General features: G+C 45.5%; 1 long non-coding RNA gene across 1 annotated transcript; it reads right to left on the bottom strand.

The window, feature by feature from the left end:
• Window positions 1-36,637: 36,637 nt before the first annotated feature.
• LOC138283394 (uncharacterized) lies at window positions 36,638-104,090 on the bottom strand. Its single transcript, XR_011201233.1, has 3 exons — window positions 104,059-104,090; window positions 69,957-70,025; window positions 36,638-36,686 (listed from the first exon to the last, which is right to left on the bottom strand). It is a non-coding gene; the product is annotated as an uncharacterized lncRNA (long non-coding RNA).
• Between the last annotated feature and the right edge of the window lie 40,089 nt (window positions 104,091-144,179).

The raw sequence follows: 144,179 nt of genomic DNA, 5'->3' as shown, positions 1-144,179 counted from the left end.
GTGTGAGAAACAAGCATGCAGTTTATGGTTTTCAGTAGTCTGGCAGTTTTAACCACTCTGCAGGTCAATTTGTGGTATTTCTTATGATTATAGACTGCTTAACTGGTTACTGCGCTGGGTCGCCCAGTATGAGATTGTGTGTACAGAAGTGCCAACACTGGTGAGCTGAAAGGAGCTTCATCCTACCCCAGGAAAACGAAGATTCATAGTTGTGCACTGTGGTTTTGTGTCAGTGTGCTCCCTGATGATTTTTGGCTGCCCTCACATCTACTGATCAACTTCGAAGCAGAGATAGCTACATTTGAATGATGTTATTTTGTGAACCAAAACAAAAGTAGGCATTTTGTAATAAAACCCAAATGCAGTTATGTCAAATTCTGAGATAGGAAAAATTTCAAGGAAGAGAAAGCAGTTCCCCAGATGCATTGCAATGCAAGGTCTAATTTCAACAGTGGAAGGCAGCATGCCATGTAATCAAAACACTGTAAGCCAAATGCTCCTTGGCCGAACAAACAGAATTACAGGGAGTAAAGCCACTGAAGCCACTGAATCAGGAGCAGGGTAGTGAGACAGACGAGAGTTATCCAGGTATGAGTAAGTAGCTGACCCAAAGCACATTCTTTGTTTCTTAGTGGTCACATTAGGTCTTCAATAATAATAGCTAGAGCTGTATGTAAGCAAGATCTAAAAACAACTGCTTCTCTGAGAAGGTCTCTCCATTCTTAGAATTGGTAGCAAACATTTGGGACATTGCTAGCACACATTCCTTATAGTTTATTTATTTAACATATTTATAGAGCGTTAATCCAAGTTTCTACATAAAGATCTAAAACCTGCGCCAATTCTTCTTGTATGTCATGGAAATGTATAATTTATCAGTGTACTGTTCTGCACATATTTGGTCTATGCCTTTCTTTTAATTAATACCTTATCCTTTGAAACTTTCTTTCCTTAAAGATGTATGAGGTGAGGGAAGGACAATAATAGATGCAGTAAATTAAAGTACACTATTCGAAAGAAACCACTGCACAACTTTACATATGCATTTTTAACTTAAGTTGATGAAATTTCGTTTTTTTTTTCAGGAGTGTTTTGTATGTAGATTGTGCCGGGTTATAGAAAGGTGAAAAACCCTCGTATACTAATTCTCTTTAGTTTATACGACCCTTTATCATTAAACTATTTTTTGTATCCACTTCCCATTAGTCGGTCTTTTGTGACCTTTTTTCCGTGTAAATTCACTCTCAAAATAGACGAAAACCAGCAATAAAATGTATTTTGCTCCCAAACTACGGGAGTTTTTGCACCACAAAAAATATCATTCTGAAAGCCGGCGATGTTTTTCAAATATATATTTTTTTTATTTCAAAATGTTCACTTGCTACGGAAATCCAGTCGCCATCATTTTTGTAGAATATGACATTTTCAAAGAACACTCTCAAGGTATTCGAGCTTTCATTCGTTTTCTTCTCTTTCATGTTTTCATGTGTTTTTCTTTATATTAAACACATTAAATACTTAAGTTTGTAAACAATTTACAGCGCCCTTATCCAACTTTAGTGCAGATTATCCATGTTTAATAGTGTGTAGAATACCCGAGTCTCCAAATAATTTTCCTAAAGAGACAATATTGGAGTCAATGCTTCAGTGAATGAGCCTGAGTCCCACGAGCTTCTGGTCGAAGTTGATTACTGAGAGGACTCACAGGCGTCCTGTATGATTTTCGCCATCAAGGACTGTAACCCAACATTTAAATAAACACTCAAATTGGCTTATTGGTTGCACTTTTAGTTCGAGACACAGGTGCCTTTTTCGTTTTGAACAAGGTATTACAATACACAAAATATCGATTTTTCCAATAAGCAATTTGAATCGCCTCTAAAGTAGCTCTTCCACTGATTGCTATTAAGCTATTAAGCAAACCAGTTTTTCTGAGGATGGTTGTGAAAACACTTCGGGCCATATTTATGAAAAATGAAGCACAACTGTGCTAGTGCAGTTGTGCGACATTTTCTTTAATGAGAGCTAACACCATTCCCTAACGCCATCCGTGCTCCAAATTGAAGAAAAGACGCACAATGTTGCTAAAGAATGACTAGTGTCTCTAAAAAAGACAGTAGCCAGTGAAGGATGGCTTTAGGGGAAATGGCACTAGTGGTTAAAAAATGACGATAGGCTGGTTAGCTGCAAAATATCTGCAGCTAGTCAGCCTAGCGTCATTTTTTGACGCACAAGTAGCCAAACAATGACTCCTGTCTAAGTATAGGCAGGAGTATTACCACAACCCCAATGCCCACCACAGGGGACCAGTGTCCCCAGGACAAGCCCAAAACACCGAGTGCCAGCCAGGTGGCTCCATGTAAGGGCCCCCAGTGGCACACAACACACATACACTTAACTGGGATGGGCTCCCTCCTCCAGTAGCGTCCCTGTGGTGTGGGTGGTGGTAATGCTGGGGGTTTGGGTGGGCATCTATGTGTCCTTTCCATGGTGTGTCCCCATGGAAATGGGCCTACAAGCACTTTAACGCCTGGTCTGGCCAGGTGTTAAATAATGTTGCTAATCGGGCTTAGCGCCTTCTCTAAGGTCCGCCTCCTAGGTGCGTGCCGTTTCAGCATCAGGAGTTAAATATGATGCTAGGGGGCTAGCGTCATTTTTATGAAGGGAACATCTACCTTGCAACTCATTGTCGCAATGGGTAAATATGGAGTTAAGTTAGCACCGTTTTAGGATTAAAATAAATGGCGCTGAGGTGACGCTAACTTTCCATAAATATGGGCCTTCATGTCTCAACTAAAGGAAAAGCACAGCTATCAAGAAACTTGAGACTTAGGGCCTCATTTAAGATTTAGTGGAGCAGGAGCACCATCCTCCCTCCTCCCATGCCAAACTTGTGGTTTCCATTTGTAATTTAGGGTCAGATTTACAAGTTTGTTACACAGCAAAGTGCAGCAGCCGCAAATGCTGCACTACGCTGCATGAGAAGGAGAGAGCAGGAGTGCGCCATATTTACAGAAATGTGTCACTCTCCCTCCTTGGTGCTAAGTAATCAAAGCAGCACCGTGACCTGCTTTGCACTACTTTCGAGTGCATTTCCAGCACTGAACAAGTTTAGTGCTGGAAAGTAAGTTAGAGAAAAAAGATTTAGCGTTGTTTTGCCTAACTGGTGTCACGCAAACACGGCTCAAAAACTTAGTAAATAGATCCCTTAGAGTTTAGGGAACTCCTAGGTTTTCAAAGGCAAAAGCCACAGCTGACTCCGTCATTAAAAACTGTTTACTCACAGCCTGTCCACTACAGGGCCGCCAGAGTATTTTAGTTTCCGATATTCTGTCAGTGACCCCAGCAAAGGCACTTTCGGCAAAGAGAGCCCTGCCAGGGAGATCGATATCCCTAGATGAAGCCCAAAGTCTCACCCGACTAAAGAAGCGAGGGCCTCCACCCACCTTCCAGTCTCCCTAAATGAGGCTATTACTTTGCAGTACATTCTGAAAAGCTGCGTGTCCTCTTTTGATTTCTATTTGGAGTTACATTTAGGGACAATATTAATGCCAATTAATCAAATATCGATTCCATTTTGTTAATTGCGTAATTACTCACAATCATCAAAACTCGTACACCACTCCAAGTAAGCAAAAGCCATCTTATCATATGACAGGCCTTTGTTATCAATATATTTCCAAAGTAAACAATGATGCTAACTATAAGGTGTCTTCTTTCCACATTGTCGCGATTTTTTAAACCAAAAGCAGAGTTCTGCTTTTCTGCATGTAAGCAAAATACTCTCTGTCCTCAACGATATGATGAACACGGTATAAATAGAATTCAAGACATGCTCCAATAATTTATGTAACACAAACACATCTTGAACCATCGTGGAAAACATTCCTACTGCGGCTCATTAGTTGCCTGATGAAGGCTATTAAAATATACCTCTTAATGCCTCGTTTAGTACCCTCTATTCACTATTAAAATAGAACTCTGGACATAATAATAATGCCATCCATGTCCTGAGGGATGCACCAACCCAATATTCTTAACATGTGGTGCCTAACGAAAGAAAGAGCTAAAGTGGCAATAGAAATTAAGAAAATGAAATAATATGGTTCAAAGGACCTATGGTGAGGAACATTCTTGGTTCCCATTATGGCGACAAAGCCTTTGTGCGTTGTCAGCCCACAACAAGGACATTTGTTTAATTATTTTTTCTTTATTTGTATGGTGATTTGCTGCATACTTCCTGTTTGCTAAAACAATGTATGTAGTATATTGGACAGATGAGTATAGAGTCGGTAATAACTATTGGCTGCAAAAACTACTGAAGCCATTATAAGACTTTATAGATTTGCATCATAAACAGTGGTGTATTGTAAATGCCTGCACGTCATGGAACATTTTCCAAAAGCCCCCAAAAGACGCCGTGGCACAAACTCACAGACATTTGCGAGTCCTGCTTCAAATTCCATCCCCTTTAAAAGTGAGTATTCCCTGCATGTCAACCGCTGGGCACAAGAGTCAGACAACTTCTCTGCCAGAAATAAGGATGATTCCTTCATGCAGCCACTATTGTGCTTCACATTACTTAACATCATGTGGAAGCAACTGGCGTCTCACTGAAGAGCCATTAAATGGAGCAATAAAGCCATGTGGTATAGCAAATCTCCAGGCACACAGGTCAAATCCAGGTCTGAAAATAACAGAGGAACATAGTCAGAAATCCTAAAGCGGTATAGATTGGGACTGGATCCAGCAGTAGCAGATATCCAGGAGACATTTCCAAAGACATTTCCTTAAGAGGTCCAGGGTCATAATGGCAGGAAAAATAGGAAACAAAAGACAAAAAGTAACCAAAAGGGAAAACCTGCCACAGCATTTGCAACACATGGTACTGACAGGTCCAGCTCCTTATGTAGGCAGAAAAAGGAAATTAAGATATAAAACAAGTGTCAGAAATACTGACCTTGTCCTCGGAATGCAGCAGGAGTGATGCGCTTTTCCGCCCATCACCGCATCCAAAAATCATCATCCACTCCACAGAGTAGGTATATGTGAGCCAATACAGAAAATGGGGCAAGGGGAATGGGATATTCAGATAAAACAGAGACACTGGCTATGATCACTCTGGCTTGTTACGATGCTGGGCACTGAGCTCAGCAGATCAAGATAGATATCTAAAGCCAAATAGATATCTTTAGTAATCTGTCATTAAAAGTGACTTGTAATCTAACAGTGGGTATGACATACATTAAGAGCATCTCAGTGTAACCCCCTAACTTTGTTCTTGAAGAGAAACTGATATATCTGAAATTAGCCATAACAATATTCAATACCACATGAATATTGAACTACCATCTTTTTCTACTGACAAGGTAACATACTTCTGCCTCTAGAAAACACTTCCTGGAGATAGCTTCTTACAATAAGTCTTGCTGTCTGGTTACTTCTCTTAACTACAACTGACCTCTTAATTCTGTTGCTGCACTTAACTTCTCCAGACAAAAAAAAAACATGAATCGAATCTTAAGGTTGTGGCTGCAGCAGTATTGCCTTACGATTGCCTAGCAAAACTGCCATGAAACCTTAGGAAAGATATCCCCAATGAATCAAAATGGTGGTCGCCATCTCCAAACAATATTAGAGGCCAAGAATCCTGAAGAGTCGTTCTTCCAGGTAAGCAGTGGCGGCTGGTGACTTTTAAAAGTGGTGGGGCGTATAATAGTTGATTCCGAGTTTCAAAAAGCTAAAGAATTCATATAAAAATCTAAAGCTTGAGAAAGCAATTCGGATTACAGAAAATCAAGGCCGGTGGCACTGAAAAAGTCAGTAGGCGAAGTAAATAAAAGCCAATGGCTCAAAGCTATAAAGGGGCAAAGGAGTGAGCAATGAATTTTAGCCAGGTCCAAATATATGTTTTTTATTATAGCATTCCATTGATTGTGATGATACATAAGCAGGACAAATAGAGTATTGCCGAAGAACATGGTTTTCATTTCACCAGGCAAGCCAATGTAGATAGAGTAGCTTTATGAGTGACTACATGAGTGTAAATGTTAGCGAATAGTTTGCCATGCGGAAAGGCAAATTATCAGCACTGCATTAAACACAATAAAATAAGTGATTGAACTACTTTATAGGTATTACCAAATGGATCCACGTGTACATTACAAAAGTGTGTGGGTGAGTAATAGGGCTTTGTGGAAAGAGGCATTTTATTATCAAAAGAGAATTCTAGCTTACACCCTCTACACAGGGTAATGCAAATGCTTCAGTTAGTGATAAAAAAAACAACAAAGGGTATTGTCTCTTCACTCACTAGGCAACGAAGTGTAAAGATAGGTCTTCTCCATACCGTTTGCAGTGATGCGTGATTTACATGTCATTTTACACTTTACTTGCATGTATTATTTGAAATTCATTGGATTACCTTCTGCTTGTTCATGATTATGAAACAGTACATTTTATTCCACATGTTGCAGAAAGCCTTTGTTTTATATCCAAGTGGTAGCACCTAGTGCTACCCACTGTGGAATTAAAAGTACCCTACTATGAAGAAATCGGGCAAAGGCCTCCTATTAGCAGTTTTTTTCCATTCTCAGTGCACTTTAAACCCACTCATGCTAACCTTAACCAACAAAAAATTCCTCATGTGTTTTTCATGTCCTGCTGGCCTCTAGTTGATTTGATGTCACTTATGTTTTGGTGGTTTGGGTATTCACTGGTAAGAATAAAACAAGTGTCTCTTGTGCCTTTGGTGTTCATGACTTAGAGTTAATACTGGCCGGTTCTGGCATGTTGTACTGATCTGGAGCATGAGACAGCTGTCTGACGCAGTCTAGACATGCCAGTCTTTTTGAATGCAAGCTCTGGGGAGGTCCCATATGGTGCTTGGTGGTTTTACACTTGATTTACCAGCAATAAAGATATATAAGGTTGTCTTTAACTTATTGCCCCTACTTGACAGCACGTCATTGATTAACTCTTGCTGTGTAATTTATTTACAAAAGCTAAGATAAACTACTCCTTGTTTTTTGTTTTTGGAGTTTTATAAGGTGCAAACTCAACCCGAAGTTATAGGAGCACTTTACATGAGTAGTGCACCAGTTACATGACCTACTATGAAGTAGGAGGACTGTACTTTCTCACTTGTAATATTCAAATGTATTCAATGATGCTTCACCACACACACACAGTCACTGTTATAAACATCAACGCCAGTTAGAAGCCAGCACTCATTTAGTCTACTGTATGGCAGGCTCACTTCTCTCTGAAACGACTTCAACACAGAGCACGAAACCAGACATGGCAATTAACTTTTAATTAGGGGTGGGCGGAGCTTGTGGAATTTTACTTCAGGGAATTCCATGGAGTTACATAAAAACTCTGCAAGATTCAGCAGAGTTCCACCTACCCATAATGCTCCCCAAGTAGGGTTGCGCACATGGATTCATGTCCACTACATTTCAGTGGGATTTTACAATACCATAAAAGGGTAACACTTGAGCACCCAGGTTGACACTGTGCGGACTATAATTTCCAAACAGTTAAATCTATCCCTGAGGTGGGTGGGCCCTGTGGGGCCAGATACAACACTCACTGCATTGGTAGAGGCACCAGAGAGACAGGGAATAAATAGCGAAGTCAGATAGTCAGTGTGCAACACAGAGGAGCACACAGCGGAGACAGGTGGGAAAGGGTGTGGAAAAGAAAGATCTATGGATCAGGAGGTTTGCTGAGGTTTGCAGGAGGGAGTTAGCTGAAGACACGTACTTGATGCAAGTACAGGCCGCATGGCTCTCATGCCATTTGTCGCATCAAGTTAGAAGTTCTAGATTACATACTTGTAGAAAGTAACTCGTGTCACCGATGGAAGGCTTGCCCTGTAGTTCGCTCAGCCGGGCATGAAGGTCAGGTTGCAACATCTCAGGATTTCTTGGAGAAAAACATTTACTCATTAACGAGTGGAGATCTCTGGGTGGCTATTTAGTGGCTACGTTCATGCATGTAAAGATTGCACCTTTGAGATCGGTACTATTACTGTGCTCAGACACAAAGAAGCGCGAGACAATAATTACCCCTTGCTGAGATCTACTTGATGTCTCCCACATACGGACAATATTGCATTTTCCAGACAAAAGATGGTTCTCATGAACTGTCCTGGCATGCTGTCAAGCTCACGCTGCTGTATTCTGCTGCGGGCTGTGCGGAGAGGAGCTCTCCTCATCCTGTGTCAGCTCTTCACAGCCAGACCCCTTTCTCGGCGCTAGATGTTAGGTCATAGCGGAAAGAAGGCATGGTCGCTCTTCCTCGTGCATGTTTACTGAAGCTGATGACTCTTTTGTTTTTTTGGGTGGGAATAATGAAGTACAGAACTTCAAGCCAGACAAGAAACTTTCGACTCGTTAAATCCACACATTTGCGGGCTTACTTTTGGGACATACTGATCTGTCCTGTACGTGAGTAGAGGCGCATCCAGATACGTCTTATTTTCAAAGTGGATACTTCAAAATGTGACAGGGACAATAAGGTTGGAAAATGCAGACATGCATTTGTTTAGCAGCCTAAATAGAACCCGCTGCTTGAAAATAAAATTAACTAGGGGTGAGCATCGCCGCAGAGTTTTTGTTGAACTATGTGCTCCAAGCCGAGCGTGGAGAGGCAAAACTCCGTGAACTCTGCGGCGGAGCAGAGGTTACCTCCCACCCTTACTTTCAACCACTGCAAATCACAAAGCAGTCTGACCCCTGGTGTCGTGCTCCATGTTGTAGGCAGTTAAGGAACCTGCGATGTGGCAGCGTAAAGGAAGGCTGAATGGCTGTGATTATGTTCATACACAGCACAGTTATGATGCACCTGCTGTAAACATTCTGTGAGAACTCCATGCCATGGATAAAAAAGCCGGCCTATCAACAGTACTCAAACATTCATGCACAGCGAATTTCTACTAGCCACTGAAATAATCACAAGGCGCCACATGTGCACCACGGAATTCCCAAGACTCCATATGCACAGAGACTCTGCTCAAGGCCCTTGCAAATCCAACCAGTAATAACATCATAACAATGGGAGGATTCCAGCACCCGTGCCCAGCCCACAGAGGCCACCCACTCCAACCATGACTCCACCTCATGCCTTCCCCAGCCCACAGTCCTCGCAAAGCACATTGCACTTTATATTGTTTTGTGAATGTTATGTGGTGTCTAGAAAGGGACATCCTGCCAGAGACCAAACGGTAACCAATCAGCGCTTGATTTAGACATTTATGGCTATATTATTTGATATTCACATACCTCCATTCGGTGATTTAGTCAAATTAGTCAATCCATCAAACGTTCGAAGCACTGTTTTTCTCGTCAAAAATTGATGCGAGTCTTCCCGCCTGCCACACCCTTTCCCAGCTCGTCACAGGGTGAGAGGTCCCACCCACCCTCTGGCAAGTTGGGAAAGGGTGGGGTGACAATGCTCTCCACTCCCTGATTGACGTGGAGGTTAAGCGCTTCAGGGCTTGAATAAAAACGCCCAGGGCTACATTGGCCTCTCCGTCATCAGGGGGTGGAGACTAGGCCTTGATGCTGGGTCTTTGCTGAGCTGATGACCTCACAGGCCTCAGGGCTGTGAGATTATCAGCCCAGCAAATAGACTCACTTTGGGCCTGCCTACAAGGGAGCAGTTGAAGTGAGCACGTAACGTCAGTCACGTCACTTCACTTGTCGAGCACAATAATGCTGGACTGGTGTTGGTGAGTGGGGAAGATAGTGCCCCCTGTTTTATAAATGGCCAGATGTGAGACTTCCTAAGCTCAATATGGCCAAAACACTCCTTCCATTTCCTCTCACTCAAGAGAGTATAAGGTGAACCTGAATCAGCCACAACAACAACTTCACATCCATTGCTTAACAATTTGCAGGAAGGCCTTTTAGATTTGTTAGAAAACAAACCTTCATTACTACCTTCGCTTAATTTAGAAACACTGGAGACAGTTAGAATTTCATCCTCCTCGCTGGTTGTAGACTCCAAACCACCCATATTGTCATTAAGTAGTTTAAGAACCTTGTCTTTTGAACGCGATCCCGTCCTACTAGCGGCTCTAAACACCCTAGCAAAATGCCCAACTTTAGAACATTTGGAACACTTCTTTCCTAATGCCGGACAGCCACTTGCATTACCTAAATGAGAAGAACTACCACATCTAAAACATTCTAGCTTCTTGGAATTCTCCTTTTTAACAGATGTTTCAGGTCTAACATTCATATGATTTTTGTTAAACTTCTGCTTAACTAAAGATACACTCTGATGTGAGTCCTTATCACTTGGTGTGTTAATTTGCTCCATGAACATAGTGGTACTCTCAATTCTGGTGGCAATTTCCACCGCCTTCTCTAACGTTACATTTGGCGTAGGCAGAAGAGTCTCTTGTACCTTCTTATTATTAGTTTTCTCAAACCAGTTGATCCCTTATCATTTCATCCTCACATGCTTTATAATCACATGAAACAGCTAACATTCTTAAAGCCCACACAAATCTCGCAACAGGTTCACCAGAGACCTGTACTCTCTTGTAAAACTTATGCCTCTCCATAATGATGTTTTTACACGTTTTAAATCTAACATCGATTGACTTAATGGCAGAAGCATATTCATCAATTCCTCCATCCCCTTCTGCTCAGCCAATGGTACACTAACTTGAGGAATGTGTTTTAAAACTTTACAACCTTCAGGTCCCAAACAATGACATAGAATGGCAATTCTTTTCTTATGAGTAAAGGAGTCACCTTCAAGAGCATCCAAATAGGCTTCTAAACCTTCCTTCGACGAATCTCAATCAGATTCTGAAGAAACTGGATCCAGAGAAAAAACAGGAGGAGGTACAATAGAGTGCTGCATGGCAAAGTTTATGACTCTCAACCAAAATGGTATGCGTAACAAAGTGTACAACAAGTGTGTGTATCACCGTTTGAAAAATATATAAACGTCCTGAAGTAGAGGACTGACAAAAGTTAATAATCTGCAGTCAATATGGTGTGCGTATCATCGTAAAGCAATGTAAAATAACCACAAAAATGAAACAAAGTGATATGCTTGTTACACAAGGTGTGCGTATCACCGTTGAAAATGTCTTCCCTGCAACGCGCCAATGCCGTGATGGAATAAGCATCCCTGTTGCTCTGGAGACGGTAAACAAGTCTCCCAGCAACGTGCTGATGACGTCGAGTCTCGTGCCCTTAAGATTCTACAAGAAGCTCAAGACTCGATAGAACAACCCAACAGATTCCTGGGAATTGTGGTTTCCTTCTAAGGGTACATTCCATAGTATGTCCTTCACAGATGCCAAGCCTTTGGTCAGGTAGTGTCAACATTCAGTGACATCAGCCAGCCTTTTCTACCTAGGAATGATCTTGGTGTGAACAGGTTTTAAATATTAAACCCTGTGTCTGTCGGGCTCCAATCAGCAAGCCCCACATCTTGAGAAAAAGCAGGAAGTGAAATTCAGGAAGCAGATCCATCATGATAGATTGAAAAGCTCATTGAGAGGGTTTATCAGAGAAATCCATAGTGGATTGGGAAAGACATATTGGGGGTCATTCCTACCCTGGCGGTCATAGACCGCCAGGGTAGGTGACGGAGGAAGCACCGCCAACAGGCTGGCGGTGCTTCCGGGGGCATTCTGTCAGAAAAGGGAAGCCGGCGGTTTCCCGCCAGCTTCCCGCTGCCCCAGGGAATCCTCCATGGCGGCGCTGCAAGCAGCGCCGCCATGGGGATTCCGACCCCCTTCCCGCCAGCCTGGTTCTGGCGGTTTTCACCGCCAGAACCTGGCTGGCGGGAACGGGTGTCGTGGGGCCCCTGGGGGCCCCTGCAGTGCCCATGCCGCTGGCATGGGCACTGCAGGGGCCCCCTAACAGGGCCCCACATTGATTTTCAGTGTCTGCGTGGCAGACACTGAAAATCGCGACGGGTGCAACTGCACCCGTCGCACACCAGAAACACCGCCGGCTCCATTCGGAGCCGGCTTCCTCGTTGCTGGTGCTTTCCCGCTGGGCGGGCGGGCGGCCTTTTGGCGGTCGCCCGCCCGCCCAGCGGGAAAGTCAGAATCACCGCGGCGGTCATTTGACCGCGCTGCGGTGTTCTGGCCTGGGAACTTTGGCGGGCGGCCTCCGCCGCCCGCCGAAGTTATAATGACCCCCATTGTGTTTCTTCCTGTTTCACGGACACATCAAACAGAGCATTATTGCACACAAGCAAACACGGAATCAGAGTCACCAACATCAATCAATCAATCAATCAATCAAGGATTTATAGAGCGCACTAATCACCTGTTAGGGTCTCAAGGCGCTGGGGGGGAGAGCTACTGGTCATAGAGCCATGTCTTGAGGCGTTTCCTGAATGTCAAGAGGTCTTGGGTCTGGCGAAGGTGGAGCGGTAGGGAGTTCCAGGTCTTGGCGGCTAGGTGAGAGAAGGATCTACCTCCGGCGGTGGTGCGGCGGGGCTGGCGGAGCGAAGATTGCGGGTGGGGGTGTGGAAGGTGAGTCTGTCATTGAGGTAGGCTGGACCTGTGTTGTGGAGGGCCTTGTGTGCGTGGATGAGGAGTTTGAAGGTGATCCTCTTTGACACTGGTAGCCAGTGAAGGTCTCTGAGGTGGGGGGAAATGTGGTCACGGCGTGGGATGTCCAGAATGAGGCGGGCGGATTCATTCTGAATTCTTTGTAGTTTGGTTGTTATTCCTGCATATAGGGCATTTCCATAGTCCAATCGGCTGCTGACCAGGGCGTGGGTGACAGTTTTCCTGGTTTCAACGGGAATACACTTGAAGATTTTGCGGAGCATGCAGAGAGTGTTGTAGCAGGAAGAGGAGATGGCATTGACCTGCTGAGTCATACTGAGTGTGGAGTCCAAGATGAAGCCTAGGTTGCGTGCGTGGGTGGTTGGTGAGGGCGCTGTTCCTAGGGAGGTGGGCCACCAGGAGTCATTCCAAGTGGAGGAGTTGGTGCCAAAGATGAGGATTTCTGTCTTGTCTGTGTTTAACTTGAGGTGGCTTGATTCCATCCAGCTGGCAATGGTGTGAAGTCCATTGTGGAGGTTGTTCTTTGCAGTTGTAGGGTCTTTTGTGAGGGAGAGGATGAGCTGAGTGTCGTCTGCGTAGGAAACTATGTTGATGTGGTGGGTTCGTGCAATGTTGGCGAGGGGGGCCATGTAAACGTTGAAGAGCGTGGGGCTGAGCGAAGATCCTTGGGGAACTCCACAGATGATTCTGGAAGCTTCTGACAGGAACGGTGGGAAGCGGACTCTCTGGGTTCTGCCTGAGAGAAATGACGAGATCCAGTTGAGTGCCTTGTCGCGGATTCCAGCGTTGTGTAGGTGTGTGCGGAGAGTGTGATGACATACTGTGTCGAAAGCTGCGGAGAGGTCCAGCAGGATGAGTGCTGCTGTTTCTCCTTCGTCGAGCATGCTCCTAATGTCATCTGTGGCAGCAATGAGTGCAGTCTCAGTGCTGTGGTTTCTGCGGAATCCGGATTGGGAGGTTTCGAGTACCTTGCGGTCTTCCAGAAACCGGGATAGTTGGCTGCTTAAAATTTGTTCGATGACCTTGGCTGGGAAGGGGAGGAGGGAGATCAGCCGGTAGTTCTTGGGGTCATCTGGGTCTGCCTTTGGTTTCTTTAGCAGGGCGTTGATTTCTGCGTGCTTCCATCTTTCTGGGAAGGTGGCTGACTCGAAGGAGCTGTTGATGGTTTTGCAGAGGTGGGGGGGCGATGATGATGTTTGCCTTATTGAAGATATGGTGTGGGCAGGGGTCCAATGGTGATCCGGAGTGGATGGAGGCCATGGTGGTGGCGGTGTCCTCTATGTTGACGGGGGTCCAGGTGTGGATGAGGTGGGTGTTGCTTGGAGCGTTGGGTTCTTGGGTGTTTGTAGTCAGCTGGTGGGTCTGGGGTTTGAAGCTATTGTGGATTTCTTCTATCTTTCGACGGAAGTGGGTTGCCAGTGAGTTGCAGAACTCCTGTGATGGCAGGGGTTTGTTGGAGCAGGTCCTGGGAGTGGAGAGGTCATTGACGATGCCGAAGAGCTCTTTACTGTTGTGAGCGTTGGCGGTGATGCGGTTTTTGAAGTGGGTCCTTTTGGTGGTGCGGATCAGTTGGTGATGTTTGCGTAGGGCATCCTTGAAAGCAATGTGGTTGGAGTTGATAGGGTCAAGGTGCCAGGTTTTTTCCATTCTGCGACATAGCCGTTTGGATTCCTGTAGTTCTGTGGTGAACCAGCTGGCCTTGATTCTGTGGGAGGTGGGTTTTTTTTTTTTGAGCGGTGCGAGGTTGTTGGCACAATCTTCTATCCAGCGATGCAGGTTGGTGGTGGCTAGGTTGGGATCTGGGGTCCCAGGGGGTGGGGCCCGGGCGAGAGTGGAGATCAGTTGATCCGTTGATATTTTGCTCCAGTTGCGTCGGGGGGGTTTTGTGCGGTGGTGGTGAGTGACTGGTTTTTGGTAGGAGAAGTGGATGCAGCGGTGGTCTGTCCAACTGAGTTCGGTGGTGTGGCTGAAAGAGACGTGGTTGCTGGCTGAGAAGATGGGGTCGAGTGTGTGGCCTGCAGAGTGTGTGGGTGTAGTGACAAGTTGCTTGAGGCCGAAGTTGGCGAGGTTGTCGATTAGGTTGGTGGTGTTGATATCGTTGTTATTTTCTAGGTGGAAGTTTAGGTCACCAAGGAGGATGTAGTCTGTTGAGGCAAGGGCTTGGGAGCTGATGGCATCGGCAATGTCATCACAGAACTGCGGTCTAGGTGCAGGGGGTCTGTAGACCAGTGTTCCTCTGAGTTTGTTGTTGGCGTTGATGTGGATTTTGAAGTGGAGGTGCTCGGCGGAGTTGATGGTGTCGTGGGAGTTGGTGGAGACTCTTATGGTGTTTTTGTGGACTAAGGCGATTCCTCCTCCTGGTCTGTTGATTCGGTCTCTTCTGGTGATCTTGTAGTTTTCTGGTATAGCTATGGCTACGTCTGGTTCCTAGGCCGAATTCCTCCAGGTTTCGGTGAGGAATGCGACGTCGGGCGAGTATGTGGTCAGGAGGTCCCAGAGTTCAATTGCATGTTTGTGGACGGAGCGGGTGTTAATTAGGATGCATCTTAGGCGGTTGTCTGTTTTGATTTGGAGTTTGGAGGTTAGGTTGCAGGTGAAATTGCAGGCTTTGCAGGAGAAGGGTCCTTTGGTGCACATCGATGTGGACTGGAAGCAGATGGAGAAGCGTCCTGGATTAAGGGCGTGGAGTTCGTTGGCAGTGTAAAGGTGTTTGGTGGCACAGGAGGCGTGTTGGCCAGGGGGTCTGGCGCTGGGTGCGGTCTTGGCGCGGACGGGCACAGATGGGCTTGCCTTTGGCGCGCCAACGGCTCCTCCGCGCTGCGGCCGGCATAAGAGGGGAGGTGGGAGGGAGTGGCAGCTGGGAGGAGGGAGGGAAACCTCCAATGGGAGTGCAGGGGGCGGGGGCAGCAGGAGTCAGGAGCGGGAAGAGCTCTGAGGAGGAGGGAGGGGGGTGGGGCCTTCCAGGAGAGGAGAAGCCAAGAAGCCCAAACAAGCCCAGACAAGCCCAGACAAGCCCAAAACAATGGCAGCACTTACCAGAGCAGTGGTGAGGAGGAAGCGACCTGCCTGCAAGGATGCAGGGTCAGAGGTCATGAGTTTCCACTGCAAGTATGTGAGTGGATAGGGAACATGTGAATCTAAACAGCCTTTTAACAGAATGTGGTGAGTGCAAGGGATCAATCCTTTTAGGACCCTGCCTGCTCGTGAATGTGCAGGGAGTAAAATAAATAGCTGGTTCTCCTGTGTCTTTTTATTGATCCCCAAGAAAGATCAAGTCCTGCCAATGCACTCCCCAAAGAGCAACACCTTGAGATGGACACGTCTGTGGGCCAGGGGCCTGCTACAGTGCACCACACTGGTTGCACGGATCCATAGTACACCGATTCTAAAATGAGCAAATTATACAAATGTGTTGGCACTGTCCCCATCTCCAGTTTTCTATTGAAGTCTATTGTGTCTGGCCCTCTTTATGTATTTTTAGTTTGATTCTTTTTTATTTGAGTGGGTACTAATTCTTATTACACTACCTTTTGTATATAGAAAGAAAAATAATTCCTAATACTTATCAAATACTCCTGAAATATAAACGCTGACCAATGAAACAAACACCTCTTCAATGTACCTTAATGCTGTTGGCATTCCAGTTTTGTATATATTTTTATTCAGTAAATTATTTGACACTGGCTTTGGGCCTACATGACTCAAGATGTTGATTCCAAATAATATGGTGCTTTAAAAAAAAAAAAAAAAGTAACGTATTGAAGAATTGTAACTGTGATGTCTTTTCTTCTAATATAATAAAACAAATTAAATAGAATTACTAAAATATTGTTTTCTTTATTTTACAGAACTTATCAGCGCAAAGGATCTTGTAACTGTGTTTCACAGCCAGGTCAGTAGCTGTGCATGCACACACTGGATCAGCACCTACGAACGAGGCTACTCTGACACAGACACCACTGGTGAGTTCCTATTGCAAACCAACCACTGGCGGAGGCTGTGGGGATCTCAGGTAGCAGTACAGGTGTAAATGTGATACTTGTGGATGCTAATGGAATGAATTTTACATCACCCGAGGCTGGAGCTTCTAGAGGTCTCTTCCATTCCTGTCCTTGGTGTACAGGAACAATTTAGAGTTTCCGAACAGACTCTAGTATTACAACCCATTTGTAAAACATCACCCCAGAGATGCAACTGCAACCAGGGATGTGATTTCACAACATATAATGGCTTGCTGCAACATCAATGTGCGAGCTCCTCGAAGGCAGCAGTTTAACCTCAGCATGATCTCAGTAACTTTAATATTTGAAATATTATTTAATATCTTATTACTTACTCGCAGTCTTTTTGTTTACTACTATACCTGATGACATTTATTCAAACAGTCCTTTGATTACCAGTTCTATTCCCACCTGCTAACTTTGCCAGGACGCCTGGCTGGCACATCGAAAAGAGCCTACATTTTATTTCAGTATGATGCAGCTGTATTTCGAAAGATGAGGTCGCCATGTAAATATTGGTGAAAGGGGAGCACAGCACAGACCAATGACACTTTAATATATGTGAAAAAGGCAGCTTTATTGAAACAGGTGCGCATCACAAAGATTTTCCCATGCACACCGCCTTGCAAAACTAAAACCACACTATACAATTTTGTCACGTACTATTCCTACCCCACCCCCACATAACATACCCAGCAAGTATCTACATTAGGACCTTCTGCACTCCCGTGAGAGTAACACTTTTAGCTCTCCCTACCGTTTAACAGTGAATCGATTAAAGTCTACTAAACTGAACTTCCTATGGCGTAACCTTTAACTTGCTGCCTGGTTACCGTGTGAGCTTGTTCATATTCTCTCTTTCAGCTTGGTTTGCCCATGGCAACAATAACCTTATCCAAAGCCCTGCAAACTTGTGGACCAACTACTAGCGCCTTGCACCTGTCTTAAAGAGACAACAATACATAGCCCTCAGCCCCTACGCACCTGCATAGCTCAGCCAACCCTAAAGTAAAAAACCCTCCTCTCGCTATCCCGAAAATCCTAATCTAGCCTGTAATGTCTAGACTGTAATGTCTAGCCTGTAATGTCTATGTATCTGGAAAGCCATGTCAAACCCCAATGAACTAGGCAGACCCCAAGGATGGGATACTTTTGCAGTCAAACCGCTTTACCCCTCCGATCAGTCTTGGACAGTTGTAGTTAGATGCATGTCTTTCCATAGCAAACCTCACCCCTCTTTCCCCCCCAACAGTTTTGATATCCTGAATGCCCTGAAAACATACAGGACATACAGGACATCAAGGTGCTACGAAGTAGAGCTTCCACCTGATCCCGGCATATGTTGGGCAACTCCCCAATCACTGCCCCTGATAGCTTCAATGTCACCGGTTTTCTGGCTGGTGCCACCCAGCCTATTACCCTAGTCCACCCCTCCAAAATTCTTTTACCCAGCTCCCCTGTCGACGCTGCATATCCCCTGAACAGTTTCCCCATAAACGCTTTCCCAGCTAACTTCCCAGCAATGGTGACCCTCGATTGTCCTTTCCGAATCAATCTCAAATTATACTGCACCACATCCTCCACTCTAGCCCACTCTTCCCGTCGCCTGCATGAGTCATTCTGCAATCTCTCTCTCCCTCCTCTTTTCCAGAAATCTGGTGGCATATGGATCTTGTCGGTCCCTGCAGCTGTGGCCAGTCCATGGAATCTCTCCCACTGCGAACGAGACAATGCATCTGCAATGTCATTGTTAACACCTGGCACATGTCTAGCCCTAAAAGCTATATCATACCTCAAGCAACCCAGCACGAACACCAGCAGAAGATTAAGCACTTGGGCATCCCTGACAGATTGCCTGCTCACCAATTCCACCACTGACATATTGTCTTTCCTGAAAACCCCTCTCTTGTGGGCCAACTCCTCCCTCCAGACCATCACCGCCACGACCAGAGAGAAAACCTCTGAGAATGCCATGCTACGACCGTCCAACTGCCATTCACTGTTCTGCACAACATTTACCGTGGCAGTATAAACCAAAGCCTTTTTCACCTGCTGCATCTGAAAATATTTGGGTGTTCCAATTCACCCCCTGCCATGTCCTCAAAGGAATCCGATTGCAGGACCCCAATAAATGCTGCTGTAGGAAAGTAGCATCTTTCTGGCATAGTTAGCCACACTTTTTTCCTGGTGTCAGTGTATTTAGACTGTAGTACACTATGATCCTGCTAATCAGGACCCAAGTGTCTGTGCTCTCTCCTCTAAATTTGGTTGCTGGTGAGCTTTTACACCCCACAATTGGCATACTGGTGCACCCATGTAAGTCCCTAGCATATGGTATTTAGGTACCCAGGGCATTGGTACACCAGGGGTCTCCCATGGGCTACAGCATCTATTATGCCACCCATGGGAGCCCACACAAACTGTGTCTGCAAGCCTGCTATTGCAGTCTGTCTGAAACAGTTTATGCTTCTTTCAATTTAGATATTAGGCTTGCCTTATATCGCAGTCACTGCACTTGGACACTGTAAGTCACCCTTTTGGTAGGCCCTTCAGCCCAAAGGCAGGGTGTATGTTCCTGAGTGTGAAGCTACCCCTGCATGAGCAGAGGTATCCCTACAAACTCCAGTCTCCATTCCCTGGGTTTTGTAAGTGTGGGGAAGCCAACATAAGGTATGTAGTAGACACGGGTCAACACAAGTGGTCCAACTACATAATGGCTTCTCTGAACCTTGGCATGTTTGGTATCAAACCTGTGGGAATAATGCAACTACACCTATTCCAGAGCAAGTTGCATAATACCATGTACTTTGGAGGTTCCTTAGAGGATCCCCCAGTTCTGCCAGTACAGCCATGCAGGGCCTCCCTGCCAGCCCACATTGCTGCAGACCCCAGACATTGTTCTGCCTCCCTGCTGCTGAGCCTAACTCAAGCAGAGGAAGGCAGAACAAAGGGTTTCCTGTAGGAGGGAGGTGTGTCCTCTCATTTAGAACTAGGTGTCTCTGGGCTGGGGTGGGGTGGCTTCCCAGCTTCACCAGACTGCTTTGAAGGGCACATTTGGTGCCCTCTTTGCATAAACCGGTTTGCACCAGTGCAGGAACCTCTGGTTCCCGCTCTGGGGTGAAACCACACAAAGGACAGGGGAGTGACCACCCCCTTGACCAGCTCCTCCACTAGGGAGGTGCACAGAGCTCAGCCAGGTGGACGGTTAATTTTGTTATCTTGAATACAAAGTAGGCAGAGGCACCTGGGAGCATCTGACTGGTTAGGTCAGGATGATGACGTCCCTGGCCCACACTGATAGGTGGGTCACTGCAGATAGTGACCAACCCCCCTTTTAGGGTTACTTAAGGGTTCCCCTGAGGATTGGTCTTCAGATTCGTCAAGCAAGACTCTATAACAGGAACTCTTTGCAAGACCTCTGCTCCTGGCCTCCGGAACCGCTGCTGGTCTGTCTTAGGAACTGAATCCAGTTGAGAGGGCTCCCACTGCAACATTGTTTCTCCAGCTCCTGCAACATCTGTAGCTGTACCTCCGCGAGGGTCACAAGGACTCTGTTGGCATCCGAGAAGCAAGAAGAAATTTCCCTTGGAGTGAAAGGAGTCACTCCCCTGCATCCGCAGGCACCTCAAGACAACGACGACCAGTTGTTGGAACCTGCTGTCCCACGGACAAGGTAAAGGCTGTGCACACAGGTGGTGGTTCTGTGGTCATCTCTGGGTCCAACATGTCTTCTGACCAACTTGGGAGATGGTGGGCAATTGCTGCAGCCACTGGAATGGAACCCCTGTGCACCACAACTGTTGCTCTTGCCAAGGCTTGCTGGCTCTTCCTCCAGGAAGCACCAGCCTCCAGCACACTGCAACTCCAAGTTCAGCTTCCACTCTGCAGTTCCTGCTACGTCCATGTACTTAAATAGCACAACTGACCATTCTGGATATTTTTCACAACAAACGCTGGCATATATCAGAAAGGCAGCTGTCCAGTTGTCTATCGTAACTGGCACCTTATGCCGTTTTGCCAGTTCGTATTCTTTATCTTTAGATCCCTCTTTAGCCCGTAACTCTCAATGTAAGAGTTTCAGCATCTCTACATACTCCCCTTTCCAAATCCTTTCTTTTGTTGCTAACATCAAGTGGTCATCAAGAGGTTTTGCAGTTCCAATGTAGGGTAGTTTCTTTATCTTAAGTTCTTTACTCTCCAGAGTCTCTTTCTTGGCAGCAATGTTGGTCCCCATGGACTTCCCCTCTCCATCTTTTCCCACCCCTGTCTATTCCTATGCCAGTCCAGAATCCTGTTTACTTTTGTCCTCTATTGTTGCTGTAGCCATTGTCTTCCCCAACACCACTGGACCCCCTGCTTGTGGTCCCCCATCATCTGTACCCACTCCTGTGTCCAGCACGTACACTCCTTTCCTGAGGTGGGCCTCTCCACACCCAGTCGGCTCCTTCAACTCCACTGCAACTGAAACCATCTTGTCAACACACTGTTCTTACACTCTGGTATGACCTGACACCGAGGTGGGGAGTTGTTCCAAAGCCCGCCCATAATCTATCATAGTGGAATCCCTTCCTAGCTCTCCACTTGCCCATGATGGACCAGCTTGTACCTCTTGTGGTGCATATACTTCCTCGTGTGTCATTGTATTCTGTGAAAACATGCACTGATGGGCCATACTAAGCCCTCTCTGCCACTCGCCTGATGTAGAACGTCACTCTCCTAGCACTGTGATATTGGAGGTTGCAACTAACCCTCCATCTTGCTGCACTAGGCAAGCTTCCCTTGGTCTTCCTGCCGTAACGGAAGATGTGTCCCTCGCTGTTGTCCAGCTAACTGCATGGGGACCGCCTTCTTTTCTTCTCAGGGTCCCCAAGCGCAACAACCTCGCCCCATTTCACTTCCACATGCTCGACTGCATCCTGCAAAGAAAGAAATAGGCCCAGTGTACTGGCATGTTCCTTCCCTTGCAGTGCCAACTCCCCCACTAACAAAGGTGCATTCCGGCTTTGTAACTCTCACTCCGGTTAGCCACCTGCCCATGTGGCCACCATCCATGCCCATCTCTGACCAGATCCTCTCCCCCTTCTGAATACCCACCTTGCAAATCCACCTTGTGTGACACCCCAGCCTGGCCCACCTTCCCACAGACCTTCTTAGGGGGCTTGACCCCCCAGTCTTCATCATCTGTTACTCCCAAACCTTCCAGGCCCCCCCAGAGGTCCTCCTCCCCCTGCCCTTCATCTTTCCACTCTACCATGGACACCACTAGTTCCGAAGCTGAGCCCTGCACTGGCCTATCATCTACCTTCTCCTGCCATGAACCTCCCATGTCCACAAGCTGCTGTGCTGACTGAAAATGCCATGGCCTTTTCTGGCCTAAAACTCCCATTAAAACCTCCTTGCCTCAGTTGGTGCCCTGTCCATCCAGTCTATGGATTCCAGAGAAAAGGCTGGTGTGCCTGCCTTGATGTTCCCTCTGTTTGTTCTTGTGCTCTCCATTGACCCACTTTTATTGCTTTCTCTGTTCACATGCAAGTCCAGCCTGGCTCCCCCTCCTTCCCATTTTGCTGCCCTTAATTCCTATGGGCCTCGCCCCTGCCTCGTCCCTTCCCCTGCCTTATATGTTGAGGCCTCTGTCACTGTGGTGAGGCCTGGAGGCGAAGGCACATGGGCCTCATCAGCCCCTGACCCCGCCGATCTCAAACAGCGCACCTTTCACACAGCAGGAAACTCTTCTGGTTGCTCCCCTCCCTATTTAAATCAGGACTGGGCCCTGGAGGATGGGGTGACAGGGGGCAAACACAGCCAGGGAGGGGGGCCACGCGGCTCTCCTCCCCCTTTTGTGCTAAGGCCGGGAACTGGGGTCCACAGGACCATAATGGGCACAGGAGGAGGGCTCCGTGCACCTCCCTCCTCATTATACAATAATTAATTCCCCCACCAGGGAACTGGCCCACCCGGGTGTCATGGTCCCAGCTGTGAGCACGACTAGTTATGCCATATTCCCCACCTTCTGGGTGATATCAAAAAAGTTGTTATTTTCTTTTCATCACAGTACCAGTTTGAATCATGTCATGCCTTTGAAACCTTGTGTAGCTTGGCAACTCAGTTAGTAACATAATGGCAATATTTAAAGCAAATCTAGACTAATGCTTGTTCTCAAGATAACTTCTGAACACCTGGGCCTCCCCCAGGTAATTCAAGAAGCATGTCAACTGTCTACAACCACCTCGACCTCACCCAGGTGATTCAGGAAGCACATGTCAACTGTCAACAACTGCTGGCCCTTTAATTGATGCTCCTAATGGGAAAAAAAACAGTTGAGAAATGTGCAATAACAATAATGACTAACAAGTTCCTCTGTTTTCCTTGTGTGTTTTTGTTGCACCTGGTTCGGGCTGGCTAAAAAAGCTGGCTTTTCAGACTAAGGGGGTCATTACAACCTCGGCGGTCTTTTAACAAGACCGCCGAGGGACCGGCGTGTGGAAGACGGCCAGTAGTGGCGGTTTTCTGCTCGGCGTATTATGACTGTTGGCTGCTCTCCGTCCTTTTTCCGACGGAGAGCCGCCAACAGCCATACTGGCGGGCGGCGGGGAAGTGGAGGTTGCTCCACCTCCACCACCACGCCAACAGAACACCGCCCAGCGAATCACGTCCTGTGATTCGGCGCAGCGGTGTTCTGTTGGCGGTGTGGTGTCGGCGGAGCAGCCCCCATGGCTCCCGTCCCCTCCCGGAGGATCGACGGAACAGGTAAGTCGATCGTCCGTTAGGGGAGGGGGGTTGGAGGGGTGTTGTGTGTGTGCATGGGGGTGTGCGTCTGTGTATGTAGAGGGGGTGTGTGAGTGCGTGTATGCTTGCGGGGGTGTTGCGTGTTTTGGGAATGAGTGCGTGTATGTCTGTATGTATGTCTGTATGGATGTGTGCGTGCATGTCTGAATATGGGTGTGCGTGTCTGACTGAGTGTGTGGATGTCGGCATGTATGTCGGAGAGTGTGTGTTGGTGGTGCCTGCATGCGTGTCGTGTGTGAGTGCTGCGATGTTGGGGGGTGGGGAGGGGGGCCCTGCCACCTTTGGGGGGTGGCAGGGGCGGTGGGGGGTGTAGGGGAGGGAGTCGGGGTGAGGGTGGGGGCGACCCCTATCAGTGCCAGGGAAGGAGTTCCCTGGCACTGATAGTGCTTACCGCCATGTATTTCATGACGGTTCCTACCGCTGGAAATCCACGGCGGTACGCCGGGTCAAAATATCGGCAGCGGTATTGTGACGGCCGCCTGGGCTGGAGACCCAGGTCTCCAGCCCAGCGGTCGTCTCCGCCCTGGCGGGCGGAACGGAGAAGCGGCGGATGACCATGGCGGTAACCGCCATGGTCATAATACTCAAAAAAAGACCGCCAGCCTGTTGGCGGTCTTACCGCCGCTTTAACACCGTCCGCCAGGGTTGGAATGACCCCCTATATCCTGCTTAGCCTCTTTTAACTTGGAAGCAACGCTTATCTGTCTCCAGTCTTCAGCAGCCTTCCCTTTGTAATGGCAGTCCTCTCTTTGCAGCAGCATCCATACCTTCACAGCGACAGGCTTCTCCTCACAGGGACGCCCTTCCTGAGTTTCCACCTAGTATTTCCGATCTTCTCTGCAGTTACCACAGTACCTGTAAAAAGCGGGCAGCTTGCAATTCATCTTTCGCATCGCGCATTCTTGCGCGGCAAAAAGACATGAGTCATCCCAAATGAGATCTTGATCAGCACTGGTTAATCAAACTTTTCTAAAGCCAGTAATATTAATTGGATCAATCTTATGACTGAAAAGACATTAGAGAAAAGTTGTATTTCTTGTAATAGCTGCACCTTCCTGGAACATGTGCTCATAGTTGGTTTTCAATATGTGTTTTCTCAATCAGAATCTGTGTTGGTGTTCTAAAGACTTTTAGGACAATTGAGAACTATAATCTGATTGCCATTGCATATCTGCATATGGAACTTGAACTCTTGAGACTCTTGAACTACTGACTAATTTGAAGTAGTTTTGCAGTGATTTACCCAGTTATTTTCTCTCAGTGGAAGCTCTTGTGCATGATAATTCCATTTCATGATAATTCCTGGATAATTCTTGAATCACACTGGGGAACGTTTCTAGTGTGAATTATTGGCATGTTGATGTGACATTAGTTAATGCCAAAGATCTGTTTAGTTTTTCCTGTTTTAAAGTGTGGTTTCATTACAGGGAAATCCAGACCCTTGTATCTGAATAATCCTGATTGCCAGTATCCTGGATCCAGAATCCAGAATCCAGATATGCTTGAGCCCAGCAGTGCCCTGAATAGAGAAATTAAAAAACTTAGAAGTCATGGTATATCTCTCTTTCTCTCATCCCAACCGCCCTTCTCCTTGGAAACTCCTACGTTTGCAGTGTGTCCTTCATTGTTGCCCGGAGAGTTTTCATTGGGATTTGGGGATTATCATAACCCCATCGGAACCACCTGGAGTTCAGGTGAGTGGCTTGCAACACCGGGGGACTAGTAAAAAAAAGAGCGATAAATCGCTCTTGTTTTTTTTTCATTTTCCCACAGATTTGTAGGAAAATTGAAAGAAAAAAAAGAACGCTTTTGGCCTCGTGGGTTCCACCAGGCCAAGAGTGTCAGGGTATTCCTACCCTTCCCCCTTGCCTTTTTTGTGTTTTTTCTTGAGACTCGGATGAGTTTGAGCTCCCAGATGGCTACCATCACTTTCTGGTTGAATTGGTGGCAGCCAATCAGATCAGATTTTCTGACCCTCTCTAGATATTCCTTAATCTTTATTCTTTAATAACTCCAAATTGACTGAACAGATTTACACCAAAACACAAAGTGAGATCTTTCTGAACCAATTTCAATCTTTCTACCAAATATGGTGAAGACTGTAGTGCTGTCTAAAATTCCTATGGGAAATTTCATGGGGAAGATGTGTTTTGGGAGCTGCCCTTTTTCTCGACCCTGCTTGACAAATCACCCCAAAAATTATCAGACAGCAGCTGAAGTGAGTGGCAAATTAATTTTGAAAAATTTGTGAAGATTTGGCAAACAGCACTAAAGTTATTAGGAAAACGAAACATGCTTTTCCTATAGAAACTAATTCCTAAATATAACTATCTACTGGCAATCATCAGTAGGTAATACGAGGCCTCTGGGACACCATCTCCTGGGACTGTAATTGTTTTTAAAAGGGGAGGGAGGACCCAACCCCAGGCCTATTTTGGTTCCGATGACCTTATTCCGTGTGGCCCGCCTCATTTAAAGGTGGGTGCCCCAGTGCCCACCAAGGGCACCCACCAAGCACATGTGGAGGACTGCAGGGGGAGCCCCAAGGCATGCATCAGTGCTGGCAGGGAAATAGAATACAAGTTTGCTCCCTGCTGCCAGCTGGTGGGAACATTTTTAAAGCTCCAGCCGCTGGGAGCAGACTTTGGCCCTCATTCTGACCTTGGCGGGCGGCGGAGGCCGCCCGCCAAAGTCCCGCCGTCAGGTTACCGTTCTGCGGTCGAAAGACCGCGGCGGTAATTCTGACATTCCCGCTGGGCTGGCGGGCGGCCGCCTTCAGGCCGCCCGCCAGCCCAGCGGGAAAGAGGCTTCCACGATGAAGCCGGCTCGGAATCGAGCCGGCGGAGTGAAAGCTGTGCGACGGGTGCAGTTGCACCCGTCGCGTATTTCACTGTCTGCGCAGCAGACAGTGAAATACATTTAGGGGCCCTCTTACGGGGGCCCCTGCAGTGCCCATGCCAGTGGCATGGGCACTGCAGGGGCCCCCAGGGGCCCCGCGACCCCCCCTACCGCCATCCGGTTCCCGGCGGGCGGACCGCCGGGAACTGGATGGCGGTAGGGGGGGTCGGAATCCCCTCGGCGGCGCAGCTAGCTGCGCCGCCTTGGAGGATTCCAATGGGCGGCGGTACACTGGCGGGTGACCGCCAGTGTTGCCGGTCCGACCGCGGCTTTACCGCCGCGGTCGGAATGCCCATTGGAGCACCGCCGGCCTGTCGGCGGTGCTCCCGCGGTCCTCCAACCCGGCGGTCATGGACCACCAGGGTTGGAATGACCACCTTTGTGTTTTCTCCTGTTTGGTGAGAGATTTGAAAATATTCCTGCCAGATGGAGCAAACATGTTTCCCTACCAATGCTGCTGCAGGCAGGGAAATCACTGTGTCCCTGCACAGCAAGTGAGCTGGCCCAGGGATGTGGTCCTGAGGCCAACAAAGGCCCAAGGAGGGGGCCGTGCAACCCTCTTAAGTCACAGCCCTAGGGTGGGGTGTGGTCCCCAGGGCCTTCGAAAGGCTCAGGGAGGGATCTGCATGGCCTCACTCCCCTTAAAATATATTTTGGGCCTCAGGGGATTGGGTCATCAGGTCTGAAAATGGCTCAGAGAGGGCAGTCACACACCCCCTCCCCATAATAATAACATTAGGCCCCAGGGGATGGGGTTGTGGGGGCAGAAAACAGCTTGGGAAGGGTCCCTCTGGATACCCCCCACTGTGCCTAGGGGTGCAGTTTATCCGCACCCTGCCCCCTTTTTCTCATGCTACTGGAAGTCAATCAGGTTGCTTGCTCCCACAAGGGTCTGACTCCTGCAGGGGAGAGATGACCCAAGGAAAAAAAGCTCCCTGGGCCAATCAGGAAGCTCTATTTAAATATTGGCGCTCCAGCGAGACTCTTGCCTGCCTCTTGCGGACCCAACCATCCAGATATATAATTATTTTTAAACCTTAATTTCTCAAAAACTATTGAACAGATTTATATCAAATCACAAAACGTACAACCTGCAGACCAAGATCTAGCTTCCTGCCCAACCTGGTGTAATTCCGTTCAGCGGTTTTTGATGTAGCCCTGCTTAAGGAAGTTCCAATCGATCAAATATGCATTTACCTACACAATGGATTTCAGATTGTTTTTCAATATGGTATCGCAGAGTAAACACACTTGCTTTGCCTTCACCAAGCCCAGGAGTTAGAATAATTTTTCCTTTCTGAAAGTGTAGCTTCAACTGGGGTACCTGCTATGTTTACATTTGTAAGTGCTTCCTGTTGAGGTTTAATTTCTGTGAAATAAGCATCATGGCCAGAAAGGACACTCACCTACTTGTTTATCCAACAAAAGTCCACAGTTTTGCACAAAATGTCTATCCAACTGAGTACTTTCTATTGGTTAGTTAGTGAAAGCTACCTTGTTGAGTAAATGTCCTGTGTGTATGCTACACTACAGCTGCCTAATGGAACATGATGAAATGTCTCCAGAGACCTTGTGTGCGTTAAGCAATGTGATTGTTCCTCATGCATCTTTCTCCAAAATTCTGTGATAACATGAATCCTCCTTTAGTGAAGCCAACAAGACTACAGAGATGTAAATCTCCACCAACACCACCAAAATCAGCAGGAAATGCTCTGGGGTCCCTTTGGTAAGCTGTCCATCCTCCTAGTAAAAGGGGGAATCCCTTTGCATACTACTAAGGTGGACAGTTAGGGGCCAATTCAATATGGGAGGGGGTCAGGTCAACCCCCCTCCCTGGGCCGATTTCCCCCCCACCCCAGGGCCCACCACAGAGACTGCACACATAATAAAACAAGACACAACAAAATCTATTTGATCACCATGTCAGTGAATATCTTTGTTGCTTCCCCATCATCAATTACTTGAGAAGCATAAGGATTTACAAGCAAAAGATCAAAATCTTTGGAATGTTCAGGGAAGCATCTGATGTGACCCATCACATGGCTGTCGACTGGCAACAGGAGCTACCTTCACCTACAGCCTACTCCCGAGCCATCCCCACTCATGTCAAACTACTGGCTGAGCTCCATTTCTTGGTCACCGACCTTCCAGACAATGGGACATCATAGGCATTTCAAAGGCAATCCATTCACAGTGCTTGTTATCTGCGTTGAATCTTATCACAAGATGAGTGTACCAATTTATCACAGCGCCATGGTCACTGATGGAAAGTCAACAACTGGCATGGGAAATATTTACCAATGCTTACTTTCAGAACATATTAGGTGCTATCAATTGTACCCACATGGCACTTCATTCATCTTGCCACAGGAAACACCATATCTGCAACAGATACCACTGGCACTACATCAATATGCAAGCTGTCTGAGATGCCTTGGGCCACTTCACAAATATGTATGCTGACTTTTCTGGTTGCAGAAATGAGAGTTACATTTTCTGACAGACACCTATTGCACGTCACTGGGCTGCTGGGAATTTCAGTGGCATGTGCCTACTAGATGAGATTAGCTTACTCACACTGGCATTGTATGTACATCTAGGGAATAGTACCACAAACATAGCCACTCATAACTTCACCCATCACAATAAAAACACACAAGGTTAGATATACCTCATGTGCAATCACATCAAGACGTAGATACCCAAAACACTCACACAACATTTGCACAACAAGTAGACCCAACCTCATACACATCCCACTAACTACCACACCTCAAACCTCAAACTACAGAACACACATATTTCAACTCATTCTTATTAAAGCTCACTCTACAGTACTCCAAGCACCAGACATCGCTTCACAAACTTAATAAGGTTCACTTACACACCCTAGACATCATTTTTCCCACAGGCTACAGCAAACCTTGTATGAACCATGCACAAAAGAAGGGAGAAGGCCACACTATTATTCATAAGAGCCCCGGTCCTGCATCCGAGTCTGACATGCTATTGCACCCTGCAGTACAGATTGCCACTTTCCATTTCATCTATAGGCCTCCTGGGTAGAACAAGGATTTAATTGATGAATTCTCTGATCTTCTTGTTACCTCATCCATCCAGCATGCCTAAACCACTCTCCTGAGTAACTTGAACCTCCCCGACAAAACAAGCAGATAAAAAGTATGATACATCCTCGTCAACTTCATCTACTCACTCAACGTGGTACAGCATGTTACACAACCAACACACTGTACAGGCCACATCCTTGACCTTGTCTTCTCAACATCACCAACAATACAAATCAAAGCACCCATGCCCCTCAACTTGATTGACCACTTTCACTATCTCCTAACTCAGCATTCTGCCAACAACTCCGGATTAGCCTAAAAGAGAAAGCTAAACCTTCAGGTCCTTCAAAGACCTCTCCATAGACTACCTAATACTTAAACTCATCTTTCAAACATATAAACTCATTTCAGATTCCAATATCATCCTAAATGACTTCAACACTTTGTTTGACAATTATAGGAACATCTACGCCCGATTAAAACAGGCACGTGCAAGCCAATGCCTTCAGCACCCCGGCCATCTAATGACCTTGCTGACAGATCCATCTGCAGACAGGAAAGAAAATGTAAGAAAAAAATAGCTCATGAGAACCTCATGATTCTAAAGCGTCTCTGTGCAACAATGCAGACAGCTCATCACATGAGCCAAAGCAAAATACTATACCAGCACCATCAGTGAAGACACCAGCAGAAGCAAAACGCTGTCCAAGACAATCAAGCACTGTATCAATTATCTGCCATACCCGCTCATTCCTCACTCCACAGAAAAGTGCAGTGCTCTCAGACTCTTGCTCATTGGAAAAATACAGAATACTCAACAGCACAATGACAACACTAAGCCTGTTCATCTTTTACTCCCACCTGTACCTGCAGGACCATACAATTGCAGATCTCGCCAGCATACCCAATTACCTCAAAGCACTTCTTAGGAAGATAAAGTCTTACTCTTGAGATTCAACAAAGTTCCCTCTAAGGATCCTCTTTCACCGCTGCACACCACAGTCAATGCTCCCTGACTCAAGCCATCTTCCCAGAAGTTCTCAACGCAGGCCAGATTCTCCTCTTCCTAAAGAAAACTAAACTAGACCCAGTTAACCTCGCCATAATCTCATCTACCATTCATCACCAAGACAATAAAAATGGAGTCTACGTTCAACTAACCATCTCCTTGATGACTTCCATCCTGGCTTCTGATCACACTGTAGCACGGAAACCACTAAATTACACATTGTAGACAATGTCATTCTGACAACAGATGAAAATGGTCTCTGCCTCCTGACATTGCAGGACCACTCAGCTGCCTTTGAGACAGTTGATCATCCCCTCTTCATACGCACCTTGGAGTCTCAGATGGGATTTACTTCCAATGTCCTTCACTGATTCTCTTCCTACATTTCCATCTGTCATCAGTTTGTTCACATGGGCACCTCCAGATCCCAAAACATCCTAATCACCAACAGAATCTCCCACTATTCCTTACAGTCCCCTGTATTTTCAACCTCTACATAGAGCAGCTTGGTGCTGTACTCAGAGATCAACAGCATCAAGATTACCAATATGCTAATGCACAACTCTATTAGAAAGTTTCTTCTGCTTTAGTCACCCAGTGTCTCAAACACTGCCTGCACATCATGCTGTTTTGCTTTCACTAATGACCAAGCTGACAAAAAAATCTCTGGAATGCACTTCTTAGTTCAAAGAAGACATTATTACTTCACCACGAGGTTCCTAAACAGTGAAGGAGATTAGTAGGTTGAAAGCACACATTTAAAAATAGTCACAGCAATTAAAGGAAAATATATCAAAATGATTCTCAACTGCAATGTACACAGCAAATATATGTGATTATATTATAGCATAATTGAAAAGCCTGCCAAGCTCTTCATCTTTCTCATGCCAGCAAGAAGATGACCCCATTCAACTGAGAGAAAGAGATATCCACCCTCACAGGACAAGTGTCTGTGTCAGGCATTCGACGTCTAATCCTGACCGAGGTCATGGAAATTCCCTCGCTACTAAGCAGGGCCACCTCTTTAATATCTTAAACAACCACAAAAGAACCTTCTAGAAGGCCCCATCCTCTCAGATGGAAATATTCAAACATGCTGGCTACTGTAGGTCAGAGTTGGAAGAAAAACATTGAAAAGTGGCCAGCCTTTCAAGGCTCTCCTACCAAGGCCAACCTGTTCCCTGTACTGAAGAAAACAAAAAATATGTTCTTTCTTTTTATGAACTGTTCGTGTTCGGTGAGGACAAAATAGGAAGAAAGAAGCTTCGTTTACCCTGTGGAAAAAACACAGCTCAACTGCAATGTCTAATGCCACGATATAGCCAATAGGCAGCTAAACTGAATACAAAATGTAATCTGCAACTGGTGAACACTGAACAACTAGTATGCAAAGTGGTGAACACAAAGTCAGTGGTCAAACACATCTATTTTTACTACACATGCAAACCTGGATGTCCAGTACCTACCTGAAGCTCAACTCAACCAAAACAGAATTCCTGGTATTTACCAAGAACAACAAACAGGAAACAGTACAAACATGGCTCAATGACATAAACCTTTAATGCATCGAACCACAACTTTCATTATGTGCCAAGTCATTGGGATTTGACCTAGACAACACCTCACTCTTAAGAAAGACATTGCCAAAAAAGTAAGTAGACTGGTACTAGCTCTCTCTTTTAAAGAAAGTAAAAGTAGCCTGGTACTATCTCTCTCTTCTAAAGAAAGTGAAACTGTTTCTTCCATTTGTTGAGGGTAATGCCTTGCTCCATAGTCTCCCAGACTCCACACAATCACCCCTTAAAAGCATCTTACACTCAGCAACATGTTTCATCCAAGGCCTGAAGAAATATAATCAAATCACCCTCACCCAGATGGAAGACTACTGTTTTCCTCTGCCTGCCTGCAGCAGGTGGATTTTGACACACCCAAAGCTAGGATGCCATAAAACGGCAGATTACGAAATAACAAAAATATAAATTAAGGTAGAAGGCCTTTTCCATCTCTGCACCCATGATCTGAAAAAACACGCCTGTAACCATCACTACCATTCAAAGCTGCTCCAGTTTAGGAAAAAGATGAAGACGTGCCTCTTTAAAAAACACTACATCACAATGTATTAACAGTCCATAATTAGATACTTCTGCTACCATTAGTTGATTTTATGTTTAATTCTGATCCTGTACACTGCTCCACTACCTCTGGGTTAGGTGTGCACTATAGAAGTACAACATACATAAATATTACTAAGATGTAATGCATTTATGTATAGATTGTCTGCTACATTCTCAAAGAACCATGCCATAGCATATCTCACATGTGTGTGTTGCACGTCAAGTTGGGCATGCCCTCTCTCCCAATCTGCTTACTTACTTCTGAAGTCCAACTGCACACCCTCAATAGAGGTAAAAGAGAGCACATAATTAGGTGAGCCATAATTGAGCACACTTTTGGCATCCTCAAACTTTGAATATACACAGCGTGGTGGTGCACCAGGCGGGACAGGCCCCTACAGAGAACAGGGCTAGACTAACTAGTAAGGAGAGCTTGCTCTCTGTAGGGACAATGCTATTTAGAAGGAGGGGTTTAGAACAAACAGAAGTGAATACATGAACACTTGGAAGGGGGTCAGGACTGAAAATTAAGACTGCAGCAGGTTGGAATGGGCAGTGGATTGAGACAATGGGCATGAACTGGACTAAGCCTCCAAGAACAAAACTAGAAAGACAAAGCATACACAGTACAATAAACAATTGGTAGGCAATAAGAAAGAACAAATCAGAATATTAATAAATGATTCATAGAAATTGATCTATTTGTAATGAAAACGATCTAATGAGAAGGAAAGGAACAGTTAACCTCACAGAGTTTTGGACATCTCTCAGCAGCTCCAGTGGTAAAAGAGAGCTGAGTTATCACTATACATTAGCATCAGACCTCCCTGGTAGCCTCTGGTAACAATGACTTTCAACATAATCATAATTGAGGACAAAGAGGTCAGAGTATGAGGAACTGAATACAGAAACAATCTTATGGAAAAGCCGGACAGGGTTCTAGGAAACAATAACAGTACTGGGCTGGAGGAAAACAGATGAGAGAACACTGAAATACAAGACAGGAAATCTTCACACAAACAAGGGCAGGATGGAAAGCACACAAAGGAAAAGGAATACTGGAATACAAGGCTAGGAATCTGTACACAAAGAAGAATGGGAGAGGACAAATGTAGGTGGAACTAGGAACAAGGGAAGACTAGACAATACTGGAAGTGTGCACACTAGTAACACTGGGATGCAACATGGATATTGGGGGGTGTAACAAGAAGGAACAGTAACAGTAAAACTAGCAAAACAGGTAAGAGGAGAAACAAGTAATAGAACATGCCCATAACACACAGAAATGAAAAGCAAAACTTAAAGCAAAGCAGCACTAGTTCATAAACAGTCTCAGCAGTAAAGATGGTTGTGAGAATGGCAACCACTAAGCTCATAAGAATCAAATAGTTGGAAGCTAATAGAAGAAGCACAGGGGCAGCGTGAAATCCAGGTATAAGCCATTACCCAATGTCTGCGAATCTCGATCAGCCATTGAGGGAGAACTATTTTCAGGTTTGGAGATGGAAAGACTGAAGAAGCCAGAAAGCGTAAGAAGTGAAACAGGGAAATTAGGAACGGAGTATGGATTGTAATGAAAATAGTTAGATCCAGAAATCATGTGCATGTTTCTGGGAATATCTTTAGGAACAATACACCATATTACTGAATAGAGCTCGACCTTTATAATGTAATTGAGACAAATGACAGCATTGAAAGGAAATGAAGGGTCCATAATGCATTAGGGTGCTTTGGGGAAGTCAAGCCCGGAGGTTGATATCAACCACTGTGGGCTGGAGAGTGTTTTGACATGAACCTGTGTAAAGGAAAGACACCACTGGGTCCTCATGGCAGCCTGGCAGAATCCTGACAAGGACTTCCCATACGTAGTGTGCAAGATTCTTGTAACCTGTTGCACACTGCACATTTCCATGTGACAGGCCTTACATGTAGACATTACCCCTGAACTGCAGCCCATCCAGGTTTTCAGAGGGTGGCACAGAAGAGAGGTCAGGGTCTGCCGGTGTGTGACTCGCCAGTGGCCTCACATTTCACATGAGCTACTACTTTGACTGATGCTTCACAGTGGTTGGACAGAGTGGGGTTAATAATACATGGTGGCTATATCACTGCCCGCATATACCACGATTGCAACACCATCATACCACAACCAAACTTGCACATTTCAATGTAATAAGCATTCTAAAAAATAACACTCAATTATTGATCCAAATATTTAATCTTACATATTCATCATTCACCCGCACTTGTAACTTCATCTTACGTCTTTGGAGACCATATATAGTGTGTGATTAATAACATATACCACATGTAGGAATATTTCTTAACATTCAAATCCATCTAATTCTATATCCTAAAATTAATTACATCATAAATTGTTTTGAGGTATCATTTTGGAAACTTTTACAACCGCAATTTCTATGTATACCTATTTTTATAAAGTAATTGCTGCCTCTGATATCCAGGTGAAAAACATCATAGCAGTGACTGAGAACTTCATAGCAGTGCTTGATTTTTCTGCAACCTGTGACAAAAAGGATATAGGATATTACTGTGCCTTCTAATACCAACCAGACAATCCTTTTCCCTCCTGCTGCTCATTTTGGTTTATTTACTAATTTCCCACATGCCTAAGGAGAGAGGGTGACCACTTCCCCTCAGGAGTAATTGGAGATGTCAGGGAGGGAGTCCTCCAAAAGTATCCATAACTCAGTGGGGAACCTGACACCCAGCTGAGCAATGTAGCTCGGACTGCAATCTGGCACAACATTGGCACTAATGTTAGTTCAGTGGTTCTTCACACCCAAAGAGCTAGGAGCACCAGGGGTAGGGGGAGGGCCACCAGTTCTGGGCAAGGTTGTAGGCAGAGGATGTCCTGAAGGTATCCTCCCAGCCTCACGTGGTAATCCAGACTCTCTCTGCTGCCCAGAACAGCTTGACCCATGTCATTGCCCTCCCATGTGCAGTTGTTTGATTATCACCTATAAGGTAAGGTTGCGTGCAAGAGATTGTTGAATGGGGCAAAAGTTTTCTCACCAAGGGTTTTTTCTCCCTCAGACGATTGAGAGAAGTCCAGAGTTGCAACTGCACTGGAGGGTGGTGGAGATTAATCAACTGAATTACTTGAGGCTGAGGGCCCATTTGGTAAGAGTCTTGCATCATGAGGACAAGCATCTGTGGCTCTGTAGGTGCTACCTGAGAATGTGAACTCCATAGGAGTTCCCTCTGAGATGACTGCTGACCAACCTTTTTTGAGATGTTTTCCTGGGATGGACCAAACATCTTTTAATACTCTACAGCTGCAAAGGCCACAGACATGGCAATTTATGTGTGCACTGCATGTTTGTGTCCTCTTGGAGATTGTATGGCATAATCATCAGGTTTTTGTACACTATGATCCAAAGGAAAATAGTTATGTCATTGATAAGTGTAACCTTACAGCTTACATTCATATTTAAACTAAAGATGCAGTATAGCAAACAAGAAATGACACATTGGTGTAGATTGGTGGGTCCGGGGACCCCTAGGGTTCCTTAAGGACTCCTCAGGGGTCCGTGGCTACTTAGAAAAATTAACTAATATTAGCAGATTAATAAAGTGTACATAAATAAAGTGGCTAAATGTACAATTTAAAATTTTAAAACGTATTGTAAATGACAAGGAATTTGAAATTGGAGGCAAAAATGCACTTAGTATGCTCAGATTGATTTGTGGGAGCAGTGCAGGTGCATCAAACAGAATGTAGTATGGACGATATGTGGTTTCAATTGAATTTAGAAAAACTCCAACCTTCCTATTAAAATTAAAATGCTTATTTTTTTATTTTATTTGTTTTCAAATTAAATAAAATGTGTTATCATTTTTGTATGTGTTTGATAGAATGCTTGTTTCTGTATTTTGTGTGTATTGTTTTGCAGTTCAAATCATTGACAATGTATAGGCTTGGGTCCCCAGCTTTCAGTAATGACTCAGTGTGGAGGGGTGTCTTCGGATTCCAATAATGATACACTGGGGGTCCCCGGGTTTCAGTAATGATAAAGTGGTGGTCCACAGAAGTTAAAAGGTTGGTAAACAATGGTGTAGATTAATTATTGAATGTTAATTGCTGGATAATACATAAACATACTAATGATATATAACGCTGCCATACCTGCTCCTGCCATGGACGCTGACTTTGTGGACAGACCCCTAGTGGTCAGCTGCTGGCCAATATCATTGAAGAAGATTGTCGACCTGTGTCCCTTGACCCAACAGCTGGTAAAAAAAAGTAAAGATTCAGAATTGTGACCGTGAAATTGAGGGGAACCGTGATAGGGGACAATAATAGTATCAAGGCTGAAAAAAGAGATATATTACATATTACTTTGACATAGAGAAATCGGTCACTGGACAGACATTTTTTTGCACTGATAAAAAGTTAAAATAAATTACCAATTGATCTGACAGCACATATGCGGCCATGTTAATGCAAAGTGGCGGAGTGCAGCTTAGCAAGTCACCCTGCTGCGCTGACTTGCATCAGTGGGAAAGGGCGGGAATGTGCAGTCTTTAAGGCTTATGGCACATTCCTGTCCTTTCCCCTGCGCTGGCACACATAAGGATGCCTGGAGCTAATGCAAACTACCTGCCTGTGTTTCATGGAGGATTGTTTTTGTGCAGGAAGGGGCACCTTCCTGCACAAAAAACAATCCTGGGAGACATATTTCTCTTTCTTTGTATGCTGCAGAATGCAACACACATAGAAAGAGGAAGAAACAAGATGAAATAAAGATATTTCTCCTTGTTACAACTTCTATGGGAAGGTGTAAGGTTTTGACACATTCCCAAATTTAGAAGTTCTTCCAAATCTGGGAGTGCGTCAAAATCTATGGGAGTAGCATGGGAACACCCATGCAACGCCCATGGAACACCTTACCATGGCAGAGTAAGACAACGCAGCAATTTGCGCTGTGTTGCCTTACTCCATATTTTTTGAGCCACACAAAGTGACTTTGCATGGCTTCAAAATTATGACTTAAGTTTTGTGTCATGCATGTACCATGTTGCGTAGTGCAAGCATAACGCAAACCGCTGATAAATATGCCCTATAGTGTGGTCACAAACCTACCTGACCTACAGCTAGTAGATAGAATTGCTTCTTGCAGGATATCCCCTGATATTATATGATGAGTGGGGCATATGGTGCACATCGGGAGCTGTTGTATTATTGGAACTGTTGAGACAGACATGCACAGTATAAGGCAATATCCCTTAACAGTAATATGATTGTATAGTAAGATGTTATTTTTAAACAATACATAACAGCCATATAAACATCTCTTGGATCATAACTAGCATGATAAAGTTATTTTTAGGGATACACTGGCATGGTGTGAAATTGTGTTAGGTACTGTGACAAAAAGTATCTCATTCAGTCCTTGTGTGCAATAGGGACATGGGTGGATAGACTGGGTGACAAGAGACATGTACATATAACAGTTAAGCTCCACATGGAAATATTTATTTATGAAACAACACTGGCATTAGAGAGAGCCTTTAGACGTATAGGTTCACTAATACATTTTAACACAATATTTTGAAATAACACGTTTACTATACTGACACCATTGTAGAGTAACATATGTTGCATATATGAATGTGTATTTGTGTGAGTGTGTCTATATATCAAAACAATACCCTTTCAGGCTTAGTGTGCTGCATAAATTATGCAAAAAAGAAGCAGAGAACTCTGCCCAGTTCCCAAGTTTAAGTGGAGAGCAGCTTCAGTCTAGAGACACTCTGGATCTGCTCATCTCAAATGTCTGTTTTTTTAGCAAAGTTTTTAAGCATAGCATAAATAGTGCCATCCATACCGAGCTAGAAAGGGACAAAATCTCTCATAGTTTCTACAACAAAGCCCATAAGGGTAGGATTAGGACAGTGGTATCTACTCTGAGCTGGTAAATGACAAAAGACTTTTACTACTAAAACACAGTATTACAGCTTTGGATTGGCAAAATACAATCCAAGCCACCCTGGGTTGAGTAAAGCAACCGCTGACACGTGTTAAGCTATCATTATAGCTCTTCAGAGAGGTTTAGCTTTGTCCAGATACAAGGGAGCACCCAGAATAAGTCTAAACAATACATTTTCAGGATTAGAGTGACAAATTATGTAAAAAAGAAGCAGAGAAATCTGGGTAGTTTGCTAGAAAACAGATATTTGAAGTGAGCAGATTTAGAGTGTCATTTGTGTTGAGGTTGGTCTATAGTGGAGCTGCTCTCCACCTAACGTTGGGAACTACTTCAGTAATGAGGTATAACAAAGACATACACATTTCTTTTTAATGACATTGATTGCAATGTGGCATACCTACATGGGTGTGTGAATGCATTTAGTTGTGTTTCTTGGTTGTCGCCCAACCGTGGTAGAGGCAGCTCCTGTCCCAGCTATTGATACCAACTCACTTGATCAGTATAATCAACTTAATACTAAAGAGGGAGCAAAGCCTTCTGTGAGTGACATGTGTCAGATGTGTGACTTTCTGTGATGGGGAGGACAGTGTGACCTGAGTGGGTAGCTGTGATGTAGTAGAAGGTTTTGGTTCATACATAGCCTTACATTGGGATTTCAGGGAACAGGCAGGCCATATACCAGGTCAGCATTCATGGAAGAGAAGAGAAGATCATCGTCAGGGGTGAAACGGAGATGAGATCCACGTTTGCCTCCAGGAAGAGGTTTTGCTACCTGGATCGTCTACGTCTCCTTCATTTGCCTCTTCTTGTCTTCCTCCTTTTTGAGGTCCCCATGATGTGTATACCATCACCACCAAAGCTCTGGGAGAGTGTGTCAGCCCCTGTCACAAGGCCACTTTCTGATGTCCCCGAGTGTGTATGAAGGCAGATCATGTAGTGCGTATAGTGCTCTACAAAAGTACTTACTAGGTCTGTCCCCTCCTGAATGAAGTTTCTCTTCTGCTTGAGTGGTGTAGGCTGTATCCTGGAAGCTGTAGCATGTCTCCGGGTCTCTGGCAGTCAGAAAAGTTACGCACTTTAAGAGGAAGCGGTGCGGGCTCAGTTTATTTGCTAAGTGGTGTTTATGTTTGTGAGGTGTGTGATTTATGCCAGGTGAAGGCTGTATCCCTACATTTTCACAATCTGAGTTTTCCATAGCGGAAACGGACATCCCTGCCTCACCTGCAGACCTACAGCTAAAATGTGATCATAAAGATACTAGTAGTAACTTTAGCTTCGTAATTTCAAATATAGGTGTTTCCACCCCTTTTATACGAGGGTGTAGATGTAGAAATCTTACTAATGGGTGGATATTTCTGCCTGGAAATGCTGAATATTATCCAGGCATAAATATCCTCCCAGATGTAGGCAGAAATCTACAAGTGCATAGGTCTCTGAACACCAAAATATTAACGCTACAACTGCGTTTTACTTAGTTTGGCAAAATCTCATGAGAGAGTTAGAGGGATTTTTCACCTATGTTTTTCTGAATTTGGCGTTTAAACCCCTTTCACCCACATGTATTATGTTATCAGGCAATGCATCCCAACTTGGGGCTCGTGGAGTGGACCTGCAATAAATTGGTGAGACTCACGACCTGCCAAACCTGAGGTTCTGCCAGATCTGCAAAACAAGAGCCTCGGTTGGGTCTGACGTTGGAAACTCTTGACTCAGAGGCCCGTCTATGAAAGCAGGACCACCAGGTCACGTGTCTGATGCCCTGCGGCATTTAATGTGGAGCTCTGCCACTAAGGTGGGTTTCTAAATTGGACTAGAGGAGATAACGGGGAGGGGGCAGTAGAGCGGGCTTTCACCAATTCGGCAGTGAGTTCTGCAGTCTCTAAACGAGCCTCTTACTTTTGTATACATTTCGAAAAGCCTACAACCATTCAGCCTTTGAGTCAAATCTGCCTTCAAGTAGATGTCTGATTTTGAGACCATAGTAATGCCCATTGATCAAAAATCTTTTTAACTTTTTCATGGTGTTTTATTGGCAACCATCAAAATCAAGGGCCTCATTTACAATGTTTTGACGCAAGGCAACGCTGCAAGTCTTCTCACTGCGCTGCCCTGCGTCAAAACAAAAGGTTAGGAAAGCACCATATTTGCAAGATACGGTGCATTACTGTTCTTTTTTCCTGCGCTGGCACACAAATTGCTGCCATGCGCCAATGCAGGCACTCTTGCACCATGGTGCCAGGGTGCCAGTGATGCGGGGATGATTGTTTTTGTGCAGGAAGGGAAACATCCCTGCACAAAAACAATCACGAGAGGTGTTTTCCTCTTTCTGTGTGTGCTGCAAGATGCAGCACACATAGAAAGAGGAAAAAAAAACGGGGAGAAATAAAGTTATTTCTCCACGTTGCGTCACCCTTACTCCACCCCTGTGGTGGCGTAGCCATTTGACGCATTCCCAGGTTTAAAAAACCTTGTCAATCTGGGAATGCGTCAAAATCCATAGATGTTTTGTGGAACACTCATGCAACACCCATGGTAACGCCTCCCTGATGCAAAGTAAGGCAACACAGCAACGTGTGCTGCGCTGCCTTACTCCATTTCTACAAGGCCATGAAAAGCCAGGCAAAGTGGCTTTGCATGGCCTTGTAAATATGGGTCAGCAGGCTTCAGTGCGTCACATGAAGTGACGTACCAGCGACGCAGGCCGCTTGTAAATAAGTCCCCAAGAATTTCTCCAAGTAAGAAATAGGCGCATCTTTTTTCTCTGTACATTTGCAATGTAAGCGCTGCTCCCAATTACCAACAAGTCGCCCACCCACATTGTGACACTTTTTTTTAAACATTGGAAGAGATGGGGTGTTGCTTGTTTGCATGTAGGGAAAATATCCAGTTTCCTCAGGCTATGATGAGCATTCGAGACATGCTCCAATAATTTATGGAACACCAACACATTTTTTAAACCGTCACGGAAAATGTTTCTACTGTGGCTCATTAGTTTCATGATGATGGCAATTAGAACATATCCTCTAACATCCTGCTTAGCCTCCACTTCTCACTAATAAAATGGGACTATCCGCCTAATAATTCCTTCACGATCAATGAACCGGGGTAGTTTTCCCCGAGATGTCCACTTACACAATTAGATACCCTTAGCATGTGGTGCCCAGAGCTAGAAAAGCCTAATGTGGCAATAAAGAATGCAGAATATGAAAAAATATCAATTCCACTCATCGTACTGAAAAAACATAAACTTGCAAAAGATAATAAGGCCCTTCCTATGACTTATCAGTTTACGGCTTCTGGTAAATAGCACAGGCAAGTATGTGATACATCTATATAGCTGTTCGGCTTTTCTAAAGAGCTCCAAAGCTATTATCTTGCTTATGCCACCCATATTCCTGTAACTCCCAGAAACCATGACAGATGGTGACAAAGCCTTTGTGCGTTTTGAGATCACAATTATGAAATACGTTTAATCAAGTCTTTATAGATTTGTACTTCTAACTTTCTTGTATTCATGCGGATTCCTAAAACAATGCATACTAAAATAACTACTTGCAACAATAACTAGAGACGGGATTATGAGGCCACAGAGATGGCCTCATGAATAGTGGCATTATATAAAATGATTGTTCCCATGTAAAATGTGATATGGGCTCCTAAAAATAGGCAAACTATTTTAGTGCCCTGTGTCAAATACAGGCCCCTTTAGGAGTGGATGTTCCCTTCTCAACAGTGGTTGCCTTGGTCGCCATTAAGGCCCATATTTATACTTTTTGACACTAAACTGCGCAAATGCAGTTTTGTGTCAAAAAGTATACTGCCGGTTTACAGCATTCCTGAGCGCCTGCCAGGCACCGTATTCATGGAATGGTGCAAGCCGGCGCTAAGGGACGGCCAGCGTCAAAAGAAAAGTGCGGGGCAGGGGTAGAGGTATATGGTGTTAGGGAGCCAGAAATGACACTAGGCAATATGTTTGGCGTTAACCAGCCTAGTGTCATTTCTTGAAGCAATAGCACCCAAAAAGGACCTCTGTCTTAGTAAAGACAGGAGCCATGCCCACCACCCCAGTAGCCATGCCCAGGGGACCAGTGTCCCCTGGGCATGGCCATTAGACCCAGTGCCATGCAGGGGGGCCCATGTAAGCAGCCACCAATGGCACAGAAAAAATTAATTTAATTCTTACCTATACTATCCTCTGGTGTCCCTCTGGTGCGGGTGGGGGTGTTCCTGGGGCAGGCACCTGTGGGCCCATTCCATGGAGTATGGCCATGGAAATGGGTCCACAGGTCCCCTAACACCTCATCTGACCCAGGCGTTAAATAATGGCGCTAAGCAGCCTTAGCGCCATTATTTAGGTCCACCTCCCACCCATGCGCCATTTTAGCACAGAGGGATAAATATGGCGCTACGGGTTTAGAGTCATTATTTGGACAAGAACGCCTACCTTGCATCTCATTGACGCAAGGTGGGTTCACACATCCAAAAAATGGCGCTAACTCCAATATTTGTACTCTAGACAAGTCTAGTGTCAAAATATAAATATGGAGTTCACTTTGCGCCATTTCAGTGTCAAAATAAATGACCCTAAAACGGCACAAAGAAAGTATAAATATGCCCTAAATTCTCAAATGAATTAATTATACAAATGAGTTGACAATGTCTTCATCCCCAGTGTCACATGAAGTCCAAACATTTGGATCTGTTTCTCTTTATGTATTTTTGTTGCTTCTTTCATAATTTTTGTGGGTATAGATTAGTTTTAATCTGTCCTTTGGACATACATAGAAAAATAATCTGCATTACATGTCAACAAGCACATTTTGGAGCAAATGTGCTAATAATTTTCTCAATGCAAGATCATAAGACAAGTTGCTGTGCTACGTTGTGTGAAGGGAAGAGAGGAGAGCTGAACTGCATCATATTTACAATAAAACAGCGCTATTCAGTTAGGGAGCAAGAAAGCTGTGCCTAGTAGCTGTGTTGTGGGTAGGATTGTTTTTGTGCAGAAAGGAACATTTACCTACACAAACACAGTTCTTGGAAGTATATTCCTCTTTGAATGGGTGTTGCAGAATGCAGCACACATGCAAAGAGGAAGTAACAAGGAGAAATAAATATATTTTTCTCGTTAAACCAAGGTCAGGTAGGCACACCATATTGGCACAAACCCACCATTACTCACTGCAGTAAATCGGGGTCTGTATCAAATCTGTATCAAAATACATTGGTGGATGCACAGGACTGCCCATGCTCCACCCATGTAACACCTTCCAGACGCAAGGTAACACGGCACTGCATTGAGTTACTTTGCAGGTTAAAAGTGACCGAAGGCCTCCCAAACATTGATTTGTATGGCTTTGTTAATGTCAGTTAGGCATTTGTGTTGCCTTTCATCCACTTGCATGACACAAGGATAACGCAAGTGCTTGGTAAATCTGGGCCAATTAAGTTAAAGGCTACAGCTCTTCAATGTACCTTCATCTTGTAGTTATTACAGTTTTGCCTGTATTGCATTCAGTAAATTATTTGTCACTAGCTCTAGGCCTAGATTATTCAAGATGTTCATTTTGAATAATAACGTTTAAACTTCATAATTAAAACGTTCTTAAAAGTAAACAACAGATGTTGTCTTTTCTTCTAATATAATAAAAATAGTCAAAATAGAATCACATTTTATTTTATAATTTACAGAATTTTTCGGCGCACAGGATCTTGTGAGTGTGTTGAACAGCCACGTCAGTAGCAGTACATACACACACTGTATCAGCATCTCTGAAAGTGGTTGGTCTGACACGGACACCATTGGTGAGTTCAGATTGCAAACCAACCACTGGCAGAGGCTGTAGGGATCTCAGGTAGCAGCACGGGTGTAAATGTGATACTTGTGGATGCTAATGGAATGAATTTTACATCACCCGAGGATAGAGCTACTAGAATTCTCTCGAATTCCTGCCCTTGGTGTACAGGAACAATTTAGAGTTTCCGAACAGACTCTAGTATTACAACCCATTTGTAAAGCATGCCCCAGAGATACAACTGCAACCAGGGCTGTGATTCTACTACATCTAAATGACGAGCGCTGTGAAGGGTCAGTTTCACCTTAGCATTATCCCATTGTTTAACTTTTATGTCCAAATATTATTTAATAACTTTTTAGTTACCAACAGTCTTTTTGTTTACTACTATCTTTGTAGACAACTTTTCGAACATTCTATTGTTCATCCTTTCTAAATTCACTCAGAGCTTGGCTGGAACATGTTATCGGTGTCACAATGTTATTGCAACATGACACACATGTCATGTACATAAGGTGATAGTCCTCTGATATCTTAGCCACCTGTAAGAAGGCCACTTTATTCACCCCCTAATCAAAGGAACAGCCATGACAGTGCGATTAGTTACTAATAATTTGTTCTTAAATGTTTGGTGTGGATGTGCGTACAAGATTTAAGGGCATATTTACATAAAGAGTAGTAAAACCATGTTCCACTTTAAATGTATATCCCTGTGTATTTGTGCTACTTTTATTAATTCACAAACTCTTCAAGGAATTGCTGTCCTTCTTGAGAGGACATTCCCTTTGTACAGAGTTCTCGCTGGTGGAGAACTCCATACAAGGGGGATGAACTACCTTGTGCAAAAATGAAAGGCCATCACTTGCACGCATGACGTGGGAAAGTGTAATATTGGTAGGCAGATCTTGTCACGGTTCCGGGCAGTTCTATCTGGACTCAGGTTGGGACACCCCTTGAGGTCACAGAATGTCTCCCTATGAAGGTAGTGTACCGAAGCAGAAGAGCAGCTAAATGCATACACCAGGAAATAGTTAAGTAAGGCACAGAAACAGGATAGTGAAGACAGAGCAACCTTACTGTGAACAAACAGGGAACGGATCAGTAATGGACAACCACACTGGAGTTACCACTAAGGTTGTATACAGGTAGAGCTCAGAACTTCCCACAGGAATAGGGAATGTCAATGCCTCTGTGCGGATTACTCATACAGATAGTCACCCTGCAAGCCCCATAGAAAGGAGGCAGCAAAAGGATTCTGTCTCTGGACCCATAGGGCACAAACAAGGATTGTACTTACATACACAAGACACGCCCTTGTGGGTCCAGCTGGAGACACGGGTAATTCCTGGAAAACAGCAATAGCACACTGTTACACTTAGGCACTTAAGACTACAGACAACACTAGACAAAGGATGTGGCAGGAATTGCTTCCTGAAGCCCAGGAGCCAACCCCAGTACAAAGGAAAACACTTATACACAAGTGAGAACTGATAGTATACTTACCAGACATAATACCCAGAGAGGAAACAGAAACAGAAGGAACAAACTCAGAGGCAAAAGTAGGAACAGGGAACAGGCTCAAGCTGAAGCAAAGCAGGAACAGGACTGGAAAAACAGGGAACAGGCTCTGACTGAAGCAAGCAGGAACAGGACTGGAAAACAGAGAGCAGGCTCTGGCTGGAACAAGCAGGAACAGGACTGGGAAACAGAGAGCAGGCTCTGACTGAAGCAAACAACAACAAGACTGGAACACAGGGAGCTGGAACAACCAGGAACAGGACTGGGAAACAGAGAGCAGGCTCTGAATGAAGCAAGCAAGAACAGGACTGGAACACAGGGAGCTGGAACAAGCAACAACTGGGCTGAGAATCAGAGAGCAGGTTCAGGCTGAAGCAAAGCAGGAACAGGGCTGGAACACAGGGAGCTGGAACAAGCAGAAACAGGACTGGAAAACAGGGAGCAGGTTCAGGCAGAAGCAAACCAGGAACAGGACTGGAATACAATCCAACAAGAGGTCTGGTACACAAAGGAAACAAACTCCAATGCACGATGAGGAGCTTCAGGAAATGGCAGCTTATAAGCAGTTCCAGGCAGCAGGAAGCCCAGGGCGGAGTCACATGGCTGGGCTGCACAAGAGTGATCACAGGTGTGTGCAGTTCCAGTCTCACGCAAGTCCTGGAGGAGAGAATCCAGTACAAAGGAACAACAGGACTATTCCCATAGGAAACAATGGATAGCAGAATCCAGGTCTTACTGACTACTAGGCAGTGCATTATGGGACCTGAAGTCCATATAAGCAAATGTAGTTCTACAATAGCATACCATATCGACATGGGAAGTGAACAGGGGTCAGAAAAGGACTCTGGATGAGTATTAATGGTGAATCCTATGCTGCAGATAGTCTGTTTTCAGCACCCACTAGAGATGGGACGACAGAGTCGTCACAGATCTGGACAGATGATGTACCTTAAAGAAGGCGTTTAGTTACGGGATTCCATGGGATCCGTCCTCATCTCCAGTAAATAAAAAGATGGTTCAAAAGTTGTATTACAATTACCCCTAATGGTAACATGAATATCCCTGAAAAAATACATTTAAAGAATTATGGAAGGGCTGAAGTGTTTGGGATTCAGTTGTCTTACAGGTACTTATAGTATATATGTTAATTAAAAGGAGTTTCCGGTCTCAAGGCAGATCAGGCTTTAGGGGATCCTTTGGATCAATGATATTAGTGATCTAACTATGTCTTTCAGTTCCAGAATCTCAGTTTTGTTCTAGTTGCATCTTGTTATCCAGGAGTGTATTTTTATCTAGGTTACAGTCCACAGCGTTACCTACATTTGGACTGACCACCAACAAAGAAGGAGAATCTGGGTCAGCTAAAAGAGAAAATATATTGTTGCAAATGACAGTTGACTCGAGGGGTAGAGGAAAGAGGCTGGGCTCAGGAGGAATAACTTTTGCATGCCAGCAATGTTGTTTTTCACCCATGTTGTTGTGTTGCTGTGTTATGCATAGCACACATACTCTATAGGCTAGTACCTGCTAATTAAAAACATGAACTAATAAATAAATAAAGTTGCACCCCAAATAATCTGTTTCCTTCTTTTACAACATTCTGGACAAATTCAATTACTCTGAATATCATAAATTCATAAAATATAGTCCTACTAAATAACTAGATTGCTAGATTAGCTCATAAATATGCTTGCAATGAAGCACTGCTGCTGGGCAAGACAACTGTAGAGCCTTCTATTACCTGCTAGCAGTAACTGAAGTGAGTTAGCGCTTTGAAATCAGTATGCTTTTTGGACATAAACATTTTCAGGTTGAGCGTCACAGATAAGCTGTTATAAACTACATTCACATTAAAGGTGTAATTGTGTCTTAAAACAATAAACAGTTCAGGGTGCTTTTAAAATAAGCAGATAGGGCTCCCAACTCACCCTGTCAGTGCCGTCTTTAGAGCGGTGTGACCAGTGCAGCTGCAACTGGAACTGACTTTGGTGGAGGGGGGGGGGGGGTGTTTAAAAATAACTTATGGGGGGGCGTGGTTTGAGCGCCTTCGAAGATGGACTCCTAATGTGAGGGTTCACTGCCTCAATGGAATATTGCGTATCGGAAAGACGGTTTTACTGCCTTTATTTATGAACTAAAAGCCTTTATTCCTTCATAAAGGTGCCAAAAATGCAAAGACCCCTGGGAAAGTACTTTTAAAAGATGCAAATTTTCTTTTTTTATTGGAATGCTGTGTTTTTGATTGCGGACACCTTTACACTCGCTGAGGAGATTGCAAGTCTTCATTGTGTCTTTAAACCTAACAGGTTTTCTTTTCCCAATGCTGGTTTTTAATTTATTATACACAAAATGTGGCCCATAATGCTGGAAGCTGATATTTATTATCAATGTGGCAGTTTTTATTGCTCTCTGGTGCACAGAAGATTCTTACTGAGAACTTCTTTTCAGCTATGCAGGCCTCTTAGTTTACTCTTACTCTACTTTTGTTAAATCTTCCCCTCTTTTGGTGTGAGGAGCATTGATTCAATTTTATTATTTATAAGAGACAGTAACTTTATTCAATATTGTGCTGTTCAGCTTTTAATAACACATATTACTGTCTGGTGTATGAGCAAATCGAAGAAGATTCATTTTCCCCCCAAAGGCCGTTCACATTGGATTCCTGAAACAGACTTGACAACTAAGCAGCAGCTCATGGAAAATACTCCTCCTCCTAATGATATGGCACAAACATCTGTTTCTCGCTCTTTATCTTCGTCCAGTTCCTCAGGGAAAATTTCAACAACTTTAAACAAGAGGCTCAAACAGGATCCTCCATCTCCAGAAAAAATGTCAACTCCTATTTCAAAGGAGGTTTTATTGAAATAAATTAGAGCCCTTCATACCTTGTGGAAGAGACCAACAGTAGAATTCAGAATCTGTATGAGAAATGGACTACTAAGGGGAAAATGGTTTCATAACAAGAACAATGCGCTAGCGAGTTACAAGATGAAACTAATAAAATAAAGATTTTGGAAAAGAAGTGATTCAATTGATGAAACATTCGGAAGATTTGGAAAACAGGAATAAGTGCAATAATTAATGCTTGTATGGTCTTCTAGAAGGAATAGAAGCAGAAAATCCAGTTTAATTTTTTGCCTCCTTCTTGCAACAACCATTGGATCTTCCTCTTTCACCTAAATTAAATATTCAACGAGCACATAGATTGGGTCAGCGTTTTTCTTCATTTACTTCAGCTAACAAACCTAGAGGAGTGATTGTATTATTTTTGGAATTTACTGATCCTGTTGGAAGTCTCAGGGACATCAAAGACTTCAGTTTCATCTGCTACAGTACTGGGAACTGTGTTTTGTGCTGTTCGAGAAGATAGACCACTGCAACGCCGGCAACAACCCTGCTGGCCTGCACCGTGACCTGCTGATGCCGCACGGAGTCGCACTGCCCTGCTTCACACTGCAACCCTGGTCTCACGGATGCCGCCACTGAGCCCCTGCTTGCACTGTGACCTGTGGGCCCCACAATCTTGAATTGCCTTGCTCACACCGCAGCCTGAGCATCCCCGACGATGACACTCCTGCTGACAATGGTGCCGCTGAATGCACCGTGGCCTTTGGACACCGCTTATGAGGTACACAAAGCACTGTCCCACCCCGCACCACAGCCCAGTCCACCGACACCAGCACCATCCACTCCAGTGTCGTCACCAGCCGTCTCTGCCCGTGGACGCCGCACAGAGCCCATCCCGCGCCACACCGCCGACTTGGGCCTACCGATGACAGCGCTTCAGCAACGATGATGCCTCTGCCTGCACTGTGACCTGGTGACACCGCACGTCGCACCGCTTCGCTTCACACATCAGCCCTGGTCTTACCTATGCCACTGGACGCCGTCACCGAGCACCCGTCGCACACCAGCAACTCCGCCGGCTCCATTCGGAGACGGCTTCATCGTTGCTGGGGCTTTCCCACTGGGCGGGTGGGCGGCCTTTTTGCGGTCGCACGCCCGCCCAGTGGGAAAGTCAGAATGACCGCCGCGGTCATTTGACCGCGGTGCGGTCTTCTGGCGGTCGCCGCCCGGCGGGCAGTGCCCGCCGGGGTCGGAATGACCCCCTTGGACTGCTTAGGAATGAGTGACATAGTTGAGTAAATATATAAGACCATACACGAGAGAGACAATAGTCCTTTTATATGAGGACCTGGCGTGACCTATGCTTAACACTGGCAAAGTGGAAAAAGATGGATACTTGCAGTAAAATATAGGTAAGGCCACATACAAAACAAATTTAATTGGTCAACGTTTTCCAGCTTAACCTACTCCTGGGGATCGTTGAAGGAAGTATAGGTGCAGTAGCATAACATGGATTCTTAAAAACACACAGAATGGACCTCTACGGTGCCCGAGGGTGGTTTTAGGAATAATGAACTACATTTCCCGTGAGTCCACAGTCTGGGCACCAAGAATGAAGTCATCACGAAGACCCAGAGGGACGTCCACATTAGTGTGTTTATGTTAGATACTCTTCATCTCTTTTCAATCAATAAGCCATCATACTACTCTTTCTAGATCCACTTTCTTGTCCATGCCTATATGGTATAATAAACCTATAAGAATGCATAATACTTTTCCTTATTTTAAACATAAATGTCACTGTCCACAATCTTTTCAATTTTGTTTCTGCTACTGTTTCTAGTAGTCCAGCTTCACCTATGCTCCTAACCTCTTATCCTAAAGCATCCACAATATATAAATTTCTTTCTCCTCCTAATCCAACTCATCCTAAATCCAAGTTTGAGTTGCTTTAGGGACATGATTTAGGGATTTCCTGGTGTGTCTCCTTTTGGAATACGGTTTTGTTTTGTATTCATAAAACATCCTGTGCAGCTAATACAACACACTCATTCTTTTTTTTCTATAATAGACTTTACACTACCCATCTAGCAGTGTTAAATTTTCCATAGATAAATGATCTAAACGTTAGTCTTGTGATTATCCCAACCGGGATCTCATGCATATGTTATTCTGGTGCAGTAATACATTGGCCCATATTTATACTTTTTTTGGCACCGCATTTGCGTCGTTTTTTGATGCAAAATCGGCGCAAACTAACAAAATGCAATTGTATTTTGTAGGTTTGCGCTGCTTTTGCGTCAAAAAATGACGTAAATGCAGCGCTAAAAAAGTATAAATATGGGCCATTGTCTTTTTGTCATGAGTTGGGCCCAAATTAAGCAGGTTTTTAATTTTTCCCAACTTTTTAATACCTGACTTTGTTTTTAGGCTCCTTAGATAATCAGTGTTTCCCCTATTTCCTAAATTCAAACTGATAAATGTATTTTTGGCAATTGCTTTCCAACAAATAGTTATAAACTGGAAGTGCTTAGATAAAATACCATACATGATATGGTGGGAATCTATTTGTCATCAGCATAAATTAGATAAGATGTATACATCTTCCTGCACAAATGCACATAATAGAGAATCTTTATGGTTACCACTGACCACCTTTCTTCAAAAGAGAGGGGAACAGGATTTGCTTATTTGTAAAACACTTTCTCAAAGTTTTCATCCTCCGGAATGCTTTTCTCTCTCTCTTTATTTTTTTTATATATTGCAATTTTTGTTTATCTTTGGAGAAAGGTTGATTTAGTATTGCTTCTTTTGTAAAAATACAAATGTTTATCTTTTATTTCATAATAAATGAGGACTTGCCTTATTACCAATATATGTTTATAGAAATATTTCCTTATCTTCTTCCCTATTACCCTCCCTCCTTTTTACTTTAAAAAATGTGTCATACAAAGCTTTTTTGAATTAATTATTCATGATGGAGTGTACTTACAGAACATTATTTTTCTTGTTATCAAATTTAAAATTTATGATTCTTTGTGATAAATAAAGCTTTTTATACCTTAAAATATAACTTATGGGTTTAAAAGCATGTGAACTGTGGGGCATCCAGCAGCTTCAGGCAACAATGGAACAGAGGCGTGGACTTTGGCCCAGGGCCCCAGCCTTTCAGGGGACCCTTGATGGAGCCACCTCTATTCTACAGAGAGTCTTTTTATTTTTAATTTGTTTATTGATTTTGCTGTGAACACAGTAGTAGCAAATAACTGGCAATTCAAAACAGCAAACATATGCTTTAAACCCCACAAGCTACATCTTCCATCTGATTTGCGTATATCTAAACCAACATCTATATATCAGTAAGTTCACGGCCAATGCGCATCGCCTCCCTGCCTTTTCCTCCCATTACTTGTGGTCCAGCATAATTACATTCTTTGCTAACGCCCAGCCATAGTTGACAAAGATAGCAGCCCGTCCGGGTTTTGGAGTAAGTACGTGTTCAATGGTTCCCATGTGTCCTTAGAGCGTGAGGTGGGTGGTTCCAGCTCCGCTTAAACTTTCAGCTGGTCCTTATAGTATATCAAGTCTGTTAACCAATCTCTGAATTTAGACGCCCTCCCTCTCCCCCATTTGCATGCTGTTCTCCGTTTTGCCAGTAAAAGACCTAGGCTTGTGGATTTACGGTATGTTCCTTCCAACTCTTCTGTGTATCCCAGCAGGGCTATCTGTGGTGTGAGTACCAATTATGTAGAAATCATGAGTGCCATCGCCTGTTCGACCTCCCTCCAGTATCGCCGTATCAAGGGGCATATCCAGGCCAGGTGTAGGAATCCTGCTTCCTCCTCCCCACATCTCACGCAATTTGCATTCGGCCTTAGACCATATTTATGGAGCTAGAGGGGCCTGTAGTATAATCTGTGTAGGAATTTATAGTGTATAATTCTTAACCTGCTACTGGCTGCAATCCTGCCAGTCTGCTGACAGAGGAGTCCCATTGGTTGTCCGAGAGCTGTATTTGCAGTTTTTCGTCCCATCCCTCCCATGTCCCCCGCTGATCATTGGTTGTTCTTGCTGCACCTGTCCATAGAGGGTAGAGACCAGTCATGGTGAGTTTACTTGCAGCAGTGTATGAAATGTGTTTACCATGGGCGGCTCCAGTGGGAAGGTCAGTGCGATGTCCCTGATGCCCTGCTTGAGGCGGATATTCAGCAAATTGTCTAATGTCTGCACCGTACCTCTTGGGAGTGTATCTCCTTCTAGGAACCGGCCATCCTCATACGGGTTTCCCCATGTGAGAATGTTTAATATCTTAAGTAGTTTTGTGCCTGCTGTTTCGCATGCAACTGAGACCGCATTTTGTCCCAGCAGTGGCATATCCGGTGAATATAGTAAATGCTTCTCAGCCCTGCCAGGTATCTTTTGCCAGGTTCTTTGCGTACAGGCTACCGTGGAGTCCCAGGGGGATGTGATAATCATGTCTGGTTGCAAGTATCCAGAGTGGGGGCCATGTACCCCTGCTCTATTGCTAGATGTGGCATGTAAGGGGGTGGCCTGTACCAGTAGTATGCTTAGTGCACCTGTGCGCAAATGTAGTAGAGCTCTAGATCGGGGTCTCGGAGCCCCTCTTGAAAATCGGTTGGACGAGGACCTCCCATCTGAGACGCGGCTGTCTACCCGCCCACGCCAGCCTAATCATTTGGGTCTTTAATAGTTTAAAGAAATGCTGGTTTGGTGGAAACGGTATATTTAAGAATAAATAGAGTAGTTCGGGAAGAATGACCATCTTCATTAGTGATCCAGCGCGTAAAACTGGATTGTAGATTGTCCAGCACTGCCCCATAGTTTGACCGCATTATTTATTTTTTCATGTCTATCCATTGGAGGGGAATTTCCGATTGGAATGTGGGTGTGTTTATAGAGAAGGGGTATATATGCGATTTTCCCCAGTTTATGTGGATACCGGACATGTGGCAGAATCTTACAAACTCCTGCAGTATGGGGTTCAAACTTTCCTCTGGATTTCTAAGGTATGGCATTACATCGCCAGCATATAATGAGACTAGTATATGTCTGGTAGGTGTACGGATAATTAGGTGGTTATGGTGCTGACGAAGCTTGGCAGCCAGTGGCTCCATTGCGATTGCAAACAGTAGTGGCGACAGTGGGTATCCCTGCCTGGTCCCCCTCGCTATGTGGAAGGGTGTCGAGTGGGCTCCGTTGATATGCAAGGTTGCTAACAGGTTTGTTTTAATAGTGCGATCCAGTCCCTGTGTACAGGCAGAAACCCCATACATCTCAGTATGATCATTAAATAATCCCATTCTAGAGAGTCAAAGGCCTTTGTGGCATCTGGGAATATTGCTGCTGCAGAGAGTTCGGGGTCTATGCTCTGCTGCAGGGTGAAGCATGTACACAGATTATGTGATGTGGACCTGTCCGGCACAAACCCCGATGGGTCTGGCCTAACCAGAAATGTCATTAATAGCCTTAGCTGGTTGGCGAGTACTTTTGCCAGAATCTTATTGTCACTATTGATAAGTGACAATGGGCAGTAGGACTCGCAGTTGGAGGCTGTTATTGCTGGTTTTAGCAGTGTGATAATCAGGGTCTCTCTCATAGAGGGGAGGAGTGTCCTTTCCCGTTTAGCCTCATTATAAACCTCCTTCAGCCACAGGACAAGTAGGGGTGCACATACTTTGTAGAAATCGGCTGATGTGTCGCCTGGTCCTGGAGCCTTGCCTGATTGTAACTACATTATGGCTTCTTGTATCTCATCATGCTCTATGTCAGCCGCAAGAAAGTTTCTCTGTGAGTCACTAAGCCAATCTAATGCTACATCGTCTAGATAGTTATCTGTGTCTGGGGGCGTTGTCCTAGTGGAGGAGTATAGTTGTTCATAATGTGCCACAAAAGTGTAGAGTATGTCTGAGGTGTCTCTCAGTGTGTGGCCTGATGAATCAATGATCTCCAATATAGTGTTGTCTGGGCATGTAGTACGGATGGCATTCACTAGTGCCCTTCCTGGCCTCGTCCACTCTCCTTATGTTCTTGCCCATGCATATTTTCCCCTGAATAGGATCTCCCGCTCTGCCGTCTCCTGGTAGTCTGTTATTGCTTCTTGCAATAGCCCAGCACCGTCGGCTGTATGCATTTCCGCTAGTGCATCTTCCAGACCCTTAATGTCTGCTTCCATGTGCATTAGGGTGGATCGGATATCTCTGAGGATTCCAAGTCCCTTTGCTAGGCAGCTACCTCTCAGTGTAACCTTGAAGGCTTCCCATATCACGCCCACCCTGGGCACCGTGTCCTTATTCCTAAAGAAGAATTCTGCTATCTCCTCTTTGAATTCCTCACGGAACTGGTCCTGTAGTAGCATATTTGGGAATAGCCTCCAGGTGCTGAGTGGGGACGCTACAGATGGTAGTGCCAACTTAAGATTGACGAGAGAGTGATCAGAGTATGTGCATGCCAAGTGTGTAATTGCTCTTATCCAAGGTGCCATGGAATGGAATATCAGCCAATAATCTAGCCTAGACCAGCTAGAGTGCAATAATCTAGCCTAGACCAGCTAGAGTGCACGGTGGAGTAAAATGTACCCTCTCTATCATGCAGGTGTAGCCAGTACCAGAAATCTACCATGTTATATGCAGCTATGTTAATGCGCAAGCGCTCCGCCACTCTGCTGCGGTAAGTTGCCGCCTCTGTCCCTCTATTCATGAGGGGGTCCATGGCCAGGTTTGAAATACCCTCCCTATAATAAATATTGCGATCCTATTCCCAACACTCAGTTCCAGATATTATCAAAGAATGAAGGGTCATCAACGTTTGGCACGTAGCAGTTTACTATTGTGCTGGGCTTCTGCGCTAGTCTGCCCTAGACGACAGTATATCTCCCTTGTGGGTCATTTCTAGCCCCCTGCAGAAGGAAAGGGGTGCCCTTTCGTATTAGGATTGCTGTGCCCAGAGAGTAAGAGGAGTAGGTGGTATATTGTCTATATGAAGCCCAACGCGTTGCAAAGGTTTTTTGCTGATGGAGGGCACGTAGGTGCAGTTTTTCTCCTTGCTTTCCATACCAAGCCTCCCCATTTCGTCAGATCGGTACACGCCACAATCGATCCTGAAGGTTAGTCTTGATCTGATATGGTGGAGGCTGGGTCAGCCTCAGTGCAGTTGCAGCGCCGTGGTTGTTTTCTCTCACAGTTACGTTTCAGTTATTCACTGGCCTTTTGTGGTGTAACAAAGATAATGGGGGTCATTACGACCCTGGCGGCCGGCGGTATGTTGGCGGTAACACCGCCAACAGGCTGGCGGTGTTCCGCCAGCAATTATGACCGTGGCGGAATTGCCACGGCCATACCGCCGGCCCCTCCATTATACCGCCAGGATTCCGCCTGGCGGTCATAATCCCCAGGGCAGCGGTGCAAGCACCGCTGCCCTGGGGATTATGAGTCCCCGACCGCCGGCCTGTCCATGGTGGTACACACCGCCATTGAAAGGCTGGCGGTAAGGGGACCTGGGGTGCCCCTGGGGGCCCCTGCACTGCCCATGCACTTGGCATGGGCAGTGCAGGGGCCCCCAGGCATAGCCCCGTCCTGCATTTCACTGCCCGAATTTCCACAAACTCCTGCAGTATGGGGTTCAAACTTTCCTCTGGATTTCTAAGGTATGGCGTTACATCGCCAGCATATAATGAGACTAGTATATGTCTGGTAGGTGTACGGATAATTAGGTGGTTATGGTTATGGATCCAAAAAATACTGTGCACTGGGCGCCACCAGCGCTAACACCGGCCCTGCATCTTGTGTCCTGCAAATGATCTAACTGCTGCATTATGTCTCCCAAGTACATGCTGGTCCATATTTAAACTCATCAGAACCCTTCTGCTGGACACTTTTTGGGTCATTCTTGCAGACGATTAATCATTAATTGCCTCAGTTATCTGTTCATCCATAGAAATTCATTAGTGTTCCATCCAGATGTGAATCTGTCACCTGTTGACAGGGCCTTCAGCCATCACCACCAAGCCTTGCATAATGGACGTTCCATTCCACCCAGAGATACCACAAGGCAGTAAGGACAATTCATACCGGCATGGCTAATATCCATCTTTGGAGTATTGCTGACAGGGCTGCCTCTAGGGCGGTGCCACCGCACCGGGTGCTGACTTCAAGTGGGGGTGCTGTGTTTGCAAGTATATTATGGTGTTAAAAGCACCTGCTGCGGCGTTCATTGCCTCAGCAATTTTTAGACAATATTAAATAAGTCAAGATAACACTAGTGATTAATGTTCTCCCTGGATAGAAATCAGTTTTCTCTAGTGGAGGTTTTAAGGTAGGGCAGAGTTTTAATATACCTGCTACAAAGAGTGGTACTATGCTGATCACAAAGTGCATATCATGCAAATAGGTTAGGGGGTTATTACTTTTGTCAGAGAGACCTTTTGTTACTTGCAGTTTATAAGTTAAAATTCTACTATAGAACAGTAAGTTATTAGCTGTCATCAAAGAACTGCATGCATACAGCAGAGTATAGATTAGAGCGTTAGGATTACTCCCCCCCACCCAGTCTTTCATTATCCTAATGTTGTAAGAAGGGTTATTATTAAAGAGAACCCCCAACCATGGTGTTACATTATAAATTCTGAGTTTGTGCTTCTTCAGACCAAGCACTCTTAAAGTACACAGACTACCAGTATGGATGAATGTGACTCCTACACTTTGTAGTCCTCTGTCTTATGTAACATTTCTTATACACTGAATTACTGATTTACACGCATATGAATTGTCTCTGTGTAACCTGTGTTCAAAGTAAAGTGCTCTGACACCCTACACTGTTATGAGTGGCGCTATAAAACTAATTTAAAACATCTGAGAGAGTGGGTGTGGCTCTGGATACTGGAGGGGCTCTGTTAAAGGGTGGTAGTGAGGGATTCCATGGTGGAGGTGGTCACTGGGAAGTACAAACAAACATTGTCGCACAGGGCTAGTGCCATCACTGATTGCTGATCATTGAGGCATCAAAAATGTTGACGTGCTCTTTTAAAAAAAATACAAAGTGTGGAGTTTTGTGTATCCCCACATCAGGCGGCAAACTACGTGTTTATATATTTATGCTGAAATCCTTTCCTCCGAAGTCACATACCTTTCTGAATCTAAGGCATAGAAAAAAGAAGTTGATACTCTACGCCCTTCAGTCTTATCGGCAATTAGCAACAGGGAATATATCTAAAATAAAATATTGTGAAACTAAACTAAAATACATATTGACCTATAACTATTTAAGTGCCCAGCAACCAGGAAGTGTAAAAAAACGTCACCCATTAAAATTGTATAAATCGGCTTTTATTTTAAAATAATTGCATGTGGAGGCGGCGGAATTACTGCCAGAGGCTGAACAGCAGAAGTCAATACACAGATTATAGTTTAACCTTTAAAATATACTTTAAATTGTTTTGAAATGAACAATCATTATTCAGTTCTGTCGGGGTAATTTACCAAACACCGTTTTCTATCTTGTGCCTCTGGGAAGATCATTAGTAAAATGGGACTGTTGATTTATATTTGTAAAAGCAAGGTTGCGTCAATTTAAACATGTCAAAGCAACATTAGTTATTGCCAAGACCCCATCAGGCAGTTCCCAATTGCTTTACCTGATATGTCATCTCTTTCTCTAGATTACAGAGGTGAGAGTTTAAAAACATATTGATTTTAAAGCAAGTGATGCTACTCCATCATAAGCACTATGGACCATTAATAGACCGAATAATATGGGTAAACCAATGACCTCCTAATGATCTTGCCACAGGCACAAGAAAGAAAAGGTCGTTTTGTGTTTTTTTTTTAAATTACAAATTGTGTTGGTTGTTCTGATTGGATTCTTGTTTAGGACAGTCAAGGTTGCTGAACAGCTAAAATGGTTCTTCAGTTTTAGGCTCTGTACTTTTATTCTTTTTTTTCTTTTAAAAACATTTTTGGTAGGAATCCATGGAGAGAAAAATATCAACACAACAAAAATTGTGAAATTGAAAGTAATATCAAATAATGACAGATTGTTGCACTCTAAATACTTGATGTTTCAACTTCCCATGTCAAAGTACTCAATCACATATAGAATAAAAATCTGAATCATGTTACTAGAACTAAATTGTCATGTAGAATGTAAATTAACAAACTCAGATTTCTCACGGCCTCCTTGGAATTATCAGCAAAACATTATGACCCTGATAGTTACAAATAAAGTGCATGCTTTATATTTGTAGGCATCTGGTAGACACACTTGAAATATAAGACACCTCCATGAGATATCTTACTTTCCAAGTCTTGTAACAGTGAATGATAATGAATGTCTCAATACTTTGGCACAAGTTGGCCAAGCCTATCACTTCTGGGCTATGTAATTTGACTTAGGCCTTATTACATGTTGTGTGAATTTGGGTGGGATATTTGCCGATCCCAGCATGTAGAATGCCCAGGGGTGAGAGATTTAACATGTGTGTTAAATACCACCCACTTCGAGTTTTTAAATTTGAAATGAGGCATCACATATGCAGAACCGTTATTTAACATACTGAGGGCCTAATTTACAAGGCCTTCTTGTCACTGTTGCGTTATTTTTTGACAAGGCTGTGGGGCTAAGCAGTGCTTTACACTGCTCCAGATTTACAAGCTGACGAATGGGTCCCAATGCGTAAGTTTGCAAAGCCCATTATATTTGTGCCAGGTATAATGTATGCAAGGGGAAAAATGTTCCCGGGCAAAAAGCCACGCAGAATTGATGCAGTGAAATTTACAACATTTCACTGCGTCATTTTGCGTCAAAAGTTTAACACCTGCTTAGAGCAGGCATTCAACTGACACAGGGCTTTTGTCTATGGGGCCTTCCTCACATTGCTGGAGCAGCGTAATTTTTTTACGCTAGTCGAGCAATGCGTCAGTTTAGCGCCACAGATGCATCAGAATTTCTGACGCATCTCTGGAAACGTGCGCCATGGAGCTCTGTATTGTAACTACAGTGCATCCATGGCATCGTTAGGGAATCGTCAGGCAGCAAAAGAAATCTGACGTATCGGGCCGATACATCAGGTTCTTGTAAATGAGGCCCTAAATTCTGAATGTTTCACCTTTTTCCCCAGCCTTTTCCTCTGATAAATGTATGCAAGTTTGCCTAATAAAATCAATATGGGTGAAACTGCGAAGTTGTCATAATTTTTCACACAACTCATGTTTTACATCTCTGTGTAAACTCCTGTTTGTACAAGGATAAGAATTTAGTTCCACACTTGCATTCCAGGCCATAAAGTGTTGAGGGACATTCCTGGACACCTGGTGATTTCTTGGTAGTCAATGTGAAATAGCCAGCTAAGGGTTCACATATTAAATGAGCATGGAATCTGTACTAACACCTTACCTTCTAAATCATGTTTTAGCACTGGCAGGCTGTCTTAAAAGGCTTATAATCCTCATGAAAAATGAAGTAATTTCCACGAGCTCCTACATGTAATCAATGGATAATTTGTGGTATATTAAACTCGTTTGCACACAGTGTTACAATTCAGAACTCCACACAGGGCACATTTTGTTCCCTTAAGCTTTTATACATTTGACCAGACTCTGCCTGGTGACTGCTCCAAATGTCTAGGCGCTGCAGACCAGTCTGTTCACTTCCTTTGGGAATGCCCCAAGATAGCCAAGTTCTGGATGGGGGTGGAAAGAAGAACCACTGATGCTACTAAAAGGCCTTTCAAGTGTTCTCTGTTGCATTGTGCTAAATAAAAATGGAGAAATGGACAGTGCATGCAAGATGTTGCAGTTGGTTTTGTTATTGGTAAAGCACAGCTTTGCAATATTGGCTTCGATGCGCCCTCCTTTCAGCTCTGGCGGCTTCCTACCTTGGGGTCCTTATGGCAGCAGCTTCCAATGGTCCTTCACACCAGGCCTTAACCTCTGCCTGCACCCCACAGAGGCATTTCCACCACCTGCTAACTGACTGTGTTTCTAGCAGGAATCTGTAATGCCCATTCCTAGGGTATCCAGAAATGGATCCATCAACAGAATTTCAGGGGAACCACTTGTTCAGGGTCCCCAAGTAGTCAGCTCTTTAATGGGTCTGGGAGAGAGTCAGGAAGCTGGTGCAACCAGACCTAGAGAGAGTTCCCAAAAATCCACACAGCAAGCAGTCGTCGCCAGACTCCTGGCAGGGGTGCCTCAGCTCAGGATCGGCATTTTCTCTGGTATTTCTAGTTTCCTTAGCAACACAACAAGATGATGGACAGAGTGCTGAACATTTTCAATCACTCACCCCCAGTCACAGATCTGGGTTAAATCCATTGTTCTGGCCTGCCAGTTCGGGATGGACTGTTCCCATGGGAGCAGGGTCAAGACTGATTTGCAAATGGCTAGGTCCAAACTGGGGTGGTATGGTGGGCAAAATAACAATGGATTTAACCCAGATATGTGACTGGGGGGTGAGTGCTTGAAAAGTTATAGTACTCCATCCATCATCCTTTTGTGTTGCTAATGTTTTCCTAAGTGGCCAAGGTATGTCCAAACATGTGTCCCCTTGCTCACAGTGCCACTGGATTAAAGCTAGCCTGGCTGATGAAGGGTGATAGCCCGAAACCAGTACCAGGATACTTGTTTCAGGTCCAGAGAGGACCTGGCCTGACAGTTCAGGCTGGACTGTTCCTATGGGGAGCAGGGTCAAAACTAATTTGCATATGGGTGGGTCCAACCTGGGGTGGTATGGTGAGCAAACAAATAATGGATTTATCCCAGTTCTGTGTCTTGTGGTGAGTGCCTGAAAAGTTTCAGTACTCCGTCCATCATCCTTTTGTGTTGCTTTCTAGTTTCCTTCTCAGCTCTCTAGCACTGTAGAAGGACTTGGAAAGTGAGGTACAGTTTCCTTTTATTGGTGGAGAACTATATTTGTACTCTGGATTCAACAGGGGTGGTGCACTTTTTCCACTCCTTACCATATCCACCATTGATCATACAAAGTATAATGTGATGGATTAGAAGAAATGGGGAGGGGGAATTAGATAAGAGAGAAAACCGAGACCCTGGATATGACCAATCTGCCTGATCACCTGGCTGAGCACTGACATCTGCTGGTCGGAATGGGCATTTAAAGGTAATACAATATTTCTTAATAATCTGTCAAGAATGTTCTGCATCAAGTTTTAACAGTGAAAGGTGATCTCTCAAAGATATATCATGTAACCAACTCTCTTTGTTAAAAGTATGAAACTGACATTGTTGGAACTGAAGCACAGCAAAGGATACATGGCATCTGAAGTGTTCACACCTTCCTTCACAATTGACAAGATAACCACATCATGCTTAATAGATACGCTCCTTCGGATACTTCTTGGCTTGGTTCTGAATTGTTTTTTATGCAACTGGAAATTTATTGACAGTCATTAATATTCTGTGACTCCGATTCGTAGCACTACATTATTACTCACTAAATGCCACTTATATCTTAAATGCACCATAAATGCACAATCTCATAAACCTATCATAATGAAGGATATTTTGGTGCAAGAAATCTTGCGGAAAAAAACAACATTCAATACATTTAGTAAATCCTAAAGCCTTTAACTACTAAGACTAAATGTACCAAATAGTTCAAAGTTCATTTTCTCACACAGATCGATTTCTAGAATACTTCTTTGCATTCAGAATGATCTTCATCAAACTCAAAAGGAAGAAACTGCTCCCCCAACACGATTAATAAATCCCAAATTAAAGGTCCTAGCTGCAGCAACATTTCAGCACGATTGCTTAGCCAGGACGCTGTAAGACCCAAGGAACATTATACTTGATGATCCAAGATATCTGCATCATCCGCAAACTTTGCGGGAGTTTAAGGATTCCAGGGAATCGTTGTTTGGTTGTCAGGCGACTTTCACCAGGCTGTGCCAACACTCTGTGAACACTGTCAGCCAATGAATCAATCTCATGGTATGCAGGCAGAGAGCAAGGCACACCCATGCCCACTGAGTCACCATCAGTAAGACCTGCCTCGAGATCTGCCTCCTCACAATGCCATATCATTCATCCTTCCATAATTGTTACTTACAAGACACAGCCTCCTGCCTGCCTCACCCATGTGCTGTACGCCTTGAAGATTTCAAAATGGTAACTCCTTCCCAAAAGTATGCCACATTTCGCTCTCTGAGCAAAGTTCTACCCACTCTGGTCTGGTTTCCTCCATCTCAAATTTCAAAGAAACCTCCATTGGCGACTGGAGTGAGAGGGAGGTCTTCCTTTTCTCCCTTTGCCCACGTGGGATGATCCTCCGTACAAGTTCATATTGCAGTGCAGCTCACAGCTATTGAGATTCTTACCCCATCAATTTTCTCTGCCAGAAAAGCCTAATTTTCATTTTATAGGAAAAAAACTCATCTAGAGAATCTTCATATAAGTATTGCAGCCAACAATTTATATACAAAGACAAATCAATGAACCCTGTACCACAGGCAAATCAAAAGTTACTTTTTAGGCACCTATTACTCAAAAGCCAAAGCACTACTGATGTACACTTTAGCCAAAAAATAATGGCACACTCATTTTTGGATCCCTGGATGATTTATGAGGCTTTAGCTGCTATTTGCAATTTCATCCTACTGCCACAGTGCTACCTATGAGTAAATACAAAGTTGAGTCAGACAATAGTCTTCCTCCCACAGCCTACACACACATGCATGCACATATTTATGTGCATCCAGTACACAGCAACTTATTTTAAAAGGTAGGAACATGAGAATATAGCTCATAACAAATTTACCACAGAGTCTACGGGGGTGATATCCATGAGGGGTCCCTTACAAAAGCAAAGGCCCAAAAAAACAGAGGTCAAAGGTGAAAATATCAGGGGGGTTTTACAGGTTAGAAACTCATTTCTTACAAGTATGTTCAAAACACACATTCACATAATCAATAAGGAAATCCTGCTGGCCGCGTTTGACTGTGGCTGGGTGCTGTAACTACTCAGGCAAAAGGTTCTAAGGTATGGGGCCTTCCCTTTGTATGAATGAAGCAATATCACATGTGTAGAGTTTCAAGAAGTGTGTCTTGGTCTCACACATTTACAATATCCTTGGCTCCACACCTACCACATGACATGCAAAGCCCCCTTCCAAACACAATGGCTATGGGTTCTTAACACCACAAATGACTTTAAACAATGGCATGAAATCTATATCCACACCAACAATTTTGGTCACCATGCCCAAGGTAGGGAAAGTCTATATGTTACTATTCTGTTAGCCTCTCACTCCTGCCCCACCCATCCCGACTCCTGCTGGTGAGGTTTTGAGGAGATGGGCTCTCTTTTGCACATTATGGGGTCCTGCCCCCTCTTGGTGACTTCTGGAATAAAGCCTTCCTAGCCATTGATGGGGCATTTGTATGCTCTTTTCTTAAAGTTGACAGGTCTTTACTCCTTGCAAAAGGATTAGCTAGGAAGTTAGATAACAAATCAACCAGCAAAAATTTCAGTGTAACCAAATTGGCCACACAATGAAGACCCAAATCAGAAACAAAGTTAAAGGGTTTTATTACACATTAACACACAGGTTAATGTAAACAAGTCTCAAAAAAACAAGCTGTAAAGATACAGAATAACCATTGGGTAGCCAAATCCCCTAATGAAATTAAAACGATTTACTATAAGGCAAATCAAGAATTCAGTTACAGCGATTCAGCAATATCAACAACAGGGTGTGATGCTCAGAAAACAATTGTCAGTCTTCCATCTTATACATGAGTGCAAGTTAAAAGCATCTAATGTAATCATTCTATAAAGGGTACTGAAAAATCTCAAAGGTCACAAGCTTATGGCAAAAAGGAAAATACTAGAAACGTATAGGGACATAAATTAGAAAGGGAAGGCGAAGGTGAAGTTGTCAGCATTTCGGAAGCTCAGTCAAGAGTCTTCTTAAAGAGAGTTCAGGTTAAGCCTAAGCCACAATCAACAAAGCATGGGGACAAGAGGAAGTCAGAGGTCCGTACCTCTCAAAGTCCACGGGAAAGTGATCTAAAATCAATCTATGAGAATGCTAGTTAATACCCCACAATTTCCTTAGGTAACACCCTAAATCACTCCATCATATGCTCCATTGAATTCTCCTGTCCCACTGTGTAACTTGCAACATCAGCTTTTTATCCCAAACAGGACAGCCCTGAGAATGTTGCTGTCCTTGGTTTTCTATACATCATTTGCAACATGTATGAATAAGAGATTGTCATCTCGTACTTGGTGTCTTTGTGTTCTTTTTTCAAGGTTCTTCTCTCAGACTCTTTATGAGTAAAACTATATCACATCTATTTCCAAACTAACATTTCATGTGCATGTACCTGAAATGAAATAACACATTAGCAGAAAATAAAAATCTGTTTCTCACATTAAAACATTTCAGGGCTAGTAATGTCAAACTTTGTTCACTAATACACATTTCACGTTATACTGTGCACAAATGTATTTCTACAATTTTATGAATGCCAGTTACATTAATTCTAAAGAGATTTCATGTTACTGTGAAAATAAATGCATACATTGAAAATACATGAGTCTAAGTATGGTGAAGAAATACATTTCCAACATCAAACTTTAAAACGTGTGCACACCTTACAAATATTGTTAATGTTTCTAGTACAAGTACACTCAAATAACATGTGGATGGTTATGAAATTCAAATCCCATGATTATATCTCATTTAATAAGTTAAGACACAGCGTGTATAGTTTTTCCTAACACTACAGTGAATGCACTTCATTATTGAATTTGAATGCACCACTTTACATTAGTATGATATAAAAACACACAAAATATGCTATCTCATGGTTACATATAGCTCATGATTATAACGTCAAGGGTTGCAGGAAAATCTACGCTGCTCCATCATCTCTCAGTTAAAGGGTTAAGACATTGAAAAACTCCCTGAGCTAGCCCTATTATCAGACCATCAAAGAGTTGACATCCACTTTGTTCGGTCACTGGCAAGCAAATCGGCCACCTCCTGCTAGCTGCCAAACACACCCTTTTGTTCCTCTGGGGGAGTACCATATCCCCAGTGTACAAACAATGGCTTCACAAACTCTGGCTCCTCCTGGTGCATGAGAAACTGACCTATGAATCGACGGACAAATCTAATTTCTTCCTCAAAATTTGGAACCCAGTTATCTCTTATCTCATCAAAGACTATAGAGGGTTAACTTGACCCCAAATTTTGTGCGTCTAAAGGTTAGCTGATTTTTCCATTGATCCACGATTTGGCTCCTCTGTGTTTTACGGTTAACTTGAGTTTAACTGAATAAAAATTATTATGATAATGATGATGAATCCCTGGAGTTTGGATTCTCACACAATCTCATTGTCTCATAGTAACTGGGAAAGCATTCCAGAGACGCCCCACCTAAACACTCAAGGATCTGCCCCATAACACGCTGTTTATCAAAACTGAACCGCCATCACTGGAGCCACTTTAGAACCAAGGCATGTGAGTATTTGGACATCATCTCAGTTAGACTGGACGTGCCATATGCATTGTCTTAAGGACCGGGGCTCTAATAACCATGCCCATCTAACCAGAAACAAAGCATGGTCAACAGTATGGTTGGAGGCTGACAAGTCAAAAAAAAGTATGCCTTCAAACAGCACCAGAAGAGCTCATCCTTAATGTCCAGAGGGATTAATTACTCCACCTGTCGGTGGCCGGAGCCCAACTGTTTGCTATGCAGGCTATGGCACATTGCCACCTTTTCCTGGAGGGCTGCAGCATTTGCACCCTACATGTGGGAACACATAAATTTACTGAGGCCTAATGTCTCATACCTGCCACTTGTACATGTCGTCCCATCAGTCGAGGTTGACATGTACTGTTCCTAATGGCATTTTTACTTGATATGAAAGTATTTTTGGCGCTATGGGACAGATGTTTAATTCCACCTGCGCAAGACACAATTCATAAGGTGAGGAAAACCTCAAACATTGACGTTTTTATTCCTATCAAATTGTAGTTTGTTTTTATTCACCACAAAAACCAATATTTGGTTGATGCCTTCACTCTGGACTGGAAAAAATAGAGTGCAGTTTGCCTTATAATGCAATAATTTGCTTTTACGCAGAGTTATTTAAATTTCAAGAATAAATATTGTGTAGTGGTAGGTTTTTTTTCTGTTCTTGGGTTAAAACGGTAAGTATAAATGTACGTCTATCTTCTTTGCAGAACCTTGTTTGTGTTCTTTCAACATAACCTTGTTGCAAAGTGTATGTTGTAGAGTGCTCTGTTGTTTGTTGTTTATTTGCTATTATTTGTCTTGTTATGAACCAATAAGTAGTAAACACATTAGATCATTCTAACAAGACTAAAGCGGGACCAACATCAGTGTACATTTTGTAATAAAACTTTGGTAACTATGCACTTGTGCTCTGTTTATTTTTTAGCAGTCCTCTGTAGTTATTGTATTGATTGCTTGCAATTTTCTCAGTATTTATTTGAGGTACCAATGACAGATAATAATGTCATTTTTTCACATCAACAATATACACACAGTAGCAGGTGTGGTCTTGTCTTCTGAGTAAGTGGAGCTTGTTTACATATAATGTACGTTTTGATAGAAGTGGTACCCAGGTCGCACTTGCTGAGTTCCTCATCTGTCGGTCACCAGACAAGGGTTTGTGGATTGCCCTAGAGGGGACCGAGAAAGTAGACAAAATATAGCAAAATGTTTGTTTTTCAGGAAATCAGGAAATAGGAAATAAGTGCCCTGGAAAAAAGTGCCTGTTTTTTTACTTACAATTGTCATGAAGGAACAGTTTGCTGTGCTTAAGTCACCATCGCCCCAGCTTTTAGGAACATGCAGCGACTGAATACAAAAACTAGGGGCCTTATTCACAAGAAACTGACGCATCGGCCCGATGCGTCAGATTTCTTGCACTGCCTAACGATTCCCTAACGATGCCATGGATGAGCTGGTTTCAGGGGTGAGGGTGAGGCCTAATGTTAGGATGGGCAAGGCCACTCCATCATTTTATTAAAAAGCAAAGCCCCAGAGTGGCCTTGCAAACCCTCACAGGTGTCGGCCAATGGCCAGTAGATGCACATAGGGTTTGAACACTATGTGACCCTGTCCCCTGTTCTGTTTGTTTTTGTTTCTCCTGTTATTTCACTTACTGAGAGCTCTGGTTTTGTAATGGAATTGTCTTCTCTAGAATTTCTTCTTGGGAGTCTTTGCTGTCTTTGAGACTAGTAATGCTAGGATCTATATTTTGTCCTTCTATGTAAATGACTTTTTATGGAGCAGGGAATATATTTTTTTGCTTAATGTTTTTATTGCCATAGTAATTTTTGAAGTTAAGGCAGTTATGATGATGATTTGCTCTTAAATATGTTCAATGCAGAATCTAACATCCCATTCATTTTTCTGCACAGGCCAAGTAAAAATAAGTGTGACGTTCAGTATATGATGCATATGTTCACATCTATTGAATACATCATCCATACTCAATTAACACAGACCACATGACTATCCATACGACATTTGGAATCTTATGTGAGCATACTGCTAACCATTTTAAGATGCACCCAAAATAATATATTCCAAAATGCATGCACAATTGTATGAACCACACACGCACATGATCAACAGTCGAACACAGACTAAATAACCATACAGCTAACATTATAAAGCTGCATATCTGTATGTACAAACAATAAACATCTGTACAGATAACACACACAACCATGCATGCAAACAAAAAGATCAACACAACCTGCTCTTTAACAGAGAACGGATAAACATCTGTACAACATTTGTTAATGTCCATTTTAAACAAATGTGCATCCATGTCAACTACAAATAATCTGGCACAGACAATGGTTGTGTAACGTTGCCAAGTCGCCTGACTGACAATTTTCTGTGTACAGTTTGAAATGGTAAATAAGATAAAACGTTTCATTAACCCTGTGCCAAAGTAAAAAAACATTCCTGGTGCTGCACGAGACTGCTCAGAGCAACTGGTGGACTGATGCAACTTGGCTGCTTCCCCTCAACCCCTTGTCTGTGACCCTCCCACTGCAAATTCCCATGTCTCCTGCTTAATGCGCCTGCAAAGGTAGTTGGGCAACCCGACCTGGTCTGAGGTACACTCCACACGGGGGTGTAGCTTCAGGATGGGTGTTTGGGGTGTGACACCCCCAAATAAATGCATTTGTGGCTTGATAGTTGGGTCTAGAGTCCCCGAATCAGGTCTGCTATGTCTGTGCTGGTCTTAATCCTCATTCCAATTTCACTAAGAGGTTTTAGCTTGTTTGGTTTGAACATAGTGGCTGGTTTACCAGTAAAGTAGTAAATCTGCACCCACAGAAATACTCCTTGAATGGGTGCAAATGTACTACTTTTATGGAATTCACAAACACTGGCAGTAGTATGTTTGAAAGGTTGTGCCAATCTCAGGGCCCCTGCATACTACTTGCGATCAAACACTCAAAGTGATGGGGTGAATGCTTACAAATAGTCTAGCCAATGGCAATCACTTGGAGTAGCCTACCAGCCCATCGTTTTTCAACCACTGTGAGACATTAGACAGAGGACCTGATTTCGTGTTTGGCGGATGGTGTAAATCTAAACAGTGTAGTAGAGGATTTTACATCTACGACCCTGCTTTTACTTCTCCTTCTAAATTTAGAACTGTGAGCCATCCTGATGGACATCTCTATACATTGGCAAGGATGTCCGTCATGGTGGTTGCTGTGAATATAAGAAAAGATTGATGGACGGCTCCATCAAATATGATGGCAGTCTGTCAAATTTTTGAAAAGTTTTTTTATTTTTCAGAAGCATACTCTTGAAATGGGAGTTTGTTTCTGGAAACAAATACTAATGACCCTCTACACCATGGGAGTTTTCACCTATAGTATGGAATCATTATACGACAGTTTGTATGGGGGCATTGTTTTCTTCTTTACTCTCCCTCACCACCAGGGTATGCCTGGTGATGAGGGACAGTAAAAAGCCATCTGACCATTGATTCTAAAGAGGAGGGATAGTCGAATGGTATATTACCAACGGCCCTTATTTAATTTGGTCTTCAGATGCAACAGAGTACCCTGTCCACCAAGCTCTAAACCAGCCCCGGAGGCTCATCTAATGCAACTCAGTATTGACCCAGCTCCTGACTGGTACAGTCAGTCCTGAACCTTCGTCATCTCATCCATTTATCCTGTGGCCCACTGCTTTTTTAGTTGGGAAATTTGAGATTCATACTCCCTGAATCACACTGACAAAGCTACGCCCCAGACTCCACATTCCTTTTACGCCACCCCCAACAGTGCTCAGCCCACTCTATACCCTTCCTGCACCACAAACGGCCCTATAATAATCCTGCCCCCTGCAAGCACCTCTCACCTGAAGAACCCATGGGGGCTGTAAGCTGCCAAGATTTCTTGCTCCAGGATGTGACACCCACAGGACTTCCTGGAACAGAAACAGAAGATGAATAGAGGAAGAAATTCACATTCTAATCCACAGCACAAAATATGAAACAACAAAGAGACACTTCTACAAAGACTTTGCTATGGAAATCATAGTCTTTCAAAAACATAGCTGAGAACAAAAATGTAAATCGTACTGAAAAAAATGAAACAGCAGAAAAGAACTGCAGAATAGTTAGAACCATGTAAAGGTATAGTACCCACAAAGGCATATGGGCATACAAAAAGGCCTAACATTTGCCTCATGGTAAATCATTATCATATTATACAAACTCTAAAGACTATATGATAGATGGTTAATTACACCCAGGTAACAGTGAATATTATTCAAATAGACAACTAGAGCAAAATTGAAGACATCTCTGATGTCATTCAGAGCCTCGAGACGAACAACATCCCTGTTATTCAGTTATTGTTCTACAATTTTCTGTTATGCATAGCCACCAAAATTATTTGCCCAATTGCAAGGCTATTTCAACAGCTATTCAGGGGTAGAGTAGTCATGCAGGAGCCATATACAACATGGCCTAATGTACTGCAGCCATCTGCCCTTTGTTGCACCTGGTGTCCTGCACTATCACCGCCCTCCCTCTGGCCATCTCCTCCCTGTCCCCAACAAAAGAATATCTGGCATCCAGTCACCCTTCCACATGACCCTCACCATTACTGCCCCCCCCCCCAAAAAAAAAATACATTTTAAAAAACCTGCTCTCCTGCCAAAAATTCCTATCACCTTCTGTGCCTTCCCTCCCTGACCGCACCTGAACATTTGATCTCTACTCCACATGAGAACAGAGAGCCAGTGCGAAACTGACCGGCTTTCTGTGAGCCCTGGCAGAGAAGTTTGTGATTCTTTTATGATGTAGAAACACTGGGAAAAAACTTTTGTTGACAGGGAAATTAGGCGGTTGCCACAGGTAGAAGAACTGGTTGGGCCATTTGAGACCCAGGACAGGTAGTAGAATGCGGGTGGGGCCTCCAGCTGCCATTTCGCAACCTTGGTCATGTCTCGGCTGACCTGTGCAAAGTGAGAGGAATACAGGGGAAACAAGCACTTCCTCAAATGACATCACAAAAGTGGGGACAACTTTTCCTTCCCTGTGCTGTTACTCGTAGCAATGAATATCCAGTTTTCAATCAGTTTGTTCGCGATTACGGTTTTAAATGAAAGTTACACATAAAAAAGGAATTCTCTGTAGAACCAGGCTTCATCAGTGGTTCTGTGTGTACCCTTTTGCTCTCCACATTAGACTTGACTTTTTTTTAAACTAATTTCATTAGCATTATAGGCAGTGAGGAGAACACAGTCGTATCATCTGTTACAGCATGAATATTCATAGCCAATGAGAGATAACATGGGAACATAGCAAGGTACGTTGCAAGCTCAGCAGTATGAGGTTCATTCAGTGTTAGTGATAACACATAACAACTAAGAATAAACTGTCTTGTGATGCAATTTATCAGTATAAATGAAACATTAATGCAATGTGCCCTTCTTCCAAGGAAAGGCCACTTCGAGTCTAAGATGAACACAGCCTGATTGCTAAGCGTATCATGCTAGCTGAGCAGCTCAGGTCAGCTGCCTGTTCTGTCCCAGTACGTTTGGAGCACCAGGAGTAGCACCTCCCAGTTTGCCGCTATTGAGTATTTGCGTAGGCAGCCCGCTTCCTTGTGACGCAAAGATACTGCCTCCACTCATCCCCATCCTCCAGTGAGCAAGGCCGGGCAAGGATGAGGCCTTCCAATGCATGGCAATTAGTCTACGTACTATCAGCAGTGCTGGATCTATGAAGCGAGTCGTGGCCTCCACCATCTTTGGGGGTGGGAACATTCCCATTAGCGCTCCTTCCCTTGTGCACATCCCAGTCCGGCCAGTGACAAACTCAAGCGCAGTGGTCACTGTAGGCCAGAGTGTCTTGGACTCAGCGCACTTCCAGAAATATGAATCATGTCTGCTCCTGCGTGCTGACAGCATGCACAAGTCGATTAGGAGCCAAACATGCGGGATAAAGTGGCAGATGTGAGATAAGCTCTATGTAGGATAGTAAACTGAATATATTGAAACTTTGCATTCCAGGAGACTTTCCTAGGCTATAAGAGTGCAGCCTCCCGTTCTTTGATAGTTAATTCCCTGCTTATGTCCCCTTCCCACTCCCTGAGAAGCACAATCAGCGGATCTCGTGTTGTGTGTGCAAGAGTTTGGGTGAGCCAGGTGACAAGTCTCCTCCCACAAGGTGCAGTGTATGAATAAGAGGGTGTTGGGCAGGTTCCGAGTCTATGATACCCCACAGCCTTTCGAGTTCCACCAGTTATGGCCATGAGCCAAGAAATGTCCTCCTGGTAGCTCGTATTCCTTGTGCAATTGCTCAAATGACATCTGCACTTTCGCTTGGAAGAGTGCACCTAGCATATCCACCCCCGAATCCCTCCAAATAGTCAGTCCTGTCTCCCCCAGGAGATAGGATAGAGTTTAGAGTATTAAAAGAGGATAGAGTATGTATTGGAATCTCTGGGAGGAGGAAGGTAGGATGGGACATAAGATGCGGAGAAAGCAGTCATGCACAATTTGCAATAATCTTTCAGCCTTTCATGGGAATCGTGCATGCAGAAGAACTAACTGGAGAATCACACTGCTCACTTGTATCTCTGTGGGGTACCCAAGCTCAGACAGTTGGCTCCCTGCTAGCCAGAGGCCACTGCAACTGCACAGCTGAATAATAATAATCAAGATTTGGTGCACAATGATAGTTCTTGTAAGATTCCCATCTATCAGGTCCTCAGTGGCATGGTAATTATTAATTCTGAGATAACAGCAAGTATGAGGTTCCCAGCGGAGCGGTCGTCCATCCACCACAAACAGGTGTGAGGGGCAATCTGGGCTCGAAGAGTATGAACATGACTTAGCCCAGCTCACATGCAGGCCAGACACCATCCTAAATTCCTGTAAGATGGATTGTATTTGCGCAATGCCCCCGGCATATCCCAGATGTAGAGCAGCACATTGTCCTCGTAAAGCAAAACTGTGTCGAGTTCCCCTTCCATCATGATGCCCCACTCACGGCCCTGTTGTCTCAGCCACTGTGCTAATGGCTCACTGGCTAAAGCAAATAATAGTGGGGATAATGGGCATCCCTGACACGTCCCTCTGCTCACCTTAAAGGGGGGCGATGCACACTGGCCAATCTGTAGCCGTGTCATTGGTTCCACGTAGAAAAGGCATATCATGGCTTGCATATACCCCGTAATGCCAAAAGCTGTTAATGTCGAGAACAAATAATCCCAGCTGACACTATCAAACGCTTTCTCCAGCTCCAACACCAGGCACACGCATACGGCCACTGGACCTGAGATAGCTCCATCACCCTCAAAAGGAGACGGATGTTTAAAGTAGTGGACCTGCCGGGTATAAACCTATTTTCATCAGGATTGATCAGGCGTGTCATTAGTCCGAGTAAGCGCCTTGCAAGAACTAACCCAGAATCTTAAAGTCCGAGCCCAGTATTGATAGTGGGCTGTAGAAGGCAAGCTCCTGGGCATCCTTCCCTGGCTTTAGGATTGAAATAAATAAGGATTCTCGAAGAGACGGTGGGAGACAGCCTTCCTCGAGTACTGCCTGATATAGCTCCAGCAATTTGGGTGCTAAATGTCTTTCATATGCCTTATAGAACTCCATAGATAGCCTGTCTATCCCTGGTGTTTTGAGACTGGCTGCGCACCTAATGACACCTCAAATTTCTTGTACAGTGAGAGGTACATTAAGGTCTTCCTTCACCAATGGATTGATTGTTGGGAGTTCAGTCGAAGCTAGGAATCGGACAATAGCAGCCTGCCTGTCTATAGATGAAGGGTCATATAAAGCTCGATAATGCACTATGAATTCTTCATGGATATCTGCTTGGTTTAAGACGACTTCAGTAGGAGAGACCCTAACTCTAAAAAGGCGCTGCACAGAAGCCATGCTAACAAGTGCACTCTTTTTTTCCCTTCAGTATGCATTCTGACTTTGTAAGCACAACAATCTAAGCAGCATAGTTGCTCTACCAGCTGTGTGTATTTGGTGAGTGCCGTGGTCAGAGCAGTTCTTTTCGCAGGGTCCCGCCTAGCTGCAGTCTGTAGCACTCTTAGAGATGCTTCAAGCTGTGACAAGTCATTATGTAAGGACTCCCTTATTACCACCTTCATGGCCTCCCAGTCTATTAATTTAGAGGTGGACTTACCTGAGTTGAGTTGTCTGTTAGATTGTTTATAAAGGACTCATTCATTGTCCCAGATGGAGCAAGGTTAAAATTCACCCGCCAACTTGTGGTGCTTGGTCACGTCCCATCGTCACATTAGGCTTGACTTTTGTGGTCCTATGTGGCCTCATTCTGACTTCCCCTTGAACTGCCTGCACTGTGTGGGAGTGCATAATTAGCCTTGTTTTGCATTTCCTCCTTGACTTGACTTGGTCCAGCTTGGATCTGTTGCTCATGTTATGAGAGTGGTAAAATCCAGAGATTTTCAGTGCTTGTATACCTTGGGTGTAAGTCTCAGATTGGAGTGGTCTAGCTGCGGCCCCAGCACAATGTGTAGTGCATATGGTGATTCATAACTGACAACATTCGTACATAGCAACCCAAAAGGATGATGGATGGAGTGCTGAAACTTTTCACAGATCTGGCCTTATCCCATCGTTCTTTTGCTCACCATGCCACCCCAGTTTGGACCCAGCCATATGCAAATCACTTTTGACCCTGTTCCCCACGGGAACAGTTCAGCCTGAACTGTCTTTTTGTGTTTCTTTTGACATTCATACATATTCAGGCACTTTTCAAAATTTTGTCTTTTGCATTTGATCTCTGCCTGTTACCCTTATTTTCAGTGAATTAGTATATTTTATTATTTCGAAATGAGAATGGAATAAAGGACAAATCAAATTTGTTTGCCTCAATCTCCCTGCAACTTATATCAAATGTTGCAATTAGGAGAAATAACACTGGTCCTAAATCTAAATATGAAGGTTTAAAACAATAACCAAAAGCTAAGGACTACGGATTTTTTAATAAAAAACATGTATTCCTAATGTGCAGAAATGCGTACATGTACAAAATGTTTACATAGCAAATGTACTAACTATAGATCTATTACAAACGCTTTTTAATATGTCAGAAATCAGTAAAGTGCGTTTGGGATTGTACAAAGGTTGATTGTTCTTTCGGAGTCTTCCTGTCGATAGATATGTTTATGTGTTTGTCTTGCTCTCTCTATATTTGCTTATTTCGACATTTTATTTTTCTCTTTTTTAACTTTTAAATTAGATTAATGAATTTCCTTCTGGGTTCATGTCTCCAAATTAGGCTGTTTTTTGTCTACGGTACAAAACTCTAACGCTCCCTCCAGGGTCAGGTCATGCAAGGATAATGTTATTGCGCTGTTCAGTGTATTTCTTGGCCTACGTCACACACGCTCGCCCTTCACCAGCCTGTTTCCATCCGCCTTCCATTTTCCCTGCATCCCCTCCCCAAGCTCATTTCACGCCTTCGTGCTCTGCCCTGTGGAGCGCCATTGTGAGTCACTGCACATGTTCCTCCGCTCTGCATTCGTGTGTTTCTGGTGGCGCTGTCGTGTGGGGAAACAACGGTCGCCGGGTCAGGCCTAGAGAGGCTCCAGTGATTCACACAGACTGTGTCACACTGCCTGACATCGGCGGAGCTGACAGACGCGGGTCCTCCTGGCTGCGTGGAAGAGCGCATCGCATCAACCAATCCCCGGGAACACATCCATGCGAACAGCGAGTGCCTGAGGAAAAACACAAACATCAATTTGCATTCCTGTCACATTCAATCCTCTCATTTTTGGCAATATGGTCTTCACGTTCTGTCGAAGGATGTTACATACTGTCTTCATTACAAGTCTCAAGTGAGGTGTCTTCATGGACTTTCTGTTGCTTTTTCCTGGGCTTTTTCGTTTTCTACTTTACTGGCAGAAATCCGTTTGGAAGCGATTCGGTATAGAATACTCTACAAGAGGAAAATGTGGCGCAATATATTTTTAAACTAGATGTGACCAATAAAATCTAGTGGACAATAAAATATATTTGATTTGTTGTTTTATGTAATTACCGGGTCTTGAAATTCATCACCTACTTGGTCACAGATTATAAACACCGTCGTTACTCCATGGTCAAATCAGTGTCAGGAAGGCAGGGAGATAAATATTAGAATAACAATGTATACTGCCTCATTTGTCCTTGATATGTGTATTGGTCACCCCCTCCATCAAGCTTTGTTTGTATCTCTTCCTTTTTGCAGGCCCCGAGCTGATTTATTTTTACCAATCTAAATATAACTTGCTGCAGTCTTCTGTGAGTTAAAACTCTAGCACACATAAACCTTCATTAACGATGCGGGGTAGATCTTAAAGAAATCAAGCTGGAATTGTCATATTTAGTGTAAAAAACACTGTCCCCCTCACACAGACATTTTTCTTTGTGTTCTTATTTACAATTAAGATTTTTTTTTCCATACAGGGAAATTCAACCTTCTGATTACCAACAATGTTAATGCAAATTGGCACCTGCCCAACCTTGCCGATATTTCTGTGGTTCCATATAAAAGTGAAGATAACACGCATTAAACTATTTGTTCAAGCCTACAGTGCAGGTGGAGGACCTAATTCCAGTTTGTCATACACAAAGTAGCAGGGCCGTAGCCAAGAGCATAGATTTTGGGGGGCCTGCCCCCCATAATAAAAAATAACATAAAAGTAGTACACAAAGGCTTAATTAGCAACCTTGACTGGGGTCATAGGTATAGGGACTTCAACATGCAGGGACATAATGCTAAGCATTTCATTTTCTATGGTATAGTTAAATTGTGGTATTATTCTCCAGAGGACAGTGCTCATAAATATGTGGATATTGTTCCTAACATCAATTATTTTCTATTGTATTTACATATTTGGATATTTTTCAACCCCACAGATTTTTAGGTAAATGCATGCAAATTGTTACATTTTGCACATTTGTCAAATATGAATGTAATGCATCTTAAAGACAAAGGTGAGTTTAGGTGGCTTTGGGTTGCTTGATTCTCAGCTTGACCAGCATGCTGTTTGTTTCTGAAAGAGTCACTTTTTCTTCCAGTAACTTAAGTTGTTAATATATGCAAATAGACAATAGAACATTTGAAAATAAGAGTTGTGCATGGTACTGTTCAAATCACAATGCCTTCCTTCTTCTCCCACTCTAAACCTTTTGGTTCCTGTAAACTGGTCTCCTCTTGACCCCCATCACAACGTTGGTTTATGTACAGGACCTCACTTTTGAGATGCACTACTAGCTCCCTCTTAAATTCTCATTCACCCCAGTGGAACTTACAGAATTATTACAATTCTCACCTTTCCTCACTCAAATACTAACACTTGAGATTTCCAAAATGGCATAAAGTTAGACCCAGATTCTCAAAGGTGTCATGGAATGTAGCGCAGCAGCCAAAAATGCTGCACTGCGTTGCATGACAGGGAGAAAGCAGGAGAGTGTCATATTCACAGAGAAAAGGATCTCTCCTCCCCTCTCCCTAGCGCCGGCTCTGATTTGAGCTGCAGTGCGACAGGCACACACCTTAGCGCCATAGTGCTAGGGTGCATTCCTGGGTCTACCGTAGGTTCTGTGCAGGAGGGTAACCTTCCTGTAGAAAGTACTATGGCTAGACAAGTGGAAACCTTTTCCAACTTTGTAAGTCATGCAAAGTCGGAAAAGAAAGGAGAAATGAAAACATTTCTCCTTTTAACGCCTGCTTTTCAGCTGCATTCATTTTTCGTGCTAAACCCTGTCTACTAATGTTGTTAGATGAGGTTTAGCATAAAAAAGTATGGACGGTTGCATGGGAACGCCCATGTACCACCAATGTAACTGCTCTTTGACCCAATGTAATGCAAAGCAGCATTTTCTGCTGCTTTGCGTTACATATGGGGACTTTCCAGCACAGAACAAGTTTTGCACTGAAAAGTGAATCAGGCAAAAAACATTTTGTGCTGGTTAGTATCACTTTTGTAACATTAACCCAACACAAAATGTTTGAGAATCTCCCCTGCAGTCTGCTAAATGTTTGGTCATTTAGCACTCACTCATCCAAAGACAGAAAGTCTGTCACTTCTATGCCCAGAGCCCAAGGGCGCTCTGGGCATAGAAGTGACAGACTTTCTGTCTTTGGATGAGTATCAAGCTATAACTCCATCATTCTGCACAATATGTCTACACAGGCTACATACACAGTCAGGTGTGCACAGAGTGCATTGAGGTTTTCTCGTGCATGAACGGTATGCATGTTGCAGATTTATGCAACTGAATAAGTCTCTAGTAAATACACTTTTTACAGTTTATATGCCCAGTGTATTCCTCAGGTTTCTGATATATGCAAGGAGTTCACAGCCTCTGGCCTATAAACAATATACAGGTCTCTAATACGTACCAGTTATCTGATAAATGTGTTATTCATGCTTCAATTTATGTCTGCATAGTATGCATATATATGGAATAAAATAGCTTAGTGAGTTAATACTCATCCCAGACATCTGTTGTGACCTGCAGGTGACAAATTTAAATCCAGCAAAGCCGCATCAGTCTCCCATCCTTCCTAGGTCAATCAAGTTACTACCGGCAAAATGGGTAATAGGAACACCTGTTATTTACAGCAAATAGGCTCTTCAAAAATGGTGTATGAAACAACATGTAAGATATGATTATTATACATCCAACACCTCAGCACTAGCCATGTATTAGAGGCATTCATATTGTTATGAATCTGAGGTTTCCATATTATAAATATATCAGATGTTGGGTTGCTGTCTGTCTGTCTGTCTATCTATCTATCTATCTATCTATCTATCTTCCATTCAATTATATGCTGGCATACTATCTGTATGTCTGAATTTGGACTCTGTAGGAAGTTGGCTCTGTATATCCTATCTCAAAGTGAGAGATAGTGTGCACAGAGTCCAAGGGTTCCCCTTAGAGGTTGATAGTGGCAAAATTAGAAAATACTAATGCTCTATTTTGTGGTAGTGTGGTCGAGCAGTAGGCTTATCGGAGGGTAGTGTTAAGCATTTGTTGTACACACACAGGCAATAAAATAGGAACACACACTCAAAGACTTAACTCCAGGCCAATAGGTTTTATATAAAAAATATATTTTCTTAATTTATTTTAAAACCACAAGATACAAGATTTGAGTTAAGTACATAAAATGCAAGGTACTTTACACAGGTAAGTATAGAACTTTGATTTAGAACAGTAGTACATACAGCTTTGGTTAAAATGGCAATAAGCTATTTTAAAAGTAGACAGTGCAAAAATAAACAGTTCCTGGGGGATGTGAGTTTGGTTAATTTTTGCAGGTAAGTAAAGCACTTACACAGTCGGTTTCCTGGGCATAGGCAACCCACCGTTGGGGGTTCAAGGCAACCCCAAAGCCACCACACCAGCAACACAGAGCCGGTCAGGTGCAGAGGTCAAAAGCGGGCCCAAAACACATAGGCGACTATGAAGAACAGGGGTGCCCCCGGATCTAGTCTGCTAGCAGGTAAGTACCTGCGTCCTCGGGGAGCAGACCAGGGGGGTTTTGTAGAACACTGGGGGGCGGAGACACACACTAGCACCCAAAACACACCCTCAGCGGCACAGGGGCGGCCGGGTGCAGTGTGCAAGGTAGGAGTTGGGTTTGCTGTAGAAAGCAATGGAGGGACCCGGGGGTCACTTAGGCGATGCAGATAGGGCACAGGGGGGCTTCTCAGGCCAGCCACTGTCTGGGCTAGGATGAGGTCACTCTTGCGCTGGTAGCTGGTTCCTCTCGGTCCTGGGGGCTGTGGGTGCAGTGCTTGGTCCACGCGTCGGGTTCCTCTGTTACCAGGCAGTTGCGGTCAGGGGGAGCCTCTGGATCCTCCAGGCAAGCGTCGTCGTGGGGGTGCAGGGAGGTCGACTCAGGATGTCCACGTCGTTTGAGTCGCCTGGGAGTCCTCTCTGTGGTGTTGGTTGTCCTGGACTCGAGCCGGGGGCGTTGGGTGCAGAGTGTGAAGACTCACGCTTCTGGCAGAAAGTGTGAGTCTCTTTAAAAGTTGTTTCAAAGTTGCAAAGTTGTTGCAGTTTCTGAACAGTGCCGCTGTTCTTGGGAGGTTCTTGGTCCTTTAGGTGCAGGGCAGTCCTCTGAGTCCTCCGAGGTCGCTGGTCCCGCTGGATGCGTCGCTGTGCAGGTTCTTTGAGTCTGGAGACAGGCCGGTAGGGTTGGGGCCAAGTCAGTTGTCATCTCCGTCGTCTCTGCGGGGCTTTCAGGTCAGCAGTACTTCTTGTTGTGGTAAGTTGCAGGAATCTGACTTCCTGGGTTCAGGGTCGCCCCTAAATACTAAATTTAGGGGTGTGTTTAGGTCAGGGGGGCAGTAGCCAATGACTACTGTCCTTGAGGGTGGCTACCCTCCTTGTGCCTCCTCCCAGAGGGGAGGGGGCACATCCCTATTCCTATTGGGGGAACCCTCCAAAACCAAGATGGAGGATTTCTAAAGGCAGGGGTCACCTTACCTCAGGGCACCTTAGGAGCTGTCCTGACTGGTAGGTGACTCCTCCTTGTTTTCTCATTATCTCCTCCGGACTTGCCAGCAAAAGTGGGGGCTGTGTCCAGAGGGGCGGGCATCTCCACTAGCTGAGATGTCCTGGGGTGCTGTAACAACAGGCAGGATCGTTTGAGGCTCACCACCAGGTGTTACAGTTCCTGCAGGGGGAGGTGAGAAGCACCTCCACCCACTGCAGGCTTTGTTCCTGGCCACAGAGCGACAAAGGCACTCACCCCATGTGGCCCCAGACTCGCCTGGTTGTGGCAGGCTGGCAGAAACTGGTCAGCCTAGCACTAGGAGTCAGACTGGTATCCAGGGGGCATCCCTAAGATGCCCTATGTGTGTATTTTTCAATAAATCCCTCACTGGCATCAGTGTCGCTTTATTGTGCTGAGAAGTTTGATACCAAACTTCCCAGATTTCAGTGTAGCCATTATGGAACTGTGGAGTTCGTAATTGACAGACTCCCAGACCATATACTCTATATGGCTACCTTGCACTTACAATGTCTAAGATTTGGCTTAGACACTGTAGGGACATATTGCTCATGCAAGTATGCCCTCACCTGTGGTATAGTGCACCCTGTCTTAGGGCTGTAAGGCCTGCTAAAGGGGTGAGTTACCTATGCCACAGGCAGTGTGAGGTGGGCATGTCACCCTGAGGAGAGTGCCATGTCGACTTAGTCATTTTCTCCCCACCAGCACACACAAGCTGTGAGGCAGTGTGCATGTGCTAAGTGAAGGGTCCCCAGGGTGGCATAATACATGCTGCAGCCCTTAGAGACCTTCCCTGGCCACAGGGCCCTTGGTACCAGGAGTACCTTTTACAAGAGACTTAACTGTGTGCCGGGGCTGTGCCAATTGTGGGAACAAAGGTACAGTTTAGGGAAAGAACACTGGTGCTGGGGTCTGGTTAGAAGGATCCCAGCATCCTTTCAATCAAAGTTGGCATCAACACTAGGCAAATAGTGGGGGGGGAGGGTAACCATGCCAAGAGTGGCACTTTCCTTCACTTGTTTCCTGACATTCAATGGCACAGGGCTATTGTTAGTAATTGGGTCACTGGTTGGCGGAGGTATGCACCCTGTACAATTAGGGACCACGATCCTGGTCAGGGTAAGTTAGATAAACACTTTAAATTAACCTGTGTTCACTCTCTGGTAACTTGGCATAGAGCAGGTAGGCTTAACTTAACAGGCAAAGTGTAAAGTATTTGTGCAACACACAGAGAAAACAATGAAAACACCACAAAAAGACTCCACACAGGTTAAAGAAACATAGAGAATATGTATCTCAGTAAAACAAGACTACAACGACAAAAATCAAATCAGTAGAAATCGAGATATGAATTTTTAAAGAATAAACTAAAATTAGTGCTTAGAAGTCACTAGTGGTCACAAGGTTACTTGAGGTTGCGAGGGACCAGTGCAAATCCAAAGTTCAGGCCAACCTCGATGGAGAGTAGACCGTCCACAGAACCCACGCAGGGTCTGCAGAAAAAGTACTTTCAATGGAGCAAAGCGTCAACTCCGAGGGCATGATGCGTCTTTTCCAAGCAGTTGGGTCACTGCACCGTCATTGGGCTCCGCCAAGATATTGGCAATGTGTCGTTATTGAGCCGCACATAGCATTGTCGGGCCACAAGGTCTGTGGATCTGCTATCATTGAATAGGCTCTGCATCGGCGTTAAAGGGTGATGCCCCTGTTCTGATGACAATGTGCCAATTTTTGCAGAAAACAGCTGCAGAACCCACTTCTGAGGCCCAGGACTGCAGGGGTCACCTGGTAGGACGCACAGAAGGTAGAATCCAGCAGCACCAGCAGAGTTGCAAGAAGTCTTTATGTGTTCCTGAGACTTAGAAAATAAGAGGCAAGCCCTTGTAGTCACTATGGCATCAAGTAAGATGGGTCCAGTCCTTGTCCTCAGCAGGTCAGAGATCAGCAGACAGTAGGGCAGCTCAGCAAAGTAGAGATGCAGTTCCTCAAAACAGTTAGTCCAAGCAAAGGGGCAATCCTTTCAGCACAGCAGTCTTTACTCCAGCAGAGTTCTTCTCAAGTCCAGGAGTGTACTGATGTGGTAGAGTCAGAGACCCAGTATTTACACCCAAATGTGCATTTGAAATGGGTGTGACTTCAAAGCAACTCTTTGAAGTGCATAGGTTCTCCTTTCATCCCAGCCCTGGCTATGAACTATCAGTGTTTGTGTGTGTTTGGTTGTTTGGGGGGGAGGGGAGATCCGCACCTTTGTGTGGGGACAGGCACTTTCCTATTAATTTGTAAGTGTCATCTCCCCTCCACTCTTCCTGCCCAGGATGGCCCATTGGAATGTAGATGAGTGCCCAGATACACCTAACATTACAGTGTTTGTGGCTCTTTAGAGGGAATGCACAAAGTGTAGCTGTCACCTACCCCAGACGTGTATTGAAGACAGGATGTAAGGCACACAGAGCAGTAGGAGCAGAGAAATGCCCACTTTCTAAAAGTGGAATTTCTAAAATAGTAATGTTAAATCCAACTTTAACAGTAAAGAGATTTTATCATTACCATTCCAATGATATGGAACATGACCAAGCTACTCCTTTCTGACCAGCTACTCCCTTCTGACCAGCTTAATAGTATGTTAAAGAATACCCAAATGCTGACCTATGAGAGAAGTAGGCCTCTCAGTAGTGAAGAACAACATTTGGAGTTTTTCACTACCAGGACCTGTAAAACTTACAAGTACGTGTCCTACCTTTTACATACATATCATCCTACCCTATGGGCTACCTAGGGTATACCTTAGGGGTGACATATATTATAAAATGGGAGTTTAAGGCTTAGCATGATGTTTTAAATGCCAAGTTGAAGTGGCAGTGAACCTGCACAAAGCGACTCTGCAATGGAAGGCCTGAGGCAGGTTTAATGGCCACTTAAGTGCGTGGCAAAATCAGTGCTGCAGACCTACTAGTATCATGCCATGTACAGGTCCTGGGTATGTGGTATATCACTTTACTTTACAAAGTCAATTAAATATGCCAATTGTGTATACAACAGTGTTACCATGTTTAGGGGAGAAGCACATGCACTTTAGCACTGGCTAGGAGTGGTAAAGTGCTCAGTGTCCTAAGGCTAACAAAAAGAGTCAGCACAATGTGGAGGGAGGGTAAAAAGCAAAAAGTTTGTGGGTGACCCTGCAGAAATGACCATTTCCAACAGCTATGTAGAGATGGTGATTACCTTTGCAGGTATATCCCAAAATATCCTTGGACTGGGGGAGGGTGCTGCTTGCATGTTTGCTGGAAAGGTGCACACATATTTTTTGCAAACTCTTCAGCTCAGTTAGGTCTTCATCAAAATATTGTCTGTAATGGGCCAGATGAGCTGATCTTCATTTCCTTACTGTGGATGAAAGTGGAAGATGCTACAGGATAAGTGAAGTTTTCTTTCCTTACAAATGATACTGATCATCTGGGCAAGCTTTTCTAGCAGCTTTGGCAGTGATAATATGCCTTTGGTTGCCAATGCAGCAAAAACTGACTTTGTGACATGACCTCTCACTTTGTGTTCTCTCGTTCCATTTCCAGCTGATGTTGATTTGTCTATTTGTGAACCCTGCAGTCACAAAAAAAAAGTTGTAAAATCAAACAATTTGTGGTCATGCACCACAATCATGTTTTTAGTCATGTGCAACCATGCTACTTTACAACACTCTGCCACTTTACAGCATGTACAAACATTGATAGTGCAGTGGTTGTGGAACTTCTTAAATCAATTCATGGAGGGGAATAGGGGTTTTGCACAAACATAGGCTATCAAGGATGAAATATTAAGGTAACGTTGTCTAGCACTTCCAAGCTCTGCTGCACACTAGCAAGGTGGCAAAATGTCCTGTAGAGGGTGATGGCAAAGGACTGTGGAACACTTTATACAATGATGAGAAAATGCCTTGATATGTTCCAGTGAAGAAGGGGTAGTCCCACTATGTATACTGAATGGTGACTGAATAGGGTGATAGACATTTTGGGTACCTTTTGGGTACCTAGTATTGAGATGTGATACTGCCATAAGGTATTCTAAGTATGGAATAGCCAGAACTGTATGCTAAATTACATGGTGATGGAATAGAACTTCGGGCTACCTATTGTGGTGATAGGATACAACTTCTCAGTATTCAATATGGTGGTAAGATAGGTGTCACAACTAGGTGATCATCTGGAGCAGTACCTTCCTGAAGTCTACTTTCCAGCAGCTCTAACTCTGGTTGGTATTCCACAGAGTATCAAAGTGGCTAGAGAAGAAGAAGGGAAATTAGAAAGGGTACTGCAGGGAAGCAGACCTGTAAAAAGAAAACAAAACATATAAACCAAACCACTTTTTGATTTGTTATTGGACTCTCCTTTAACTTGAGGAGGTATGGAAATGAAGCAGCAAGGATGTACAACCAATGAGTTGTAATCAGGGTTAATATCATCACACCTTGCACTTCAACTGACTATTGCTCCTCAATAGTCAGATAATATGTGCTTAATCACAATACTCCTTCCATGTCCACTTTATGTTTCAGCATAAGCTATACATGTATCTCACACACACACTTTCCTAAAGCAGAGCTACTGTAGGTGGCCAGTTTCCTTTTCTCAGCCCAGTGTTACATCACACTTAGGAAAAAAGGGTGAGGTCCCTATAAGTGCCAAATCTAAAAATGTCTCAGTGTCACTTTAGTTACAGTTTTCTGCAGATTGAGTGTTCAGTGGTTGCACAAGAACCCGAAGATGGCAGCCAACTTTACCTAGTGTCCAGTGATGGCAGCCATCCGGTTATGGACAAAGTCCCCCAGTATTCGATTGTCTGGGGCATAAGGGGGAAGCAAGAGCCAGCACAACCACCACCAGGGGTGCCCTGGAAAATGTGCATTCCACATGGAACGGACCCAGGAAGAATGGTTAGTGCAGCAGCGAGATGGACCTGCCTGTGGCCAGAGACAATAGGGAAGACAGTATGTAGGAAAATGTCACTGTTGGCATGGTCACCCCCCACTTTTTGCCTAATGTTGATGCTTTGGAAGTGTGCTGGGACCCTGCTAACCAGGCCCCAGCACCCGTGTTCTCCTCCTAAAACTGTACCTTTATCCACAATTGGCACAGCCCTGGCACACAGTTAAGTCCCTTGTAAAAGGTACCCCTGGTACCAAGGGCCCTGTGGCCAGGGAAGGTCCCTAAGGGCTGCAGCATGCATTATGCCACCCTCAGGGACCCCTCACTCAGTGCATGCACACTGCTTTGCAGCTTCTGTGTGGTGGTGGGGAGAAAAGACAAAGTCGACATGGCACTCCCCTCAGAGTGCCATGCCCACAAACAACTGCCTGTGGCATAGGTAAGTCACCCCTCTAGCAGTCCTTACAGCCCTAAGGCAGAGTGCACTATACCGCAGGTAGGGGCATAGCTGCATGAGCACTATGCCCCTACAGTGTCTAAGACAATTCTTAGACATTGTAAGTGCAGGGTAGCCATACAGAGTATATGGTCTGGGAGTCTGTCATTATGAACTCCACAGCACCATAATGGCTACACTGAATACTGGGAAGTTTGGTATCAAACTTCTCAGCACAATAAACCCACGCTGATGCCAGTGTGGGATTTATTGAAAAATGCACACAGAGGGGATCTTAGAGATGCCCCTTATATGTTAGCCCAACTGCTAGTGCAAGGCTGACCGGTCTGTGCCAGCCTGCCACTTCCAGACGAGTTTCTGACCACATGGGGTGAGCGCCTGTTAGAAATGGGGTTTCTGGTTGGCTAGGGTATGCACCTCAGCCAGGCAGAACCTACCCACTCTAGTCAGGGCAAGGGAGTTACACGTCCAAGAAAACCCCTGCTCACCCCCTTGGTAGCTTGGCACGAGCAGTCAGGAATATCCCGGAGGCAATGTGTAAAGTTTTTGCACAACACACGTGACGCAATATCTCCACCACAAAGGAAACACAACACCAGAACATATGATAATATACTGTATTTTACACAACGCAATTATTAGACCAAGCATCACATATCAGTACTATCCTGCTACCTTAGCAGTTGTCAGAACATTGCACAATAGTTACTCTGCAAACTAGCAGTAGTCACACCTAACACACAGGTTACTCAGTATTCTGCAAGATAAGCAGTAGTCAGGAAAACACGTTATTACACCAAAGCACTTTTCATAAAAATATCATAAAATGCCCATAGTAGGAACATTAGAAAACATATGGCAAGTTAGAAAAACATATTAGCAAGCATGTCCATAAAAGGAACATTTGCATATGCACACAAAAACATCATAAAACAGGTAGGCAATATATATAAATTCAAGTCTTTAGAAAGAACTTTAGATTATATATATGGATCCTTAATCAGTACCTGGGTAAGATGAAACAGGCACCTCCAGTGCCTAAGAGAGCATGAGGGGGCCCCCGGCGCTTCTGCGATCACCATGGGGGTCACACGGTGCTCCTGAGGGGAGAGGGGTGGTAGGCACCGCTCCTTGCTGAAAACGGGCCCCTCCGGGGACCCGCAATTTAGATGGGGGCCTGCCTCGGCCTCCCCACGCCCTATCCTCGGGGTGGGGGTCCAGGCAAGCCCCAACAATAGTCAGCAGCGAGGAGAAGGGGGCCTCCGTTGAGGTCTCCCTTCCCGATCTCGAAATGGCCCGCTGTTGATAACAAAAAAATGGAGCGTCCTGCTCCTACTGCAAAGACCGGGGATGGGGGGCGCTCCCCGCTCCTTCCCCGAGTCCTGCCAGGTTAGAGGTAGCCGCCCTCGTCCCCTGTGCGGCTGCCTGTCAAAAGTAGGGAGAGGCCCCGCCTCTTCTTCACGTGCTGGGCTCCTCCCTGGAGCCGATCCTGTGCCTTCCCGGGTCGTGGCAGTGATCCCCTTGGCAACAGGGGAGCCGGCGTGGACCCCGGGGACACTGCTCGACTCGTGGGGTCCCCGGGGGCACTGAGAGGAGCGCTCCGGCTCCTCTCTTCCTCCTGAAGTGCCCTTGGGCTAAACACAGTACGGTCCAACATGCTGCAGTGATTCACGGGGCCCGGCTGTGGCAGTGATTTCCTTTTGACAAAATTAAAAGATAAATATGCGGTCAGCAGCACGAAGCCCTAGCAAGGGGAAAGCCTGTTCCAGCGTTAAGGAAATCCCCTAAGGAGCGCTTTCCAAAGCACTTAGTTTTCCAACCAGGTGAAGCACCCCTTGTGCTTCAGGGTAAAAATGCGGGGGTCAGGGGCCAAAGCACCCTGCCCCTGGGGAGCCAAGTTTACCAGAAAAGACCCACAGGTGGAGGGCCCAACAACAGGCCAGCTCAAGGAATGTGCAGCAAGTGGAAAGTCCTCTGCAGTGACCAAGCAGGTCACAGGTCAGCCCAGCAGCAGTAGGCCATGGCGGATCCTGGTCAGTTCTTCCAGCATTTCTGTGTCCAATTCAAAGATGATTAAGAGTCTCCAAATTGTGGGAAAAATTCCCCTGTACTTATACTCAGTCCTTACAGTGTTTTGCAATGGTAGGGAAAGGAGGTTCCAGCCAGTTACAATTGGTTCTGGGAGTGCCCCCTCTCTCCTTTCAGCACAGGCTCCAAACATCAGTGGGGGGGGTTAACGATCTTATTGTGTGAGGCCAGGGCAAAGCCTTTACAAATGTAGGTGTGCCCGCCTCTCCCTTCTCTCAGCCCAGGAAGGCTATTCAGTATGCAGATGCACTTCTGTGACCCCTCCACCCTATGCACAAAGCCCCAGCTGTCACTCTGCCCAGACGTGGATTGGAGTCAAGCTGCAAAACACCAGAGTCATAAGCACAGATATATGTGCACTTTCTAGAAGTGGCATTTCTGTGATAGTAATAAAAAATACACCTGCACCAGTAAGCAGCATTTATTATCACAACCATACCAAACACGCCTATGCTACCCCTCATAAATCAGACAATACCCCTTACACATAAGGCAGGGCATTTCTAATGCAATCCTATGAGAAGGCAGCACTAACAGCAGTGAGACACCATGCTAGGTCGTTTGTCACTACCAGGACAGGCCACGCAACCTGGCACATGTCCTGCCTTCTACATACATGGTACCCTGCCCATAGGGCGTACCTTAAGGGTGACTTACATGTAGTAAAAGGGGAGTTCTGGGCCTGGCAAGTAAATTTAGATGCCAGGACCCTGTGGCAGACAACTGCGCACACAGGCCCTGCACTAGCAGGCCTGAGACAGGTTTGAAAGTCTACTTCAGTGGGTGGCGCAAGCAGCGCTGCAGGCCCACTAGTAGTATTTAATTTACAGGCCCTGGGTATAGAGATACCACTGTACAAGGGACTTATAGGTAAATTAAATATGCCAATTAGGTATAAGCCAATCGTACCAACTTTAGATGGGAGAGCACCTGCACTGTAGCACTGGTCAGCAGTGATAAAGTGCTCAGAGTCCTAGAACCAACAGCGAGAGGTCAGAAAAACTAGGAGGAAGGAGGCAAAAAGACTGGGGATGACCCTGCATAAGGGAAAAAGTCCAACAGTGCCTTTGTGCACTATGTGGTCAGAAACAAAGCCTGTCCTGGGTGGAGGTGCTTCACACCTCCCCCTGCAGGAACTGTAACACCTGGCGGTGAGCCTCAAAGGCTCCAGCCTGGTGTTACAATGCCCCAGGACACTCCAGCCAGTGGAGATGCCCAACCCCTCAGATGAGCCCCCACTTCCCTCCCTGAATCTGTGGTTTTCATAATGTCCCTTGTATTCAATACTGCAGATGCTAATGGGAAAACTGTCTCCCATTTCTTCTCATCTGCTCTAATACTAACTTTCAGGAAAACTAAATACTAGTTATAAAACTCCCCTTACAATCCACCTTGACCACCCACTCCATCCCTCATTCTGCTACACCTCTAAATGGTAGAAAAGCAAGTGAAGAAGTGAAAGGTAATGTAGTACCCTTGCAATGTGTTTGTTTGCCTTTGTCTTTTATTCTAGTAAGCCTAAGAACCTGAGCAATCTGGGTTAAGCAGAAAAACTTGCTTCTTTGGAATATATTTTAAACTGATCCAATTAAGCATGTAGTGCTTTAGACACACACATACTTGAGGGTAACTAGGGTATGCCAGCAGGCCATGTAAAGTACAACACAACCACTTGTACAAAATGAATGCTGATTATGAGTAAAGCAAAGATGCCATTTAATACAAATGTTTCCAAACAACAATAGAAGTGCTGCAGTAAATGCACTTCAGTAGGAGCACAGAACATATTATTAGTACATGTGCTAGGTAAAACTAGTGCATGTGAACCAACAGACAATTTCAAGAGTAATTTTGTATAAGGTTTTTGGTTTAACATTGAATATCAAAACAAAACATGTTTGCCGGCAAAAGGAATCAACTTGTCTGAATGAATAATGATAGGAAAAAGAAGTCCAAAAGCATTAATAGTCATCAGTACAAATTTTGAGTCTCACAGAGCCAGTTAAGAGGGATCTTCATTATAACATGGTGCAGAACCAATGGGCAGTAGCATCCCAATTCAAATGACCTGTGTAATTCAGATTTGAAGAAAATTATGTAATAGGAGGAAAGATGATGCAAGGGTTACAAGCATCTATTAGTGTGAAGGACTAAGGAGAAACAAGGCAAAGCGTTCCTGTCAGCGAAACACATCCAGCCACAATCAACTATAAAATCCTGAAGACTGAACGCCTGAAGCAGCAGTATGAACAGTCCATATTTCTTTTATTCTAGCCCACTTAAATGCGATCTCATGTTATTATTAGAGTTAACATTTTAACTTTTTTCAGACTCAAAGACGTTTTTAAGCTTATTTTTGTAACTAAAAGGTTTTTACATATAAAGGTTTTAATATGATATATTTCAAGCTACTTGTTTTATACTTTTGATCCCTCTAGGTTCTCAGCACTATGGAAAGAATCAGAAGCTGTTCTCCACCAGAGTGAGACTTCACACTTAATAATATGGCTAGGCAGCGGTTACAACAGAGTACAAAAGTATTATAAAGCATTATATTTGACAGACCCTAATAAACATCTGGCAATGAAATTAAGCATCAACATTATAAGACACATATTAGCAATCACTTTTATTATCAAAGATAGCTGTGGCTTTGGGCACATTTAAGAGTAGGAACTGAAACTGAGGTGACCTTTCACAAAATCATCAGTAAGCAAAAGCTCAATGGCTACATGCAATAATCAAAAATAAACTGAGCAGACATTGCAATGGGTAATTTCAGGCCATGAACACTTGACCCTATTGAGTGTGTTACACCTTCAGATAGTCTTAGCCTTCTTTCCAGCTTCACTTTCATTCTGAGGCTTGAAATACCCTATTTAAAATGGCAAAAAGTGTATTGCGAGTCCCAGAAAGAATTTGTCTGTTGGCAAAAAGACTTGACTGACTGAAGGTGTCACACATGACATGGCCCCTGCTGTTATGATCAAGCAGATGTGTGCACAAGACCACAAGAGGAGGGAAATGAAGTTCAGCAACAGTGCTGCTGTGTCCATGGGATGTCCTGTGCAATCATCCTCGACTCCACAACAGACCTATCAAGTGTTACATGTAGTTCAACTAACAAACCTAATTCACAGATAGTTAGCTGCACACTGAGCCTAACCAAAGCAAAAGAGAGACACGCCAACACTTATATCTGCAGTTGGGCTTCAAGAGCTCATCCGTTTTCTGGTACTGTATGGTGGACCTTGTAGTAGTATACTTACTTGTGTTGGGAGTGACACCTATTTCAACACAATACATGTACATAACTGTAAATCATTTTTTAAAGATGCTTGTGCAGCTGGGTCTTTGGTACAAGCCTTGTACTCAAATTTAAGTGGGCCAACAGCTTCCCTTTGGGTCACTGACATTCGAATCAGGACCCATTGGATTGTAAACTTGGCAAAAGTTAAATACTGATTTTGAAATGGGTCCATTTTGGGCCATAAACACATGTCTTTAACTTTACAGGTAAAACCACTGAGTAATGACTGTAAAAATCCATGAGGTAATCCATGTCAGCGACAAAGTGTCTGTTTACATTTGACATGTTTTACTTCATGTTACATTCCCTAAAAGTACTATTTTTTTCCAGATGTTGAGCTTCACGTGTAGTTTTTTTTTATTATGCAACACATAACTTTTGAGACTGTGAATGGAGTCTCCAAGTATCCGGCAAAATTCAGGTTGTGCGCAACTGTTTATGCTGAAGCTGCAGGCAGTGTGAATTTCCCACAGTGGCTGTCAGAACATCATAGAGGTGTGCAGACTACATTCACATCCAGGGCCATATTTACAAGGCACAGTAGTACTGCGCCACCCTGCACCACCGGGAAAGGGAAGAAATGTGCTGTATCTACAAGATACGGCACATTTATGTCCTCTCCCCCTGTGCTGGTGCAGAAATTGCTGTAGTGCAAGGGTGCCTGCATTGTGGGGATGATTGTTTTTGTGCAGGAAGGGGCAACTTCCTGCACAAAAACAATCAATGGTGGCGCTTTCCTCCTTCTATGTGTGCTGCAGAATGCAGCACACATTGAAAGAAGAACAAACTGGAAGAAATAAGGATATTTCTCCCCATTGCATCACTCTTACGCTAAATCTGGGGTGGCGTAGGCTTTTGATGCATTCCCAGGGTTACAAAACCTTGCAAATCTGGGAATGCGTCAAAATCCATGGATGTTGCATGGGAACACCCAAGCAACACCCATGGAAACGCCTTCCTGCCGCAAAGTAGGGCAACACAGCAACTTACACTGTGTTGCCTTACTCCATATCTACAAGACCATGAAAAGCTATGCAGAATTGATATGGGTCAGCAGCCTGCACCGCCGGTACATCACTAATAGTGACGCACCGGTGGCGCAGGCTGCTTGTAAATATGGTCCTCAGTGTTTGGCCTCTCTGCGGAGCACGCCTAGCAATGGTCACATATGTACCCACTGTATTTGTAATTCTGTGGTAAAGTGTGTGAAGGGGTGGTCCACTATGGAAATACTGACAGCACCAAAAGAAAAGAAAAAGAGGTCTTTATAGGTGAGTGGGTGGTTTATATTGCAGGAGAGATAATGAAGTGTGGGACATAAAAGGAATTACGTGTAAGAAAGAGTGAAAATGGTGTTGAAGAGGAAAAAGACGACTTCTTAGATATGTAAATGGAGGATTTCGGAGAGATGGGGAGGGCAAAAAACGTTAGAGTCTATTGGAATGAGCCTGCAGAAACTGCTGAAGAAAGTAAAGGGGTTAAAAGGGTTCATTGAGGCACACTAAATACCACTATCCTTTCCATAGACCTTGGTAATTGTTAATTTAAAGTCTCACATTTTTACTCTTCTTCTTCCCAACAAAATCATTGTTGTTGCCAAGTTAATTGATACTGCTAACAGGCACTGGGAGAGCTAATAGGTCTGGGTTCTTCTTTGATGTGATTTTTATGTCTATATACTTGTTAGGTGGCATGTTCTGTTAAGCACAGGCTTTTGGATTACATGTTTTAAGCAAAGGCCTTAATGACATAGAAAAAAAATATTAGTTACATTTGAATGGTCACGTTTATTTTAGAGGCTCCCCCACCTTGTTTTCATCCCACTTCACAAAAATGCACGTTAAAGAGTGTTACTAGTTGTTTAATCATGTTTAACTATGAAAGCAAGTTATTTCATCCAAGCAACATGGTATATAATGTTTAGAAAAAAACTTTTGTTGTTTCGTCTCTGCAGCTGCAAAACCATCAAACGTGTGTTGAGATATCTCATTCTGCTCCAGTTAATGACAAGTTAGCAGATTCTAAAACGAGTTTATTCATCCCTCGACCTGCCTCTGCCAGCTTTCTCCTTCTTCTTTCCGGCCTGGGAGTGGTGTAAGGACTCATGATGTCAGACGTTTAAATTATTGCTGGCACAGTGAGGAAAAAGGCAGGGGTGTGTTTAAAACAGCACTGCTGCACCAGCCCACTGCTTTATTTGCGGATCCACTAAGCATTTTTGCTTCTGTTCCATCTACACCGAGTTGGCGCAGCCAACAGTATGCAGCATGGATGTGAATGCAAAGACGCTCCCGCCAGCCATTGCGGCATTACCCAGCTCCCTCGCAAGGGCGCCCTACACACGAGTGTAGGTGTGGCGCACGGTATTTATAAATGTCGAGTCAAGGACTCTGTGGCATGTTTGTTTGCAGATCTGCTGCTCGGTCCAAACAGTCAAATCATTGAAAAAGGATAGTTATAAAAAGTAAAAAAAAAAAGAATAAACACATTTTAAAAGTCCAAGTAATAATTTGCTCAAATTTAGGGGGACCAGAGAGAAATTTGGGCTCGCCTGGCCCTGCTGGGCCCTCCTGTGAGTATGGCCCTGCTAAGTAGACCCAATATGCAGAACGAGCATACTAAAGCCATGCGTCCAAAGTAAGTCAATTGGAGTGGCAATGTTGTTCACCTTAAATCTCTACTGAGAGCACCAAGAGAATCACGACTACAATGCCTGATTTAGAGTTCGGTGGACAAGTTACTCCGTCACAAATGTCACAAATATCCCTTCCGCCGTATTACACATGTAATTGGATACAATGCGCTAAATCAGGCTCTATATGATCTTAGTGCCTTGGAGTTTCTTGCATCTTGATCCAGGAGAACAGTCAAAGTATTTCTATCCATACCTCACTCGCCATCATATCCCAGCTGCTCCAGTCTCAACCAAAACCATTTATCTTTTTTGTGATTTTGAGACAGGGTTGCATGAATCTACCGCTCCACTTTCAATACTGATTTGCCTGGGATCTCTATTTTTTCAATTTCCTGAGTTCACCTTTCTGCTGCTACCAGGAGCTTGTTCAATTTTACACCACCCCTTCGCTTCTTGGATACTCTTATGTGGCAGAACATGAGGTCTCGGTTATCTAAATGTCAACTCAGGGCTAGTGTGGGTTTGGAAAAGCAGGTTTTATACACCCAAATGTGAAGAAGAAAGGTTGGCATTGGCCTATAACATTAACTAAGATCATGGTCACATGAGATGAACTAGGAATTTGTCAGTGACGTACATATTTATCTACAGTTGATGTGCATGTTTAATTATGATTACTAATCTGATCACAGAGGCTGTTTACTTATTTAAAATGTTGTTTAAAGCACAGTATATATGCCCATTTACTTTCTAGTAGATAACAAGGTAAACAGAGGATAATCCCAATTTTAGTTTATTAAGGACAGATGTCCTTTTGGCCAGCCGATACGAGAAAACGTGCCACTCAGGGACAGCTGAAAGAATATTTTTAAGGACATGCCGACATGAGTATTTCACTGCCCTCCGTTGGAACTTAGGTCTCTCTGTTAAGTGACAAAAAAAAGAACAAAACAATAAAATGCAATTAATCTCTTCGCTGCCAGGCCTTTTCCCCTCCTGTGCCAAGCCTTCTTTTGGCTATTTGGGGTAGTTTGCGTTTAGGCCCTCTTAACTTTTTGTCCACATACGCTATACACGCCAAATCTGCGTCCTTTTTTCCCAACATCCTAGGTATTCTAAATGTACCCAGAGTTTGTGGGTTCCCCTGGAGGAGACCAAGAAATTAGCCAAAACACAGCTAAAAGTTCGTTTTTTTCCTCAGAAAAATGGGAAAAAAGGGCTGAAGAAGAAACCATGTGTTTTTTCCCCTGAATATGGCATCAACAAAGGGTTTGCAGTGCTAAAATTACCATCTACCCAGCTCTCAGGAGCAGGCAGACTTGAATTACAAAACCACACTTTTCAACACAATTTTGGCATTTTACTGGGACATACCCCATTTTTACTATTTTTGTGCTTTCAGGCTCTTTCCAGTTAGTGACAGAAATGGGTGTGAAACCAATGCTGGATCTCGGACAGCTAAACATTTTGGAAAAGTAGACAAAATTCCCAATTCAGCAAGAGGTCATTTGTTTAGATCCTTCAAGGTTTTCCTACAGAATGTAACAGCTAAATTAACAAATATTGAAATTGAGGTGAAAAAAGAGCCATTTCTGTAGACGTTTTCTTCTATAACATTTTCCAGCTATGGCATATTTTTAAAAGCAATAAATGGTTATGTCTGCTGGACTCTTCTGGTTGTGTGGATATACAGGACTTGTAGGTTCATCAAGAACCCTACGTACCCAGAGCCAATAAATTAACTGCACCTTGCCATGGGTTTTTATTGTATACTGGGTAAACAGCAATTCAATTGGTGAAATATAAAGAGTGAAAAATAGGTATCAAGGAAACCTTTGTATTTCCAAAATGGGCACATGATAAGGTGTAGGGAAGCACTGGTTATTTCACATCTCTGAATTCTGGGGTACCTATACTAGCATGTGAATTACAAGGCATTTCTTAAATAGACTTCTTTTTTACACACTGTCTTACATTTGGAAGGGAAAAATGTAGAGAAAGACAAGGGGCAATAACATGTCTTTTTCTATTCTGTGTTGCCCTAAGTCTCCCAATAAAAATGGTTTCTCACTTGTGTGGGTAGGCCTAGTGCCGCGACAGGAAATGCAACATGGACACATCACATTTTTACATTGAAATCTGACGTGTTTTTTGGAAAGTGCCTAGCTGTGGATTTTGGCCTCTAGCTCAGCCAACACCTAGGGATTCCTACCAAACCTGTGCATTTTTTAAAACTAGACACCTAGGGGAATCCAGGATGGGGTGACTTGTGCGGCTCTCACCAGGTTCTGTTACCCAGGAACCTTTGCAAACCTCAAAATTTGGCAAGAAACTACAACTTTGCTCACATTTTGGTGATGGAAAGTTCTGGAATCTGAGAGGAGCCACAAACTTCCTTCAACCCATTATTCCCCCAAGTCTCCCAATAAAAATGGTACCTCACTTGTGCGGGTAGGCCTAGTGCCGGTGACAGGAGATGCCCAAAACACAACATGGACACATCACAGTTTCCCAAAGAAAACTGACCTGTTTTTTGCAAAGTGCCTAGCTGTGGATTTTGGCCTCCAGCTCAGCCAGCACCTAGAGAAACCTAGCAAACGTATACATTTTTTTAAAACTAGACACCAAGGGAAATTCAGAATGGGGTGACTGGTGGGCTCTCACCAGTTCTGGTACCCAGAATCCTTTGCAAACCTCAAAATTTAGCACAAAAAACCACTTTTTCCTCACATTTCTGTGTGGGATCACCGCACCGGCACAAATTTCCTACCACCCAACGTTTCCCGATAAAAATGATACTTCACTTGTGTAGGTTAGCCAAGTTCCTGTGACAGGGAAGAGCCACAAACATGTCGAAATTGAGAGGGAACCAAAGCGGGTCCAAAAGGGCAGTTGGAAAAAAAAACATGTTTAGGCTGACAAGTGGGGCAGAATTTTTATCGGTATAAATGTGACAATGCTGGGTGGTAGGAATTTTGTGGATTCCTGCAGATTCCAGTAGGTTCAATCACAAAAATGTGAGGAAAATGTGTAATTTCGGGCAAAGTTGGAGGTTTGCAGGGAATTGTGGGTAAGAAAATGGTGCGGGGTGCATGTGAGGTACACCACCCTGGACTCACCAAATGTCTAGCTTTCAGATGTGTCTAGATTTCATAGATTTTTCTACATGGCAGAGTCCCAAAGTCCAAAATGTGCAGTCCTCACCATTCCAAGTGAGACGATTTTAAGAGTTAGCCAAATGTAAAATCAAAATCCAAAATAATCAAATGTCCTCTTGTTTTTCATTGGGATAAGATCTTTTAGTGTGCAGGGGGGAGCTGAAAGACTGTTACCCCTTCAGTTGGGGTGGGGGCATAACCATGCCCTGCTGGTTGGTAGCCACAACCCCACTTTCTTTTTTTTTTTGTTTTAATTCCCTAGCATCTAGTAGGCTTTCTGTCCCCTCCCCCCTGGGAAGTGGATCAGGGTTCATTACCCCATCTGCCCCCAGTGGGCAGAACAACTTTGTCCCCATTTATTTGGGGTGTGGGTATGGCCATATTCCCACCTTCTTTTTTTAAAAGAAATCTTCCCTGGGGGCAGAAAGGGCCCTACAAAAATAGGCCGATCTGCCCCCAAGGGGTGGGGGGGCAGAAATGGTCAACAGCAATGTGCCCCCAATGGGGAGCGACCCTTGCCCAAGGGGTGCCCCCCAAACAAAACACACACACCAATACCTGGAGCCTAAGTGGTTTCTGCCCCCTTTGGGTTCAGATGGGCCTAAAAATAATAGGCAGATCTGCCCCCAGGGGGGCAGAAATGGCTAACGGTTATGTGCCCCCCTTTGGAGTGGTGACCCTTGCTCAAGGGGCTGCCCCACCCTAAAAAAAAACTACAAAAATCCCTGGTGTCTTTGTGGCTTCTTCCCTCCTTGGGGGCAGATGGGCCTAAAAACAATTGGCCGATCTGCCCCTAAGGGGGGCAGAAGTGGCCAAGTGTTATGTGCCCCCTTTAGGGTGTGACCCTTGCCCAAGAAACCCAAAAAACACACACACACAGATCCCTGGAGCCTGGTGGCCGATCTAGCCCCGGGGGACCAAAACACACAAAAAAATCTTGACCCCAGGGCAGCAACCCTTGCCCAAGGGGTCGCTGCCCTAAAACATAATTATAAATGAATCCCTGGTGTCTAGTGGGTTTCCACCCCCCCCTCTCCCCCGGGGGACAGATCGGCCGAAAAAAAAGTTAATCAAGCACCCGGAGGTTCAGGTGGGTGAAACATGGATCCAATATTGCCCCCAGGGCATTGACCTATGTCTAAAGGTTTGCTCCCCTAAATCAACAAGAAAACACCCCTGGTGTCTAGTGGCTGGATTCCTGCTCCAAGATCGCGGCTCGCAATCATGAAGCAGGAATCCATTCAAAACAGGCTCAGGGGGGAAGGAAAAACTCTTTCCTTTCCCCTGTGTCTGTTTTCCCCACCAAACCCACCCCCAGGAGAAAGACTTAAAAAAGAACGAGTCTTTCTTCTTGGGCGCACTGGAAGCAAATGCTTCCAGCACGTCCCCGGCAGCATGTGATGATGTTGGCATGCTGTGAGGGCGACAATGTCATGAGATCGCCGAGGGGGAGGTCGGGGTGACAGGAAAATCGCTTCCCCTGTCATCCCTGACCGGGGGGTGTGGGTGGGTGGTCCATGAGAGGAGCGCTACCACTCCTCCCCCTTGAGCTGGTTGCAGGGAGAGCTGGTCTCGTCCTTGGCACACGGCAACCGAGACCAGCTCATCCATGACACCCAAGGGGTTAATGGCAAACCCAATGAAAGAAGCTGGGTTTTGGTTGCAGTACCCCACCCTTTTTGCCTGTATTTTGATGCAACTTTGACTGAAGTGTCCGGGATGTAGGAAAGTAGCATCTTTCTGACATAGCTACCCCCACTTTATGCCTGGTGTTAGTGTGTTTAGACTGTAGTACACTGGCAACTTGCTAATCAGGACCCCAGTGTCTCTGTTCTCTCCTCTAAACGTGGCTGCTGGTAAACTTTTACACCCACAATTGGCATACTGGTGCACCCATGTAAGCCTCTAGTATATGGTACTTAGGTACCCAGGGCATTGGTGCACCATGGGTCTCCCCTGGGCTGCAGCATGTATTATGCCACCCATGATAGCCCATGCAAAATTTGTCTGCAGGCCTGCCTTGGCATCCTGTGTGAGATGGTGCATGCACATTTCACTTCATATATAAGGCTTGCCTTATATCACGGTCACTGCACTTGGATACTGTAAGTCACCCCTCTGTTAGTCCCTTCACCCAAGGGCAGGGTGCATGTCCCTAAGTGTGAGGGTACCACCCCAGACTCCATTCACTGGGCTTTGTAACTGGAGGGAATCCTAATCCTAAGGTATGTAGTGGACACTGGTCAACACAAGTGGTCCAACTACAATAATGGCTTCTCCGAGTCTAGGCAGGTCTGGTATCAACCATGTTGGAATCATGCAACTACACTGACTCCGGTGCTAGTTTCATGATCCCATGTACTCTAGGGGTTGCTTAGAGGACCCCCCAGTTCTGCCTGTGCAGGCTTACGGGGTCTGGCTGCCAGCCCACACTGCTACAGACCCCAGACACTGTTCTGTCCTCCCGCTGATAAGCCTAACTCAAGCAGAGCAAGGCAGAACAAAGAGTTTCTTGCAAGAGAGAGGTGTGATCACCTCTCCCCTTGAAATAGCTGTCACTTGACTGGCATGGGGGGGACCTCTGAGCACCACCAGACTGCTTTGAAGGGCACATTTGGTGCCCTACTTTCTAATCTAGTTTGCACCAGTTCAGAAACCCCTGGTTACCGCTCTAGTGCGAAACCACACGAAGGACAGGGGAGCGACGACCCCCTGTCCAGCTCCTTCCCTAGGGAGGTGCACAGAGCTCTCCCAGGTGGCCACTTGATTCTGCCATCTTGAAAATAAAATGTGCATAGGCCCTGGGATCATGTGACTGGTTAGGCCAGGTAGATGATGTCCCTAAACCCCCTCTGATAGGTGGGTCACTTCTGAGAGTGGCCAACCCTCTTTTAGGGTTACTTAGGGCTCCCCCCAATTGTGGGTCCTCAGATTTGTCGAACAAGACTCCTCCAGGATCTCTCTGCAAGACATCTTCTGCTTTTGGTCTCCCGAACCACTGCTGGTCTGCTTTTGGAACTGAAACAAGCCTGTATCCAGTTGGAAGGGCTTCCACTGCAACATTGTTTTTCCAGCGCTTGCAAGATTTCTGAAACATCAATGGCTGTGCACCCTCCAAGGTCACAAGGACTCTGCCTGTATTGAAGGAACAAGAAGGAATCTCCCTTGGAGTGAAGGAGTCACTCTCCTGCATCCACAGACACCTTAAGATAATGACGACTGGTTGGTGGAACCTGCTGCCCCACGGACAACATAAAGGCTCTACGCACAAGTGGTAGTTCTGTGGTCCTCTCTGGGTCCAACTTGTCTTCTGACTAACTTGGGAGACAGTGGGCCCTTGCTGCTGCCACTGGAATGGAACCTCTGTGCACTGCTGCACTTGCCAATGCTTGTTTGCTCTTCCCCCAAGAGATCTTCAAGCCCCTAGAAGCCTCAGCCTCCAGCACTCTGCAACTCCAGATTCAGATCCACTCTGCATCTCCTGCGATGTGGGACTCCTGTTTTCTTGTGCTGCTGAGTCCTCCCTGTGACTCCCTGGGTTTGGTACCAGTGAGTCTTTCATGGTGGCTCCACAAACTCCGTCTGGCTTTACTCACTGCTGAAGGCCTGCCCTGACTCCCCCACTAGAGTTGAGTCACTAGGTTCTTGCTGATCCTCCAAAACCTGCAATCTTCCCTACATCAGCTGTCTGCATTTGCCAAGGCTTGTTGGTGGTCCTGCTGGCCACTGACCCTCCTGCAATCCGGTGACGGACTTGGGGCAGCTCATGAGTGATTCCAAGGATCGCCTGCATCCCCCAGACTCCGCAGCCGGACTCCCTCCTTCACCGCCCTATAGGAACTTCACCTCCAAGAGAGTGGGGATTGCCTATCTGCACTGCTTGGACATTTCTCTGTGGTCTGGACACTGTTCCCTTCTTTTCCAGGTTCTTCATATCCGTAATTCACCCTTTGGTTTCACCGGCCTGGTCCACAGATCGCATCAGCAGTTCGACAACCGAGGCTTCCAGTGACTTCAAAGAGGGTTTACGGAGCCGATTCACCCCTATGCACACGGGCTCCCCGGTGTAGGTACTCCGGTCTTCTTGGTATCCACTGGTGGGGGCACTCTCCAACCTTCTTTGTGCCAACTGGTTTCCTTGGGGTCCACTAGGAAGGGTCCTGAATCTATAAAAATCCAATAGCAACAATCCTGTGTTAGCCTATAGGACACCCAGCTTGATAACAGCTCTGCACCCAGACACATGTGGGATTTCTAATGCTTACCTCTAGTGATATCCTACTCCCCCATCCCCTAGGATCATAAAACATTCCTTTGTTGGGCTCCTCCATTCTTATACCACATCCTTAGTATATGGTTTGCCCCTTCCCCCCTCATAAACCCTCATGTATTTTTATGCTTTTCCTGATTATTACTAACGGTATATTTTGTGTGTGTTGATATCTCCAGGTGGAGATATACCAATGTTAGAGTAACGTTAGTGTTTTAATAAAGAAACATTTATTTTTTTGTGTGGTTCTTTCTTGTGAACAGTTACAGACTGATTATTGTGGTATTGCAAGTGCCTTACACTCCTAGATAAGCTTTTGCTGCTCACCACAGCTACCCTCTAGAGCGCTTTTTCTCTCTGGACACCTAAACACTATCCCTAAGGGTTGCCTGGACTCAGTATAGAGTGCCACACCATAAAGCGAGCCAACCTCCTACACTGGGTTCCTGTTAACCAGTCCCCAGTGCCAGTATCCCTTCCCCAAAACAAGACTTGATCCTCAAGTGGCCAGGACCTTCAGCACCTCTGTAAATCCCTAGTAATTGGTACCCCTGGCACCCAGGGCATGAGTACTGAAGAGGGCCCCTTAGACCTGCAGCACAAGTTGTGCCACTGTTAGGGACCCAGCACCAACCTCATGCAGACTGCCACTGCAGGCTGCGTGACAAGGTGCTCCCAAAAGTGAAAACACAACATGGCGCACACTGTGTGCCATGTCCCCTAAAACACTGCCTGTAATATCTGTAAGTCACCCCTAAAGCAGGCCTTACATCCCTAAGGCAGGATGTATTACATTGCATGTGTAGGCATATCTGCAAGAGCAGATATGCCCCTGCTATGTCTTCATCGATTCTTAGACATAGTAAGTGTGCAGTGAAGCCATTTTAAATACATCTGCTGGTCACAGGTCAATTTGAGTTCCCCAGCTACATGATGGATTCACTGAAACTAGGGATGTTTGGTATCAAACATCTCGTATTACTAAACCCTCACTGAATCCAGTGACTGAGTCATCAATACATGCAGCCAGAGGGCCCTTTAGGGGTGCCACTTGAAAACCTAACAATTGCTGGTGAGCTCACTGACCAGTTCTGGCCAGTCCGCCACCAACAGATGAGAATCTGATCCCCAGGGTGAGATCCTTCACTCTCTGGAGGTCAGAAACAAAATCCTGTTCGGGCTGGGGTGTGGAATATCCCTCCCACAGGATGACCTGCATTCCAAGGAGTACACCACCTTTGGTATGCAGATCTGGCCTCTCTTACAGGGAGATGCCTACCCCCTGCCCAGGGTCCATCTGGCACCTATACAGCTGAGACCACAGTGCAATATACAGTGATTGCCTTTGATCATACACATATTCATAAACAGCCAACATGTGTTTCGTCACACAGTGATTTTTTCAAGGATGTAAAATATAATGTGAACATGTGTTTTACAATATTAGCAAAGAGTTTGGAGACACTCAGACATGATAGAGGTAAAGAAAGGTGAGAGGAGGGATGTTGTACCTTCTGAAAGTGAAAAAGCCTGTCACATGTACAGAACACCAAGAGGAAAGTGTGCGATCCATCAAGAATATCTTCAATTATTGCTTCCTAGATCACCACGAGGCGTGAAAAATGAGGGGGTAAAGGTAAGTTATATTAAGATAGATGTAGGCCCTATGTTGTGTTGAAAAAAGTAATGTGAACCAGAAACCTATGGAGCCGAGATATTCAACCTACCTAGGATGTCAAAAGGCTGTATCCATGTCCGGCTAAATCAATAGTATAAGAGAGCTGTAACGTGAACATAAAAACGTCAACTAAAAATTGGATATCCAGAAAGTAACAGCTGGAGTTAAAAATTGCAGATGGCAAGATTGCTAGTATAAGTACCTGTGTCCAAATATACAGAATGAAAGGTTCGTATAGGTGCTTCCAAAATAAGTTGGCCCTTCTGGCGAGTCATTTAGACTTGGTGAGCCATCTCAGGTATAAGGTAAAAAGAACATCAAAAGTAGGAAGGTTGTAAGACCATGATAAGTCCTCTGTCCAGAAAACAAAAGCAAATATAAGGGGATGTAGAGAGAAAGAACATATGTTTAAAATTCAGAAATGAGTTATAATGAAAAAATGGAAAAGCTTCAAGGAAATAATAGGGTTCAGAAAATAGTTATTGGGGTTGTTATAGTAATAATAAATAGCAAATTGTACATCATGAAATGTTTACGGGCCAACTTAATTTATGTAAACAATCCGCTGTGTGAGAACTTTGGACAAACTAACATTGTGTATTATTAGTAGAGGATCGATTGAGTATAAAGGAAAACAGTAATGAGATAGACTAAAAATCTGAGCACGTTTGTACACTATTAATAGCGGGTCGATCAAGTAGAAAGGGAAAACACTAGTGATATATACTGCAGAAGGAAACCTGGAAAAACTTACATATAAAACCGTCCCGTATAAAGTGAAATACAACAGTAAAAAGTAAAACGGAACCGTTGAAATTGATCCAACTACGTCCGTAGCGAACCTTCAACAGATGCCATATGTAGGCAGGGAGAAGTCAGGAATCGTATATCAAATGCAGATAGTCAGCGGTAAAAAGTTCATACCTGATAGTCTTATAGAGCACCCATCCAAAAACTCAAATTCTATGTCAGGTCCGGAGGCGAGGATTATGCCTTATCTTTCTTCACTTTTTATTTACAGCGTGTTCAAAGTGCAAAATAAAAGAACTACAACACCACAGGTGGGACACGTCACCATGGCAAACAATGTTCAATCATAACACTATCCGACAACCCGTATATATAGTGTCAGTGTCCTTCCTCTTTATTCACTGCTCTTTCGTCAGTTAAGTGCTTCCCTTACTGCCTCTGAGTTGAGAGAGTGTCGTTATTTGTATTTTTGGAATAACGTTGTGATTTTCTGCTTACTGGTGTTTCTCTGTGCACGGTCGTTAGTGGCTACTTAGCAACCACATCGAGCGGGAGGCAGTTTCACAGCACGAGCGCAGATTTCTTTTAATCTACATGGGTCCACCAGAGGGCGCTCTTTCGCACGCTCCGTTGCCCGATGGGTTTCTCTCAGCGATTCGAGCCACGTTAAGCATTCGTTCGCTCTAGGGTTCGAAGTGGGCCTTTTGCTCACTGCGAACCCTCCAACCCCCGCGAGGACACCGCTTTGCGGTTGAGACGCAGTACTCCTTTGGAGGATCGCAGCGATCGCGGATCGCACACTGAGACGTTAGTCTCTAATTAGATTGGCAGGAGCGCGGGGGGCTTCCCTCTATATACATTTGTAGGGAGTATTCTCCTGTCTGGACCCTTCTGTGTCTTCCCCTATGCAGTCCTTGCAGGACGAGGATCATAACCCCACCCTGTCCCCTGGGAGGGCACCTCTCAGCTGACTCTTCCCCCTGAGGTGGATGTCATCCTTACGCAAGCCATTTCTAGGGCTTTGGCCCCCTTGAGGGATAGCGTGGCCAAACTCTCAGACCACGTAGTTAAGGGGACGGGTATGATTGGGGGGGACGGGGACCGACCTTAGGGGTACGGTGGCCCCCAAGAGAATACGCAAGCGTGACGCGGGGCACCTGGAGGGTTTCGGCACCCTTAGTAAAGCTTTTCACAAGAGTGCGCGCACGCTCAGGCGTTCACCCTTGCGGGAGGGTTCTGACCCTGGAGAGACCGGTGAGGTGGCTCACCACGTATCGGACCCTGGGATCGGGTCACCCAAGCGGGTTGAGGGGGACACAGAAGGGGACTCTTGCTCCGATGAGGAACAAGATTTAGGGCGTCCGAATTCTAACTTTTCCGACCCGCAGGAGGCTGAGGACTCCGATACTGATAAGTGTCAACCCGAGGACATTTACCATCCTACGTCTTCGGAGTGGCGTACTGAGAAGAGGGTGGCGGACTATGTCATCAGTAAAATTAGGCAACCTTTCGATAAGGAGGTCAGGGCCCGGCTGAGGTCGGAATGCCCTCGCCTGACTCTGCCTGACAGGGTAGCGGCAACGCCGGAGATCGACCCAAAAATGTGCAAAGTATGTGTGTAAGGAAATGGCTCCCTGTTGCAGTTACCCCCCACTTTGTGCCTGATACTGATGCTGACTTGACTGAGAAGTGTGCTGGGACCCTTTTAACCAGGCCCCAGCACCAGTGTTCTTTCCCCTAAAATGTACCATTGTTTCCACAATTGGCACACTCCTGGCACACAGATAAGTCCCTTGTAAAATGTACCCAATGGTACCAAGGGCCCTGGACCAGGGAAGGTCCCTAAGGGCTGCAGAATATGTTGTATCACCCTAAGGGACCCCTCACCTAACACATGCACACTGCCATTGTGACTTGTGTGTTTTGGTGGGGAGAAAAAGGCAAAGTGGACATGGCATCCCCCTCAGGATGCCATGCACACAAAATACTGCCTGTAGCATAGGTAAGTCACCCCTCTAGCAGGCCTTACAGCCCTAAGGCAGGGTGCACTATACCACAAGTGAGGGCATAGCTGCATGAGCAATATGCCCCTGCAGTGTCTAAGTCTATTCTTAGACATTGTAAGTACAGTTGTGGCCATATTAAGTATATGGTCTGGCACTTTGTCCAAAACGAACTCCACAGCTCCATAATGGCTACACTGAATACTGGGAAGTTTGGTATCAAACTTCTCAGAATAATAAATCCACACTGATGCCAGTGTTGGATTTATTAAAAAATGCGCACAGAGGGCATCTTAGAGATGCCCCCTGTATTTTACCCAATTGTTCAGTGCAGGACTGCCTGGTCTGTGCCAGCCTGCTGCTGAGAGACGAGTTTCTGACCCCATGTGGTGAGGGCCTTTGTGCTCTCTGAGGAAAGAAACAAAAGCCTGCTCTGGGTGGAGGTGCTTCACACCTCCCCCTGCAGGAACTGTAACACCTAGCAGTGAGCCTCAAAGGCTCAGGCTTCGTGTTACAATGCCCCAGGGCACTCCAGCTAGTGGAGATGCCCGCCCCCTGGACACAGCCCCCACTTTTGGCGGCAAGTCCAGGGGAGATAATGAGAAAAACAAGGAGGAGTCACCCACCAGTCAGTACAGCCCCTAAGGTGTCCTGAGCTGAGGTGACCCCTGCCTTTAGAAATCCTCCATCTTGGTTTTGGACGATTCCCCCAATAGGAATAGGGATGTGCCCCCCTCCCCTCAGGCAGGAGGCACAAGGAGGGTGTAGCCACCCTCAGGGACAGTAGCCATTGGCTACTGCCCTCCCAGACCTAAACACACCCCTAAATTCAGTATTTAGGGGCTCCCCAGAACCTAGGAAACTAGATCCCTGCAACCTGAAGACGAAGAAGGACTGCTGACCTGAAGCCCTGCAGAGAAGACGGAGACACCAACTGCTTTGGCCCCAGCCCTACCGGCCTGTCTCCCCACTTCGAGAAAAACTGCAACAGCGATGCGTCCCCCAGGGTCCAGCGACCTCTGAAGCCTCAGAGGACTACCCTGCATCTAAAAGGACCAAGAACTCCTGAGGACAGCGGCCCTGTTCCACAAAGACTGAAACTTGCAACAAAGAAACAACTTTTAAAGACCACACGTTTCCTGCCGGAAACGTGAGACTTTCCACTCTGCACCCGACGCCCCCGGCTCGGCCTGCGGAAAACCAACACTACAGGGAGGACTCCCCGGCGACTGTGAGCCCGTGAGTAGCCAGAATTGACTCCCCTGAGCCCCCACAGCGACGCCTGCAGAGGGAATCCAGAGGCTCCCCCTGACCGCGACTGCCTGCTTCAAAGAACCCGACGCCTGGTAAACACACTGCACCCGCAGCCCCCAGGACCTGAAGGATCCGACCTCCAGTGCAGAAGCGACCCCCAGGTGGCCCTCTTCCTAGCCCAGGTGGTGGCTACCCCTAGGAGCCCTCCCCCTTGCCTGCCTGCATCGCTGAAGAGACCCCTGGGTCTCCCATTGAAACCTATTGCGAACCCGACGCCTGTTTGCACTCTGCACCGGGCCGCCCTTGTGCCGCTGAGGGTGTACTTTCTGTGCCTGCTTGTGTCCCCACCCCCGGTGCCCTACAAAACCCCCCTGGTCTGCCCTCCGAACTCGCGGGTACTTACCTGCTGGCAGACTGGAACCGGGGCACCCCTATTTCTATTGAAGCCTATGTGTTTTGGGCACCACTTTGACCTCTGCACCTGACCGGCCCTGAGATGCTGGTGCAGTAACTTTGGGGTGGCCCTGAACCCCCAACGGTGGGCTACCTTGGACCCAACTTTGAACCCTGTAAGTGCTTTACTTACCTGTGAAACTAACAAATACTTACCTCCCCCAGGAACTGTTGAATTTTGCACTGTGTCCAATTTTAAAATAGCTTATTGCCATTTTTGCCAAAACTGTGCATGCTATTGTGATGATTCAAAGTTCCTAAGATACCTGAGTGAAATACCTTTTATTTAAAGTATTGTTTGTAAATCTTGAACCTGTAGTTCTTAAAATAAACTAAGAAAATATATTTTTCTATATAAAAACCTATTGGTCTGGAATTGTCTTTGAGTGTGTGTTCCTCATTTATTGCCTGTGTGTGTACAACAAATGCTTAACACTACCCTCTGATAAGCCTACTGCTCGACCACACTAACACAAAATAGAGCATTAGAATGATCTCTTTTTGACACTATCTTACCTCTAAGGGGAACCCTTGGACTCTGTGCATGCTATTTCTTACTTTGAAATAGTACATACAGAGCCAACTTCCTACAATGTGAAAGACCCCAAGAAAGGTATTGATCGCTCCTGACGAGGGTGCCAGGACAAGCTGTTGGATGTCCTGTGACCTCTCACTAAAATTTTCCAGCTAGCCGAGCACGTGAAACGCACCAACTCTGCCCTGCCTACGGACATTGTAGCAGGATGGGCCCAGAGGGCAGTATCCCTATTGGGCAACGCTAATTGTGCCCTCTCCGTGGAGAGAAGAAGATCCCTCCTCATTAAGGTCGACCCCAAGCTAGGAGAACTCTCCAACTTGGAAGCAGGGGCTATTGCCCAAGGGAACCTGTTTGGCAAACCTCCATCAAAAAGATTTTTCCCAGGAAGGTTTTTGGAGGCAGGGGTCGCTCCTCCGGCCGTTCGTTGCAGAAAGGCCCCAACTCCTACCCCACGAGGAACAATGGATGGAGGGATGGCAGATAAGGCACCTTCTTCCCCAATCGGGGTAGAGGGAAAGGCAGAAGAGGTGCCCGAGGTGGAGCAAACGCCCCCGGAGGTGCCAACAGTGAGTATTACCCTTTTTTCCCCCACAGGTGCTCAGGGGGAGGGTGCGTCTATTCGCACACAAGTGGGCCCAGTTAACATCGGACGCCTGGGTTCTCCAGACGGTGTCAGGGTTCCACATAGAGTTCGGGGCGACTCCAGTTCAGGAAGTACTGCCTCGGCCTCTCGTCTTTTCGGACGCAGATACCGCATTGATAGACACAGAAGTGCGGGATCTCCTGCGCAAGGAAGCCATGTGAGCGTCAATCCGTCATCCCATAGGGTTTGTAAGCAATCTCTTTTTGGTCGAGAAAAAAGACAAAGGGTTTCAGCCCGTCATCAACCTCAGAGCCTTCAACGAGTGGGTCGTCTACCGCTACTTCAAAATGGAAGGCATCCACATGCTCAGGGACCTCCTCTTGCACGGGGACTGGCTGATCCGGCTCGACCTCAAGGATGCCTACCTGACAGTCCCAATTTTTCCCCCTCATCGCCGATTCCTCCCGTTCGTCTGGAGGAATCAGGTGTTCGAATTCATGTCCTTGCCCTTCTGCCTGTCATCAGCACCTTGGTGCTTCACGAATTTGCTCAAGCCAGTGGTGGAGTACCTTCGGTCGCGGTGGATCCGTTTGATCATCTACCTCAACGACATCCTGCTGATGGACCAGTCGCGCGCGTGCCTAGTGTCCAATGTGAACATAACTATGCAGCTCCTCCAAGACCTGGGGTTTGTCATAAACGCCCAGAAGTCAGACCTTCGGCCATCCCAATCCATGACCTTCCTGGGTTTCCTCATCGATTCCCAGGCGGCCACTCTCAGTTTCCCGGGCTCGAAGATAGCCAAAATAAAGAAGGAATTGTCGAAGGTCTTGCGCTGCGACAGAATCTCACTCCGCCAATTGGCCAGAGTAGTGGGACTCCTCTCTTCCTCGATACAGGCCATCTTTCCGGGCCCGCTTCATTATAGGGCCCTTCAGCGTCTGAAGGCTCATCACCTACGACGCGGTCTCACGTACTCCGAACTGGTAACTCTCTCCCTGGAAGCGCGGACAGAGATCCAGTGGTGGCTGGACCACATGGAGGCATGGAACGGCAGGGCGATCTTCGGAGCCTCGCCAGACCTTGTGATAGAGTCGGACGGCAGCCGCTACGGCTGGGGGGCTCGAGGTGGGAGCATCTCCTTTGGGGGACGTTGGACTCAGCGGGAGCTCAGCCTTCATATCAACTGCCTGGAACTCCTAGCGGGTTCCTTCGCCATCAAGTCCCTGACGCAGGACAGAGTCTCCTGCTGCATTCTCTTAAGAATGGACAATATATCAGCGGTGCAATATGTGAACCGTTTCGGAGGCACCCTTTGAAGGATCTGGCAGAGATGGCAAAGGACTTCTGGCACTTTTGCCTCCAACGACAGATATCGGTGACGGCGGACTACCTTCCGGGCTCCCAGAACACCCTGGCGGACTGGAACTCCAGATTCCTGGAGGATTCCAGCGACTGGCGGCTGGACATAGCAGTATTCCTCGCACTCATGAAGCGCTGGAGTCCCTGCGTGGTCGACCTCTTTGCCTCCAGGTGGAATACCCACCTACCACAGTACTTCAGTTGGCGTCCAGACCCCGGGGCGACAGCGGTGGATGCTTTCCTCCAGGATTGGGGACGGGAGCAGAGCTATGCGTTTCCCCCCTTCCTCTTGATCCCGAGAGTGACAGCACAGATACGTCGCCAAAGAGCGACAGTGATCCTCATCACCCCCTTGTGGAGGTCTCAGGTGTGGTTTCCCTCTCTTCTGGAACTCTCTTGCGACCTTCGAATTCTGCTCCCGAACTTCCCGTCCATACTATTGAGTCCAGAGGGATAGTTACACCCACTGGTCCTTCAGGGCCATCTCTCTCTGGTGGCTTGGAGGATTTCCGGTCTCGCCGGTCGAACCACAGACTTTCGCAGGAGGCTGAAAAGTTTATCAGACAAGCCTGGGCCCGAGCACTTGTAAAAGATACAGATCGGCCTGGAATCGCTGGGCCCGTTGGTGTGTGGGAAGACACGTCAATCCCATGGGGACCCAAATTACAGATGTTGTAAACTTCTTGGCGGAGCTGGCGGAAGCCGGCCAAGCTTACTGCTTGATTAATTCGGTGCAGTCTGCGATTTTGGCAGGACACCCCCCGGTTGGCAAATGCCCAGTGGGGGAGCACCCGTGAGTGTGCAAGCTGCTGAAAGGTATCAGATTGAGCCGTCCCCCTGAACCCAGATACTCTAAGCTGTGGGATGTCAACATGGTGCTGCGTCTGCTGTCCGCTTGGCAGGACAACCAGTATCTTTCACGAAAAGAGTTGTCAGCGAAGCTGGCTATTTTGCTATGCCTCATCTCGTGTAAGCGAGTCTCGGATGTGAGAGCTCTGGATATATCGGCTAGAGTGTTCTCTCCAGAGGGCGTGACCTTCACAGTGTCCAGGCGGACGAAGTGCAATACCAGGTCGGTAACTTATCCAGCTTTTGAACATTCTCCCAAGCTCTGAGTAGTGAGATGTCTGAAGGCATATGAGGAAGAGACGGCCGACCTCCGGCCGCCAGGGGACCGACAATTGCGGATCTCACTAAAGAAACCCTTTAGGGCAGTTTCTTCTCCCTCCATCGCTAGGTGGGTCAGATGGATTCTGATGGGAGCCGGCATCAACGTACTAGTCTTCGGAGCGCATTCCACTCGGGGGCCATGGCCTCCAAAGCCATTTAGGTAGGGGGAAGGCTGGAAGACATCATGAACGCGGCCGACTGGTCGTCAGAATCTACATTTAAGAGATTCTATTTTAAGCCTATTCATGAGGCAGCCTCACTGGTGGTGAGTAAGCTTTAAATAGGCATAATCCTCGCCTCCGGTCCTGACATAGAATGAGAAATTTCCTAGCTATCGTGAAGGAAAGTTTCAATTTTATTAAGGACACAGAGGCAAGGATTATCCCGCCCGACATTTCAGACATGTCGCCCACCTGGGAACGGAGTCAATGGGTTTGGAGGTGGTATTCATTCTTTATTGGTTTGGAATGAGATTATTTTAGACTGCACATGTTCTAACCGGATAATCATGTTGGCAAATAGTATTGTTCCCTATCTTGAGGGGAGTGGGCTTCTCCGGTCTGTTGTAATTCACCTCACCTGTTTATGCATTCCAGGACATGGTTCCCATCTTACTGTTCTCTTTCTCCATAGGTACAGAAACTGCACCAACCTAAGAACACCTTAACTTCCGGTCGCAGTGAAGTCGAGGAAGGACACCGACACGGACTGATATATATGCGGGCTGTCGGATAGTGTTATGATTGGACATTGGTTGCCATGGTGACGTGTCCCATGGGTGTTGTAGTTCTTTTATGTTGCACTTTGAACTTGCTGTTAATAAAAAGTGAAGAAAGAAAAGGCATAATCCTCACCTCCATGTCCTTAATAGAATTTAAACTTTCCTTCACGATAGCTAGGAAATTTCTCATTCCTCGTGTCAGGCAACAGAGAAGTGTAGAAAACGTAGTACATCTATAGAGACTGTAATAGTAATAGAAAGCGGATTGGTAGCATAAAAAGCTACGTGAGCGAGTGACGTAGTGTGCGACTAATATGGGACTCATAATGAAAATAAACGATGGACTAACGGTAGATCAAGTTGTTTGTAGACAACATAAAGAACACGCCCATCTTATGATGAGAGCTAAGCCCCATGTGCTTAAAACGATGAAATAATACAATTCTTCTCAAATCTAGTCCTTATTTCCTAACATGCTGTTTTAAAGATGCAAAAGTGAAAGTTGTCAGAAACATCGGTAGAGGACATACATAGAGAAAAAGTCAGAAAAAATGTATATGTTTGTATTATTCTGTTAATATGACATACTTTTCTCGCGAGATACAGGTAGTGTATCGGGACAGAAGTAAAACTCCCATTCAGATGAAAACCTATCGGTTATACGAATGTCAGCTACAGACAACTAATTTTAAATATAGTTTTTGAGGGCAGGACCAAAAACTGGAAAGTCCAAGATTGTGTACAGAAGTATGTAATATTTAGAGCATAGAAAACGAAAAAAACAGGTGTCATTAGACGGACGATAATAGACAAACATGAAATAGCACTGAATTGTATATCATAAGAAAACATTAGAAAAACACAATAACATAATTATATAGGTGTTAAATAAAAAGTATTACACCGAACACATATTGTTGAGTAGGGAAACAGTATCATATCAAAAATACATGTAGTTCTCTATCTAGGTTCAAGCCTATTTCAACAGCTTGCAATTTAAGTATCCATCTAGCTTGACATTTTCTTAGTTCCTTAATTCTGTCATCTAATCTGGGCTGGCAGGTTACTTAAGTAATACCCAGGAATCTGATGTTTAGAATATCTGATTCATCATGTTTCATGTTGAAATGTACTGCTAGTGGATAGTTGGAATTGTAATGTCTGATTGATCTGATGTGTTCCTGGATTCGTTCTTTGAGGGGACGGATGGTACTTCCAACATATATTAGTCCACAGACACCCACTATACAGTATACCATGTATTCCGTATTACAATTGATGAATTGTCTAATGTGGTGGTTTTCCTAGTATTATATGAAAATGTCAACGTTTTGCTGAGTGCAAAATGACATGTAATGCAGCCCCCACATTTATAGAAACCTCTGGGTTTGGCAGGTAACCACGTCTGTATATAAGTGTGTGTTAGAGGCGCAACGTAGCTTGGACCGAGTATGTTGCATCTGGCACGTCGACAGGAGGGCAAATTAGCTATGTAGGAGGCGTGTTACATTTCCAGACTGGGAACACCCATATGGTGAACAGCCTGAAGTGGATACGACTTAGGAAATACTGCCATCTTGTGTGTGGACAGGGCGATTCCCACTCTCCACAGGAAGTGGACATCTAGGCGCATAGTGACCCCAGGGGTAAGTAGCCCATTGGGTCCACCCCTTCACTCCCCTTAACACCCCCTACATTAAGTATTTAGGGGACCCCCTGATACCAGATCTTCGCTGGACACAAAAGAAGGAGTGGACAAGAAGCTTGCTGAACCCACGAACCAAGGAGCACGACTGACTTGTCACCAACCCTCCGAACTGCCTGCTGCACCCAATCCTGGAGGAGCAACTGACCTGTCCTACCGCTGCAGCCTCAGGTATTAATTATACAAAAATGCATAGGACTATCAAAGTTTATAACAAATAAATAACTGCAGTACAATAATGTTTGGTTTAGTACATGTGTAAAATACTATAAATGATTCACTCAGGGAAACACACCAAAATGGGTAATGAAAGTGCTGATGATTCGAACAAGAAAATTGATTTCCAAGATAAATCAAGCTCATAGCTGCTTTTCCCTTTATCAGCTTTTAGAGTGCTCTGTCGATTTTAAACAAATTCCATGTTTTGGAAAACATTTTTCAGTTCACCATTTCACAAGTCATAAAAATATTCCAGTTTATGTACACAAATAGTTTTTTGCTTCCAGTGCAATAAATCAGTTGGTGATACCTGTTGATATCTCTTTTCATGATTGATCTATTAAAGAACGGGCTAGTAACATGACAATAAACAGTAATTTTCTTTCACATTTTTCTTGACCACTGACCTTGAAGTGTGCTATCTAGCATACTAGTCGACAGACTGGTTTTGATGGCGACTTACAAACCTTCAGACATAAAGATAAAGATGGCCTCCCAGGACCTGTTCAGGCTTTGTCATGCCCTTATCATATGCATCCTGGTTCCTATGTTATCATTTCATTACCTAAGACACTTGTTAGAGTTTGTACTCTTGATGTTATGTGAGGGGTCTAATACAGCATAAAGTGTGAGTAAAACTGATTGCCTCCTAAATTGTCACCACAGAGGAAGGTAAATGTGATTTTAGCAATCTGAACATACATCATTGTTTAACACTGTTGAGTACACTTTTAAGTAACCCAAGTCCATAATTTTATCTGATAGTAAATGTCATGAACCACAGCCCGCATTTACCTATTTTCACTGGTCCTGTCCGGAGGCGTAGCACTTCAGATTTCCTAAATGTACTGGTTTCAGAAGCCTGAAGAGGCTGGTAGCATGCACAGAGTGTGGGCATATCCGGAAAGAGAATTGGCATCTCCAATGGAGGCACTACACAATACACATAAGTAAAGCCAAGGAGGTCTACATGTGCTGTGGAGGCACAGGGCTCCCATGAAACATGCAATGGTGGTGCCAATTGTGTACTCTTAAAGTATAAGTTTCTCACTCACCAAGGCATCTTTACTAGGCAGTTGAGAAACCTAGTTACAGCATTAAGGAGCCTGTTGCTAGAGTTTTGGAAACTTTTTAAACTATCATTGCTTTCCAAAGTCGATGAAAGACTAAACTGGAAACCGAAACATATTCTAAGTTCATACTTGTGTTTAAGGATTTGAACTTGTATAGTAACACTATTTTCAGCCTTCTTGCCATTCATCAAGGAGAGGCTGATGCAGGTCCACACTGTCAACACGAAAGCCATGTGATACCGGAACAAGCAGGGTAGAGTGGGGTCCTGTGCCACGAAGTCATGTATGTATGGAAGTTGCTGGACCAGCTGAAAGTGTTTTTGGTTAGAAGTAGCCATCCGACAAATGAACACATCAACACAGAAAATCAGACTATCGCAAAATAGAGGGAAAGGGAGGAAACCTGCTGTCACTTCTGTGGCAAAGTGTTGTATTGATTATTAAACATATGCAAAACATAGTGGATCATCACAGAGTTTGTTAATCTTACACATTCACTCGAAGCACCATTCGAGAGCAAGGGACAGCAGAGCCTCAGGAGTACATACCAGGGGATACGGACTCCAGGTAAGGACTTGGCAGTGTAAAGTGAAATTAACAAAACAAGGGTAAGCTCAATCAGAGGAGAAATTTGAATGGGAAAGGAACTCACAGAAATTGCAAATGCTACATGTGTGCAATCAAAGGGAAAGCCAGGCACAAAATATGAGCTATTGTGAAAAGCTCTCCAAAACGCTCATTTGCTAGGCAAGGAAGTAAATCCCTGGATGCCATTTAAGATTCACTGCCACTTCCAACCCAGAATAAAATATGGTAGATACCATCCTGGAAGGGTTTCTTTCAATCCAATGGACTATTATTGATAGCCATTTTGTTTTGGGAGGGTGATACCTTATCCACCCGCTTTGTTGTCCCAGACTTCCCAAGCACAATGAGTAACCTGGACGCAACTGCCTCCAGCTCCCAGTCTATTATTCTTGCTACTGCCTGCTTATACCCACCATTCCACAAATTCTTCTGCCACGGTGTATGATTCATTAATTAGAGGTGGGTCCAATAATACTTAATTCTAGTCCTCTAAAAAACTTAGGTGGTCATTACAACCATGGCGGACAGTGTTAAAGCGGCGGTAAGACCGCCAACAGGCCAGCGGTAAAAAAATGGGAATTATGACCGTGGCGGAAACCGCCAACAAAGACAGCCACTTTAACACTCCGACCGCCACAGCGGTACAGACAAACAGCGCGGCGGTCACCGCCAACAGACAGGCGGGAGACAAAGTACCGCCCACAGTATCACAACCTACCAATCCGCCACCTTTTCCGGGGCGGATTCACCGCGGATAAAAACACGGCAGAAACAGGAATTTCAAAGGGAAAACGCTCACCTCTACACACTCCACGAGGGACGACGACGCCATGGAGCCGGAACTCCATATTCTTCCTGCACTAGTCTTCCTGCTCCTATACGACGATCATCAATGCCGGCGGCGAAGACAACGGTGAGTACTGCACCTACGATATAGGGGAGGGGGAGGCAAAAGACAGGGACACACACACGCAACACCCTCACCCCGACCCTCACCCACTACAACACACACACCAATGCATATCAAAACATTACAGTAACAACCCCCAACCCCACCGGAAGAATGCAAAGACAAAAGGAAATGAGTGGAACCATTGTAATATATCAAAATACAGTAAGCAAATATCTACATATATACATATATACACATTAAACAAAATATACACCACGATTAGTAGTGCAGGTAATGCACCAGTCATTGTCCGTGGACCACTGGGCCCAAAATGCATGGGCGAGGCCCACACTAGATACCTGATCAAAACGGAGAGAACACTGCTGGGGCATCAGATAGAAATACAACAGGCACCTCAGGGGGAAGGGGGGCACCTCAGCCGGATGAGTGCATGACGCCAGATCCACGAGGGGGCTCCATGCCCATTGATGTATCCTGGGGAGTGCAAAGCCACAGTCTCTCAAGTCTCTACAGTGGGTGGTTTGCCCACTGTACCATCCTGGGGAGTGCAAAGCCACAGTCTCTCAGTTCTCTACAGTGGGTGGGTTGCCCACTGTACCATCCTGGGAGTGCAAAGCCACAGTCTCTCAAGTCTCTACAGTGGGTGGTTTGCCCACTGTACCATCCTGGGGAGTGCAAAGCCACAGTCTCTCAAGTCTCTACAGTGGGTGGTTTGCCCACTGTACCATCCTGGGGAGTGCAAAGCCACAGTCTCCCAATTCTCTACAGTGGGTGGGTTGCCCACTGTACCATCCTGGGGAGTGCAAAGCCACAGTCTCTCAAGTCTCTCAAGTGGGTGGTTTGCCCACTGTACCATCCTGGGGAGTGCAAAGCCACAGTCTCTCAATTCTCTACAGTGGGTGGGTTGCCCACTGTACCATCCTGGGGAGTGCAAAGCCACAGTCTCTCAAGTCTCTACAGTGGGTGGTTTGCCCACTGTACCATCCTGGGGAGTGCAAAACCACAGTCTCTCAAGTGGATAACAGTCTTCACCGGGTAGTGGATGCATGTCTCCACTGGTTCTGGAGGGGGACTGGTGCCCAGAGTGCTTCATCCTGTGAAGGACAGAGGTAGTGGATGCATGTCTCCACTGGTTCTGGAGGGGGACTGGTGCCCAGAGTGCATCACTCACCCCGTGACGGTCCCAGTTGCATCAATGCCCCTGCCGCCCATGGGCTAGCGGGCTTGAGTTTGCAGTTCCTGACCTGTTCAGCGGTGCTTGCTATGGCGGTCTTTGCCGTGTTCAGCGGTGCTTGAGTTTGCAGTTTCTGACCTGTTCAGCGGTGCTTGCCCTGTTCAGCGGTGCTTGCCCTATTCAGCGGAGCTTGCCATGGCGGTCTTTGCCCTGTTCAGCGGTGCTTGAGTTTGCAGTTCCTGACCTCTTCAGTGGTGCTTGCCCTGTTCAGCGGTGCTTGCCATGGCGGTCTTTGCCCTGTTCAGCGGTACTTGAGTTTGCAGTTTCTGACCTGTTCAGCGGTGCTTGCCCTGTTCAGCGGTGCTTGCCCTGTTCAGCGGAGCTTGCCATGGCAGTCTGCCCTGTTCAGCGGTGCTTGAGTTTGCAGTTTCTGACCTGTTCAGCGGTGCTTGCCCTGTTCAGCGGAGCTTGCCATGGCGGTCTTTGTCCTGTTCAGCGGTGCTTGAGTTTGCAGTTCCTGACCTGTTCAGCGGTGCTTGCCCTGTTCAGCGGTGCTTGCCATGGCGGTCTTTGCCCTGTTCAGCAGTGCTTGAGTTTGCAGTTTCTGACCTGTTCAGCGGTGCTTGCCCTGTTCAGCGGTGCTTGCCGTGGCGGTCTTTGCCCTGTTCAGCGGTGCTTGAGTTTGCAGTTTCTGACCTGTTCAGCGGTGCTTGCCCTGTTCAGCGGAGCTTGCCATGGCGGTCCTTCATTGCCCAGCTGGGCTGGGGCTGGCGGTCCTTCATTGGGCAGCTGGGCTGTGGCTGGCGGTGGCCTCCTGGGCACTCACTCTGGCGGTGGCCTCCTGGCCAGTGACGATCGGGCTGCCCTCCTGGGCACTGATTTTGGCGGTGGCCTCCTGGCCAGTGATGATTGGGCTGCCGGTGGCCTCCTGGGCAGCGGGAATGATGGCGGTCTTCTCCGCCGTGCTGCTCCTCCCAGACTTTGGCGATTTCTTCTGCCCCTTTCCCACCTTGGGAGGAGTCACAGCTGAGTCGACACTCCCCCCAGGACCCTTGTGAGCGGCTTTGCTGGCTGGAGTCTTCACCCTCTCCCGCCGGGCACTATCCAACTTCTGGTGCTTCACAGGGGGGGGGACTGGCTGTGCTGTGGCTCCGTGTCACACTGGCTGCCCTGGTGCCCGGTGCACTCCACATACCTGTATCAACAGGCACCACTGGTCCCGGAGATTTTTTGGCTGAGGTGCTAGTACGGGACCTATGAATTGGAGGGGGGGTGGGAAAGAGGTCCAGCTTGGTCAGGAAAAGTTTCTTAGGAACACTGGGACGGGTAGCTGAAGGGGGTTTGGGAGTGGAGGAAGTGGTAGTGGTTGTAGGAGATGTACGTTTGGTGACTTTGGGTGAAGGTGCATGCGCTGGAGGCTGTCGTGAGGTGGATGGCTGTTGGGTGGGTGTGTGCCTGCGTTTGTGTACTTTGGGAGGGGGCATCACAGACACACTGGGAGAGGACACAGGGGACGTGTAAATGGTAGTGGGGGTGGTGAGTGCACGTGAGCGGGGTGTGGTGGTGGGTGTGCTGGTGCGGGATGTAGTGGCTGTAGTGGTAGTGCATGCAGGTGAGAGTGTAGACGAGACTGGGAGGGAGGAGGGAGATGACGAGGAGGGGGACACAGTGGAGGCAGTGGATGTTACTTTGTAGGATGTGTGTGATGCTTGCATGAGTGCCTGTGGGATGTGTGGTGCTTATGTTTGCCTGAGCTTCCCTTGTGTGGTGAGGTGTGTGTGCATGCTGGTCTGATGGTGTGCTTGGGATAGGCTAGGGTACAGGGGATTGGGTCTGGGTGGAGGAACTTGGAGGGGGGAGGCTAGACACAGGGACAATGGCTGCCATCAGTGCTGAGGCCAGAGTTTGCAGGGTTCGATGAAGGGCAGCCTGACCAGAATGAATGCCCTCCAGGAATGCATTTGTGTGTTGCAATTCCCTTTCTACACCCTGGATGGCATTCAAAATGGTGGACTGCCCAACAGTGAGTGACCTGAGGAGATCAATGGCCTCCTCACTGAGGGCAGCAGAGGTGACAGGGGCAGGGGCTGAGGTGCCTGGGGCGAAGGTGATGCCCACCGTCCTGGGTGAGTGGGCACGGGGCGAAGGCTGAGGGGCTGCAGGGAGGGCGTTGCTGGTAGGGGGGGTGGCAGCTGTACCTGTAGAAGTGGGGGGCACAGATTTTGCCACCACCACAAGGGAGCTCCCATCGGAGGACGAGTCCGTGATGCTGGTTGCAGATCCTGTGACCGCCGTGAAGATCCCCTCGCCCTCCATCCCACTGGTGTATTCCGAGTCCGTGGTGTGCCCCTCCATGGCCATGTGGGATGCAGCTCCCTCGTGCTCCGGTGCCACTGTACCTCCGCCTGATGATGCTGATGCACACAAGAACAGGGAGACCACAAAAAGGGGGGGGACGACAGAAGAAAGACAGGTTGAGTGCATGGCTTACCGCTACCGTTGGCGGACAATACAGACACAGCAGCCCCCTGCACTACACCGCGCTGTTGGGCTCTACAGATGCAATTCCTGAGATATGGCCTATATGGCTATGGTCCACATCTGCACACATAGATGACACAGGGGCATGCATACCTGTACTTGGCACTCTACAGAGGTGGGGTGGGGTGCCACATGGCCTGTATTACGGAGGGGCCTAGCCTACGGAACTCGCCCTGGCCTAGGGAAACCCACAGCCCTCCTCCCCCACCCAGACACCTTCACTGCGCGCAAAGTCCGCTGAATGATGTTGTACTCACCCCCTTGTGTCTGCTGTGATGCCCTCAAGCGCCCATCCAACTCAGGGTAGGCCACCGCCAGGATCCGGAACATCAGGGGGGTCATGGTTCGACGGGCACCCCACCCACGTTGGGAGGCCATCCCCAGCTGAGACTCCGCCGTCTTCTTGCTCCAGCGGCGAATGTCCTCCCATCTTTTACGGCAGTGGGTGCTCTGTCTCTGGTGGACCCCCAGTGTTCGGACGTCCTTGGCGATGGCACGCCAAATATCCTTCTTCTGGTGGGCGCTGATCTACATGAAATGTACAGGGGAAGAAGAGAAGTCATTAGCAACTGCACCGTCGAAGTGAGTGGCCCACATCCCTAGCCTTGCCATGTGGCACATGCATTCACAGTCCTTCATGCACGCAGAACTGTGCCCCCTTCCTTCTTACAACCAGCCCTCTCCACACAGGCATAGCCCATCCAACGTGCTCCCTGTGTACTTACCTGTTGGTCTGGAGGACCGTAGAGTAGCGTGTCCTGGGGGAGGACCCCGTCCACGAGCTTCTCCAACTCCTCTGCAGTGAAGGAGGGGGCCCTTTCCCCAGACGCACGAGCCATTGTCTCTTCCAGACCGAGGTCACAGCAGCACTTGCAGTGTAGGTCCTCTCCTGTTGAAAATCAGGTATCGAGTGATTGAACAGCTAGAAAATGGTGGTCACGTCCGCGGCGGTGTGTAGCATCACCGCCGGCGTACATCGCCATTAGCTCCTGGGACCCTTAGGGTCCAATGTTAACCAATTCAGCATTGCGCTGCGATCTTCGACCGCCTACCGCGACGGTGTACAACGCCAGCGCAGTTACCTCACATCCCATTGTCCCACTTTAGAGGTCAGGCAGCCGCCATTTCAGGGGCCCACATGGCCTAATTAACAACTGCGTCACACAGACCTAGGCCTTGTCGCACAACACAAATACAGGCCAGATTCTGTGTATGAATGGTGTTCTGTGTAGACTGTGGGTACATACCTCTGAGTTGTTTGACTCTGTGGTCGCTGTTGTCCTTCCTAGGCACCGTCCGGTGGGACATGTGAGGAGATGGCGGAATCCTCCAGTGTACCGACCGCTGGTGGACATGTTGACAATGGAGGAGCGACATTTGATCATCACCTACAGGTTTGACCGTGCCACAATCCAGGAACTGTGTACCCAGTTGGAGCCAGACCTGATGTCAGCAATCCGCCATCCCACAGGGATCCCCCCTCAAGTGCAGGTGCTATAAGTGCTCAATTTCCTTGCAAGTGGGTCATTTCAAACAACAGTGGCCATGGCATCAGGGATGTCCCAGCCTATGTTTTCCAACGTGTTGTCCAGAATGTTGTCTGCCCTGCTGAAACACATGCGGAGCTACATCGTTTTCCCTCAGGTGGAGGATTTTCCTACAGTGAAAGGTGACTTCTATGCCCTTGGACATATCCCCAACATCATAGGTGTCATTGATTCGACCCATGTAGCTCTGGTCCCCCCCCCACAGGAGTGAACAGGTGTACAGGAACCAGAAGAGTTATGATTCCATGAATGTACAGATGGTATGTTTGGCAGACCAGTACATCTCCCAGATAAATGCTATGTTCCCTGGCTCTGTGCATGACGCCTACATCCTGCGAAATAGCAGCATCCCTTATGTGATGGGTCAACTCCAGAGGCACCGTGTGTGGCTATTAGGGTTACCCCAACCTGTCATGGCCACTGACCCCAGTGAGGAATCCCAGGACCAGGGCAGAGGAAAGCGACAATGAGGCCCATGGGCGGACTAGGAGGGTGATCGAACGCACCTTCGGCCTCCTGAAGGCCAGGTTCAGGTGCCTCCATATGACAGGTGATTCCCTATTCTACTCACCAAGGAAGGTGTGCCAGATCATCGTGGCCTGCTCTATGCTTCACAATTTGGCTCTGCGACGACAGGTGCCTTTTCTGCAGGAGGATGGTCCAGATGACGGTGTTGTGGCAGCTGTGGAGCCTGTGGACAGTGATGAGGAGGAAGCAGAGGAAGAAGACATTGACAACAGGGACTCAGTTATCCAGCACTATTTCCAGTGACACACAGGTGAGAATACATTCCTGCCTACTACAAGTACTTTCACACTTCTACCTCTATCCTGTCTGTCGATTTCAACCAGTATATGGTAACTGAGTTGTACATTTCAATTACGGTTTCACAGGTGTGGTTTCCAACGTGTGTTATCTGCTTAGATTCCTCATGGACTTGAGATGTGTGACATAGGTATGTTGACATTACATTTGAGAACGCATTTTGTCACTGTCATTGCTAATACACATTTTCAAAATCACAGACTGACTCCAGATTGTTTTGTGCTTCAAAAGTGTTTATTGCAGTGCAAATATTGGAGGTGGGTTGAAAAATGGTGAGGGGTGATGGTGGAGGAATGTCCATGGCAGAGTCCAGTCTATTAGTCTCACAGGTGCATTGCCCATATGGGCATAGGAAGTGGAGCAGGGGCAGTTCCAATATGGACAGGGTTACAAAGTGGGACAGTAGGATGACAATTAGGGTGGTCTCATTTCTTGGCTGGGGTCTTGGCATTGTGCTCTGTCTTGTTCCTGGATCTCAGGGACCGTTTGCGGGGTGGTTCTCTGTCTGCAGGGGGTGGGGTGCTGCTGTGGTGGTCCTGTGGCGGTGCCTCCTGTCCATTAGCACCGGCGGAGGTGGTGAGCAGTTCATCGTCCATGCTAGTGTCAGGGGCCCCTTGGAGTGCCACAGTGTCCCTCCTGGTGTTAAGTATCTCCTTCAGCACCCCTACGATGGTGCCCCGGGCGGTGCTGATGGTTCTGAGTTCCTCCCTGAAGCCAAAATACTGTTCCTCCTGCAGGCGCTGGGTCTCCTGAAACTTGGCCAGTACCGTTGCCATCGTTTCCTGGGATTGGTGGTATGCTCCCATGATGGAGGAGAGAGCCTTGTGGAGAGTGGGTTGCCTAGGCCTGTCCGCCCCCTGTCGCACAGCAGCCCTCCCGGTTCCCCTGTGTTCCTGGGCCTCCGTCCCCTGGACAGTGTGCCCACTACCACTGCCCCCAGGTCCCTGTTGTTGTTGGGGTGGTGGGTTATCCTGGGTTCCCTGTAGTGGTGGACACACAGCTGATTGACGTGTCCTGGGTACGGAGGTATGGGCCCGCTGGGTGGGTGCTGTGCTGGTGGTACCAGAGGGTGGAAGGTCTGTGGTGGGCTGTGCCTGGGTGAGGGGAACCGACTGTCCCGAGGCCCACGATGGTCCGGGCTGGTCATCTGGATCCAGTTGGACAGAGCTGCTGTCATCACTGTGGGCCTCTTCTGTGGGTGGGGTGGAGATGTCTGGACACTCCTGTCTGGTGACGTTGGGTAGTGGTCCTGCAGTGGTGTAAAGGCATGATTATTGCATCTGTGTGTGTCATGGTGTGCAATGGGTGGGTGAGCGTGTACCCCAGTGCTAGCATTCCTGTGTGGGGGCTTGTGTGATGATGGTTGAGGGGGGTGTTATGGGTATGTGCAGTGGGCATGCTTTAGTGATGGGTGTCCATGCTTTGTTGTGTCATGCAGGGCTTGGTGTTGGGAAGTGTGGTTTGTGTTATTAGTACATTAGTGAGGAGTTGGAGTAATAGGGGACGGGGCGAGGGTGGGGGTCTGTGATAGCATGCAGGTAGGGTGGGGGATATGATAGTTAAGATTTGACTTACCAGAGTCCATTCCTCCACCGACTCCTGTGAGGCCCTCAGGATGCAGAATAGTCAAGACCTGCTCCTCCCATGTTGTTAGTTGTGGGGGAGGAGGTGAGGGTCCGCCGCCAGTCCGCTGTACTGCGATGTTGTGTCTGGAGACCACGGAACGCACCTTTCCCCGTAGTTCGTTCCACCTCTTCCTGATGTCGTCCCTATTTCTTGGGTGCTGTCCCACTGCGTTGACCCGGTCGACTATTATTCGCCATAGCTCCATCTTCCTAGCTATGGAGGTGTGCTGCACCTGTGCTCCAAATAGCTGTGGCTCTACCCTGACGATTTCCTCCACCATGACCCTGAGCTCCTCCTCCGAGGACCTGGGGTGTCTTTGCCGTGCCATGGGGTGGTGTAGGTGATGTGTGGGGTGGTGTATGTGGTGTTAAGTGTGGTGATATGTAGTGGTGTGTGGTGTTTTGTGCGTGGAAGTAGTGTGGGTGATGGTGTTGAGTGCCTGTGGCTGCTAGTTTGTGGATGGTGGTGTCTCTCTCTGGCCTTCTTTCAGATTTTTGTGTCGAAGGGTTTTGTGGGTATTGTGGGTGTGTGTTTTATATAATATTGAGTGTGTGGGAGTGGTGTGTGTATGTGTCTCAGGTGTGTGTCTTTCGAACTGTCCAATGTGGTGGTGTTTTGGAGATGTGTGTGTAGCGCGGCGGTGTGTACCGCCAATGGAATACCGCGGTTGAAAGACCACCGCATGGATTCATGGGTCGTGATAGCATAGGCGTATTTCTGTTGGCGTGATGGTGTCGGTTTTATTTTTGCCAGTTTATCACTGACCTTTGGTGTGGCGGACTTGTGTGGGTGTCTGAATTTTGTCGGGTTTCGGGATGTGGGTCATAATAGCTGTGGCGGATTTCCGCAGCCACGGCTGTGTGTTGGCGGCTTTTACCGCCAATGTTGTAATGACCCCCTTATTTTGGTAAGAAAGGATTGCTATACGATAATGGACTGATTTTTTGACTGAAATTCTTCTGCTTATAATTTCAAGTCACAAATTGATGACATTGACAAAAAAGCATAGTCAGGACTGATAAGCCTGTCTTGACCAGTTTATTAAGGTTAAAGTGTTATTTTAAAAACAATCAACTGAAAGTATGTATTTTTATTATTAGAAGTTTATACAAGCTACAATGGGGCTAGAACAGATTTTTTTTAACTGCTAAAATTTCTTTTGGTAAGTATATTGTTGATGAAATGAGTGAAATTTATTCTCAAATGATGAAATTTCAGAATGTATTATTACTTTTTAAAAGAGTATGTGTACTCTACAAAATGTACCTTCAACGATCAGAAACATGTCTTTGTCCACAGTAAAACTATACTGTATATTTTCCATCTTGAAAGGATATTGAATGTAATGAAATACAGAAAGAACCTAATAAGATTTATAGAGGTAATGTTCATGCACCCAAAGGCTTTTCTGCAAAGTTATTTACAATTCTCAAAAATTATACTGCTTACATTACAGCAGTCGTTTATTTATTTCTATTCCATAAATAAGCTTGGGAAAGTCTTTTTCTGAAGCAACGCTGTGTCTGATCAGGACCTGAAATTGTGTAATAACTATAGACAGATTTCACTATCAATCTAGACTGTAAAATATATCCTAAATTATTGGTGTTACATATAAAGACATTGGTACCTATTCTGCTGCAGTCAGATCCCCTCCCAATATGCTTAAGTATAGAACTTTGGGCCAGATGTAGCAAGCAGTTTTGTCCATTCTGTGTCTATGGGAAAATGTGTTCGTACACATGGCCCTTTATTCAGTATTTTAGATGGTTTGTTCAGAAGCAAGTCATCTGTGGATCCTAACATATTGTACACAGAAAAGGGCTTAGTTCGAGTGGGGTAGTTTTAAATGGTAAAAGAAAACTTAAGTGGCATAGGTTTGGTCTTCAATTCTAAACATATATTGCTTTATTGTATTGCTCAGTTGAACCTTCACTTTTGTTAAATTTAACAAATTTTTCACTTAAAAGAGAGAGAAGACAAGTGTTCCACTTTTTTATTATCTTTTTCTAACATTTCTTTTTTGAATTTTTAGTTATCTTTATGAGAACATACAGCTTCATTTGATAAAAACGCGTGTGGTTACCAGCTCATTGACCATACATTGTAATCTCTTAAATAATACACCATCTCACCTTTGTAGTCTTACAGCGTACAGTGTGCTGCTGTTGTATTAGTCAGTACACACAGCATTGTTTGCATCTTCTCTTAATGTGTTCTCCTCTCCAAATAATATTTCCTGTCACATCCTGTAACACAATAGAGGAAACCTTGAAGCTTCAAGGCGGCCTACTGGCCAGGGAGCCTATGACCTCTTGAGGCATTGCAAACCAATCCACCAGATCCTCGGTAAACTCGTCGTCAGTCCTAAATGGCTTCATATGGCTCCCCTCTGCAGCCGCCTACTGCATCATGTCTTTAACCCAACTCTGCAGTCTTGGTTGCCTCCGACTCATCCAGTGAATAAGTATTTCTTATCTAATTTAAGGGGACTAAGGTAGGTCATATGGAGGCACTTCAAACTGAACACGTTTAAATCGCTCATCACTGGATAGTTCTTTGACCGGGGTGCATGCCTTAACCCACTCCAGCTCTGTGAGTGGCACCTCACTATCTGAGATCCATCTCTCCCTGACCTTGTTGTTGTCCCCCGTTTTGTCCTGCCTTAAGATTTGATACATATTGGCCATTAGTCTGCATCCCTGTGCCAACGCTAGCATCATAGCTGTAGTCGGTGTGGTATCAGAGGTTTTAGGCAAGTCCACCCGATCTCCTTAGCTGTCCGTGCTATGCGTGGGTGTTACAGGAACTGACTCAGGTTGACTGTATAACATTCATGCACTCCAGCAAATGTCAGAAACCTATCTCGAGGTTACAACTCATCCAGTGTCTCATAGCCTCCCTCACTCCAGTACTGCACTGCGTCACTAGCTATACAAATGTCTTTTTCTTTTAATAACTGAAAACTGATGAACAGATTTACACCAACTTACAAAATTCACTCTTTTTGGACCAAGGTCTAGCATTCTGCCAAATTTGGTGTAATTCCATTCAGCGGTTCAGGCTGTAGTCATGTTCAAAATCCCTATGGGAAATTGCATCGGGAAAATGTGTTTTGCGACCCCCCTTTTCTCAGCCCCCGCTTTTGAAATTACCCTGACACTTTCAAGACAGCAACTGAAGTGAGTGGCAAACTAGTTTTGAAGATTTCATAAAGAGTAGTCAAACTGTGGCAAAGTTATTCGCAAAACAACAAAAAACACTTCATCTGTGGAAACTAGGTCCTAACTATAACTACCATCAGAAGGATATATATATATATATATATATATATATATATATATATATATATATATATATATATATATATATATATGTATATATATTTATATATATATATATTTTTTTTTTTAATGTTAAATGTATTTATATATTACCTACTGGCAGTCACCAGTTGGTAGTTATAGTTAGGACCTAGTTTCCACAGATGAAGTGTTTTTTGTTGTTTTGTGAATAACTTTGTCCCTGTTTAGGTAGGACCTCACTTCCATAGGAAAGCGTTTTTTGTTTTGCTATTAACTTTGGCCGTTTGATGAATCTTCACAACATTTTCAAAACTAGTTTTCTACTCACTTCAGCTGCTGAATGGAAAGTTTCAGAGTGATTCATTAATTAGTGGGTAGAGAAAAGGATGGGGGTTGGGTAGGGTGGCAGGGAGAGGTGGGGGGTTCCCAAATGTGTTTTCACCATGCAATTTGCCATAGGGAGTTTAGACAGAACTACAGCCCACACCAAATTTGGCAGAAAGGTAGATCTTGGTCCAGAAAGATCTCTTTTTCTAATGAGGTGTAATTCTGTTCAATGGTTTTGGAGTTATTAAAAAAAGAAAAAGATTTATGTATATTTAGAGACGCAGCTCAACCGCCGTAGATCTGTGGATCCATGCACCAACATAAATTCCGTGATTGGCTGGTTGCAACCTGAGCAGAAAGTTGTGGCCACCAGTTTGTTTATTGGCACTCAGTCCTGGGGAGGAGAAATATAAACCTTAAACCTGATAGAAGGGGCCTGATAGAAGGGGTGAGACCCATGCGACTGATGGAAGGGTCCATTTGAATGCGTGATGAATCTGCAGATCCCGACCCCAATCAAAAAATATACACCACTCACAGACCAATTCATACACCCACACAACTACTCACATGCATAGTCACCCACCCGTACAGCCACTCCATGCCCATTTATACACCCACATTCAGACAATTCACTAGTCTGTTGCGCACTTACATGACCACCTATGTAGCTACTCACATGCTTTCAGTATGTAATCTAAAGCGAAATGTATTCTATAATTTTGCTTTTCAGCTATGTACTTCTATTTAGAGAGTAGTAGAAGGTGGTGAGGTGAAAAAAATGAACAATTACACCTGTTGATAGCAACCATAAACTGGGCAACAGATGACATTTTTAGTGCAACTGGTATATGGAACAGCCAGGCACAGGTGAGGAATGGGAGGTGGCACGATGAGTAGCCATTTTTGCAGTTTTGGTGAAACAGCAAAGATGGTAACCATCTCCTCAGGTGGTAAAGTCTAGCTGCTGACAAAGATGCACCACCTTCCCTCTCTCTTATCATCCTGTGAAACGTCCTTCTATGTATGGGTTTCAGGTGTTTCCAAGTAGAGGATGTGCAATGTAAATACTTCTTGACCGTAGCTCTTGACAGTTTTTTGCTGCATTTATTGCACTGGACAAATTTTGGAAGAACTTCTTTTCTACTGAAGAGATGAAGAAATATATTCAAACGTCAAAGGAATTCTTTGGAGGTGGTAAGTCATCATCTTCTTCTTCGTCCTGCTCTTCCCCTATTCTTCTATCTTCAGCAGAAGACATCTTATCTTTGAAAAACTCTTCTTTTGAAGGAAAGTCAGAAAAACGATGGAGCTGTGCTTTTCAGTCTGTCTCCTGAGAGGTAAAACCCTAAGGACTGATTTAGGGTGTGATTTGCAATGTGGATGGATAGAGACAGTGTATCTAATGAGACGCTGAGGTTTGTGTGTGTTCTTTGATTAGCCGTAGATTCATGGTGGAACTGGGGCAGATCAGCGGATCCATAAAATGAATACAAAAAAAGAGAAAGATTTGCTGTATTGTATTTATATAAAGTTTACATAAGTGACCTTGCATTGATTTAATTATTACTTTTCAAAATGTATAATAAGAATAACTGTGTTAATGAAATGTATTTATAAACTTTTCAAAATGTACATTACTAAATTGAACTTATAGGTGAAGCTGTAGTACAATTTATATTAAAAAACAGTGAAATGTACTAAAAACACAAAGGTTACAGGGAAATTATAGTTAGGAAATAGCATTAAAAATGTAGAAATTCACTGAAAAAAACAAAGGTTACAGGGACGTTATAGTTAGGAAACAGAACTTAAAACAAGAAGAATAAATGTCTTAATAACATGTATTTATAAACTTGTAAAAATGTACATTACTAAATTGAACTTATAGGTGAAACTGTAGTACAATTTATATTAAAAAACTGTGAAATGTACTAAAAAAACAAAGGTTACAGGGACATTATAGTTAGGAAATAGCATTAAATAATGTGGAAATTAACTGCAAAAAGCAAATGTTACAGGGACGTTATAGTTAGGCTCAGATTTTATACACACAAAATCATAGAAATTCAGCAGTTATAGTTATCTGAGCTAACTATAACTTACAGCCCTGCAATGCACTGCTTATTACCTCACATATGACATCAATCATGACATGATCAGCGACATCTCTGATGACATCTCAAATGACATCACTGATTACATCATACAGCAAAGTAAACCTCAATATACTTCATAAAATACAATTTTAATGTTTTTAAAATATGGAGACATAGGTGAGAGCTGTACAGGACAGAGCTCACTGTACTGTAAGCTTATCAAATACTACTCATACTTTTCACCTAAGAGACAGTTCTCAGCGGATAGTCCTATCTGTTATGAACCACCACTCTAAACAATAATGGCCGAAGTAAAACATCTAATTATATAGGCTAGCCTATTGCAGACCTCAACACTACCATTCGTGACCCTAGACCGAGGTTTTAGTGCAATTGTTAGATTTACACAAACCACTATAACATACGATCAGTAGAGCAGTGTTAGGGGACAGGCAAGTGTGTCACAAACCACTAGTAAAATTATTCTTCATCCTAGAGAAAGGTGTGAGCAGAGAGGTCAGTTTGTTGTAAATGTCTACACAGTGAACCATCCCCCTAGAGAATGGTGTTAGTGAACAGATGAATTTACTGCAATCTAGTACTACAGTCATTCATCACAAAGGAGCAAGGTTGAAGGAAACTGGTCAGATAGTCATAAAATAGAAATATACTGAGCCATCAATGTGGAGTGAAGTCTCAATGAACAGCTTATACCGTTGCAAAGCACTACCATACACATACATCAGCAGGGGACATGTGTCAGTGTAGAGGCTAGTTCACTGATAAATAGTACACCAGCTTTAAAAACAGGATTATACATCAGAAGAAATATGTTAGAAACAGCATCACTCAGTAATGCAGAAAAAATAGCAACTTAACTTTTGCCGTAGGTTAGTATACATCTTTAAGACTCAGAAACGTATGCCATCAGTGATATCATCAGTGATGTAATATGTGAGGTTATAAGCACTACATTGTGGGGGAGTAAGTTACAGTTCGCTCAGATAACTATAATTGCTGAATCTCTATGTTTTTGTGTGTGTAAAATCTGAGTCTAACTATAATGTCCTTGGTTTCTTTTTTAGTGAATATATATTTAGTTATTTATTACTTACTAGCAGTTGCCAATAGATAGTTATAGTTAGGACCTAGTTTCTATAGAAAAAGTAGTTTTGACTTGCTTATCTCTTTGGTACCGTTTGACAAATCTTCACAAAAGGTTCCAAACAAAGTGTGCCCAAGAATCTTGTTGTGCATGGCAAGTTTTAGAGTGATCCGTCAAGCGGGAATTGAGAAAATGAGGGGTATAAGTAGTGCATTTCCCAGGTTTGGCAGAAAGATAACTTTTGGTCCACAGATTACACATTTTGTTATTTTGTGTATATCAGTTCAGTGAATTAAAGGGAAATTAAAGAAAACTGAAATGTGTATATCTAGAGGTGCTAACACTTTGCAAATCCTCCCATTCTCATGAAGAGATCTGAGTGGCTTCCAACACTTCAACCAGGATGTGTTGGCAGCCATTTTGAGACTCAGCTTCGCCCGAGTCTCTAAAACAAACCTTAAAAAATAGAAAAAGGGCCAGGGTACATTTAGCCTAAGCTCCTAGCCTTGGTCCAGGGGGCCCCCTGGCACCCCTCCAACAACCTCCCTCCCAGGCTTAAAAAAAAAAATATTTTTTTAATTTACAGCAAAATTTACATTTATTCGTGAATTTCACCATCAATTTTTAAAAAAGCAAGAGCGGCCTCCCCAACTTTTAATATTGCCCCAGGGTGGGCTAGGTCCTGGGGCATTGTATAAATATGAAGGGAGACCACCACCTCCAATCAATGTTAAATGTATGCGGAGGGGACTGCCACCCCAGGGGCAATGCCTCATGTAATGCATGCAAGGGGACCCATGCGGCCACCCCAGGAACTGCCACCTTCCTGGGGCAATGCATGTAATGTATGAGGAGGCCATGTGGTGCTCGGGGACTGCCACCTCCCCTGGTCAAATATTATATAAGGGGGGAGCATGCAACCCCCCTCCCAAAGCCATAGATGGCCCTGGGGACCTTCACCCTCCAGGGAAAGCTCCTGCTACCTCCAGAGGTGCCCACCCTATTAGCTCCCGCCAAGCAAGTGCAAATACTCTGCTTTCAGCAAGTGGAAGCGTTAAAAATGCTCCAGCTTGCTGAAAGCAGAGTTTTCATGTCTTTCCCTGCCCTCTAATATGCAGGCAATGAAAGTTATTGTAGGAGGCTGTCCCGCTATGTTGTGTGCAAAGCTAGGCACACTGTGCAGGGGGTCCAGACAACCACACGTTGGTTTACAGAGGTAAAAACTAGATCACCTAATGCTCTAATTTTTATGGTAGCTTGATTGAGCAGTTAGGCTATTCTCGGAGAAGTGCAAAGCATATGTTGTACTCACAGTATTAATCATGTAACTCACACATTCAAAGAAATAACTCGAGACCAATTTATAAAAATACTTCCAATTTTATATACATTTTTAGACCAAGATTATCAAAATTGGTTAAGTACTTTTGGAAAATAGTCTTTCTGTGGGTAATTACACACCATAGGAATTAATGGAAAGTCACATATAAAAATACATATAAAACTGTACAGTTTAGTTACCAAGTTCTCCTTTTGTAGGTTGGTTGAAGTTGGCAGTGGACACACTGTGCCAGCTGGAGAAGTTCAGACGGCTCCCAGCTCCAGTGGGAGTGGCTGGGAAAAGTCTCTGGAGCTGGTGCAGGGCCACTGTGGGGGACCACGTGGTAAAGCACTGCATGGGTAAGTTTAGAGGTGGTTTCCTGGGGTCCCCTTGGAGAGTCGCGGTCGCAAGGGGAGAGGGACCCTTGAGGCACAGCAGGTTCTTCTCTGCAGGGCACAGGGCGGCCGGGTGCAGAGCAAATTGGTGATCCAGGAGTTGTGAGCAGAGATGCCCTTTAGATCTGGAGGTAAGTCTCTTTCAGGGTTGCTTGCAGGACTACGGGGCAACTCTGGCAGGAGGTCCAGGGTGTTCCTGAAGTCCCTTGACTAGGGCTTTCTCCTGGTTCTTTTTCAGCTCCGGACAAGCTGGATTTCCTGGTGTCTGATGTCAGCTGATCAGTGCCCATGTAATTGGTATGGTCCAGCCACTGGGGGGTGCAGTGGCACCAAACTTCACACACTCCAGGGTTTGTCCTTGTGGTCATCAGTGTCTCATTAGGTCTGGCTGCAACTTCTGGGTTGGGAGTTAGCAGCCGGTCAGTGAAGTGACCCTCACTGGGTTGCTGGTTTATTTGTTGCTGCAGAGTGGTACTTGCACTCTGCAGGGAGTTCTTGGGTGTTTGGTGAAGCCTGGAGGTTCTCTTGGTTTATTGAGGTCAGCCCAGTGTCCAGCTTCTCCACAGTGGCGATTGTCGGGTTCTGGGTGCAGCAGGCAGGGTTTTGCGCCTTTTCTTGATGCAGCAGGTTCACAGTTATCGTGCCTTGATTCTTCTTGGTGTTGGTCTCCTTTGTGTCTTTTGAATCTGTCTTCTTGGTCTAGGGATGCCCACTAAATACTGAATTTAGTGTGTGTTTTAGAGGATACCTAGTAGTGTCCAATGGGACACTTACCTTTGGGTGGCGGCACCCACTTTCTGTGGGGTCACTTCCCTAAACCTGATTGGCTATTTTCCTTCTATCTAAGATGGAGGAAAATAAAATGGAGTGCCCACCTCGCAGGCAACACCTTAGGGGTGGTGCATGCCAGGTGGGACAACTCCTCCTACCCTTTGTGTGGTTTCCCGCCAGACGTGGGACTTTCAAAGAGGGAGGCCATCTGCTGCTAGCAGCAGACTTGGGTGTTGGGTATCAAGGACGGTAAGCCCTTTGAAGCTCACAGTGCACATTCCTGAGAGAGCGGGTATTACTTACTCCACTCAGGAAGGGCATTGTTTTTTCAAACCGGAGAGACAGGGCTCTCCCCCAAGGTTTGTATTTTGGCTGTCTGGAGGTGGCAGGCTGGATAGAACCAGTCAGCAGCCATGCCAGGGCAGTTAGCTTTTACAGGGGGCACCTCTAAGGTGACCCCTGGGCACATTTAGGAATAAATCCAATACTGGTACCAGTTTGGATTAATCATTCTGAGTTGTTTGACACCAAACAATCCAGGGTTCAGAGTGTCCATCGTGTAGCTGAGAAACTCATGTTGACCAGTGTCCAGCACATTCACTCACTGTGTCCCAGGTTTGGCAAGGACACATTGTGGGCATTTGTTCATGCAGCTATGCCCTCACATATAATATGGAGCAACCTGCCTTAGGGCTGTAAGGCCTGCCAGAGGGGTGTCTTACCCACAGTAAATGCAGTGTATGGTTGGCAGGCACACAGGCAGTGTGGCATGTCAAGTTTGTGTTTTAGGTTTGCACCAGGACACTCAGCCTGCAATGGCAGTGCTGGGTGCATCTGGATCCATGGCCCTAGATGGTGGCACAATAATTGCTGCTGCCCTCAGGGGCCTACCCATAGTACCCATGCCCTGGGTACCTAGGTATCCATTTACCAGGGACTTATAGTGGTAGGTAAGGGTGTATCCAATTGTGCCAATGCATCACAACAGTTTTAGGGAAAGAGCTCTGGCCCAGGGAAACTGGTTAGCAGGGGCCCTGGGCACTAAAACATCCAGGCTACATCGAACATCAGGCACAAGTGGGGGCTAACCATGTCATAAAGAGGCCTTTTCTCACAGATATGAAAACATTGCTCCTGCACACAGGGAGGTGCCATTTAAAGCAGCTCCCTCCATGTGGGAGCAATGCCAGCTCCCGCAGGAGACAGGAGCTGATGGGACCGCGGGAGACCTTGAGGCTCCCCCGACGGTCGTCATAGGTTTTCATGGGTGCCTTGGGCACTATTGTATATGTAACCTGGCCCCGGGGATGGGCTCCAAGGGGCAGAAATCAGCCTAGAGAGGGAGGTCATGTGGTCCCCCTTCCTTTAATAAAATAATTATTTGGACCTGGGGAGGTGGTGATCCCTGGGGCACACAGGGTCCTTGTGGCCTCTCTTTGAAATATTACTAGACTATCCAAGGGAGGTGGTGGTCCCTTGGGTGAGGGGGGTCCATGTGCCACCCCCCATGTTTTTGAAAATGTAGCCCGAGAGGGTGGTGGTCCCCAAGGTACAGGGGAGGGCCATGCAGCCACCCCCATATATTTTTTTAAGTTGTCATGGGGGGTATTGGTTCCCAGGACCCGAGGGATCCTTGTGCCCCCCCTTTAAATATTATTAGAATAGCCCTCCTGGGCTTTTTTTCGTGTTCTCTCTCACATTCAATATATATTATATAAAATGCCACTTTTCAGTATAGTAATTTGCTATAATAATTTTAAAATACACTGCTTAAACATCCAAGATGAACAAGTTACAGCAGTGCTTCTGTGTGCCACTAGTGGCCCTGTGAAATTCTGTGTAGACCTTGTTTCACTCCAAAAGTGATGGAGCGGAGCCACAAAGGAATGCCACCTCATGTGGTCCCCCTTCCTTTAATAAAATCATTATTTGGACCTTGGGAGGTGGTGATCCCTGAGGCCCACAGGGCCCCTGTGGCCTCTCTTTGAAATATTATTAGACTAGCCCTGGGGTGAGGGGGGTCCGCGTGCCAACCCCCATGTTTTTGAAAATGTAGCCCCAGGAAGGTGGTGGTCCCCAAGGCACAGGGGAGGGCCATGCAGCCCCACCCCCATATATTTTTCAAAGTTGTCATGGGGCTATTGGTTCCCAGGACCCGGGGGTTCTTGTGCCCCCCTTTAAATATTATTAGAATAGCCCAGGGGAGGTTATGGTCCCCAGGGTGCAGTGGGGTCCGCATCCCTCTTGCATATTTTTTAAAATAGAGCCCCAGGGACGTGGTGGTGGTCCCTGAAGTACAGGGGGCCCCATGCAGCCCCCCTATATGTTTTTTAAGTTGTCCTGGGGCGTGGTGGACCCCGGGAACTAGGGGCATCTGTGTGTCCAAGGAATGTGATGGGGCACGGATGGACCGTGCAGCACCATAAATACTTTTGAGTGATTTTCTATGAGGCCTTTTTCTAAGATTTCTTATTATGTAGCCCCAGTGTGGTGGTGGTCACTAGGGCCTGAGGGGGGTCCGCGTGGTCACCCTAATTTTTTTATTATGTAGGCTCAGGAGGTGGTGGTACCCTAGGCTTGTGCAGCCCCCTCTAAATACATATATTTAATGTTGCCCACTTTAAGCTCCAAACCCCTTTGCCATGCATGGCACAAGGTTTGGAGTTTGAGGGGGTTGGCTCCAGGGCCTGACTACAGACTGACCCTGTGGCCAAGCCCTGCCACATATAGCCAAAGGTTGTGCGTGGTTGGTGTGGTTATAGGGGGTTGGCAGCAGGGCCCGGCTGCAGGGCAACCCATGCTGCGTAAGACTGAAGGGTGTGGGTGGCCCAAGGTTGGGTGGTTACAGGGGGCATGGCAGTGGTAGGATTAGCGAATAGTAATTAAAATTACTTTATGTTAAAAAATACATAGAAATTCAGTTTAAAAAAACAAAGGTTACAGGGACGTTATAGTTAGTAAATGGAATTAAATAAAACATAGAAATTCACTAAAAATACCAAAGCTTACAGGGATATTTAAGTTAGGCTCACATTTTAAACCTACAAAGCCATAGAACTTCAGCTGTCATAGAGTTATTTCAAATCACTATAACTCGTGTCCTAAGGTAACTATAACTCATGCCCTCACCGTGCACTGATAATTACCCCAAATATTACAGCACTCATGACATCTTTTATAAAATCATTGATAATATCACTGTAATGTTTGTTGTTAAATTATTCACAAAACAACTGTGCATGGCAGGGGTGTGAGTTATAGTTATCTTAGGGCATGAGTCAGTGTTACTTGAAATATCTCTAGCAGGTGAATTTCTATGGTTTTGTATGTTTAAAATGTGAAACTAACTATAAGGTCCTTTGGTTTTCTAAATGAATAAAATATATATTTATCTTCTATATCAAAGGATATTTCAGAAAGTGCATCTAAAATTCAGAACTCTTAACTCTACCCTTCTCTTTTTCATGTTCTCTTTCACATTCAATATATGTTATATAAAATGCTACTTTTCAGTATAGTAATTTGCTATAATTTTAAAATACACTGCTTAAACATTCAAGATGAACAAGTTACAGCAGTGCTGCTGCGTGCCACTAGTGGCGCTGTGAAACTCTGTGTAGACCTTGTTTCACTCCACAAGTGACGGAGCGGAGCCACAAAGGAATGCCACCTCTGCACACCAACATCAGTTTCTTGCTTCACTTTTTCCATGCCCTCAAGTGCGCAGCATGAACATTTGGACACACCAGTTTGAAGATCTCTAATTCAGAACATTTTTATTTGGTAAAACATGTGTCACTACGTAGGAGATGGGAGGGTGGTGACAAATCTGTGTTTGCTAGAGTATCCACCCGAAAGCAAGTTACACAGAAGGTACGCAACTTGTTTATCTGATGGATATTTTTCACCACAGCTTCCTCACCAGTAGAATAGATACCTAAGCAGTACCTTCCCTAACATAAAGGGTCTGTGGAGTGGGTTCACATGAAAAAGTCCTGCAGGATCGAACAGTTGTGTTGTCCTCCTATCAGACCTTGCTGTCAAAGCAGGACTGCTCAGTGAATGTGTGAACCAATGTCCATGTCCCAGCCGGGCAGATGTCAAGGAAAGACTGTCTGCGTGCCAGTGGAGTGTTACAGCCTTAGCTGATTGAGAATCCGATGGTCTTTTGTGTGATCGATGGAAAAGGTTAAACCTCTTTTGGGATTCAGCCAATGGAGTCTCTAACTAAGATTGGGCAAAGAACATTGGGATGGTTATGGGTTGCCCAATATGAAAAAGAGTCAAGGGAGCGTGGCCTGCCGCCAAAGATGGTAGACGTCTAACTAGTGCGCTTTTGAGCCCGGGCCCAAACATCCGCATTTATCCGTTCTCAGGAGGGCCATCCCAACTAATGTGACACCCTAAATGCTGCTTAACATCAGTCAGCTGACAAACAGAATGGGTGAGACCTGTGAGACTCCCAAATGGCGAATGATGGGCCTGCTTGCTCTAACAATGCGGAGAGCCGTGAATTATGCGCAAGCAAAAAACGGGCTTCTCCCTGCTGCAGCGATTGCTACTAACCATGCCGCCCTTCTGCTGGACGGGAATCTGATGAGGCTCACAATGGAATTGCCGGACCACTGAGGAACTGGCACCAGAATTGTAGAGAAGGCTGCTGCACCCAAGTGGCAGGAAAGTAGCTCACAACACGACTGGATGAAGGCTGTTGGGACCTGACCAGCATGCCTGAAATGGATGCAGGCCCATGCTGCAACTGCTGGGCTGGAGCCAAGCTATGGGGAGCTGGAGAACGACAAAGGCTGACCGGGACTAGGCCTGACTAGACGGCGGCCTCTACCAAACTACAAGTACGCTTCAAGGTAGGAATGGTGAGAGGGGATATCACTGGCATGCCGCAGCAGATCGAAACCTCGAGAAGAACTGCTGAGAGTCCCAATACCCTATGACATAGCTGATCTACCCTTGCGTAAGAATAATAACATGGAGCAAACTTGATAACTGAACTAATAACTGCCCTTATGGAGACCTCAAAGGGAGTACCCTATGGCATTGAACACGCTACATGGTGTGCCCCTTATGTGATTTGCCACCCGCCTCTTATTCTGGAGAAACTGATGGTGTGATCTAAAATACCTGTGGTCCCTATGAGCCTCATGATATCACATCCCTCTCCACTGTCACGTCAACCTACACAGGAAGCACTGCTATAACCCTGCAATGAGTGCTCCACCTGAATGGGCCCCTCCACAGACTGCATTCACTTGGCGTTCACAAGAGATCCTGGGGGCATGGTCTATATTGAAGCACTGACACTGAACGAACTGCACAGATTCTTCAACTCTAGACCATACACTCATTGTAATGACAGAAAAAAGCCCCTTGCAACTACGGGTCGCACAAAGGGAAAGCACACAGACCCTACAAACTAGGGCAAATACAGTCCACACTGTCTGAGAGTTCCCCTGTGTCTATGTCAGAGGAATGCATCCCACCTACGCTCATTGATTCCCCTGTAGATAAACTGGATGTTATCATGAAGGAAATCTAAGAATCTAGGACTGCAATAGAGCAGCAATTACCGCTGATCTTAGTCTTCTCAAAGACGACCACAGGAAATTTGCAGATAGGGTGAAAAACAATGAATCCGCGATTGGCACCCTCACATCTTGGCAAAAGGACAGCATGGCTGCCATTACGCAGCTGCAGCAACAGGTGGAGATACTACAAGAGACAGCAGAGGACACAGAAGGGAGATTGTGCTGAAACAACATTCAAATTATTGGACTGCCCGAAGGGACCGAGGGACAGGATGTCACACATTACGTCAAGAATTGGCTGAAAACTATGGCACCGTCCGGTCTCTCAGCCCTATTTACGGCTGCAAGAGCACATCGGGTTCCTACAAAGAAACCACCACCATTTGTTCATTAGTAGCCCGGATAATAAACTACAAAGACCGCAATGGCGGTCAACAATGCCTGAGTATCTATATGCTCTGATTACAGGCTCTCTGTGCAGACGTAAAGCCTCTTTTCAATCCCTCAAGCATTGAAGGCCTCTCCTATGTGTTGCTGTTCCCGGCTCGACTACAGATCATACACAACCAAAAAAGCCACTTTTTTGAGGCACCAGAAGTGGCACGAGATTGGCTAGACCAGACTTTTCCACACTTGCTTAGAATGGAACCTTACCACCTAAGCGACAGCGCCCACGGGGAGAGGACAAGGGAGCTAGAGACATCTACCCCAAGATGGAATCAGGCCTACACCAGGACAAGCCTTGGAGAGTCAAAGAGCAGCACTTAAATCAGCGTTTTCCCTTCGGAAGTCCCGCTTGCCTCCTCCCAGCATTGCTTCATCCATTGCCAGCGCTGCTAGCTCAGAGAGCATCGCCTTGTTTCCCTCGATTACTCCTCAGACAGCCAACGATTTATAACAGTGGAGCCTCAGTGAGTACAGTACTTACGTATGGGGAAAAAAGGGCTGCAGAAGAAAGCTTGTGGGTTTTTCCCCTGAAAATTGCATCACCAAATGAATTGTGGTGCTAAAATTACCATCTTCTCAGCTTTCCAGAAAAGGCAGACTTGAATCATGAAATCCAATTTTTCAACACAATTTTGGCATTTTACTGAGAAAAACCCAATTTTTACTATGTTTTGTGCTTTCAGCATCCTTTCAGTTAGTGCCAGAAATGGGTGTGAAACCAATGCTGGACCCTGAACAGATAAACATTTCTTAAAAGTAGACAAAATTCTGAATTCAGCAAGGGGTCACTTGTGTAGATCCTTCAAGGTTTTCCTACAGAAAATAACAGCTAAAATGGAAAAAATATTGAAATTGAGGTGGAAAAAAGAGCAATTTCTGCTCACATTCTATAACTTTTTCCAGCTATGGCAGAAATTTGAAAGCAATATACCATTACATCTGCTGGCCTCTTTTGGTTGCAGGAATATATAGGACTTGTAGGTTCATCAAGAACCCTAGGTACCAAGAGCCAATAAAGGAGCTGCACCTTGCAATGGGTTTTCATTGTATACCGGGTGTACAGCAATTTATTTGGTGAAATATAAAGAGTGAAAAATAGGTATCAAGAAAACCTTTGCATTTCTAAAATGGGCACAAGATAAGGGGCCAGATGTAGCAAACGTTTGTACAAATCCCATTTCGGAGTACCAAATAGCGATGCAACCCATTACCGACTCGCAAAATTTGCGACCTGATTTTGCGACTTGCAATTAGGAAGTCGCACACTGCGAGTTTCAAACCGTATGCAAAAGCCAGTCGCAAATTGCAACTAGTCGCAAAAAGCCTGTTTTGCACACCCAGATTACCACGGATACAGAGAAGGTGGTAACCAAAGTATAAAAGGAGACCCAGAAGGCATATGGGTGACTCAAAATGGCTGCACTATACGTGATTGCATGGAGGAGGAGAGTCCAGGCTGCCCAGCAGAGGAGGAGGAGGCAGAGACAGGAGAGGATATACCGAACCCGGCAGACACTATTCCAACAAACTGAGGAGGAGATTTATGATAAATACAGACTGAGCAGCGCTGTTATCTTACAGATAATTGCACTGCTGAAACCTCAGCTAGAACGCCAGACAATGCGTAGCAGCGCCATACCCACACATGTGCAAGTGCTCTGCTCACTGCACCACTTGGCCTCGGATAGCTATCAGGGGGTGATTGCAGTGGCAGGTGCGGTATCCCAAAGTGCCCTCTTAAGATTCTTCAGACGTTTCCTAGATGCCATATTCGCACACATGTCCAGATATATATACCTTCCCAGGAATGAGGCGGAAATTAACAGCACCAAGTTGTACTTCTACAGAATTGCCAACTTCTCCCATGTAATAGGGTGTGTGGACAGGACACATATACCAATTTGCCCACCAGCAAATCTGGAATATGTGTTCTGCAATAGGAAATGTACCCACTCACTAAACATCCATAATGGCATTACTGACATTGTGGCTAAATATACAGGGAGTACACATGATGCATACATATTCAGGCACAGTGGGATACACCAACGCCTAGAACATGGGGAGTTTGGAGAAGGATATTTATTAGGTACTGGAGAGTACACTCTGATGCCTTTAATACATGTTAATGCGTAACCCTGTGATGCCCTGCTATGTTTGTCTCTTTTGTCAAACAGGTGACAGTGCATATGCCCTGAGACTATGGATACTCACCCCAGACCTAACACCTGGCAATCTGAATGAGAGGTGATACAACATTGCACATCGGCGGACCAGAGCTGTCATAGAGAGGACGTTCGGCTTGTTGAAGTCACGATTCAGATGCCTGCACAAAAGTGGAGGAGCACTTCAGTATGCCGCAGAAACAGTATGCAAGATCATTGCTACTTGTGCCATCCTACACAACATTGCCACCAGACATGGGCTACATCTCACCCCTGATGACACAGATTCGGAGGATGAGGAGCAAGAGCTACCACACCGACAGCCTGGCGATAGAAGCATCGCAATGGAGGGCAGACAGAGACGGAACCACATAGCAACCCACTACTTCTGCAGGTACTTGGCAACCATGACAACACTCACTGATGTAAGACACACATTGCCCAGTTGTGTAGTTCAACAAATTAACCCTTTTATAGCAGGACTATAATGTGGAAACAATTGTCAACTATACTACAGAATGCAAAACAAAAGTGTAGTCTGACACATTACGTGCATGTGCCTCTGTAACACCACACATCAGTAGCTCACAGCCTCCTGCGACTGCGGCCACCATGGCTCACCCAGGTTGGTCCCCTGAACCCTGCCGTGCACTGCTACTCCGCAACACACGTGCATCAGTGGTAGACACACTACTCACACTGGAGACCTCCTCACTGTCCTGGGGGGAATCCCCAATGCCCCTTGCTGCCTGTCTGGTCTCCAACGGGTCCACCGCATGGCTGATGCGGCCAAGTCCTTGAGACACATCTCCTGCAAAATGGCCTAGTTCCACTTGCAGGCTGACAGTGCGCCTTGACAGGCAGGTTGTAGTGGTAGCCAGGTGCCCTATAGACACACCTAGCCTGTCTAAACGGGCAGCAGTGTTGCACTACCTGCCCCGGGCTTGTGCCCTTTCAGCCACTATTTCCCTGACCAAGTTTTCTATGGAGGTAGTCAGGTTACCCAAGTGAGCGTTCATTGTAGTGAACTGGTTGTTCAGATTTGCCAGCCCATGCGTGATTGTGTTCTGCAGTCTTGAAAGGTTACGGTTCATTAACCGCATTTGTCTATTTTGCAGTCGGTGACTCTGCAATAAGGATGCCTCCAGCCCCAACAAATCCTCATCGGCAACATACACCCTATGCACACACTGCATTGTGCGTTGTCGTCTATGCACCGAGCCAGATGATCCCCGTGGTTGACTCTCCCTAGGCATTGGCCCCGGTATCCCAATGGCTGCCTCTATTTACAGAGCAGGATCATCCATGTTCTCCTGTGCTGATTGGACAGGTGGTGTTGTCCTGCACTCCCCTTTGGTGTCTGTGGCAGCCTCCTCCTGTATGTCAGTGCCATGATCCTCTCCCTGCACAGTGGCGCTGATGGGGGGGGGGCTTGTGGGAGACCTGTGGGACATAGGGGATACACTGTGAGCGTCGCACATATGTTTGATGCCTCAGAATAAACATTTCCCTATATTTGGACTACTGTACTACATTGCCCATAATGCACTATTCTATAGGTTGCAAAGCTGTGAATGGAGCTAATCTGGAGGTGCCTGCTGATTTGTACTGTGATTGTGTGCATGGTGCATAGGCTGGTGTAAATACATTAATTTTGGTACTTACTTTTTGATGTTCTTGTTGCTGAACTGTCTAGGTCTTCAATGCCCAGTACAGCCTCCGGCTCCAGAGTTGTCTCCACCATGGTTTCGATGGCTGTAGGGTGTGGTACAGTAAATGGCCCTCCTCTAGTGCCATGCATCTCCCTCATGCACTCCGCCACCCTCTCCTTGGTCCTGGAGCGAAGGTCGAACCACCTTTTGCGGACCTTATCCAAGGTGCGGTGGCTGACACCAATGGCATTTATTTTGTTCAGGATGTCCTGCCAGATCTTCTTTTTGTGGCTATCAGGGACACTCACTGCTGCCTTGCCAAATAATTCCTCATGGTGCAGGCAGCACTCCTCGGTGAGCACCTCCAACTCCTCAGAAAACATAAGTTTGCGTTTTCTGCCTTCACTGGGTGTCTCCTTCTCCTGTGTAGCCATTGTTGCTGCAGCTCCCCTCACCTGGGTGTGGCTCTGCAGTTTGGGCTGGGTGGGCTCCTCCCTGTTCCCTGGGGTTACTTCCTGGTTCCTGATGCGAGTCAGTCGCAATTTGCAACACAGGACCACACCCTCCGTGCAATTTGCGACCTCACAAATTGCGAGGTCGCAAATACCGACCTCGCAAAAAGCAAGGTTGCAAATTGCGGTGCGACTCCGCACCGAATCGCTATTTGGAATAGCGATTTTTCCTGGCATATCGTTTTGCAGGTCGGAAATATTGATTCGCATGGAGTCGCTATTTCCGACTCGCTATTTTTTGCGTTCCTACATCTGGCCCCAAGTGTTAAGAAGCAGTGGTTATTTGCAAATCTCTGAATTCCGGGGTCCACATATTAGCATGTGAATTACATGGCATTTCTCAAATAGACGTCTTTTT

This window comes from Pleurodeles waltl, chromosome 3_1, assembly GCF_031143425.1.
Source record: "Pleurodeles waltl isolate 20211129_DDA chromosome 3_1, aPleWal1.hap1.20221129, whole genome shotgun sequence".
Lineage (NCBI taxonomy): Eukaryota > Metazoa > Chordata > Amphibia > Caudata > Salamandridae > Pleurodeles > Pleurodeles waltl.
This window is presented reverse-complemented; position numbering and strand designations above follow the sequence as displayed.